This window comes from Mustelus asterias, chromosome 26 (assembly GCF_964213995.1).
Source record: "Mustelus asterias chromosome 26, sMusAst1.hap1.1, whole genome shotgun sequence".
NCBI classification, from domain to species: domain Eukaryota; kingdom Metazoa; phylum Chordata; class Chondrichthyes; order Carcharhiniformes; family Triakidae; genus Mustelus; species Mustelus asterias.
This window is the reverse complement of record NC_135826.1, coordinates 42,290,623-42,434,801: the sequence shown is the minus strand read 5'-3', so window position 1 is coordinate 42,434,801 and position 144,179 is coordinate 42,290,623. Positions and strand designations below refer to the sequence as shown.

The 144,179-nt window shown below is 46.2% G+C and overlaps 1 protein-coding gene across 1 annotated transcript; it reads left to right on the top strand.

Annotated features, from left to right (window-relative positions):
* The first annotated feature begins 66,500 nt into the window (after positions 1-66,500).
* yjefn3 (YjeF N-terminal domain containing 3) lies at positions 66,501-127,847 on the top strand. Its single transcript, XM_078198738.1, has 6 exons — positions 66,501-66,631; positions 73,403-73,511; positions 114,866-114,949; positions 123,101-123,214; positions 124,399-124,546; positions 127,648-127,847. Exons 1-6 carry the CDS (start codon positions 66,501-66,503, stop codon positions 127,845-127,847), a joined length of 786 nt encoding a protein of 261 aa, XP_078054864.1.
* The last annotated feature ends 16,332 nt before the right edge of the window (positions 127,848-144,179 follow it).

Here is a 144,179-nt window from a genome sequence, read left to right as displayed (position 1 = left end):
GCATGTGTGTGTGTGCATGTGTGTGCATGCGTGTGCATGTTCATGTGTGCATGTTCATGTGTGTGTGGTTGTGTGCGTGCATATGTGTGTGTGTGCATATGTGTGTGTGTGTGTGCGTGTGTATGCGCGTGTGTGTGCGCGTGTGTGTGTGTGCGTGTGTGTGTAAATGTGTGTGTGATACCCTCATAATCTAACTGTGAATTGACACTTGCTGAAAATGGAGACTTGGTGAAGAAGCAAAGATCTTGGAGCTGGATTATTGTCCGGTGTGAATCGGCTGAAGGGGAGAATGTTGAACTGAACGCAAGCAGTCAGGGGGAGGTTGGAGGGGTAATGCATGAAGCAAATCATGTGCTCAGGACGAATTGTCATAGCCAGTGGCTTCTTGCTGTCAAAATAATTGTGGGATCCACAGGAAGGAAGGTGAAAGGTCGACTGAGTTGAGTTGGGCACAGCCCTGGTGAGCTGATTCTCAGCTGATTACGGAGCAGAGCTGGAGGAATAGATTGTCCCCCAGTAAACACTGACAGTGAGGGCCAGCGATGTCAGCCTTCCAGGAGGAAGAAAACCAAACACAGGGAGGGATGCGCCTTTAAATCCAAGGTATTCCAGCACTTTAGAAACTGCTGCCATGACAACCACTGCTAAATATAGATGACTATCAGTGCTTCGGAGTAGCAAGTTATGTGAGAGGAAAAAATAATTAACCCCTGAGAGCGAGCTGCCCCCACTCTGTTTAACTCAATGTATTTATCGAGCTGCCTTCCTGGAGAAAAACTGCCCAAGACGCTTCACAAGGTGTGAGGGACGAAATGGGCCAGCGAGTGGGAGTGGGCTTGTCTCAGTGACGGGGGCCGGGGGGGGGGGGGGGGGAGGGGGGGTGTGGGGGGAGTGTGTCTCAGTGAGGAGGGGGAGTGAGTCTCAGTGAGGGGGGAGTGTGTCTCAGTGAGGGGGGGAGTGTGTCTCAGTGAGGGGGGAGTGTGTCTCAGTGAGGGGGGAGTGAGTCTCAGTGAGGGGGGGAGTGAGTCTCAGTGAGAGGGGGGAGTGAGTCTCAGTGAGGGGGGAGTGTGTCTCAGTGAGGGGGGAGTGTGTCTCAGTGAGGGGGGAGTGAGTCTCAGTGAGGGGGGAGTGTGTCTCAGTGAGGGGGGAGTGAGTCTCAGTGAGGGGGGAGTGAGTCTCAGTGAGGGGGGAGTGAGTCTCAGTGAGGGGGGAGTGTGTCTCAGTGAGGGGGGGAGTGTGTCTCAGTGAGAGGGGGAGTGAGTCTCAGTGAGAGGGGGGAGTGAGTCTCAGTGAGGGGGGAGTGTGTCTCAGTGAGGGGGGAGTGAGTCTCAGTGAGGGGGGGAGTGAGTCTCAGTGAGAGGGGGGAGTGAGTCTCAGTGAGGGGGGAGTGTGTCTCAGTGAGGGGGGAGTGTGTCTCAGTGAGGGGGGAGTGAGTCTCAGTGAGGGGGGAGTGTGTCTCAGTGAGGGGGGAGTGAGTCTCAGTGAGGGGGGAGTGAGTCTCAGTGAGGGGGGAGTGAGTCTCAGTGAGGGGGGAGTGTGTCTCAGTGAGGGGGGAGTGAGTCTCAGTGAGAGGGGGGAGGGAGTCTCAGTGAGGGGGGCAGTGAGTCTCAGTGAGGGGGGAGTGAGTCTCAGTGAGGGAGGGAGTGTGTCTCAGTGAGGGGGGAGTGTGTCTCAGTGAGGGGGGAGTGTGTCTCAGTGTGGGGGGGAGTGTGTCTCAGTGAGGGGGATGTGTGTCTGAGTGATGGGGAGTGAGTCTCTGTGAGGGGGGGAGTGTGTCTCAGTGAGGGGGGAGTGTGTCTCAGTGATGGGGGAGTGAGTCTCAGTGAGGGGGGGGAGTGTGTCTCAGTGAGGGGGGAGTGAGTCTCAGTGAGGGGGGGAGTGTGTCTCAGTGAGGGGGGAGTGTGTCTCAGTGAGGGGGGAGTGTGTCTCAGTGAGGGGGGGGGGTGTGTCTCAGTGAGGGGGGAGTGTGTCTGAGTGATGGGGGAGTGAGTCTCTGTGAGGGGGGGAGTGTGTCTCAGTGAGGGGGGAGTGAGTCTCAGTGAGGGGGGGGAGTGTGTCTCAGTGAGGGGGGAGTGAGTTTCAGTGAGGGGGGGAGTGTGTCTCAGTGAGGGGGGAGTGAGTCTCAGTGAGGGGGGAGTGTGTCTCAGTGAGGGGGGGGTGTGTCTCAGTGAGGGGGGAGTGTGTCTCAGTGAGGGGGGGAGTGAGTCTCAGTGAGGGGGGAGTGTGTCTCAGTGAGGGGGGGGGTGTGTCTCAGTAAGGGGGGAGTGTGTCTCAGTGAGGGGGGAGTGAGTCTCAGTGGGGGGGGGAGTGTGTCTCAGTGAGGGGGGAGTGAGTCTCAGTGGGGGGGGGAGTGTGTCTCAGTGAGGGGGGTGTGTCTCAGTGAGGGGGGAGTGTGTCTCAGTGAGGGGGGGAGTGAGTCTCAGTGAGAGGGGGTGTGTCTCAGTGAGGGGGGAGTGGGTCTCAGTGAGGGGGGGGTGTGTCTCAGTGAGGGGGGAGTGTGTCTCAGTGAGGGGGGGAGTGAGTCTCAGTGAGGGGGGAAGTGAGTCTCAGTGAGGGGGGGAGTGAGTCTCAGTGAGGGGGGAGTGGGTCTCAGTGAGGGGGGGGTGTGTCTCAGTGAGGGGGGAGTGTGTCTCAGTGAGGGGGGAGTGAGTCTCAGTGAGGGGGGAGTGAGTCTCAGTGAGGGGGGAGTGAGTCTCAGTAAGGGGGGAGTGTGTCTCAGTGAGGGGGGAGTGAGTCTCAGTGGGGGGGGGGAGTGTGTCTCAGTGAGGGGGGAGTGAGTCTCAGTGAGGGGGGAGTGTGTCTCAGTGGGGGGGGGAGTGTGTCTCAGTGAGGGGGGAGTGTGTCTCAGTGGGGGGGGGAGTGTGTCTCAGTGAGGGGGAGTGAGTCTCAGTAAGGGGGGAGTGTGTCTCAGTGAGAGGGGGCGTGTGTCTCAGTGAGGGGGGAGTGAGTCTCAGTGAGGGGGGAGTGTGTCTCAGTGAGGGGGGGAGTGAGTCTCAGTGAGGGGGGGGAGTGTGTCTCAGTGAGGGGGGGGTGTGTCTCAGTGAGGGGGGGGTGTGTCTCAGTGAGGGGGGGGAGTGTGTCTCAGTGAGGGGGGGGTGTGTCTCAGTGAGGGGGGGAGTGAGTCTCAGTGAGGGGGGGGAGTGTGTCTCAGTGAGGGGGGGGTGTGTCTCAGTGAGGGGGGGAGTGAGTCTCAGTGAGGGGGGGGAGTGTGTCTCAGTGAGGGGGGGAGTGAGTCTCAGTGAGGGGGGGGTGTGTCTCAGTGAGGGGGGGTGTGAGTCTCAGTGAGGGGGGGGAGTGTGTCTCAGTGAGGGGGGAGTGTGTCTCAGTGGGGGGGGGAGTGAGTCTCAGTGAGGGGGGGAGTGAGTCTCAGTGAGGGGGGGAGTGAGTCTCAGTGAGGGGGGGAGTGAGTCTCAGTGAGGGGGGGAGTGAGTCTCAGTGAGGGGGGAGTGTGTCTCAGTGAGGGGGGGGTGTGTCTCAGTGAGGGGGTGTGAGTTGGGATTCAGTCACGGGGGGGTTACTCTGAGTCGGACATGTGAGAGTTCCATTAAGTCTTACCCAGATCTGAGCCTGTCATCCAGGCCGGTACTCGCACTGGCGCCGCTGAGGGAGTGCGGCACTGTTGGCAGCACTGCCTTTCTGATGAGATATTAACCTGAGGATCTCCTGTCTGCCAGATCAGACATGTGTGAGAAGTAACTTCGTGCTATATTGATGATGGCAGGAGGAGTTCTCCCTGCTCCTCCAGCCAATATTTATTTATTCCCGCAGCCAACGTCACTTTTACAACCGGATTGGCTTGAGAGGCGAAATTTGCTGGGATCTTGCTGTGTGCAAATTGGCTCCCGTATTCCCACCGTGACTGGCTGTAAAATACTTTGGGACATTCCGAAGTCATGAAAAGCGCCATATAAATGCATCTTTCTTTTCCTTTCTTCATCGACTTTAGGCACATTGTACACACATGAGTTGCACCCACTGTGAAAAATCTACCACTTGCATCATTGGGTTTGTGGCCAAGTCAGGAGCTTGAGGAGCACTGGAAGAAGACAGTGGGGCAGCGGCTGGAATCGTGACTGAAAGATTGGGTTGGGAATACAGTGAGAGGGTGGGGGGAGGGTGGTGGGGGGCGGGGGAGTTAGAGAGGTGAAGTGGCTGCTTGGTGAATTAGTGACATTGGGGGATATGATGATGCAATGGCGGAATGTGTTGGTATCCAGCAGAATAAACCATTCCCTGACACTGAGACTCTTCCCAGGAGTTTCCTGTCTAGTATTCTTGTATAATGATGCCCGTTAGTTGAATGCTCTGATCCCCATTCTTAAGCAGCTGCCAACCTTCACAACAACATTGTACAAGAGGGAATCAAGATGCCTCCAGGGTCAAGGAGTCACTTTAATAACATCACCTGCTCACAGCATACAGATTAAATAATATAGACTGACTCCCCAAAGCCTGTCCACCATCTACAAGGCACAAGTCGGGAGTGCAGCTCCAACAACGCTCAAAAAGGTTTACACCTTCCAGGACTGGCACCCCATTCACCACCTTGAACCTTCACTCCCTCCAGCACCGATGCACAGCGGCATCAGTGTCTACCACCTACAAGGTACACTGCAGCAATTTACCAAGGCTCCTTCAAAAGCACCTTCCAAACTTGCAACTTCCCACATAGAAGGAGGACAAGCGCAGCAGATGCATGGGAACATCATCACCTGCATGTTCCCCTCCCAATCACACACTATCCTGGCTTAGAACTTTTTTCAACATTCCTTCACTGTTGCTCAGAATCCTGGAACTCCCTCCCTAACTGTAAGAGTACCACCAACAAATGGACTTCAACATTTCAAGATGGCAGCTCACCGCCACCTTCTCAAGAGCAATTAGGGAGAGGTGGGGATAAGGGAGATAATAAGAACAGACTGTTGGAATTCAGTGTGGATGTACAGTTGGGGGATAGGGTGGGATGAAGAGGGAGAGAGATGGGTTGAGACCATTTTTTGTTGCTCAGAATCTTGGTCAAGAATTTTCTTGATTGCCCAGCGTAACTTCAAGAGAAGATTGGCAGAAACTCTTATAAAAGGTAAACACATCCTACTCAATCCTAGCCAAACAATACGCTCCTAGACAACCCATTCCACTCTTTTAGCCCTACTGTTACTTGAAGTTAAAAGTGGAGTTATGACCACAATCAGATCAGCCATGATCTTATTGAATGATGGAACAAGGGGCCGAATGGCTAGTCTGCTCCTGTTTCTTTTGTTACTTCATCCAGTTCAGTTTATCAATAACAATTTGTTTTTATCTCGTATCACCAATGTAGTGAAATGACCAAAGGAGATTTGTAGGAATTTTATAAAACAAAATTTGACACATTAGGAAATATTGGGTCAAAACTTGGCCAAAGAGGTAGATTTTAAGGAGAAACTTAAAGGAGAAAAGAGAGATAGGGAGGTTTAGGGAGGGAATTCCAGAGCTTAGGGGTCAGGCCACCAATGGTGGATAGATTAAAATAAGGGATGCTTAAGAGGCCAGAATTTGAGGAGTGCAGAAATCCCAGAGGGTTGTGGAGCTGCAGGAAAATTCACTTCAACAAGTTGCCACCCAAGCAATCTCTTCTAATTTTTTATTCATTCGTGGGACATGGGCATCGCTGGCTGGCCAGCATTTATTGCCCATCCCGAGTTGCCCGAGGGCAGTTGAGGATCAACCACATTGCTGTGTCTCTGGAGCCACGTGTAGGCCAGACCAGGTAAGGACAGCAGATTTCCTTCCCTAAAGGACATTAATGAACCAGATGGGGTTTTCCAACAATTGACAATGGTTTCACGGTCATCAGTAGATTCTTAATTCCAGATATTTTTTATTGAATTCAAATTCCACCACCTGCCGTGGTAGGATTCGAACTCAGGTCCCCAGAACATGAGCTGAGTTTCTGGATTAATGGTCTAGCGATAATACGACTAGGCCATCACCTCCCCTTAATTGAATTATTTATTTTCGCAAATTTATTTTCCTGCTATTGTACTGTTTATTTGGTTATCTAAAAGCTCCTACAGGCAATTGCAACCATGTTACATCTACCTTCCTTGGACTTTTTACCACATAAAGGAAAGCAGGCATAGACTAGATGGGTTGGATAACCTCCTTCCGTGGAGCACTATTCTATGATATTAGCATGTTGCCCTGATACAATTGGCATTGGAATGGTTCCCTCAAAGACAACACTGCAAATTTCCATTTTCAGCAAGGAACCTTGAGTATTGATTGGGGATTATATTGACTTGCAGTCTGTTGTTTAGGATCTTTGAAAGAACTAGCTAATTAGTCCCACTTCTCTGCTCAATCTCCATAATTCTGCAGAATTTTCCCTTTCCCGTTATGTACCCAATTCCCTTTGGAAAGTTACGGTTGAATCTGCATCCACTGCCTTTTTAGATCATAACAACTTGATGCATGAAAAAATTCTCTTCATCTGCCCCTGGCTTTTCTACCAATGATCTTAAATTACTGTTCCCTTCTTACTGACTTACCAAAAGTGGAAACAGTTTCCCCCTATTTAGTCTTATCAAAATCTTCCGTGATTTTGAAAGCCTCAAATAAATCTCCTTCTCTGATCTAAGGAGAACAATCCCAGCTTCTCCAGTCTTTCTACACAACTGAATTCTCTCATCCCTGGCGCCGTCCTTCTCTGCACCCTCCTCGAGGTTTAGATGTCCTCCCTAAGCTGCAGAGCCCTGAATTGGACACAATTTTCTAGCTGAGGCCTCACAAAATATTTACCACCCCTTACCAAGTGATACCTTCAAAATAACACTTACTCTTTCTGAATCCTCAATCTATCAGCACATGCAGGCTCTGCTCTGTGCTAAGAGAGGTGGGGTGCAGGAACTGGGATGTGTTGGCTCCGTGCCCAGGCTTACTCAATGCGCCTCCTGTCAAAGTCATTCCCTGCTGCTGCACCCCTCCCCAACCCCCCAGCCCTGTGTTGCCTGCCCTGCTTCACACTGTCACCTGGTGAAAGCGTTGGAGGCACAATGAGATCAGCTGAACCGTAGCTATCGCAGCAAGTGGGTGGAAGTCTAGCAGGTGATGCTCAAGAAGTGCTGAATAATTGAATAGGGAATGAAGATCACGCAGGGGCCCGGGTTAGAGGCGCTGGCAAATTTCACAACTCACACAACCAAGAAAAATCAAAATGAGAAATTGGCTTTGTAATTGATAACATGGGCCTTAGACAGTGAGACTCACTAGAGATAAAGTTTATTTATTAGTCACAAGTAGGCTTACATTAACACAGCAATGAAGTTACTGTGAAAATCCCCTAGTTGTCACACTTTGGCACCTTTTCGGATACACTGAAGGAGAATTTAGCACGGACAATGCACCTAACCAGCACGTCTTTCAGATTGTGGGAGGAAACCAGAGAACCCGGAGGAAACCCACACAAACAAGCGGAGAATGTGCAGTCTCTGCACAGATAGTGACCTGGGAATTGAACCCAGATCCCTGGTGCTGTGAACATAAGAACATAAGAACATAAGAAATAGGAGCAGGAGTAGGCCATCTGGCCCTTCGAGCCTGCCCCGCCATTCAACAAGATCATGGCTGATCTGAAGCGAATCAGTTCCACTTACCCGCCTGCTCCCCATATCCCCTAATTCCCTTATCAATCAGAAAACTATCTACCCGTGATTTAAACATCAGAAAACTATCTACCCGTGATTTAAACATCAGAAAACTATCTACCCGTGAAGCAGCAGTGTTAACCACTGTGCCATTGTGCCGGCTGATTATGGAATCTTTGCATTGACCTGATGGGAGACTGGACTTGAAATTTTTCAAACACACTTTTTCTCAGATGAGACATTAAACTGAGATTCTCAGGGGGACGTAAAATATCCTAAGGCCAGTATTTTAAGAATAGCGGTGAGGTTCTCGCCACAGTCTTGTCCAATATTCACCCCCCAATCAACATTTCAAAACTGGTCATTATCTCATTGACACAACAGCAGCAGTAGCAAAAACAGAAAATGCTGGAAAATCTCAGCAGGTCTGACAGCATCTGTGGAGAGAGAATAGGGCCAACGTTTCAGGTCTGGATGACCCCTTCATCATTTTCTTGTTTCCCAACTCCCCAGTCTCATTCCCTATGGGACAAATCAGGTGGCCACAATAGACTAGAGTACACACCATGATAAAAACAGGAAATGCCGCACAATGCTCAGCAGGTCTGGCAGCACCTGCGGAGGGAGAAACAGAGTTAACAGGTCTGTGACCTCCCATCAGGCTCCATGGTGTCACTCTGAGCAGTTTTTAAAAAACTCTTATTCACACCGAGACTTGGGAGTTGCTATGAAGCCCCATCAGCTTTAAATCAATTTTTGCTGTAAAATGGAAAGCAGTCTCCAATTTGACAGGTAAAAGAGGAGGAACCGGAAATCATTGCTCCATCTCCGCAGCAGGGAGGGAAGGGCATCGAAACACTGACCATGTGAAAAGTAAGTGAAGTAAAGTTTATTTATTAGTCACAAATAGGCTTACATTAACACTGCAATGAAGTTACTGTGAAAATCCCCTCGTCGCCACACTCTGACACCTGTTCGGGTACACTGAGGGGCAATTGAGCACGGCCAATGCACCCTAACCAGCATGTCTTTGGACTGTGGGTGGAAACCGGAGCGCCCGGAGGAAACCCACACAGACACGGGGAGAATGTGCAGACTCCACACAGACAGTGACCCAAGCTGGGAATCAAACCCAGGTCCCTGGCACTATGAGGCAGCAGTGCTAACCACTGTGCCACCGTGCCACCCCTGTGAGGGAAAGGGTTTAGTTTTGATAGTATTCATCAATCCCACTGCTAGGAATCTGCATTACTGTGGATCAATATAACAGATCTATTTCATTACTACAATGGCACAATTTGACAGGGAAGGACTAATTAAGATTCATTTTTACTTTAAAAAAAATCCCAATTCTAAGTAATTGGATCCTATTCGCTTTTCATTAATATATCATTTCTGCACTAAAACCAGCCTCTGTTGCTCGGGACCTCTGTGAAATATTTTACACAACGTACGTCCCCATATTTCATAAAAGTCTGGACATAGGCAATAAATGCTGGCCTTACCACCAACACCCACGCTCCATGAATAAAAATACATCATCCTAAATTCTTAAGTTGTTTCCTCTGTCATCACTCTCTTTCTCTCTCTCTCTCTCAAGAAGGAGTGGACTTGTGGTGGAATATATTCCACTTGCCTGGATGAGTGCATTCAGGAAGTTCAACACCATCCAGAACAACTAACAGTCTACTTTCTCATCCACCCACCCACATTCACTTCCTCCAACACCGGCACACAGTGGCAGCAGTGTGTATCATATATATATATGATATATTGATATATATATATATCGGGTGGCAGAGTGGTTAGCACTGCTGCCTCACAGCACCAGGGGACCTGGGTTCAATTCCGGCCTCGGGTCACCGTCTGTGTGGAGTTTGCACGTTCTCCCCGTGTCTGCGTGGGTTTCCTCCGGGTGCTCCAGTTTCCTCGCACAGTCCGAAGATGTGTGGGTTAGGTTGATTGGCCATGCTAAATTTCCCCTTGGTGTCAGGGGGACTAGCTAGGGTAGATGCGTGGGGTTGTGGGGATGGGGCCTGGGTGGGATTGTGGTCAGTGCAAACTCGATGGGTCAAATGGCCTCCTTCTGCACTGTGGGATTCTAGGATTACTAGATGTAGGATGCACTATAGCAACTTGCCAGGATACCTTCCTCACTTACAATTTCTAAAGGACAAGGGCAGCAAACGCATGGGTACATCACCACCTGCTAGCAAAAATATAACAACAAAAGAAATAGGAGCAGGTGTAGGCCATGTGGCTCGGTGATCATGGCTGGTCTCTGGCTTCAACTCCACTTTCCAGCCTGGTACCCATGTCCCTTAATTCCCTGAGAGACCAAAAATCTGTTTATATCAGCCTTAAATATGTTCAGTGATGGAGCATCCACAACCCTCTGAGGTAGAGAATTCCAAAGATGGACAATTCTTTGATGAAGAATTTCTCCTCCTCTCAGTCCCCAGTAATCGCCCCTGTGGCGATTGTCCCCTTCAGGATCGATCTGCCGAGTAAGGGTCACGTGACCTGGGAAACCAATCGGGGTGCAGGGCGGAGGATCACCCTGGTAAGCAGGGGTTGCTGTTCCAGAACATTCTTGGGAGCGGGTTGCAGCCACAAGGCTGCAAGCCTCTGTGCAGTCTTTCCCTGCAAATAAACATGTTGTTGTTTATCCCATAACTGGTGAACAAGAATTATTACAGCCCCCAGTTAAGAAAGCCCCACCAACGCCTCTACTTTCTCAGAAGACTAAGGAAATTTGGCATGTCAGCTACGACTCTCACCAACTTTTACAGATGCAAAATAGAAAGCATTCTTTCTGGTTGTATCACAGCTTGGTTTGGCTCCTGCTCTGCCCAAGACCACAAGGAACTACAAAGGGTTGTGAATGAAGCCCAATCCATCACGCAAACCAGCCTCCCATCCATTGACTCTGTCTACACTTCCCGCTGCCTTGGCAAAGCAGACACGCACCCCAGACATTCTCTATTCCAGCTTCTTCCTTCGAGAAAAAGATACAAAAGTCTGAGGTCATGTACCAACCGACTCAAGAACAGCTTCTTCCCTGCTGCTGTCAGACTTTTGAATGGATTTACCTTGCATTAAGTTGATCTTTCTCTACATCCTAGCTATGACTGTAAGACTACATTCTGCACTCTCTCGTTTTCTTCTCTATGAACGGTATATTTTGTCTGTATAGCATGCAAGAAACAGTACTTTTCACTGTATGTTAATACATGTGACAATAAAAGATCAAATCAAATCAAAACCTTATCCTGAGATTATGCTCCCTTGTTCTAGATTCCCCAGCCGGGGAGGGGGAAAACCTCCCTGTCAAGCCCCTTCAGAATCTTGTAACATTCAATGAAATCACCTCTCATTCTTGTATATTCCAGTGACTACAGGCCCAATTTGCTCAGCCTATCTTGATATCCCCTTATCCTAGGAATCAATCTGGTGAACCTTGCTTCCAGTGCAAGTATACCCTTTCTTAAAATTGTCACACACTACACCAGATGTGGGGCGGGATTTTCCGGCCGCTCTCGCCCCGAAACCGGAAAATCCCACCTGAGGTCAACGGACCTTTCCACGGTCCGCCCCTCGCCCGCTCCGATTCCCATGGCAGGCGGAAAGGGAGAATTTGCTTCATGGTCTCAGCAAATCCCACGTAGCACAACTTCCTTATTCTTCTACTCCAATTCCCTTGCAATTTTGGCCAACATTCCACTCCCCCTCTTAATTGCTTGTTTCACCTGCATGCTAACTTTCTGTATTCCTTGTATGAGTACGCCCAACTCCCCCTGAATGCCAGATTCACAAGTTTCAGGCCATTTAAAAAATATTCTGCATTTCTAATCTTACGAAGTGATTAACCTCACAGCTCTTCACATTAAACTCCATCTGTCACCTTGTAGCCCACTCACTTAACCTGTCTCTCCCATCCTGATGTGGAAGGACTGTAGCTTTATTATTGCTGGGTCAGTATCCTGGAGCTCCCTTCCTCACAGCACTCTGTACATATTGTCATAGAATCCTACAGTGCAGAAGGAGGCCATTCAGCTCATCGAGTCTGCACCGACCTCAATCCCACCCAGGCCCTATCCCCATAACCACATGCAAATCCCCTAGTTAGTCCCCCTGACACTTAGGGGCAATTTACCATAGCCAATCCACCCAACCCGCACATCTTTGGACTGTGGGAGGAAACCGCAGCACCCGGAGGAAACCTACACAAACACAGGGAGAACGTGAAGACTCCACACAGAGACCCAAGCCGGGAATTGAACCCGAGTCCCTGTGCTGTGAGGCAGCAGTGCTAACCACTGTGCCACCGTGCCGCCCCAAATCATATTGACTGCAGCAGGTCAAGGCTACTCACCGCTACCTTCTCAAGGGAACTTAGGGATAGGCAACAAATGCTGGTCCATATACTGAGAATGGGTAAATTTTTGTTATAAAATGTGGTCTTTGTCAGTAATGTGCCATGGGCTAAATGTGCATTGGCTGTTTGCTTTACTCCTGGGCTCAATTTCCATCTGCATTGTCTGAAATTTGACAGAACACGCACACACACCTTATTTCACTCTTGGACATTCCCAAAAGAGATCATTCCCAACTCTATCTACTCTTTCTGAGGAGCAGTGATTCCTGCAGCCCGAGGAGTTGCAAAGTGCAATCTTCCTGTATCCATTTTGGGTGCAAATCTTTAACTGAAATTGTCTATTGCTTTCTCAATTTCCTGTCTAGCCAATAGAGCAATGGACAGAATCCTAGACAGATCCAGGATGATTAATACTTTTTCAAACTTGACTGAGGGTGCGAAGGACTACCACTGAGACAGACACAGAGAGAGACAGAGAGAGTGTGACAGAGAGAGTGTGAGAGAGAGAGAGAGACAGAGAGAGAGACACACATACAAAGAGAGAGACACAGAGAGAGTGTGAGACAGAGAGAGAGGGAGACAGGGAGAGAGAAAGAGACAGAGAGAGAAAGAGACTCATAGAGAGAGAGATAGAGAGAGAGAGAGAGACTCATAGAGAGAGAGAGAAGGAGACAGAGAAAGAGGGAGAGAGAGAGAAAAAGAGACAATCAAACGTGTGAGAAACAGTGCCTGGTGATGTCATCGTCAACCCACCATTGGTGGTTGTGGCTAAGCTCTGGAATTTCTATCCTCTGATTCTCCTCTTTGCTCCTCCTTTAAGACTGCCTTAAAACTTTCCTGTTTGACCAAGCTTTAGTCACCTTTAATGCTTCCTTCTTGGTCTATGGTCAAACATTGTCTGATTTTGCTCTGGTGAAGCATCATGGGACATTTTTTGTGGTCATAGGTGCTAAATAAATGCAACTTGTTGGCATCACATCAAATAAAAGCAGTTGATGTGGGATGTATAAGATGAGGAGAATGGTGTGTGTGCTCTGTCTGAAGGCTGGTCCTTGGCTCATTGTTGCTGATGCTTCATCCTGAGCTGGTCATATCACTGGGGGTTTATCATCACCTTCCTCTCTCAGGGGCAGGTCCCAAGTCTGCCTCAGCTGGAGTAGGAATTGAAGCTATGCAGTTGATGCCACTCTGAGCTACATGCTAGCTATCCAGACAACTGAGCTGTCCAGGCTTTTAACGCAAGGAGTAAACTGATTTAATTTGCCTTTGAGCCTTGAGTGACAGGGAAGAACATAGCAGACAATTCCCTCAGGAAATTAAGGGACCAATTGCATTGCCAGAGTACTTTTCTGTGACTTAGCGGCAAGAGGCAGCACACATCTCTCAATAGGTGTGAGACAATGCTCCGTATCATGTGTGAGACCTTGACTGACCTCATGTTGTGAACAGTTTCAACAAAAGTCTAAACATATCCATCAATCGTCGAACATGGAAATGAAGAGACAAACTGCAACTAGCATGTGTAAGAGCAGCACGGCATGTGTAAGGGCAGGTAACAGTGGTTAGCACTGCTGCCTCACAGCCCCAGGGACCCAGGTTCAATTCCCGGCTTGGGTCACTGTGTGCAGTGTTTGCACATCCTCCCCGTGCCTGTGTGGGTTTCCACCCACAGTCTGAAAGACGTGCTGGTTAGGTGTATTGGCCATGTTGAATTCTCCCTCAGTGCACCCAAACAGGTGCCAGAGTGTGGCAGCTAGGGGACTTTCACAGTAACTTCATTGCAGTGTTAATGTAAGCCTACTTGTGACAAATAAATAAACTTTAATTTTACTTGTTAGTGTGGATTAAGGAGGAAAATCCTTCAAATGAGAGGAAATTAAATATACATTTCAGGTGTCTCTTTTTGTTATTTTCTTTCCCATTCGTTGCAAGGAATGACTCTGGCTCTTGCAGAATTTACATGGGTACCAACGCAATCCAACACCTAAATCTGTACTTTACACATTGAAGTAAAGGTTGCTAACCCTCCGGGATTGCCCTGGAGTCTCCAAGAATTAAAATTTAACCTCAAGGACATTCCCTGCAAGCAAACCCAGGAGAACAATCATTGGGGCATTCATTATTAGTTGTAGAAATTTGGATAAAAGAGATGTTTGAATATCCTGGACAGGTGGAGGTAGGAGATCATTTGATAAAACTTCCAGGAATACATCCAATCAAAGTTGGCAACACCACTACACACGTCTAACAATGAGATGATGCTGGACTGGGAGTCAATGTGGGTCAGTGAACTCTTGTTCATTATCCAGTAAGCTACCTGCCCTTGTGCTTGATATCAGGATAGGGTGGCACAGTGGTTAGCACAGCTGCCTCACAGCGCCAGGGATGTGGGTTCTATTCCGGCCTTGGGTCACTGTCTGTGCGGAGTTTGCCCGTGTCTGCATGGGTTTCCTCCGGTTTCCTCCCACACTCCAAGGTTAGGTTGACTGGCCATGCTAAGTTGTCCCTTAGTGTGCAAGGATGTGTAGGATCAGACATGGTAAATGTGCAGGGTTACGGGATAGGGCGGAGGTTGAGCCTGGGTGAGATTTTCTTTTGGAGATTCGGTGCAGACTTGATGGGCTGAATGGCCTCCTTTTGCACTGTAGGGATTCTATGGATTGAGTTGTGATGCTCCCAGGGTTTTCAGATTCTTCCTCTTCCTATCTCTGGAGCACAGACCTAAACTTGCCTTATAGGCTGTCTGAGGATGTTCGAGGAAATTGAGGACAGATTCTTTCCAATGAGAAGAAAGAGACATGATGTCATTGAAAAGTATAAAATTCATAGAGGCTTTGACAGTAGAGATTGCCAACATTGAAAGGCTGGGGAATCTAGACTTGGGGTTCATAGAATCCCTACAGTGCAGAAGGAGGCCATTTGGCCCATTGAACCTGCACCAACAACAATCCTACCCAGGCCCTATCCCCATAACCCCATGCATTTACACTAGCTAGTACCCCTGACACTAAGGGGCAATTTAGTATGGCCTATCCACCTAACCTGCATATCTTTGGACTGTGGGAGGAAACCGGAGCACCTGGAGGAAACCCATGCAGACACGGGGAAAACGTGCAAACTCCACACACAGACAGTGACCCAAGCCGGGAATCGAACCCAGGTCCCTGGCGCTGTGAGGCAGCAGTGCTAACCACTGTGCCACTGTGCCGCCTCGGTTCATAGTCTTAGGAGAAAGGATCCGTCATTTAGGACGGAGATGAAGAGAAATTTCTTTACTCAGACGGTTCTGGTCTCGAGCATCCCTGATTTTATTTTCTCCATCATTGGTGGCCGTGCCTTCAGTTGCCGGGGCCCCAAACTCTGGAATTCCCTCCCCAAACCTTCTCACCTTCCGCTTTCCTCCTCTTAGACACTCCTTGGCTGTCTGACCAAGGCTTTGCTCAATTTCTGCTTATGTGACTCTGTGTGATATGTTCCTGTGAAGCACCTGGGGGCATTTCATTCAGTTAAAGTCACTATATAAATACAGGTTGTTGTTGTTGTTTGGAATTCTCTAACCCAGAGGGAGTTGTGAGTGCTCAGTCGCTGAGTATATTCAGGATCTAAGGGAAGGTCCCAGGGTGGGAGAATCACTTCATCCCTGAATGTTGTAAATAAGGTCACCAATTTTGTTTACACTTTTAGGCTGGGAACCCATTCAGAACTTGATTACGGTTGGCGAAATATTTACCACTGAGGCTGTTCCAAACTCAGCCATGCATGAGCTTTTGGACCTTGGGGGTTTTCACCCCATTGAACACAGGCGGATATAGAGCTGGTCTCTGAGGTAAGATTGACAATAACAAGATTTGAATTTTGTTAATGATTCAACACCTGTGACCAGGGGATTGAGACCCGTGTCACACTGAGGGAGATCAGCAAACATCTCCATACAACGTATGTGGTGCGTGCTGTTTGTTGTATTCCCCTCAAAAGCTTTGTGGAAATAAACCTCAGGAAAATGTAACTAACATTGCATGCCATTAAAATTGGTAACTGTCAAAAAAGGGGAACAACGCTGTAGAGTAGATGTCCTTAAATGTCAGGATGGTGAGCGATTGGCGCATGCCGTCCTGAGAGTTGGTGTGGGACACACCCCTGCAAACTCTGACAGGCTTGCTGCCATTTTACACTCAACTGAACATTGATTGGCAGCAGGTGGGACCTCCGTCCACCATTGGACATAAGTCTCACCATGAAGCGCTGTCAGCCAATCAGATCGGTTGACCAGAAGAGGCACTGCAGCGCCATGCTTGAGCCTAAATCCCAGGGCTGCACTTCAGGTAAGTACAGTAAGAAGTTTAACAACACCAGGTTAAAGTCCAACAGGTTTATTTGGTAGCAAAAGCCACATCCAACGCCGGCACCTCCACTTCAGGTAAGTACCAGGGGTCCAGGGGGTCCAGGGATCGAGGGGATGGGTGAGCAGGAGGTGCCCTGAGAGATGAGGGGTGGGGGGGTTGGGCGGTGGGGGGGGGGGGGGGGGGGGGGGGCGGTGATCTCAGTGTCGGGGATTAGCCAGTGAAGAGGGAGAGCTGGAACTCACAAACCCTGATGGGAGAGTGCTCCAAATCGGAATGGGCAACCCAAACCCTCCACCCCAACACACACACACACACGCACACACGCATGCGCACACGTACACACACATGTATACACACACTCGCACACACACGCACACGTACAGACGCACACACATACACACACACATGAATACACACACGCGCACACACACATATATGCACACCACGCACACACATGTACACATGCACACACACACACATGCACACGCATGTATGCACACACAAGCACACACGTGTATACACACACACATTCACACACACACACTGACACACACACTGACACACTCACACACACACTCTCACACACTGACACACACACACACTCTCACACACACACTCTCACACACACACACACTCTCACACACACACACACACTCACACACACCTCCCTCCTTTTCCAAGCGAAGCCTGCCATCATAGAAACTGAGGCTGGGCGAGAAAAACCCCTAAGTGGCCATTCAGAGGGCTTACTAGGAGCATTGGTGGGCTTCCTGTCCTAGACCTTGTCCAGTCTCGGCGGCCGGGATCCGGGAGGGAATCCCGTTCCTGCAATTTTAACCTACTCCCCACATCCCCCACCACCAGAACCGGGGCCCTCCCTTGCCTCAAAACCCGCCAGAAGAGGGAGTAAAATTCTGTTTTTGAATCAAGGGCAGCAGAGTGCACAGTGGTTAGCACTGCTGCCTCACAGCGCCAGGGACCCGGGTTCAATTCCGGCCACGGGTTACAGTCTGTGTGGAGTCTGCACATTCTCTCCGTGTCTGCGTGGGTTTCCTCCGGGTGCTCTGGTTTCCTCCAAGAGTCCAAAGATGTGCAGGTTTGGTGCATTGACGATGCTAAATTCTCCCTCCGTGTACCCGAAAGTGGGCCGGAGTGTGGCTTAAGGATGTTTCACTACTTAAGGTAGTGAAACATCCCAGGGCACCTTGCTGCTGCATTATCAAACACAGTCTGGCACCAAATCCCCGAAGGAGATTTAACAACAAGTGTTCACAGGTTCGATCAAAAAGGTCAGTGTCAAAAAGTGGAGAGATGGAGAGATTTAGGGAGGGGGTTCCAGAGCTTAGTGTCCAGGCAGCTGAAGGTATGGCTGCCGATGGTGGGACGATGGAAAGAGATGGCTAGATGCCAAAATAGGAAGGGATCCTGGAGGGTTGTACAGCTGGAGGAGATTTCAGAGATCGGAATTGAAAACAAGGATAATAATTTTAAAATCAAGCCGTTTCTTAACTGGCAACCAACACGGGTCAGCGAGCGTAAGAAGGGACTGAGACTTGTGGTGAGTTGGAATGAATTTTGGATGAGTTGTACAGAGGGAGGACACATGGCTTGAATAAAAAGGGACAAGCAGATTGGTGGATTGTAAACTCAGCCCTTGCACATTCACTCTCTTGCCTATTAATTGATGCCTTACTTAACCTTTGCTGCGGCAGCTACACGCCCAGCTATCTATCCAACGCTTGATAGTAAATGGGCACATGCCCCATGGGATTTGCTTTCAGTTTTGAGATACTTTGGGATTATTTTTGCTGTATGTTTTTTAAAAATAATTTTCTTCTCTCCTGTCCCTCACTATTATCAGATATCAGAGGGAGGTTTTTTTACACAGAGGGTGGTGGGGGCCTGGAATGCGCTGCCAAGTAGGGTGGTGGAGGCAGGCACGCTGACATCATTTAAGACTTACCTGGATAGTCACATGAGCAGCCTGGGAATGGAGGGATACAAACGATTGGTCTAGTTGGACCAAGGAGCGGCACAGGCTTGGAGGGCTGAAGGGCCTGTTTCCTGTGCTGTACTGTTCTTTGTTCTATTATACTGATTACACTGAACGTATGAATCACTGATCAGATCCCACAGTGTTGTTTCACTAAGGACAACAGCTTACAGAAAGGTGCCATAGTCTTGGAGATGCTACACAGTGGGTTCACCAATTAGTTCCAGTCACTCCAGCCTGTTCCCCATCCCCCAGCAGTTTATCCCGTTGAGATTTTTCTCCAGTTCTCTTTTGTAAGTTACTGTTGCACCTGCTTCTTCCAGCCCTGCATTCCAGATCACAACAACACACTGGGTAAAAATATCTTCTCCCCATCAGCCCCTCTGGTTCTTCTGTCAATTATTTTAAATCTGTGTCTCACCGACCAACAACAGTTTTTCCTCATTTAGATCATAGAATCATACAGTACAGAAGGAGGCCATTTGGCCCACCGCGTCTGCACTGACCACAATCCCACCCAGATCGTATCCCCATGTGTTTACCCTAACTAGTCCCCCTGACACTAAGGGGCAATTTAGCATGGCCAATTGGCCTAATCTGCACATCTTTGGACTGTGGGAGGAAACCAGAGCACCCGGGGGAAACCCATGCAGACACGGGGAGAACGTGCAAACTCCACACAGACAGTGACCCAAGCCGGGAATCGAACCCGGGTCCCTGGTGCTGTGAGGCAGCAGTGCTAACCACTGTGCCACCGTGTCGACCCATTTACTCCATCAAAACACTACCCTACTGGAATTTGGAACAACTCTATCAGATCTCCCCTTGACCTTCTCTTGTTTAAGAAGAACAAGCTCATCTTTTCCAATTTCTCCATGTAACTGATATTCCTCACCCCTGGAATATTTAACCTGCAGAATAACTGAGCAGCACGGTGGCACAGTGGTTAGCACTGCTGCCTCACAGTGCCAGGGAGTCGTGTTCAATTCTGGCCTCGAGTCACTGTCTGTGTGGAGTTTGCACTCTCTCCTTGTGTCTGAGTGGGTTTCCTTTGGTTGCTCCAGTTTCCTCCCACACTCCAAAGATGTGTGGGTTAGGTTGATTGGCCATGCTAAATTGACATTAGTGTCAGGGAGATTAGCAGGGTAAATGTGTGGGGTTACGGGAATAGGGCTGGGTGGGATTGTGGTTGGCACAGACTCGATGGGCCGAATGTACTGTAGGGATTCTAAAATTGTATAAATGGCCTGGATAGAGTAGATGTGGGGAAGATGTTTCCATTAGTCGGAGAGACTAGGATCGAGGGCACAGCCTCAGAGTAAAGGGACGACCCTTTAGAACTGAGATGAGGAGGAATTTCTTCAGCCAGAGGGTGGTGAATCTGTGGAATTCTTTGCCACAGAAGGCTGTGGAGGCCAGGTCATTGAGTGTCTTTAAGACAGAGATAAGTTGGTTCTTGATCAATAAGGGAATCAAGGGTTACGGGGAGATGGCAGGAGAATGGCGTCGAGAAACATACCAGCCATGATTAAATGGCAGAGCAGACTCAACGGGCCGAATGGCCTAATTCTGCTCCTGTATCTTATGGTCTTAATATTTCCCATGAATCTGCTCTGTGTTATCTCCAAGGTCTTGACATCTTTAGTCATGTGTGATGCTCAGAATTGGCCACAACCAGTGGTTTGATGTGACCGTACGCGGTAGCAATGGTTGTGTGGGTCTTATTCTCGAATCAGAAAGTTGTGGGATCAAGCAGTGCTCCAGAAGTACAAAAACCCAGGCTGACACTTCAGTTGCAGTACCGAGGGAAAGCTGCACTTCTGTGGAATTCACGGCTTCATCGTACAGTGGATGCTGGGACAGTGAGTAAATTTAAGGAGGAGGTAGACAGATTGGGTTGAAGGGTTATGGAGAATCGACAAGAAAGTGGAATTCAGGCCAAGATGAGGTCAGCCATGACCGTATTGAATGGCAGAGCAGGCTCGAGGGGCTGAATGGCCTACTCCTGCTCGCATTCTCATGTTCTTATGTTCCGGCTGAGATCTGCCGTCTCTGATAGGGATAAGAGATTCCGTTCAGAGAAGAGGAATTCTCCCCAGTGTCCTGCCCAATATTTATCCTTGAACCAGCATCACCATAACAGATTATCTAATCATGAACACATAGCTGTTTGCGAGAGCTTGCACGGCGTGTATTGGCTGGGATGTTTCCTACCTTACCACAGTTAAAACTCCAAAACATTAGTACCTAATTGGCTGTAAAGAATTTCGGAATGGATTGAGGTTGTGAAAGGTGCTACATAAATGCAAATCTTTCCAGTTGATTGGTAGCATAGAACTTGAGTATTGTTGAAAAAGACATTTTGCCGAAGTTTTTCATCTTGTACTCATCAGGCTAGTCACAAGAATAACAATGTCAGAAGAACAACAACGTTAGGAGAGAGTGCTGAGAAGAAAGCCTCTACCAATCAGAGTCCACTTGCTAACCAATCAGCACTCTCTTCTCATACAGTATAAAGTTATTCTCCCAACATTGTTATTCTTGTGATTGTGATTATTCTGATGAATGCAAGATGTAAACTTCTACAAAGTATCTTTTCTCAGCAATATGCAAATCTTTTTCTTTTCTTTAATTATAGTTGTCAGAAATATCCCACCTGTGAATTTATTTAAGTGGGAGATTAGGTAATGATGTGCAGAGTTACAGATCATGCTGCCTTCTCCCGCTGGTCCAACCTGGGACCTGGCATTTGTTTGAAAGCATCTCGGGATCAGACAAGCTACAGGGGACCACTGTGCAAACTGAAATAAGATCCAGCACGGAAAAATAACAAGGAGGAGCTGGGAGGATTCCAGCTGCTTTAGGCACTCAGCTGCCAGCTCCAGTTTACACAGCGGATGTGTTGATCCATCACCTGCTCTGGCATTTCCATAAACATCTCTTACTTCTGCTGCACTGACTGCACACCTCGTGGGTGCAAGTCCATGTTGCACAGGGACATGCTGCTTGGTGTTTTATCTGCTGTTTTCCCGCAAAGTTTAAAGCGAGTAGGCTGCAGTGCGTTACACACACAATAACATACTGGCTGAAATACATCACGCACAGAACGTGATCAAATATAAATATAAATGATTTGGAGGAAAATGTAAGTGGTTTGGTTAGTAAGTTTGCGGACGACACAAAGGTTGGTGGAATTGCGGATAGCGATGAGGACTGTCAGAGGATACAGCAGGATATGGATCGGTTGGAGACTTGGGTGGAGAGATGGCAGATGGAGTTTAATCCGGACAAATGTGAGGTAAAGCATTTTGGAAGGTCTAACACAGATAGGGAATATATAGTAAATGGCAGAACCCTTAAGAGCAGTGATAGGCAGAGGGATCTGGGTGTACAGGTACTCAGGGCACTGAAAGTGGCAACGCAGGTGGAGAAGGTGGTCAAGAAGGCATACGGCATGCTTGCCTTCATCGACCGGGGCATTGAGTTTAAAAATTGGCAAGTCACTGTGCAGCTTTATAGAACATTAATTAGGCCGCACTTGGAATATAATGTTCAATTCTGGTCACCACATTACCAGAAGGATGTGGAGGCTTTGGAGAGGGTACAGAAAAAAATTACCAGGATGTTGCCTGATATGGAGGGCATTAGCTTTGAGGAGAGGTTGGAGAAACTTGGTTTGTTCTCTCTAGAACGACGGAGGTAGTGGGGCGACCTGATAGAAGTTTACGAGATTATGAGGGACATGGACAGAGTGGACAGTCAGAAGTTTTTTCCCAGGGTGGAAGAGTCGATTACTAGGGGGGCACAGGTTTAAGATGCGAGGTTCAAGATTTAAAGGAGATGAAGGAGGCAAGTTTTTTAACACAGAGAGTGGTAGATGCCTGGAACTTGCTGCTGGGGGAAGTAGTGGAAGCAGATACGATAGTGGCTTTTAAGGGGCGTCTTGACAGATACAAGAATAGGATGGGAATAGACGGATATGGTCCCTGGAAGGGTAGGGGATTTTAGTTCAGTTGGGCAGCATGGTCAGTGCAGGCTGGGGGAGGGCCAAAGACCCTGTTCCTGTTCTGCAATTTTCTTTATTCTTTGTTCTTGTTCTAAATCAAACACTTCTTGTCTAACATCTCCCCTGCTTTAGGTCACTAGGTAGCACTCACGCCTTGAGGTCAGAGGTTTGGTGGTTCTTGTCTCCACTGCAGAGACTCAAGCTTCTGAAGTGTTCGGGGAATCTAGAACTAGGGGGTGCATTCAAAAATGAGGGTTCTCCTGTTTAAGACAGAGACGAGGAGGAATTTGTTCTGTCTTTGGTTCATTGGTCTTTGGAACTCACTCCCCGATAGAGCAGTGGAGCCGGGCCGTTGACTATATTTCAGGCAGAGTTGGATGGATTTTTGAGGGTTGCTGAGGGTTAGGCAGGAATCTTAGAATCTTAGAAACCCTACAGCACAGAAAGAGGCCATTCGGCCCATCGAGTCTGCACCGACCACAATCCCACCCAGGCCCTATCCCCATATTCCTACATATTTACCCACTAATCCCTCTAACCTACGCATCCCAGGACACTAAGGGCAATTTTAGCATGGCCAATCAACCTAACCCGCACATCTTTGGACTTTGGACTTTCATTAGCATCCTGGCTTCATGAACCCATGAATGCACTGCATGCTTAGTGTATGTGAAAATGATCATAGGTTGGAGGCCACAGCCAGGAAGCCACATGGTTGGTCTCTAGCAGACAGGTGGGTGGTAAGGTGCTTGGGATTGGGATGGGGGGGGGGGGGGGGGAGGTGGTGGGGCGGGGGGTCTGTCAAGGGGATAAAGGCAATCAGGGGAGCAGTGGGGAACATGGAATAAGGGAGGGTACCCAAGATGACTGTAGCGTTCAATTGGGGAGGTGATGGCCTAGTGGTATTATTGCTAGACTATTAATCCAGAAACTCAGTAAGGTTCTAGGGACCTGGGTTCAAATCCCACCACGGCAGATGGTGGAATTTGAATTCAATAAAAAACATCTGGAATTAGGAATCTACTGATGACCATGAAAGCATTGTCGATTGTCAAAAAAACCCATCTGGTTCACTAATGTCCCCATTTAGGGAAGGAAACCTGCCGTCCTAATCTGGTCTGCACCTACACGTGACTCCAGAGCCACAGCAATGTGGTTGACTCTCCACTACCCTTTGAACTGGCCTAGCGTGAGTTTCTCTGCAGGACGTTGCTAGCAAGCCCTGGAATATGTCGGTACCATGTTGTCTGTAGCTGGTGTCCTTTATTGCTGCTGAGGCAGTATAATTGACATCGTGTTTATTTTTAATCTGGACTAAAATCATCATCACACTCACAGTAATGGATAATAATCAAATCATCATCAAACCCACACTAATCAATAATAATCAAATCATCAAATCCACACTAATCAATAATAATCAAATTATTATTGATTAGTGTGGATGTGATGATGATTTGATTATTTGTGATGTGGGGTTAAAGCCACAATCAGATCAGCCATGGTCCTATTGCATGGGAGAGCAGGCTCAACAGGCTGAATGTCCTACTTTCTTATGATCTTATACTCATTTAAATCCATAACCCAGGCTTACACTCCTGGTGCTGTATTGTGGGAGTGCTGCACTGTTGGGAATGCCAGCTGTTTGGGGAGTTGTTAAACTGGGGTTCTATAAACTCTCTCAGGAAGTAAAAAAGATGCTGCAACCACAAATGGAAGATGAGTAGGGTGGTTTACCTCTTCTCTCCTGGAAAATGTTTATTTTTCAATCCTCTCTTGCTACGAGAGGACACAGGTTTAAGGTGCTGGGGGGTAGGTACAGAGGAGATGTCAGGGGTAAGTTTTTCACTCAGAGGGTGGTGGGTGAGTGGAATCGGCTGACGTCGGTGGTGGTGGAGGCAAACTCGTTGGGGTCTTTTAAGAGACTTCTGGATGAGTACATGGGATTTAATGGGATTGAGGGCTATAGATAGGCCTAGAGGTAGGGATATGATCAGCGCAACTTGTGGGCCGAAGGGCCTGTTTGTGCTGTGGCTTTCTATGTTCTATGTTCTAACATAATTGTAATGATTGTACCTTTAAGGGAAACACAGCTGATGAAGGGCCACCTGGCTTGGAGGGACCAATGAGCACTCAGAGTAGGGAATCACCCCAGGGTGTGAAGTCCTCTGAGGCAGGAGGCATCTGGGAGCTAAGCGCAGTCATGAGGCTGTTGTTCTCTTATTAATAAATCCTTTTTGTGTTCACAAATGAAGTTGGTGAAATTGCATCATTACAATAACTCTGTGTTGTACCTGTCCTGGGAGTGTTTGATGGGGACAGTGTAGGGGGAGCTTTACTCTGTATCTAACCCGTGCTGTAGCTGTCCTGGGAGTGTTTGATGGGGACAGTGTAGAGGGAGCTTTACTCTGTATCTAACCCCGTGCTGTACCTGTCCTGGAGTGATAGATGGGGACAGTGTGGAGGGAGCTTTACTCTGTACCTTTGCAGAATCTCACTGGCTGTCCTGTCTGGAGACAATACACATCTCTTTAACCTGTGCTTAATGCTCTCTCCACTCACATTGTTTGTACCTTTAAGACTTGATTATCTGTAAAGACTGCATTCCAATCATTATTCTGTAAATTGAGTTTGTGTCTCTGTATGCCCTGTTTGTGAGCATTGCTCCACTCCACCTGACGAAGGGGCAGCGCTCCGAAAGCTAGTGGTATTTGCTACCAAATAAACCTGTTGGACTTTAACCTGGTGTTGTTAAACTTCTTACTGTGTTTGATGGGGACAGTGCAGAGGGTGCTTTACTCTGTATCTAACCCCGTGGTGTACCTGTCCTGGGAGTGTTCAATGGAGACAGTGTAGAGGGAGCTTTGCTCTGTATCTAACCCTATGCTGTACCTGTCCTGGGAGTGTTTGATGGGGACAGTGTAGAGGGAGCTTTACTCTGTAACTAACCCCGTGCTGTAGCTGCCCTGGGAGTGTTTGATGGGGGAAGTGTAGAGGGAACTTTACTCTGTATCTAACTCCGTGCTGTGCCTTTCCTGGGAGTATTTGATGGGGACAGTGTAGAGGGAGCTTTACACTGTATCTAACCCCGTGCTGTATCTCTCCTGGGATTGTTTGATGGGGACAGTGTAGAGGAAGCTTTACTCTGTATCTAACCCCATGCTGTACCTGTCCTGGGAGTGTTTGATGGGGACAGTGTAGAGGGAGCTTTACTCTGTATCTAACCCCGTGCTGTAGCTGTTCTGGGACTGTTTGATGGAGACAGTGTAGAGGGAGCTTTACTCTGTATTGAATCCCGTGCTGTAGCTGTCCTGGGAGTGTTCGATGGGGACAGTGTAGAGGGAGCTTTACTCTGTATCTAGCCCCGTGCTGTAGCTCTCCTGGGAGTGTTTGATGGGGGACAGTGTAGAGGGAGCTTTACTCTGTATCTAACCCCGTGCTGTACCTGTCCTGGGAGTGTTTGATGCTGAGTGTTTGAAAGAGAAAAGTGCGGCAATTGCCAACACTAACATCATTTCTATTGATGAATAAAAATACATCAGAGAAAAATAACTTGGCATGTCTGACTCAACATGTTGAGTAAAAACACACTGCAGCTGTTATTGAGAATTGTTTTTGTGTTCTATTGTTGTGTTTGGTGTTTTGAAGGTTGTGTTTTTATTTAATAGATTTTGTTTTGAAATACGTTATGCCAGTAAAAAGCTCCTGTTATTCCAGCCTCTGCTTTGCACACTTGTTTCACAGCGCATCTGAAATAACCTCATTTTTATTTTCCCAAACAATATTTTCTCAATTCTAACGAGGAGTGACCGATGACTCGTGTTGCTTAGAGTGTGGAAGGTTAAGGGGAGGCTGAATAGAGGCATAAGGAGAATTGTTGGTCAGAGTGTAGATGACAAAATGATCTTGAATTGTGTTGGTGATATGGTAATTGTGGATCTCCTAATGAATAACAAAGGAAACTATCAGAACCCGATAGAGCAATTCGTAAAATGGTGTGTCAACAATTCTCTTAAACTGAATAAAAACAGGATGAAACATAAAACATAGAAGATAGGAGCAGGAGGAGGCCTTTTGGCCCTTCGAGCCTGCTCCGCCATTCATCACGAACATGGCTGATCGTCCAACTAAATAGCCCAATCCTGCTTTCTCCCCATAACCTTTGATCCCATTCGCTCCAAGTGCTATGTCCAGCCGCCTCTTGAATACATTCAATGTTTTAGCATCAACTACTTCCTGTGGTAATGAATTCCACAGGCTCACCACTCTTTGGATGAAAAAATGTCTCCTCATCTCCATCCCAAATGGTTTACCCCGAATCCTCAGACTGTGACCCCTGGTTCTGGACTCCCCCCACCATCGGGAACATCCTCCCTGCATCTACCCTGTCTAATTCTGTTAGAATTTTGTAAGTCTCTATGAAATCCCCCCTCATTCATCTGAACTCCAGCGAAAACAATCCTAACCTCGTCAATCTCTCCTCATACATCAGTCCCGCCATCCCCGGAATCAGCCTGGTAAACCTTTGCTGCGCTCCCTCGAGAGCAAGAACATCCTTCCTCAGAAAAGGAAAACTGCAACTACAGACTTTAGGGAAAAGCCAATTAATAATATTGGGCTGAATAATATTGGGGGTTGTGGGCAGAATGTCCACCCAGAAACAGCCACAAAGCACCACAGGGCGAATCAACAAGGGCCAGGTGGGATATCAGTCCTCCTCTCCATCAGGCCCGGCAGCACCAGGAGGATGTCAGTGGCTGCTGCTGGGACTGCAGGAGAAGACCAAAGCTCATGGGTCCACGGAGCAGGGAAGTCCAAGATCCTGGGCTGGGAAGGTTTGGGTAGGTTAAGGGAAGGGGCAGGCGGGGGGGGGGAGGGGGCAGGCGGGGGGGAGGGATGGGTGGAATAATTTCAAGGAGACAATGTGCAAGAAGGAAGAGGGTGTTCAACCTAAGGTAAGGGCAACCCCACAATCAACGAAGAGCAGGCACTGAAGAATAACTACATCCCCCTGCCCATCCTTCCCACCCTTTGAGCAAGTTAGTGGGAAAGGTCGAGCTTCTCACTCTGCCTCAAATGTTTTATGGCTTGGGCAGCGTATTTTCAGGGTCAATAGAATTGGTAATAAACCTCATTCACCCTTGATTATTCATTTAAATATGGCAGGAAGATTGCTGACACTGGCACCTATTCCCCCCCCCCCCCCCACTCCCCCCCCCCTCAACCTCAGCATTATGGAGGAGAGCTCAGGGTGGGCACAAAGCTGGTTGGTGAGCACCCACGCTCCGATATGTCTCCCCCATGGGACTCACACCCACTGGGGGCACACAAAATTCAAGCCATTGCTCCTGTGAAGATTCATGATGTGGATGTTGAAATAATCACGAAAAGTATCTTTAGGTATCACAACTGAAGACAAGTTGAATTGGAGGGAACAGTGTACAGATGTGGTGACCAAGGAACATACACTATTATGCTACCTCTTAATATTGAAATCATTTCAAATAGAATCCACAATCATCTAACTCTTCTAACCATCTGGAGGGAGAGTCATAGGGGAGAATTTTACCGTCTGACCCGCCACGGGAATTGGAGCGGGCAAGGAGCGGACCTTGGAAATGTCTGTTGACCTCGGGTGGGATTTTCTGGTTTTGGGGTGAGCGAGGCCTGAGATTCCCACCCATAGATTCAGAGAGATTTACAGCACAGAAACAGGCCCTTCAGCCCAACTTGTCCCTGCTGACCAGCTTTCCTGAACTGAACTAGTTCCATCTGCCTGCGTTTGGCCCATATCCCTCCAATACTTTCCCATCCGTATGCCCGTCATGAAGAGTGCTTTCCTATTGGGATGCCTCTGATATTTTGGGAAGCTTTTGGACCAGGCGGGAAGGGTATGTGATGATCAGATCTCTCTTGACAAAGTTTGCTCTCGAAGAATTCTGATGAAAATACAGTGTCACAAACAATGAGAATCACCCCTGTCTCCACACACACTGACTCTCACTGGGGTACGGGTCCCACACACACTGACTCTCACTGGGGTACGGGTTCCACACACACTGACTCTCACTGGGGTACAGGTCCCACACACACTGACTCTCACTGGGGTACGGGACTCACACACACTGACTCTCACTGGGGTACGGGTTCCACACACACTGACTCTCACTGGGGTACAGGTCCCACACACACTGACTCTCGCTGGGGTACGGGTCCCACACACACTGACTCTCACAGGGGTACGGGTCCCACACACACTGACTCTCACTGGGATATGGGTCCACACACACTGACTCTCACTGGCGTACGGGTTCCACACACACACTGACTCTCACTGGGATATGGGTCCCACACACACTGATTCTCACTGGGGTACGGGTCCCACACACACTGACTCTCACAGGGGTCAGGGTCCCACACACACTGACTCTCACTGGGGTACGGGTTCCACACACACACTGACTCTCACTGGGATACAGGTCCCACACACACTGACTCTCACTGGGGTACGGGACTCACACACACTGACTCTCACTGGGGTACGGGTTCCACACACACTGACTCTCACTGGGGTACAGGTCCCACACACACTGACTCTCACTGGGGTACGGGACTCACACACACTGACTCTCACTGGGGTACGGGTTCCACACACACTGACTCTCACTGGGGTACAGGTCCCACACACACTGACTCTCGCTGGGGTACGGGTCCCACACACACTGACTCTCACAGGGGTACGGGTCCCACACACACTGACTCTCACTGGGATATGCGTCCACACACACTGACTCTCACTGGCGTACGGGTTCCACACACACACTGACTCTCACTGGGATATGGGTCCCACACACACTGATTCTCACTGGGGTACGGGTCCCACACACACTGACTCTCACAGGGGTCAGGGTCCCACACACACTGACTCTCACTGGGGTACGGGTTCCACACACACACTGACTCTCACTGGGGTACAGGTCCCACACACACTGACTCTCACTGGGGTACGGGACTCACACACACTGACTCTCACTGGGGTACGGGTTCCACACACACTGACTCTCACTGGGGTACAGGTCCCACACACACTGACTCTCGCTGGGGTACGGGTCCCACACACACTGACTCTCACAGGGGTACGGGTCCCACACACACTGACTCTCACTGGGATATGGGTCCACACACACTGACTCTCACTGGCGTACGGGTTCCACACACACACTGACTCTCACTGGGATATGGGTCCCACACACACTGATTCTCACTGGGGTACGGGTCCCACACACACTGACTCTCACAGGGGTCAGGGTCCCACACACACTGACTCTCACTGGGGTACGGGTTCCACACACACACTGACTCTCACTGGGGTACGGGTTCCACACACACTGACTCTCACTGGGATATGGGTCCACACACACTGACTCTCACTGGGGTACGGGTTCCACACACACACTGACTCTCACTGGGGTACGGGTTCCACACACACTGACTCTCACTGGGATATGGGTCCACACACACTGACTCTCACTGGGGTACGGGTTCCACACACACTGACTCTTCCCCAGGACCTTGAAGAGCTCCAGCAGCCCTTTATGGGATGATGCTGTGCCGTTTAGCTGCCAAACGTCTCCCCATTGCAACACTTCAAAAAATACTACATTGATTGTAAAGTGCTTTGCGATGTCCTGAAAGGCATCACATAAATGGAAGTTCTCGCACCAGTTCCTGTTCTTAATGCATTTACTGGCCTGAGTTGATTGTTGATTTGTTTCTGGATCAGCTGGTGAGGGCGAAATCGATGGAACAGATTCCCCAGTGTGGTGGCAGCAGCAGCGAGTGTTTTCTTTATAATTCATGCTTGGGATATGACATTGATTGGCCATCCTTGGATGCTCGATGAAGGAAACTGAGTGGTTTTCTCGGCCACTTACAGGCTGTTAAGAATTGACCAAATTGATGTTAGTCCAGAGTCACATTTACACCACAGCAGGGAAGTATGAGAGGTTTATTTCTCTGAGAGACATTAGCAACCAGTTGGATTTTTATGACAATCAACAGCTTCAGGGTCATTTTACTGATACCGATTTTTAAAAACTGAAATTGATTTCTCAATCTACCCTGTTGGGATTTAAATCAGCATTTAATTTTTATTGGACCAGACCTCTGGAACATTAGTGACATAACTTCAATATTGCCGTACCTTATCATTCACATCAGATTGCTTCATAGGTAGCATTTTGGGATTTGATCTGTGTGTAATTTGAGAGACGATGTCTGGCGAGAATACGGGGATTAGATGACATTGGACCCATGGTTCCCAAAACTCACCCCCTGGGGGTTTTCCTCACCTCATGTTTGGGTCCGTTGTTGACTCATTGATAGAGATTTGTTGCTGTGATTGGTCAACAGCTCTGTTATTGTTGTATGTGAGAATGGTAGAAGGTGGACAAGATGGACTCTGGTATTTAATTATCCGGCAATTCCTCATTTCCTGTGGGTCAGAGATTATGTGAATTCAGTGGTGTGTGACTGACATTCCCAGTGCAGTATTGAGGGAGGGCTGGTGGGAATGTACTATAGATGAGTCATTAAAGGAACGTGAATACCAAACATTGCGTGGCAGGCCAACAAAGTGCAGAGATCCTAGTTTTTAGAATTTTCAAAGGAATTTAGAAGGGTTTAAAGAAAAACTGCTCCCAGTCACTGCAAAGTCAATAACTAAAGAGCACAGATTGAAGAACATAGGAATTAGGTGTAGAAGTAGACCATTCAGCCCTTCGAGCCTGCTCCGCCATTCAATCAGATCATGGCTGATCTCTCCCTGGTCTCAAATCCACCTCCCCACCTGTTAATCATATCTCTCTAACCCATTTTATTTTATCAGAAATATATCTATCTCCTTCTTGAAACCATTCAATGATTCAGACTCCACCGCGCTATGGGGCAGCGAGTTCCACAGATTCACCACCCTCTGTGAGAAGTAGTTCCTCCTCATCTCAGTGTTAAATCTACCGCATCTCAGCCTATACCTGTGACCTCTTGTTCTACATTGTCCGACAAGAGGAAACATTTAGTCCACGTTGACTTTATCAATCCCTTTTAGTATTTTATATACCTCGATCAGATCCCCTCTCATCCTTCTAAACTCCAGTGAGTATAAACACAAACTGTTTAATCTCTCCTCATATGTCAACCCTTTAATCCCCGGAGACTACATGAGAAAACTTCCATTTTGCAACAAGTGGTTAGGATTTCAAGATACTCCCTGATTGGGTGATGGGAACAGATTCAATGCTAGTCTTCAAAAGAGAAGGGGGCGATTCTCCCATCCCACTGTGCTGCTCTATTAGCGCAGTGGACCGAGAGATTCTAGAGGCGGCCGATTCATGTGATTTGCGCTGTGATTTGCATTCACAGAGCAGCCCTGTGTTCACGGACCTACACGGACTCTCGGTCAAGCAAAGGCTTGATTTTAAAATCCTCATTCTTGTTTTCAGGTCCCTTTGTGACCTCGGCCCCTTCCCTATCTCTGTAATCTCCTCCAGCCCCACAACCCTCTGAAATATCAGCACTCTGGGATTCTTGTGCGTTCCTGATTTCTATCGCTCTATTATTGGCAGCTTTACTTTCAGCTGCCTGGGACTTAAGCTCTGGAATTTCCTCCCCAAACCTCCACACCTCACTTCCCTTCTTTAAGAAGTTCTTTAAAGTCCACCTCTTTGACCAAGCCTTTGGCCTTCTATCTTAATACCTCTAATGTGGCTTGGAGTCAAATGTTGCCTCACTATACTTCTGTGAAACACCTTGGCATACTTTATGTTGAAGGCATTATATATAAAATGCATTGTTGTTGGAATTGGATAAATGAAGGAGAAGATAATTGGAGAGATACGAGGAAAGCGTGGGGGCAGTGAGACTGACTGGATTACTCTTCCTGAGTGTGAATCAGATGACCACATTTCTGTGCTGCACTATTCCATCATTCTAAGAATTGGTAAGGTGGATGAGAGAAACCCCTTCTGATGCTGTGAGTGGCTAAGACATGATCTTAAAATCAGAGCCAAGCCTTAGAAAATAATGGCAAAATTGGGCAGAGTCAACTTGGTTTTAGAAAAGGGAAATTATGTTTGACAAACTTGTTGGAGTTTTTTTTGAGGCCTTACTTTGTGGCATTTGTAAAGGAGAACCAGTGGATGTGATGTATTTAGATTTTCAGAAGGCTTTTGATAAGGTCCCACACAGGAGGCCAATAAACAAAATCAGAGCTCATAGGATGGGGGAAAATATACTAGCATGGATTGAGAATTGATTAACAGACAGAAAACAGAGAGTAGGAATAAAGACAGGTGGTTACAGGTAGGGTACTGCAAGGATCAGTGCTAGGTCCACAGCTGTTCAAAATCTATACCAGTAATTTGGACGCGGGACCAATTGTAATGTTTCCAAATTTGCTGATGACACAAACCTCGGAGGGAATGTAAGTTGTGAGAAAGATGCAAGGTGGCTTCAAGTGGACTTGGACAGATTAAATGAATGGGCAATCACATGGAAATTGGAATATAATGTGAACAAGTGTGAAGTTATCCATTTTGGTAGAAAAAACAGTCACTAAAAACTAACAATCAGGTGCAGCAAGCAATGAATAAGGCAAATGGTACATGTCGGCCTTCTTCGCAAGGGGATTTGAGAATAGGAGTAAAGATGTCTTGCTGCAATTGTTTAGAGTCTTTGTGAGATTTCGCCTGGAGAGTGTTGCACAGTTTTGGTCTCCTTATCTAAGGAAGGATGTGCCACAGAGGGAGTGCAACAGGGGTTCACCAGACTAATCCCTGGGATGCTGGAATTGTCTTAGGAGGAGAGTTTTTTTTTATTCATTCGTGGGACATGGGTGTCACTAACTGGCTGGCCAGCATTTGTTGCCCATCCCTAGTTGTCCTTGTTGAGAGGGCAGTTGAGAGTCAACCACATTGCTGTGGCTCAGGAGTCACATGTAGGCCAGACCGGGTAAGGACGGCAGATTTCCTTCCCTAAAGGATGTCAGTGAACCAGATGGGTTTTTCCGACACTCAACAATGGTTTCATGGTCATCAGTAGATTTTTAATTCCAGATTATTTTTATGGAATTCAAATTCCACCATCTGCCGTGGTGGGATTTGAACCCGGGTCCCCAGACCATTAGCTGAGTTTCTGGATTAATAGTCTAGCGATTATACCACAAGGCCATCGATTGAGGAAACTGGGTCTGTGTTCCCTCGAGTTTTGAAGAATGAGAGATGATTGCACTGAAACTTATAGAAGTCTTACAGGGCATAACACGGTGGGTGTGGATAGGATGCTTCCCCTGGCTGGTGAGTCTAGAACCGGGGACACGGTCTCAAGATCAAGAGTAGGCTGTCTAAGATTGAGATAAGGAGGAATTTCTTCACTCACAGGGTGGTGAATCTTTGGAATTCTCTATCCCAGAAGACTGTGGTAGTGGAAGCTGGGGACATCAGGGATATGGGGATAGTTTGGGGAAGTGATGTTGAGGTAGACAATCAGCCATGAGCAAATTGAATGGTGGAGCAGGATTAATGGGCTGAATGGCCTACTCCTGTTCCTAGGTTCCCACGAAAGAGTTAGTTACACAAAGGATAGGAGGAAGGTGGAATTCTCTCCCCCAAAAAAACAAAGGCACTAGTTCAATTAATCATTTAAAATCTGAGATTATTGTGAGACAGGTGTATTAAAGTGCAAGTTGGGTGGGCGGAGTTAAGGTACAAATACATGATCTCATTGGATAACAGGATAGGCACAAAGGCTGAAAGGTCTGCTGCTGTTCCATTATTTTGATGCACGTGATACAGACTGGATGGACCAGAGGGTGGTTTTCATGTCTATATTATCCAGTATGTTCGTAAGTGACCTTGTCCGTGCCAACTCACACCACGACCTCCTCTCCCTCACGTCCCTCCCCTCCCTCAAACAGGTGGAATGCAAGAGATCGCCAGGTTGATGCAATCTGCTTGCAATTGAGACAAAGTGTTACCACAATGACGCCATTCCATCACACCCCCCCCCCAACATCCATTTCTCTCTCTATCTCCCCAGTCGCCTCTCAGTAAATGTTTCTCAGGAACAGAGTGGGTGTAATATTCTAATTACCATTCGACACTGAGAAGGGATCTAGTGGGAAATGTGGTGAGTCATAAAAGGGCTGTTTTATTGTGCAGTCCCAATTTTCAATTGGAGGTACCATTCGGAATTGTTTGAATTGGTTAGGAGTGTTGAACTTGCAGGGGCCCTGGCAGACATATTTAAAATGTCAGTATTCACGGGGGAGGTGCCGGATGATTGGAGGGTGGCTCATGTTGTTCCGTTGTTTAAAAAAGGTTCCAAAAGAAATCCGGGAAATTATCGGCCAGTAAGTTTGACGTCGGTGGTGGGCAAGTTGTTGGAAGGTGTGATACGGGATAGGATCTACAAATATTTGGATAGACAGGGACTTATTAGGGAGAGTCAACATGGCTTTGTGCGTGGTAGGTCATGTTTGACCAATCTATTAGAGTTTTTCGAGGAGGTTACCAGGAAAGTGGATGAAGGGAAGGCGGTGGACGTTGTCTACCTGGATTTCAGCAAGGCCTTTGACAAGGTCCCTCATGGGAGGTTAGTTAGGAAGGTTCAGTCGCTAGGTATACATGGGGAGGTAGTAAATTGGATAAGACACTGGCTCAATGGAAGAAGCCAGAGAGTGGTTGTGGAGGATTGCTTCTCTGAGTGGAGGCCTGTGACTAGTGGTGTGGCGCAGGGATCAGTGTTGGGTCCATTGTTGTTTGTCATCTATATCAATGATCTGGATGATAATGTGGTCAATTGGATCAGCAGGTTTGCTGATGATACAAAGATTGGAGGTGTAGTGGACAGTGAGGAAGGTTTTCAAAGCTTGCAGAGGGATTTGGACCAACTAGAAAAATGGGCTGAAAAATGGCAAATGGAATTTAATGCAGACAAGTGTGAGATATTGCACTTTGGAAGGACAAATCAAAGAAGAACGTACAGGGTAAATGGTAGGACTGTGAAGAGTGCAGTTGAACAGAGGGATCTGGGAATACAGGTACAGAATTCCCTAAAAGTGACGTCACAGGTGGATAGGGTCGTAAAGAGTGCCTTTGGTACATTGGCCTTTATAAATCGGAGTATCGAGTATAAAAGTTGGAGTGTTATGGTAAGGTTATATAAGGCATTGGTGAGGCCGAATTTGGAGTATTGTGTACAGTTTTGGTCACCTAATTACAGGAAGGATGTAAATAAGATTGAAAGAGTGCAGAGAAGGTTCACAAGGATGTTGCCGGGACTTGAGAAGCTGAGTTACAGAGAGAGATTGAATAGGTTGGGTCTTTATTCCCTGGAGCGTAGAAGATTGAAGGGAGATTTGATAGAGGTGTATAAGATTTTGATGGGTATAGATAGAGTGAATGCAAGCAGGCTTTTTCCGCTGAGGCTAGGGGAGAAAAAAACCAGAGGGCATGGGTTAAGGGTGAAAGGAGAAAAGTTTAAAGGGAATATTAGGGGGGGCTTCTTCACGCAGAGAGTGGTGGGAGTGTGGAATGAGCTGCCGGATAAAGTGGTAAATGCGGGGTCACTTTTAACATTTAAGAAAAACTTGGACGGGTTCATGGATGAGAGGGGTGTGGAGGGATATGGTCCAAGTGCAGGTCAGTGGGACTAGGCATAAAATGGTTCGGCACAGACAAGAAGGGCCAAAAGGCCTGTTTCTGAGCTGTAATTTTTTATGGTTCTATGGTTGTTGGGCTGGTGTTGGACCTCCTGCTCTTGAGCTGTGAGAAACTGTCTATTCTCCTGCAGACAGTTCCCAAGTCACTGTCAACTTTGCCTGGGGCTTTGTGTGATTCCAACACGTATCCTCCCACCCCCCCCACTCCGCACCCCTCCCAACCCACCTCCCCCACTTCCCCCACTCCACCAGGCTGCCTGGTAATTTTGCTAATGTCATCCTGGGTGAAGCTTGATTGCACTTTTGGGTAGCAGACATTGTGGAAATTCGCAGCTGGGATTCTCCGGAGGTGCTGGAAGTCAAAGGAGTTTTGGCTGGAATGTCAAATTCTCTGTTCTCACTTGCAGCGGGACGGACACGGGCAAAATTGGAGAATCCCACCCCATCCTCACAAAGCAATCAATAATACCAATGGGATTGTGAGATTTATGAATAGGAACATTTAGTACAAAAGCTAGGAAGTTGTTTGAAACAAATATAAAAGTTCAGTCTCAGCTGTAATATTACCCAAAACAGGACCCATTGTACTTCTTATAGAATCCTCACTGTGCAGAAGGAGGCCATTCGGTCCATCAAGTCTGCACCGACCACAATCCCACCCAGGCCCTATTCCCATAACTCCATATATTTACCCTACTAGTCCCCTGACACTAGGGTCAATTTAGCATGGCCAATCAACCTAACCCGCACATCTTTGGACCGTGAGAGGAAACTGGAGCACCCGGAGGAAACCCACGCAGACACAGGGAGAACGTGCAGACTCCGCACAAACAGTGACCCGAGGCTGGAATTGAACCTGGATCCCTGGCGCTGTGAGGCAGCAGTGCTAACCCACTGTGCCACCACGCTGCCCCTGCTCTAGGAAGAATATAAACCAGAAGAATACACAGGGTACAGAAGTGATTTATTAAAATGATAGATCAGGGGATGAGAGACTTCGATGATTTTGATAGAGTGGAGAAATTGGGATTGTTCTTCTTAAAGCAGAGAAGGCAAAGAGTAGATTTGACAGAGCTGTTCAAAGCATTGAGATAAGAGTAAATATATTTCATTTCCTCGAACATTGGACATAACTCCCTGTGGTGATGACTAACATTTCCGCTGATGAATTTGAAACCACTTTATTTCGGACCAGTTAGTGCTAATTATCTTGTGGACGTTCACTGCAGTGTTCCAATGTTTCGGTGAGTTAGATCCCTTCAACAGGTAAATCCCAGGTCTTCACTTCCCCGGAAAATGTGCCTCGCTTTGTCAACTCAGCAGGTTTAAAACTGAAGAAACGATATTTGAGTGAGTGAATAGTCAGCCAAATCTCTCAGGAGATAGTGGTAACAGTCAGTATCGACCAATTCAAATACAAGCTAGATAAAATTTATTTTGGACAGAAACACTAAGCAATCTTGTATCTGAGTAATTTGAAACGAGGTGTAGTGAGTGAAACATGTTCAGACATTACGTAATGACCACTTAATGACTTAGCACCTATGTTTCTTAAAGCTCTCCAACAACTGTGGGGCGGGAGGGTTCATTTTCTCATCTCTGGATGAGTTGCAGACCTTTTTAAAGTTCATTCTCATGATGAATGTCACTGGTAAAGCTGATAGTTATTGCCATCCTTCGTTGCCAGCCTGAGAAGCCATCCAGACCAGTGACCGCGACCATCTCAATCCAGAAAGTCAAGGGCAGCAGATACCTGGGAGCACACCACCTGGGGAGGCGATGGCCTAGTGGTAGTCAATGAGAAGAAGAGACTGACTATTAATCCAGAAACTCAGCTAATGTTCTGGAGACCCAGGTTCAAATCCCGCCATGTCAAATGGTGGAATTTGAATTCAATAATAAAAAATATCTGGAATTAAGAATCCACTGATGACCATTGTCGATTGTTGGAAAAACCCATCTGGTTCACTAATGTCCTTTAGGGAAGGGAATCTACCATCCTTACCCGGTCTGGCCTACATGTGACTCCAGAGCCACAGCAATGTGGTTGACTCTCAACTGCCCTTGGACAACTGGGGATGGACATTAAAAAAAATGTTGGCCAGCCAGTGATGCCCATGTCCCACAAATGAAGGAATGGCAATATATTTCCCACAAATTAATTTTAAAAACTTGGAGGTTCCCCTCCAAGCCATTCGCCATCCCGACTTGGAAATATATTGACATTCCTTTAGTGTTGCTGGGTCAAAATCCTGGAATTATCTCTCTAACAGCACTATGGGTGTAGCTACACCACATGGACTGCAGCGGTTCAAGCAGTAAGCTCATCACCAACTTCTCAAGAACAATTAGGGATGGGCAATAAATACTGGCCTAGCCAGTGACACCCACATCTATTAATGAATAAGAATAAAGTTGATGGTGGGCCTTCACCCGGAACTGCTGCTCCAGCGTGGTGTACGCGTTCCCACATTGCTATTGTGGAAAGAGTTCCAGGATCTTGACAATTTATTTCCGAGATGGGATGGCACAGAGTGATGTGGATGTGATGGTATGATGCTGTCAGAGTCCATTTTTAAAATTCATTCACATGATGTAGGCATTGCTGGTTGGGCCAACATCTATTGCCCATCTCTAATTGCCCTTGGGAAGTCAGTGGTGAGCTGCCTTCTTGAAATCGCTGCAGTCCACATGGTCTGGGCACATTTATTACCCATCCCTAACTGCCCTCCATTTCAGAGGCCATTTGAGAGTTACCACATTGCTGTAGTTCTGGAGTCACATGTAGCCCTGTGGAACTCTTTGCCACAGAGGGCTGTGAAGGCCAGGTCATTGAGTATCTTCAAGACAGAGATAGATAGATCAATAAGGGGATCAAGGGTTACGGAGAGAAAGCAGGAGAATGGGGATGAGAATCATATCAGCCATGATTGAATGGCGGTGCAGACTCAATGGGCCGAATGGCCTAATTCTGCTCCTATATCTTATGGTCTAAACCAACTAAGGACAGCAGATTTCCTTCCCTAAAGGACATTCGTGAACCAGATGGGTTTTTACGACAATCGACAATGGTTTCATGGTCAATCAGTAGACTTTTAATTCCAGATTTTTATTGAATTCAAATTTTACCACCTGCTGTGGTGGGATTTGAACCCCGATCCTCTGGATTACTAGTCCAGTGACAATACCACTACTCCACTGCCTCCCCACATATAGCCAGGTGCTGTGTACTGATTGATTGAATCTATCTGACCCACAATGACGTGATAGGAGAGAAGACTAGTGTTGCGGAGGATGTGTGAGGGGTACAGGACATTCATTAGGCTGGCGTATTTCATTGCAAAAAGCCTGCGGGTTTAATAAAAGTTGCAATCAAAATGCTTAGCAGACTATTCCTCTACAAAAAAAACAAATAAAAATGATGTGCGGATGGAAGGCTAAGAGTTGTACAGCTCCTGTGGGAGAAGGATGAGAGCAGATGCTGATACTGTGATTAATATCACTGCAGCCTCCAATTCAAGCAACCTCATTTACAGCTAATTACATTTCTTGCAATAATTTTGCTTCTGGAATATGATATTTCTTTGGAATTCACAGAGAGCCCCTGTTGACTGCAGCAGCTGCTACAGATGGTGCTCACTGCAGCTAACGGGCTTTGTGTCAGTCCATCGGCTCAATAGTGTCAATTTTCAACATACTGTTTACTGACGGGCAGTTGGGGGAGAGGGTCTGAATGGGAGGAGGAACTTTGCAAGACACCACGAGACCATGGGGAGGTGATGGCCTAGTGGCATTATCACTAGACTATTAATCCAGAACATAAAAGCAAATTACTGCGGATGCTGGTATCTGAATCCAGCTTTGACAAAGGGTCATCCAGACTCGAAACGTCAGCTTTTTTCTCCCCTGACAGATGCTGCCAGACCTTCCTGAGATTTTTGCAGCATTTTCGCTTTTGGTATTAATCCAGAAACTCAGCTAATGTTCTGGGGACCCGGGTTCGAACCCAGCCATGGCAGATGGTGGAATTTGAATTCAATAAAAAAAATCTGGAATTAAGAATCTACTGGTGACCGTGAACCCGTTGTCAATTGTCGGAAAAACCCATCTGGTTCACTAATATCCTTAGGGGAAAAAAATCTGCCATCCTTTCCTGGTCTGGCCTACATGTGACTCCAGAGCTACAGCAATGTGGTTGACTCTCAACTGCCCTCGGGCAACTAGGGATGGACAATGAATGCTGGCCAGCCAGTGACACCCATGTTCCATGAATGAATAACAAGATGAATACACAGTAGCACAGTGGTTAGCACTGCTGCTTCACAGCTCCAGAGACCTGGGTTCGATTCCCGGCTTGGGTCACTGTCTGTGTGGAGTTTGCACATTCTCCTCGTGTCTGCGTGGGTTTCCTCCGGGTGCTCCAGGTTCCTCCCACAGTCCAAAGATGTGCGGGTTAGGTTGATTGGCCATGCTAAAATTGCCCGTTGGTGTCCTGAGATGCATAGGTTAGAGGGATTAGTGGGTAAAATATGTAGGGATATGGGGGTAGGGCCTGGGTGGGATTGTGGTCGGTGCAGACTCGATGGGCCGAATGGCCTCTTTCTGTACTGTAGGGTTTCTATGATTTCAATGGGTGGGATTCCCAATCCCCCCCTCCCCACCCCTCCGCCCCCCCACCTCCCCCATGGCATGTTTTCCAGCAGTGAAACTGGCTCGCGATTGGTTGCTGGCGTGACTTTTCAGTCGCACCGGCGTCTATGGCATTTTTGTGTGGCACATCCATCCCATGACTGGGGGTTTTCTTCGATGGAACTGGAAGGTTCTGCCTTGTACAGTCTAGTAAAATTTCTGTAATATATTTTACAAGCCTAGATGATGTTGCTGTTGGACAAGTCAGATCCCAGAGTGAAACCTGGTTTTTAGACCTTAACTTTGTTTTCTTTTGGGAACTGTGGAAGAAAGTTACTGAACAGATTCACAGGAGTCTGCCCAGGAACATTTAACACAATGAATGGAATAGTTATTAAACAAGAAAAAAAAGAACTATATTACACCGGACAAAAAGGTTAGAAAGATCTCAAACCAAACTCAAGAAAATGATTCAAGCTCACACTATTCCTTTTACCCCAGCAATATCTTTACAGACATACAAATTCAGACAGATAAATTATTTACAATCACTATCATATATTCTAACATTCAGGGTATGAGGTACATGTGAAATAACAGACAAACTGTGATCAGACATACCACACTACAATTGTGACCAAAGCAGATTCCGTGGATTTCTCAATAACAAATTCAGATATTTGTCATATTCTGTGCCAACCAGTATCATGGAAATTTTGTCTTTTCATATCAGTTTCCAATCTCCACATTTGAATAACTTACCTTGGAATTCTCTCCAAAATGGCTCCCACTTGGATGGCTTCAACAAGGATCCACCTCCAGGGTTTCAATCTCACCTTATCAGATTCCTTCCCCTAGTTCTCTGAGTACACTCAAGCTTCACCTGGCAAGCATCATTTCAGATCTTCAGCCCACTACTCTAAAAGACCTTCAGTGAGGATTCACCAACCTTCAGCTGCCTCCTCAGATCTTTTGATCCCACTTTGCTTCAGGTCTGCTCACTGCAGCTCTGTTTTTCATTCAGAGACTATTTCTCTGCTCATCTCCTTCAACTTTATTTACGTGGATCTATTTCTAATCCTGGTCTTCATCCCTGCCTGGAACTTTCTTCTGGGACCTCTTCCTATCCCGCACCCCCCCTCCCCCCCCGTGTCCTGCTCCCTGGGACATGTCCTCTCGAAGGACACTCCAGTTCAGGACACCTGACCTGCAGTTTGACTTCTTGTCTTCAGTGCAGGTTGACCTGAAGAAGGTAAAATGAATAAACTGTGCATTCATTTGCAACCATTCCCCAGCCGGCACTTGCACAGGATGGTCAAGGCCCACTGGGAACTTGAGTTCCTGATCTACAACTGTAAATCAAGGTAAGTATTGCATTTCATAACAAACTACAGTCTTGCATGATGTTAGATATAAGGTGATTAAGGTCGCGGGGGGGGGGGGGGGTGGTTAGGGGAGCTGTCACACTGGAAATCAGCTCATATGTTAGGCTCAATTCACTGAGTTCCTCTGAGTGAGAGCTGGACCTATTCCTGGCAGTGCCTGAGATTAAGGGCAGGAGTTTGAGAATACCTGTACACGAGCTAAGTGTGCAGGTAGGTCGGCCAATGTGATTGATCAGCTGGACTAGGTAGGAGGATGGAGAGGAATGTTCTCCAGCTGGATTCTCGTCTCTTCCAGGACATCCCATAAAAGTCCGTGGTTGGGAGCATGTGTATCGCAATAGGCAAGTGTGGAGATAGGCTGGGGGATGCAACAGAGGGTGTTTTTCAACCTGCCTTTATTTGTATATTTGACATTCTTGTTAACACCATCTTCTAGGACCCCCGTCCCTCCACTTCCCCCTCAGTCTCTCAGACAGGAACTAAGTATCATATTGCCATCAAAACGGCCCCAGAAGGGCCGCAGAAGGTGCAAAAAAGATTTGCAGTGCAGATATCAGAAATATGGGGGTAAATCAATCTGGAAAAGATTGACAGGCTGGTCTCCTCTCTTGTTCACCTCAGACCAATATTCATTCCGCAGCGAACGTTACACAGTAGGAAATGTTGATCAGTTCGTTAAATGAGAACTAACTGTCTGCAGATTTGCCACATTACAACATTGACGACACTTCAGAAAAGGTTGTCTGTTTCAGGGCATTCAAAGGTGAAGAAAGGTTCTGCAACATCTTTCTTTTGTTCTTAAAACAAGAAGAAAAATCCATTTTTTCAAAGGCAGTCTCCAGCTGCAGTGCCAGGTTTTGTCCAAAGCCCCGGTTTTGCTCGCTCGCTGTTTCGTTCTGATGTTGTTACAAGGTCACAAAAGCCATCAAGGATGTCCAATTAAGACCTGAGCAGCATGTTAGACATTTGCTGTGATTTGCAAGGACCTTCTGCTGAGCAGAGGCTGAATTAATCACTGTCAGATCACAGAACATCTGATATCTGTAAATCAAAAAGAATGAATATTGTCAAAGATTGCGCTGATATCAGCGTGATTATTACAAATATCAGACGTTCCATACTGCTCTGCCATGCAATTTATAAGAAAGACCTCGGATTTATACCTCGCCTGTGGTGACCACATTACAGCAAATTTGTCGTTTTAATTTTGCAGTGTGGTTCAGTTGTAACAGAGGGTGAAGCAGCGACAGGACGAGATCCCAAAAACTGCAATGAGTTAACCATCATTGGGCTGTTGTTTTTAGTGATGTCAGCTGATGTTTAAATATTGGCCCAGGACCCTGGGGAAAACTCCCCAGCTCTTCCTCATAGCAGCATGCGGTCTTGAATGTTCCCCTGGGAGAGCAGGTGGTACCTTCAACAGTGCAGTACTCTCCCAGCACTGGGTATCATCTTGGATTCGGTGTTCAAGCCTTTGGAGTGAGTATTGAAACTAGAACCTTCATAATCAGAGGCAAGAGAGCCACCCCCAGAACCCTGTGTGACCCAAATGAAACCGATCTAATAATTATTGTTCTATTGCTGCTGCTTCATGGAGGTACAACACTTATTAGCCACCTTCCTGTGTCCTTGTCAGGTATCTGGTCCTCGTGGCTGGGTCGAGCTATTCAACCATGGGTTGTGTACATGGGTTAGCCCCAGTGTGTAAACAGCACACATGTATTTCTGCCGAGGTTAGTGATTGCGAGAGGAAATCCTGGCTGATTTTTCTCTGCTCCCCTGCTCCTAGTTTGGGGGTCGACTGTCCAATGCTGAGGGTGCAGCTTCGTGTGATCAGTGCGTTTGCCAACTGCTGAAATCACCCTTGCCACCATTAATAGGTCAAAAGGTTGAGGGGCAAGTTTTCTCTTTGTAAAATGATACATTACAGAAGGAAGCCATTCAGCCCATCAAGCCTTTGCTAACTCTTTGAAGTGGAGTTGCCAGCATTGGACTGGGGTAGGCACAGTAAAGTAGTCTCACAATACCAGGTTAAAGTCCAACAGGTTTATTTGGTAGCACGAGACTTTGGAGCGCTGCTCCTTCATCAGGTGAGGCACTCACCTGATGAAGGGGCAGCGCTCCAAAAGCTCGTGCTACTAAATAAACCTGTTGGACTTTAACCTGGTGTTGTGAGACTACTTACTGTAACTCTTTGAAAACAGGGTTTGAAAGGTTAGACCCTATCCCTTGCTCTTTCCTCATAACCGTGCAGTTTTTCCCTTTTCAATTACCTTGGCAATTCCCTTCAAAAGTTATTACTGAATCGGTTTCAGATCGTGAGTTCCAAGCCACAACTTGCCGTGTAAAAACAATTCTCATCATCCCCCTCCCCAGTTCTTTTCCCAATTATCTTAAATCTGCGTCCGCTCGTTCCTGACCCTGCTGCCACTGGGAACAATTTCCCCCTCTCTACTTTTATCAAAGTTTCTCATAATTTTGCACACTCCATTAAACCTTCTCTCAATCTTCTCTACTTAGACGAGAAGAATCCCATATCTTCAATTTCGTTATGTAACTGATGTCCCTCAGCCCTGGCTGCACTCTGTTGGGTTGTCTCTGCACATTCTTCAAGGCCTTGTTGTCCTTCCTAAATCATGGTGCCAGAACTGAACACACGACTCCAGCTGGACGTACAGAGATTTACAAAAGTTTAGCTGAACCCCCCCTAACTTATTTGTGTTCCATGTAACTTTCCTGAGTAAATAAGCAATTATTTCCCCACTGTGGGCAGCAAGACAATACCGAAGGCATTGCAAGGCTTAATCCTTTTGCCTCAGTGACCGAAAATTGCTAACTACAGGGTTCAGCAACAGTTCACGAAAACACTGCTGTACAAATATCAGGTTTAATTGATGAACCGTGCTTTAAAGGTCATAGGTTTCTTCATATTTTGCCTCTAATTGGAGCTGTGATCAGCACGACCTGTCACCGTGTGTCTCACACGTACCTGACAAAGAATCCGCAAGCAAGCTGGCGGCAAACTGCATGTCCGACAGGAAGGTTGCATGGCAACGAGATGGATTTCTCTTGGGCCGGGATCCTGGATTCAGGATTCAATCCTGGACCGGGGAGCGGCGCGGGCTTGGAGGGCCGAAGGGCCTGTTCCTGTGCTGTATTGTTCTTTGTTCTTTGTTCTTCCTGATGAGGTAGAAGACTGGGTAGAAAATTGACAGGTGCTGGGAGTGAGAAGTGACTCGAGTCATAAGTCTTGTTTTGATATGGCACAGATTAGATACAGAATATATCTCCCTCTACACTGTCCCCATCAAATACTCCCAGGACAGGTACAGCACGGGGTTAGACACAGAGTAAAGATCCCTCTACACTGTCCCCCATCAAACACTCCCAGGATAGGTACAGCATGGGGTTAGATGCAGAATAAAGCTCCCCCTACACTGTCCCCATCAAACACTTCCAGGACAGGTACAGCATGGGGTTAGATGCAGAGTAAAGCTCCCTCTACGCTGTCTCCATCAAACACTTCCAGGACACATACAGCATGGGATTAGATGCAGAGTAAAGCTCCCTCTACACTGTCCCCATCAAACACTCCCAGGACAGGTACAGCACAGGGTTAGATACAGAGTAAAGCTCCCTCTACACTGTCCCCATCAAACACTCCCAGGACAGGTACAGCACAGGGTTAGACACAGAGTAAAGCTCCCTCTACACTGTCCCCATCAAACACTCTCAGGACAGGTACGGCACAGAGATAGATACAGGGTAAAGCTCCCTCTACACTTTGCTCCCTCTGCACTTGTAATATGACAAAGGAATATTTAATGAATGGCAGGACACTAAGAAGCTCAGTGGAACAGATGGATCTTGGGGTGCTTATTCACAGATCCCTGAAGGCAGCAGACCAGGTGAATAGGATAGTTAAGAAGGCATATTGGACAAATGTTTTTATCAGTGATGGCATTGAGTATAAGAACAAGAAGGTAATGTTGGAGGTGTACAGAATGTTGGTTAGGCCACAGCTGGAGTACTGTGTGCAGTTCTGGTCACCTCACTATAGGAATGATGTGATAGCACTAGAGGGGGTGCAGAGGAGATTCACCAGGATGTTGGCTGGGATGAAGCATTTGCTCTGTTAAAAGAGACTGAACAGGCTTGGATTGTTTTCTCTAGAGCAGAGAAGGCTGAGGGAGGACATGATTGAGTGTATAAGATTATGAGGGGTATGGACAGGGTGGATAGGAAGTTGTTGTTCCCCTTGGTTGCGATGTCAATCACAGGGATCATAGATTTAGGATTAGAGGTGGGAGATTCAGAGGGGATTTGAGAAAAAAAACTCACCGAGGGTGGTGGGAATCTGGAATGCGCTGCCCAGGAAGGTAGTGAGGCTAGAAACCTTACAACCTCTAAAACGTATTTGGATGAGCACTTGAAACATGATAACATTCAAGGATACGGGGCAATGGAAAATGGAATTTGTGCAACTTTAGTGACAGTCCTGTCGATGCAGACCCAATGGGTCGAAAAGTATTTTCTGCACTGTATGGCTCTATGACTCGACACTGTAGTTTAGCCTCTGTGTAAGAATGATGCATTGCTCTTAATCACAGGCCCAAAGTCCCTACCACCCAGATTTTGCTTTTGACTCAGACTAATAATGAAGCACTAACTATGAACAATTTGGAGGTGTCGGTTTTCACTGGGAACTAGGTTAAGGTCACCCAGACCTGTTTAAAATTATAGCTCTTACATCCAAGGAGTACAGTTTTTTTGTGTTCAAGTCTAAGAGAACAGCTGTTATCATAGAATCCCTACGGTGCAGAAAGAGACCATTTGACCCATCGAGTCTGCACGGACCACAATCCCACCCAGCCCTACCCACCCGCTAATCTACACATCTCAGGACACAAAGGGGCAATTTTAGCATGGCCAATCAACCTAACTCACACACCTTTGGACTGTGGGAGGAAACCGGAGCACCTGGAGGAAACCCACGCAGACACAGGTAGAATGTGCAAACTCCACACAGACAGTAACCCAAGCCGGGAATCGAACCCAGGTCCCTGGAGCTGTGAAGCAGCAGTGCTAACCACTGTGCTACCGTGCCACCCGTTAATCCAGTGTCCACAATCCTCCGAGACATAGATTGAAACAGAGACCTGTCTTCCTGCTTCTCAGTTTAATTTTCAGATTCAATAACTGTGATGCTAAAATAAACACGAACATTACAGGAAGAGATTACAAACACTCACATTCCCACAATAAATAGCCAAGACTGGTGTTACAATTACAAATCACAGACGCTAACAATTGTTGTAATAAATCCACATTAATTGACCACAAATAATAAGATTACAATAATAAATCAGAAACTCCAATATCCGGTGTTAATTCACGCACACTAGCATGATGGTGATAAATCTTAAACTCTGAGACTGCAGTACTAAATTATAAACACTAAAATTACATGATTATATCAGAAACACTGACACTATCATAATATATAGCATTACAGTCTGAAATGGTGTGATTGCAGTAATCACAAACATATTACAGTAAGAATTAAACTTAATAAGTGGCAAAAATACAAACAATAAGAAAAATGTATATTTTAACCTGTCTTTAATGTGAATTTCATATCAATTGTGTTTAATTATATGCAGGTAGAGGATATTAATTGGGATTTTACTTGAGTACATATAAAGAGATACATTGTAAAACTGCAGGGTAGGTTGAATTATGAGGTATATGTTTGCAAAGCTTAACGCCGCAAATAAATATGAGGTTGAGTACAGATTGGTTCAAGTGGCACCTTCACTCACTGGCTTTCTGGACTATAGCACGCTGACATTTGCCCATGACTTTGTTTAGTGTTAATTTCAGAGTCTTGGGGAAGAATGGGGACCTGATTTTCTATTAGTGCATGGAGAGCCGGGCACTGATCTGGGAGATGACAACATGCACAAGGACTTTGGAGAATCATTGACACGGGGAGAGCCATTAAATTCTTCCAGTGTGAGCTTTATTGCAAAATCAGCCCAATCTCAGTGAGAGTGATTGAGAGTTAACAAATGCTGATTTCATATATTGAACAGGTGGCTAAACATGAACCTTGCAACTACTTGGACTGATTGAATTCTGGAGAGATTGAGGGTTGGATCAAAGGAAAACAATCACCAATCACTATGAACAGTCACGTTGGTTTATAACATTAATAAATTGGGATGCTTGATAGGTACAAAAACGGCTTTTACAGTTCATGCTCATTACCTTCTGACTGGGCTGGAGAATGGAAGAGTTATCATCTGAATGAACACTGACCTGAGGTCAGAAACTGGGATTGTTCATGTGTCTGCATTCAGAACGCTGTTTTCACTGCTCTTCTCCAAAGGCAATGATTTAAACTTGTTTTGAAAGGACCTCCATGCCTCTCTAACTCTGTAAACTCCTCCAATCCTACAACTTTCTGAGATCTCTGTGTTCCTCCAATCCCGCATCCCCAAGTTTAATCGCTCCACCATTGATGGATGTGCCTTGGTCCCTGAGCTCTGGAGTTCCCTTCCTAAACTCTACCCCCTTCTCTTCCTTTAAGATGCACCTTAAAGCCTACTCATTGACAAGCTTTTGATCACCTGTCATTAATATGTCCTTATAAGGCTTTATGACAAATTTTACCTGATCATGTTCCTTTCATGGCGATGTTTTACTATACTAAAGGTGCTACATAAATGCAGGTTATTGTTGTTGGCACTGCTCAAATTGATGCCCCTTGTCCAAGTGCTCTGGATCTTATGCAGAAATGGGGGCCCTGCCCACCAATCAGGGATGACTCCTCTTCCATTGGCCCAGAAAGCCATGATGCCATTTAATGGATGCCAGGCTGTTAAATCGCTGAGGTCATGGCTTCCACCGCCTGTGAGTTGGATGCTTCCACCTTCAAGAGCTGCTGGCCATGGCTGTGTTTACAGTCAGTATGGGGGGGGGGGGGGGTGATGGCCTAGTGGTATTATCACTAGACTATTAATCCAGAAACTCAGCTAATGTTCTGGGGACCCGGGTTCGAATCCCGCCACGAATTCAGTAAAAGCTATCTGGAATTAAGAATCTACTGATGACCATGAAACCATTGTCAATTTTCGTAAAAACTCATCTGGTTCACTAATGTCCTTTAGGGAAGGAAATCTGCCATCCTTACCTGGTCTGGCCTACATGTGACTCCAGAGCCACAGCAATGTGGTTGACTCTCACCTGCCCTCAGGCAACTAGGGATGGGCAATAAATGCTGGCCCAGCCAGCGACAATCATGTCCCACGCATGAATAAATAAACAAAAAAGTCTCGATGAGGAGCCCTGGGGAAGGCTGGACTGGAAGGTAAGTGGGGCAATCTCACCGGGACGTGCCCCATAAGTGCTGGCGAGTGGGAGGAGGCTGCGATTGGGTTGAGGCAAAGGGGTTTTCAAGCAGGGCTGGCCCTTGCTCTGGGGATCTTGGGAAGAAGTTGCCTAAACAGGATGACCATCCCCTCACCCCACCTCACCTCACTGACCCTGGAGCCGGGCAATAAGAATTTACCAGTGGCAGTGGAGGAGACCGTTAAATGGCAATTAATTGGTTCAAGGGCAGGCGACACACGTGACATCTCACTGCTGCTGCTAAAACTGTAGTGGAGGCGGGCAGGTGATGGGCACCCCCCTCCTGAGGATGATCAGTGAGTGTGGGTGGGCAGAATAATTAACATTAGTTCTCTCCTCTCCTGATAGCTCCACGCTAGCAGTTGCCAGGGGAAGCACTGATTAAATAATTAGGTGTTTGATGCCTGGCTGATTTTCCTCCCCTGTAACCTTGGATGCTAATTGTCACACTCGTACAGTCAGCAATTACAGGACCAAGTAAAAAGAAAGACAGAACTTGAATTTATCTAATACTTTCCCATTCCTTCAGTATCTCTCACTCCATCTTCATCCCTCCAGTGGCTTCAGCCCTTTAGTGTGTCCAGCTATTCATTTACTGGGTGCAATTTAATACCCTCCTCATGGTGGGTTTGGTAGCATTTAATCGGGTGAGAAGGTGGCAGGTGAGAACACAGCTGCCTTCCCATCTCTGCCCGGATTAAGACTAAACTGGGAAGGCTCAGAGATGCCTTTCCTTCCCGCCGTCAGTTGAGGTCCTGAAGTGGGAAACTGATGCCCATTTGAGGCCTGCTTTTGTCACTGCAGGTATTCACCCGGTGGTGGGCAGTGGTCTGCCATGTGGGAAGCACATTGCAGGGCTTCCAGGTTGGGGTGAAGGGGGGGGGGGGGGGAGGGAGGGAAGTGGGTGCGTCCGTGTTCAAAAGCACCCAGTGCCTGACCAAGAGGACTGGCATCAGTCGGGGGCGGCGGGGCATTGAGAGTTCCTCTCGCTGCCAATCCACACAATCCCACTATCACTCACCTGTGGCCCAGGTCCCTCGTCCTCTCCTTTAAATGCTGCCCAAACCTCCAGTTTGTCTACCTCTCCATCTCTAACCTCACTATGATGTTACATTTGGTAAGTCGGATGTGGCCCACAACGAGTGTTAGTTTAACAGATTGCACTGAGCTGTGTACCTCTCCCCATGCACCATTAAACTGGATGTGATTCGGAGAGTAACAGCCGATATGTCTGAACATGGAACAGTCATTCAACCAGAGCCTGACACATTCATTTCCAGATAAGTGGCAACAGAATTAAACCTTCACTCAGGAAGATGATGGATAATTCGCCACAGAGCGAAGCAATTGTCATTTTTTGCTCATGCCTAAGACTATTATTTTCCAGATATTTTTCTCTTCTCTAATCTGATGTGAAATCGTTCAGATCCTTGCTGAGCTGGAAACTCGGTCCGTTTGCTTTGACAACGTCATTAACTCTCTACTTCTGAAAGTAGAAAATTCTTTCAAGGCCAGAGTACAGATGACGTGAAAGAATTCATCTCTCTGCTATTTTAAAGCAAAGTTAATACCCTTATTGAAGCAATAGATAAGGGAATACATTAAGCATCTGTCCACCATTTTTATTGTCATTCCCAAGTGGAAGTTTAATTGTCTTCCATTACCTAGAATTTGCAGCACAGTAACAGACTATTTGGCCATCCTGGTCCATCATGGTGTCCATGCTCCGAACATGCCTCCTCCCACCCTACTTCTTCTGATTCTTATCAGAATATCCTTCTGTTCTTTTCTCCAACTTGTGTTTATCCAGCTCCCTCTTGAATGCATTTACACAATTCACCTCAACCACTCCCTGTGATAAGGGGCATCTATAACGCAGTCAACAGCTTGAGTATCAACCTGCAGAATTGTTCCAACATGGCTGTCAGTAAGGGCGGGAGAGGCACCAGGTCAATCATGCTTGATGCGGAGTGGCGTTCCTCCAGCTATAAGCTCCTGCTGTCAGACTAGTGACTTGCTCCAGGAAAAACCTGACCAAGGGAACAGATGGAAGTCTGTCCTTGTGCATCATGAGGTGTGGGAAGGGAAACAACAACAACTCCCTATGGTCGTGAGTTCCACATTCTCACTACTGTCTGGGTAAAAAAGTTTCTGCTGAATGTCCTACCAAAGTAAAGTTTATTTATTAGTCACAAGTAAGGCTGACCTTAACACTGCAATGAAGTTACTGTGAAATCCCCCCTAGTCGCCACATTCCAGCGCCTGTTCGGGTCAATGCACCTAACCAGCACATCTTCCAGAATGTGGGAGGAAACCGGAGCACCCGGAGGAAACCCTGCAGACACGGGAAGAATGTACAAACTCCACACAAACAGTGACCCAAGTCGGGAAGCGAACCTGGGTCCTTGGCGCTGTAAAGTAGCAGTACTAACCATTGTGCTACCGTGGCATCCCAGATTTACTAGTGTCTATTTTATCTTTATGGCCCCTGGTTTAGGTCTCACCTAAAAGGTGGAATCCTCTCCATGACTTAACGTCTTCTTGTGAAAAGAGCCTCTGGCCTGAGACATCAGGTGCAGGTTTACCCTTTATTCTTTCATGGGACGCGCATTTGTTGCGCATTCCTAATTGACCTTGAAGTGAGCACTCGGTAATTTCTGAGGGGCAGTTAAGAGACAACCACATTGCTGTGGATCTGGAGTCACATGTAGGCCAGACCAGGTAAGGATGGCAGATTTCCTTCCCTAAAGGACGTTAGTGAACCAGATGGGTTTTAACGTCAATCAATGGTAGTTTCATGGTCACCATTACTGAGACTAGCTTTCAATTCCAGAATTGAATTTGACCAGCTGCTGTGGTGGGATTAAAGTCATGCCCCCCTCCCCCCCCCCCCCCCTCCTGAGCACTAGCCCAGATCCCTGGATTACTAGTCCAGTGACATGAGCACAATGCCACTGAATCCCCCAGTGTGGCTTGGGGGGGGATTCCCTTCCTTTGGATTGCTGGATTTGTTCTCAGGATGTAGGCATTAATGAGCAGGCAACTGTGGCAGATGGATTTCAATGTAGACAGGTGAGAGATCATCTACTTTGGACCTATACATATAGATCAGATTGCTTTCTAGATGGAATAGAGTTGGGATCATGGATTGTTTAACAGTCATGAACAGAAAGTAGTCAAAAAGGTGAATGGAAATCAGATCTTAGAGTCCCAGCATCGTAGCTTCAGATATACAAAACCCTGGTTAGACCACACCCAAAGTATTGAACGCAATTCTGGAAACCACCTTAGGAAGGATATATTGACCTTGGTGGGGGTGCAGTGTAGATTTACTGTGGACAAGCAAGGAAAGCTTCACTGGCCTGGGCATGTGTGCAAGGTGCAAGATGGTTACATCCCCAAGGATGACTCATACTGGGAGGCAGCCCATTGCCAAGAGACTCGCAGGGCACCCAAAGCTCAGATTCAAGGATGCTGTCAAAAGAGACATGAAAGCCCTCAGTATAAATCAGGACAAGTGGGAAACTCTCGGTGACAAATGATGATAGCAGCTGTTGGCAGGAGTCCAGCACCATGATGACAGGTGGTTTCCGAAGCTCCAAAGCACACAAGAAGCCAGCATAGATCATCCTGCATCATCGGCAAGGGACAACCTCATGTGTGGCACTGTGCAGCAAGCGGACTTCGCCTCTTCAGAATCAGCTTAATCAGCCATCATAATGAATGCAGCTGATGATCTAATGGAACCTCAGCAAGTTCTGAGGCTACATTCCCATCAACTCGCACAGGCGGAAGGCTGTCAATCAAAACTGGACTCCGGAATTTTACTGCCTCACCCGCCCGAGGCTCGTTAGACCCCACCCGAGGCTTGCGGAGAATGCCACTCTGCGAGCCTCACCTGCCCCGATTCCGGGGCGGACGTGCCGATAAAATTCCGGCACAAGTGTTAATTAACCAGGATTGTATGGAAGTTAGAAAGTTAAGGAGTGATCGGTAAAATCTTTAAGGGAATGAGTACAGTGGACAGAGGGAAGCAATTTCTGCTAATTGAGCACAGTTAGGCGGCACGGTAGCACAGTGGTTAGCACTGCTGCTTCACAGCTCTAGGGACCTGGGTTCGATTCCCGGCTTGGGTCACTGTCTGTGTGGAGTTTGCACATTCTCCTCGTGTCTGCGTGGGTTTCCTCCGGGTGCTCCGGTTTCCTCCCACAGACGAAAGATGTGCGGGTTAGGTTGATTGGCCATGCTAAAATTGCCCTTAGTGTCCTGAGATGCGTAGGTTAGAGGGATTAGTGGGTTAATGTGTAGGGATATGGGGGTAGGGCCTGGGTGGGATTGTGATCGGTGCAGACTTGATGGGCTGAATGGCCTCTTTCTGTACTGTAGGGTTGCTATGGTTCACAGTCTAACAATTAAAACCAGATCTTTCAGGATAAAACGAGGAGATAATTTTCACACACAGAAGTCTGGGACCCTCTTCTGAAAAAGATAGCTGTTTCTGGGTGAATTGTTAATTTTCAATCTGAGGTGGATAAGATTTTTGTTCACTAAAGGTATTAAGGGATTAAAGTGGGAATATGGAGTTAGCCATGATCATGATGAAATAGAAGAACAGGATCTAAATGGACGCCTCCTGAGTCTATATTCCATTAAGAGTGGGGCTTACAGGAGGATTTAACTCATGTTTAGTCCAGTGATCCAGCTGGGATTTTAACTGCAACAGTAAGAAGAGCATTTGGGACCATAGAGTCTTGTGAGCGAGTATCGCGCTGGATAGCATATCCACCCACTCAACTCTCAGGTGACCTGTAAAGTTGAACCCACCCAAAACTCTGATACCTGTAACCTAAGTTGCGCCAAGCCGTGTTTCCTTGTTTCCCCTTTCGCTTGCTGACTTAAATTGACTCCTGGTCTGGCAACAAGTCGATTTGAAGATTCTTGTTCCCATGTTCAAATCCCCCCATGGTGCTACACTTCTTATCACTGTAATCTCCTCCAACACCACTCCCCCCCCGCACCGAACCCTCCAAGATCTCCTCGGTCATCCTCCTTTTGCCCATTCCTTTGTCCATCCATTGGCGGCCGTGCCTTCAGCTTCCTGGGCCCTAAGCTCTGGAATTCCTTTCCTAAACCTCTCTGCCTCTCCCTTTCTTTAAGATGCTCCTTAAAAATGATCGCTTTGTCAAAGCTTTTGGACATCAGTCCTAGTCTCTGTATGCGGCTTGGTGCCGTACTGTTTTATAATGCTCCTGTGATGTACGTGAGGATATTTAACTTTGTTAAAGGCATTATGGAAATGTTGTTGTCTCTGTTGAGTTTGATTCTCAAACAGATCATGCCATTAACTTGCAGCAGTCGTGAGCTCAGGGCCGACTGTGTGAGTGTTGTTTAACTGCATGTGACAAATGACAAATACAGATGCTTCAGTCAGAGCTAGCAGTGGCACAGAGGGTTACCAGATTCTCAAAATAACAAATAATTGAACAAGATAACAAGGGGATTAATTGGCTCTTGAACCAATCCATTCGTTGTAACTCTCGGAGTTGTCAGAAAACCTCATTAACTTTTCAAAGTCACATCTTCGTTCATTTGGGACTGGCAGCCCGAGCGTTTTATTCCAGCCAACTGAAATTGCTGTCTTTCATAAAGGAAATCTTTTCATGATGTGTTCCTTTCTGTTTGGAAATAGGCAAGGCTTTGAAGGAAATTGACAGTTTTTATCCTTTGACTCTTTGTAAAGGCTGGAGACAGTCAGGAACTGATTCTGACCCAGTGCATTAGTTTAAGTGACCACTTGTGACGTCGATAGACAGCGAAGTCTCAAAAAATTACCAGAGTGTCTTTTTTTGTGGATTTGGAATTTCATAAGAATTTGCAGCAGAGTAAAGGCCGCTCAGCCCAACTGATCCATGCTGGTCGTTATACTTGAATGAGCATCCTCCTAACCCTCTCCACGTCTCCCTTATCACGGTGGCACGGTGGTTAGCACTGCTGCCTCACAGCGGCAGGGTCCTGGGTTCAATTCCGGCCTTGGCTCATTGTAAACGTGTGGAGTCTGCACATTCTCCCCGTGTCTGCGTGGGTTTCCTCCGGGTGCTCCGGTTTCCTCCCACAGTCCAAAGATGTGCAGGTTAGATTGGCCATGCTAAATTGACCCTAGTGCCAGGGGGATTAGCAGGGTAAATGCTTGGGATTGCGGGAATAGGTGGGATTGTGGTCAGTACAGACTCAATGGGCCAAATGGCCTCCTTCTGTATGGTAGGGATTCTATAATTCAATTCTAATAACCTTCCATTCGTTTCTTCTTCATGTGTTTATCCAGCTCCCTCTTAAATACGTTCACATTATTCAACTCAATCATTCCCTGTGGTAACGATTCCCACATTCTCATCACTTTCAGAGTAAAGATGTTTCTCCTGAATTCCCAATTGAATGTATTAGTGACTATCTTATATTCATTACCCCTAGTTCTGGACCCCTGTATGTGGAAGTATCTTTTCTTAATACAGTATCAAACCCCAACCTAATCTTAAAGATGTTTATCAGGTCATCCCTCAGCCTTTTCTGGAGAAAAGAGTCCCATCATGGGGAGACGATGGCCTCGTGGTATTATCGCTAGACTATTAACCCAAAAGCTCAGCTAATGTTCTGGGGACCCGGGTTCGAATCCCGCCACAGCAGATGACGGAATTTGAATTCAATAAAAAATATCTGGAATTAAGAATCTACTGATGACCATGAAACCATTGTCAGAAAAACCCATCTGGTTCACTAACGTCCTTCAGGGAAGGAAATCTGCTGTCCTTACCTGGTCTGGCCTACACGTGACTCCAGACTCACAGCAATGCGGTTGACTCTCAACTGCCCTTCAAAGGCAACATGGACAATAAATGTTGGCCAGCCATGTCCCACAAATGAATTTTTAAAAAGTCTTTCATGATAGATACCCTTCCAGTTTTGGTATCATCTGTATGAACCTTTTTAGCACGTTCTCCTGGCACTGTGAAGTGAGTGTGAGAGGCTGACGACCACTTCCCTCTCCCCACCCACAACTCCCGAGCATGCCTGTGAGTCTGGATGCGAGGTGACGCTGGTACAGAGAGACTAGCACCTGAAACTAGCACCTGGGACTGATGGCAGCCGAATGTTGCTCATCTTAGGACACTAAAGAATTTAAGGGCCATTTAGATCAATGTACAGCTGCAGACCTGGGGGAGAATAGCTGAGTCAACACAAGCCAAGACTCAAACCAAACTCCTTCCTAGACTGCATATTGGGTCAGTTGTAGGAACAGGAAGAGGTCATTATGCCTCAAGAGTCTGTTCTGCCTTTCAATGAGATCATGACTGATTTTCTACTTGAATTCCATTCTCCTGCCCTGTCCCCATATCCCTCGATTTCCTTAGTAACCTTCGATCTCAGCTATGAATAGACTCAATGTCTGACCGCCCTCAACCTCCGGGGTGAAGAATTCCAAAGATTCACAATCTGAGTGAAGAAATTTCTCCTCATCTCAGTCCAAAATGATCGAATCCTTTATTCTGAGATTGTTTTTTTTATTTGTTTATGGGATGTGGATGTCAGTGGCTGGGCCAGCATTTATTGCCCATCCCTAATTGCCCCTGAACTGGGTGACTATTTCAGAAGGCATTTAAGAGTCAACCACATTGCTGTGGCTCTGGAGTCACATGTAGGCCAGATCAGGTAAGGACAGCAGATTTCCTTCCTGAAGGACATTAGTGAATCAGATGGGGTTTTTATGACAATTGGCAATGGTTTCATGGTCATCTTTAGACTTTTAATTCCAGATTTTTAAAAAATTGAATTCAAATTCCATTACCTGCCTTGGTAGGATTCGAACCCGCATCCCCAGTGCATAACCCTGGGTCTCTGGATTAATGGTCCAGCGGCAATATCACTGCACCATTGCCTTCCCCCTTGTGACCCCATGTTCTAGATTCCCCAGCCTGGGGGAGCATTCATCATTGTCAAGATCTTTAAAAGTTTTACATGTTTTAATGAGATCACCTCCCATTCTTCCAAACTCCTACGAATGCTGGCCCATTTTGCTCATTCTCGCCTCGAAGTATAACTTCCCCATCTGAGGAATCCCAAGAATCAGTCAAGTACAAATGCTGTATTTTCCTTTATAGAATATTAATTGAAAGTGAACAGGAGCCTTGACACAAAGTTAGGCTGGAACTTCTGATCACCAGTTGTCAAAACTCTTTGTTTCAGATGAGCTGAAGCCAAACAAATCCCCCACAAAATCCTCTTTGTCTACCTCTGTAATTGTAGTAATTTATCACGGAATCTCTTCTGAGCAAGCAGTAACTCATCTGGAATCGCCCTTATTAAGTCCTCCTCACGCGGTGACAGCGATCACCACAGGAAGATGCAGGGGGTTGAGGGAGAGGAGGTGTGGGGGGGGGGCGGTGAGTGTCATGGAGTTAGACACGGAGACAAAGCGAAGAAGCAGAAATAAACAGGGAGGAACAAAAGGAAACTGCATGGAAGAAAGAGGGAGGGAGCGACAGAGAGAGAGGCAGAGAAGGGTGAAGGAAACAGGCAGCAATGGAGAAAGAGAAGCAGAGAGGAACAATGACTGGATACTAATGAGCAGCGGATGCCCAGGTGCATGTGTGGAGTAACAAGTGTTCATAGGATCCAATGCTACAATGAAGGAGATCAGCTCCCAGCTTTGCTTTATTTTTACTACAGTCCCATGTGTGATTTGCCCTCACATTTATTTCCAATATTTGATCAACTTGCTGCAAAACATTTCCCTATAAACAGCTGCTCCCTTTACCTTCTGATATCTTCATGCGCTTCCTCCGTTAAGGTCCTGCTGCAACCTCATTATGACGTGCCCCACCCTCTTCCCATAAGACATAGGAACAGAATTAGGCCATTCGGCTCATCGAGTCTGCTCCGCCATTCAATCATGGCTGAAATATTTCTCATCCCCGTTCTCCTGCCTTTTCCCCATAACCCCTGATCCCCTTATTAATCAAGAACCTATCTATCTCTGTCTTAAAGACACTCAATGACCTGGCCTCCACATCCTTCTGCGGCAAAGAGTTCCACAGATTCACCATTCTCTGACTGAAGAAATTCCTCCTCATCTCTGTTTTAAAGGATCGTCCCTTTAGCCTGAGGTTGTGCCCTCTGGTTCTAGTTTTTCTTACTCGTGGAAACATCCTCTCCACGTCCACTCTATCCAGGCCTCGCAGTATCCTGTAAGTTTCCCAATCAGTTAGGGCTGCCTATACAGATGTCATTGGTTCTGGCAGCCCATCCATTTGATGCTAATGTGACCCAGTCACCATTGCTTAGACCATCTCATCATCTCCCTCAGACAGGGCTAGGTGGATGACACAAGATGCCCATTGAAAAATTGGCTCCACTCATCCTCCTCCTCACTGTGTTGAAATCACCTAATCTCCTCTCCCACTCCAACTCATACTTCCTCCACACCTCGAAACTGCGAGGCTCCTCCGCTCCCTCCATCATTTGCAGTACTGAGGGAGTGCTGCGCTATCTGAGGTGCCGTTTTTCAGATGTAACATTAAACCATCTGCCCTCTCAGATGGATGGTAAAGATTCCCGGGCCACCATTTTGAGAAAGAGCACGGGAGCTCTCTCCAGTGTTCTGGGCCAATAGTTATCCCTTAACCAGCATTACCAAAAGAGACAAAAACAGAAAATGCTGGGAAAACTCAGCAGGTCTGGCAGCATCCGAGGAGCGGGAAGCAGAGCTAGCCTTTTGAGTTAATGATGCACATTGCTGCCTCTCTTTAACTCTAAAGCAAAGTCAAACATTGACTCTGTTTCTCTCTTCTGCTGCCAGACCTGCTGACGTTTTCCAGCATCTTCTGTTTTTATTTCAGATTTCCAGCATCCGCAGTATTTTGCTATTATATTCAAAGAGATCATCTGGTCATTATTCCAATGCTATTCTTGGGAGCTTGCTGTGTACAAATTGGCTGCTGTAATTCCTACGTTACAACGGTGACTACATAGAAACATAGAAAATAGGTGCAGGAGGAGGCCATTCAGCCCTTCGAGCCTGCACCACCATTCAATGTGATCATGGCTGATCATGCTCTCTCAGTAACCCACTCCCGCTTTCTCTCCGTACCCCTTGATCCCTTTAGCCACAAGGGACAAGCCCAGCTCCCTCTTGAATCTATATTATGAGCTGGCCCCAACAGCTTTCTGTGGTAGAGAATTCCACAGGTTCACAACTCTCTGAGTGAAGAAGTTCTTCCACATCTCAGTCCTGAATGTCTTACCCCTTATTTTAGACTTTGACCCCTAGTTCTGGACTTCCCCAACATTGGGAACATTCTCCCCGCATCTAGCCTGTCCAGTCCCATCAGGATTTTATATGTTTTTATGAGGTCCCCTCTCATTCTTTTAAATTCCAGAGAGTACAAGCCCAGTCAATCCAGTCTCTCTTCATATGTCAGTCCTGCCATTCCAGGAATCAGTCTGGTGAACCTTCGCTGGACTCCCTCGATAACAAGAATGTCCTTCCTCAGACTAGGAGGCCAAAACTGCACACAATACTCAAGGTGTGGCCTCACCAAGGCCCTGTATAACTGCAGCAAGACATCTTTACTCCTGTACTCAAATCCTCTTGCTATGAAGGCCAGCATGCCATTAGCTTTCCTCACTGCCTGCTGTACCTGCATGCCAACCTTCAGCGACTGTTCCACCATGACACCCAGGTCACGTTGCATTTCTCCTTTTCCGGAACTGCCACCATTCAGATAATAATCTTCCTTCCTGTTTTTGCCACCAAAGTAGATAACCTCACATTTATCTACATTATATTACATTTGCCAAGTATTTGCCCACTCAGACAGCTTGTCCAAGTCACCTTGCAGCCTCTGAGCATCCTCCTCACAGCACACACTGCCACCCAGCTTAGTGTCGTCTGCAAATTTGGAGATATTGCATTCAATTCCTTCGTCCAAATCATTAATGTACATTGTGAATAGCTGGGGTCCCAGCACTGAACCCTGCGGTACCCCACTAGTCACTGCCTGCCACTCGGAAAAATACCCATTTATTCCCACACTCTGCTTCCTGTCTGCCAACCAGTTCTCTATCCACGTCAATATAATACACCCAATTCTATGAGGCTTTAATTTTGCTCACTAATCTATGTGGGACCTTGTCAAAAGCCTTTTGAAAGTCCAGATACACAACATCCACTGGTTCACCCTTGTCCACTCTACTGGTCACAGCCTCAAAAAATTCCAGAAGATTTGTCAAGCATGATTTCCCTTTAGTGAATCCATGCTGACTTAAACCAATCCTGTCACTGCTTTCCAAATGCTCAGTTATTTCATCCTTAATAATTGACTCCAGCATTTTCCCACCACCAATGTCAGGCTAACTGGTCTACAATTCCCCATTTTCTCTCCCTCCTTTTTAAAAAAATGGGGTTACGTTAGCTACTCTCCAATCCATAGGAATTCTTCCAGAGTCTGTAGAATGCTGGAAAATGATCACCAATGCGGCCACTATTTCTAGGGCCACTTGCTTGAGTACTCTGGGATGCAGAGCATCAGGTGCTGGGGACTTAGAATCCTTACAGTGCAGAAGGAGGCCATTCGGCCCATTGAGTCTGCACCAACCACAATCCCACAGGTAGCCCCACGTATTTACCCTGCTAGCCCCCCCTGACACTAAGTGGCAATTTAGCTTGGTCGATCCACTTAATGCGCACATCTTTGGACTGTGGGTGGAAACCGGAGCACCTGGAGGAAACCCATGCAGCCATGGGGAGAACATGCAAACTCCACACAGACCCAAGCCGGAATTGAACCCGGGTCCCTGGTGCTGTGAGGCGGCAGTGCTAACCACTGTGCCACCGTGCCGTAACTTATCGGGGCTACACTGTGTAATTGGCTGTGAAATACTTTGGGACATCCAGAGATTGTGAAAGATGCGAAACAAAAGCAAGTTTCAAGCTCTTAAAAGAAATTCGACTTGCAGAGGGAGACCTAGCCAGTGTTCACCAATTCACCTCATCTTCCTTTGTGAGTTGCTCCCTTTTACACCCTATCCCTCGATACCATCACCTCCCAGTAATCGATTCAAAGCTCCACCTGTCCCCCAGCATCCACAGAGTTTGGGGAGAGAATTCTGGGTTTCAACTACTCTTGGTGTGAAGAAGTGCTTCTTGACATCACTCCTGAGTGGACCACATCTAATCTTATGATTATGTCCCCTCCTTCTTACCAGTTCTGCTCTACCAAATCCCATTATCATTTTAAACAGATCACCCTTCAATCTTCCATCCTTGAAGGTACAAAAGTCAAATTTATGCAACCAATCATTGCTGAGCCTTCTGAAATATGGATATTATTCTGACTATTATAGAAATGAAATTATTAAACTTGAAAGAGAATTCTTTCTTGAAACTTTCTTGGAACTTGAAAGAAAATTATTAAACAGAAAAGATTTACTAGGATGCTACCAGGACTTGATGTTTTGAGTTATAAGTAGAGGCTGGATAGACTGGGACTTTTTTCCCTGGAGCGTAGGAGGCTGAGGGGTGATCTTATAGAGGTCTATAAAATAATGAGGGGCATAGATCAGCTAGATAGTTAATATCTTTTCCCAAAGGTAGGGGAATCTAAAACGTAGAGGGCATAGGTTTAAGGTGAGAGGGGAGAGATACAGAAGTGTCCAGAGGGGCAATTGTTTCACACAGAGGGTGGTGAGTGTCTGGAACAAGCTGCCAAAGGCAGTAGTAGAGGTGGGTACAATTTTGTCTTTTAAAAAGCATTTAGACAGTTACATGGGTAAGATGGGTATAGAGGGATATGGGCCAAACAGCGGCAATTGGGACTAGCTTAGTGGTTACAAAAAAGGGCAGCATGGACAAGTTGGGCCGAAGGGTCTATTTCCATGCTGTAAACTCTATGACTCTATGACTCAATGATTGTTTACAAACGCTCGGGAACATTTCCATGGATGTTCAGCCAATGATGAAGGTAAAAAGCAATCCTGGGAATCAAGTGTGAAAAAAAGTCTTTTGCTGGAATATTCCGTGACACTGTATTCATGTTCAACATATGAGGTAACTGCGTGTTCACATTCCCATTCACTGCAAAGTAGACTGGAGTCAAAGGAGCTTTCTTCCTTCACAGGGAAGATAAGATCATCTGTCTAGACATCAGATCTCAATGTAAATCTCAGCCAAAGTTATCACCAGCTCAGAGTTGTTAAAAACTTTCCATATGCTGCATTGTGCTGCATTTAACTGTTAGCTTTCATGCAGCACTTAACTTTTCCACGAACTTTCTTAAACTGAAATCTGCATCAGTTACTGAACACTTTCTAATCCTTATTGTGATAGGGTGAGAAAAATTGCATGTTCCTGGAATCTCTACAGTGCAGGAGGAGGCCTTTTGGCCCATCGAGTCTGCACCGACCACAATCCCACACAGGCCCTATTCCCATAACCCCTCTTATTTTCCCTGCTAATCCCCTGACACTAGGGTCAATTTAGCATGGCCAATCAACCTAACTTGCACATCTTTGGTCTGTGGGAGGAAACCAGAGCACCCGGAGGAAACCCACACAGAGAATGTGCAGACAGTGACCCAAGGCTGGAATTGAACCCAGGTCCCTGACGCTGTGAGGCAGCAGTGTTAACCACTGTGCCATCGTACCGCCCCGGAGTACATTGTACTTTGGAGTGATCTCATTGGTGAACAATTTGCTGCCAGTATAAATTGGTCCAACTTGAAGTTTAGTGGCACAAAATGCTCAATTTAAATCGAATATTCAGCATGGAAATAAAGCCTGACTGGTTCATGTGTTTATGCTCCATATGAACCTCCTCTCACCTTACTTCATCTTACCTTATCGACACACCCTTCTGTTTCTCCCAGATGAGTTTATCTAATTTCCCCTTAAATATATCTACACTGGTTCAGCTCAAACAGTCCTGACGCTAGAAGTAGGAGTTTGATGGGGTTGATGCTGAAAAGATGCTAAGTCTGGCTGGGCAATTTAGAACTAAGGGGTCAGAAGCTTAGAATAAGGGATCAGCCATTTAGGACGGAGATGGGGAGAAATTCCTTCCCCCAGAGGGTTGTGAATCTTTGGAATTCTCTACCCCAAAGAGCTGTGGATGCTCCATTGTGGAATATTTTCAAGACCGAGACTGATAGGCTTTTGGAATTAAAGGAACAAAAAGGATGTGATTGCACTGGAGGGAGTGCAGAGGAGATTCACCAGGATGCTGCCTGGGGTGGAGCATTGAAGTTATGAAGTGAGGTTGGATAGGCTTGGGTTGTTTTCGTTGGAGCAGAGAAGACTGAGGGGCGACCTGATTGAGGTATACAAGATTATGAGGGGCATGGACAGGGTGGATAGGGAGCAGCTGTTCCCCTTATTTGAAGGGTCAGTCACGAGGGGACAGAGGTTCAAGGTGAGGGGCAGGAGGTTTAGGGGGATGTGAGGAAAAGCTTTTTTACCCAAAAGGTGGTGACGGTCTGGAATGCGCTGCCTGGGAGGGTGGTGGAGGCGGGTTGCCTCGCATCCTTTAAAAATTACCTGGATGAGCACTAGGCACGTCATAACATTCAGGGCTATGGCTGAAGTGCTGGTAGATAGGATCAGCTGTGTATTCAGATGTTTCTCCTGTGTTGGTGCAGACTTGATGGGCCGAAGGACCTCTTCTGCACTGTATGATTCTACGATTCTATGAATTATGGGATGGGGACCATGCAGGAAGGAGGAGCTGACCTTGTGGGTCGGTGAAACAGACTCAAAAGGTTTCTCCAGCTAGAAATTTCTTAATATAAAATAGAGGCAAAATACTCTGGATGCTGGAAATCTGAAACAAAAACAGAAAATGCTGGAAAATCTCAGCAGGTCTGGCGTCCTCTGCGGAGAGAGAACAGGGCCAACGTTTCGAGTCAGGATGTCATCTCGACTCATATCGTTGGCTCTATTCTCTCCCGATGTGGAGATGCCGGCGTTGGACTGGGGTAAACACAGTAAGAAGTTTAACAACACCAGGTTAAAGTCCAACAGGTTTATTTGGTAGCAAAAGCCACACAAGCTTTCGAAGCTCTAAGCCCCTTCTTCAGGTGAGTGGGAATTCTGTTCACAAACAGAGTTTATAAAGACACAGACTCAATTTACATGTTTCGATCTTGGTTTCCAGGCTGCGGCGTTTACTCTATTCTCTCCCCACAGATGCTGTCAGACCTGCTGAGATTTTCAAACATTTCTTAAGTTCTTTTGTAGATCCCTTTTCAAAGTTACTGTTGAATCTGCTTCCGACACCCTTTCAGCCAGTGTGTTCCAGGTCATAGCAACTCACAGCGTTAAAAACCCCCCCTGCTTCTTCAGCCAATTTCTCAACTTGACCAAAAGTGCAAAACAGACCTAAACAAATTGAGGTCAGTGAAATTAAAAAGATATTCAGAGTTTTAAAACAGGCTGCCAATTTCATTCCATTATCATTTCCTACATTACAGGAGGGACCCACTTCAAAAGTATTTAATTGTTGTAAGGCTCTCTGGGCTGTTCTGTGATCCTAAAAGACACTGAGTTGAAACAGCCTGAATGTAAACTTTCCTGCTGTAATTACAGCTCCCGACAGTGGTGGCACTATCGAGTCTCGGCCTGAATTGTATATTGACACCACTTTGTCAGTGAGTTGGAGGTGAGGGTGGGACTTGATGGCAGGACTCAGTGGAGTCTAGTTAAACAGAAGGTTGCAGCAAAAAGTCAATCTGAAAAGAGTCTCAGTGAAAAGCGGCAAACAGAACTCATGACCGAAACTGCAGCCACTTCTCCCACAATTCAGGGGAGAAGTGACGCAAATTATTTCGGTAAATTCAACCCCAGTCGTTTATAGTGGTAAGGTCTACACATTTGATTGACAGGGGAATTATCCAATCATTCCCACTCCAATCATGAAGACTATCACTTGGAAACATTCCCATCCTCCAATCAGATCTATTTCCCAGTTATCCAAATTTCTGCCACCTAACCAGCAATGATATGAAATTAGGAGGAGGTGATGGCCGAGTGGTATTATCGCTAGACTCCCAATCCAGAAACTCAGCTCGTGTTCTGGGAATCCGGGTTCAAATCCCACCACGGCAGATGGTGGAATTTGAATCCAATAAAAAAAATTCAATTAAAAAAATCTGGAATTAAGAATCTACTGATAACCGTGAAACTATTGTCGGAAAAACCCATCTGGTTCACTAATGTCCTTTGGAGAAGGAAATCTGCCGTCCTTACCCGGTCTGGCTGACATGTGACTCCAGAGCCAAAGCAATGGGATTGACTCTCAACTGCCCTCGGGCAACTAAGGATGGGCAGTAAATGCTGGTTAGCCATGTCTCACAAATGAATTTTAAAAAGTTGAGAGTCAACCTCTGTTGTGGCTCTGGAGTCACATGTAGGCCGGACTGGGTAAGGATGGCAGATTTCCTTCCCAAAAGAATATTAGTGAACCTGATGGGTTTTACCGACAATCGATTCATGGTCATCAGTAGATTCTTCATTCCACCGCCCTTTTTTTTTTTCACTGAGTTCAAATTCTACCGCCTGCCGTGGCGGGATTCGAACCCAGGTCCCCAGAACATTAGCTGAGTTTCTAGATTAATGGTCTAGTGATAATGCCACTAGGCCATCGCCTCCCCAACTGCCTCTTCAAGGGCAACTAGGGGGATGGGCAATAAATGCTGGCCAGCCTGCAATGCCCATGTCCCACGAATGAATTTTAAAAAGGATTACATTGTGACATTAAATTGAAAATTGACTTGTATCTGTGTGTCTGGATCCAATTATTTCCTAAATCTCTAACCCCATCTTTCCCAAAAAATATACTAAGGGTGGGAGTTTCCTGCCCTTCCTGCCAGCAGGATCTTCCAGTCCCGCTGGAAGCCATCCCCCCCCTCCCCCCGGCCCCCCTCCCCTGGAGTGGGTTCCCTGATAGCAGGATGGGCAAGCCATAAAGATGCCTTTGGTCGCAACGGGACCAGAAGATCTTGCTGATGGCCAATGGCAAGCCCCATTCGCCACCGGAAAACACGCCGCAGGGGGCCGGAAAATCCCGGCTCAAGTCTTCACGGTGTTAACCATGTTTCAGTGGGTGGCACTCTCACCTCAATGAGAAGTCACCTCAACCGACTCAAGAACAGCTTCTTCCCAGCTGCCATCAGACTTTCGAATGGACCTACCTCGCATTAAGTTGATCTTTCTCTACACCCTAGCTATGGCTGTAACACTACATTCTGCACCCTCTCCTTTTCTTCTCTATGAACGGTATGGTTTGTCTGTATAGCGCGCAAGAAACAATACTTCTCACTGGATACTAATACATGTGACAATAATAAATCAAATCAAAAAAGTTAATTGGTTCAGAGATTTGAACACAAACTGTAGTCTAATACCCCCAGTGCCGCACAGAGGGGATGCTACACTGGCAGAGCTGCCGTCTTTCAGACGAGACCTCAACCTGAGGCCCTCTTTGCCCTCTCAGGTGAACATAACAGATCTCATGGCAGTATTTTTAAGAAGAGCAGGAATGTTCTCCCGCGTGTCCTGGACAATATTTATCCCTTAACCGACAACCACAAAAATAGATGATGCAGTCATTAATTACCAGTTGTGTGCAAATTGGCAGCTGCGTTTCCTACACTTCAAAAAGTACTTCATTGGCTGTAAAACCCTCCGGGACGTCCTGGGATTGTGAAAGACGGTATCGAAATGTAAGTCCTTTCCTTCACTCCTCATGTGCTGCGCTGCGGGAGATTGAGTTAATCAAATAAAAAGGAAGAAAATTGGCTTGGCAATGGGTGGCAGAAGGTGATAAAAGGCGAGGACTCTTGCTGAGGTGGAGACGGGGGCGGTAACTAACAGATCTTCACAGCAATCTATTCCTGGTGCTTAAAGAATTCATAAAACTCGCACTCACAAGATGCAAAGAAAAATCAGCTCACTCCACTGAAAACTTGGCGTGGTAACAATACTGGGGCTGGAGCCTGTCACAAAAGGCAATAAACACTGGTTATTAAAAACTGGAATATGCCAGTCTATGATTTTCCGCTGCATTACGATTCACGTGCTTTGTGACTTGTTGTTGAAGTAAACTTATACAGTGTAGGGTGCTTAGGGATGAACTGGTCGTTCCTAATTTTGTTCCTCCCCACCCCCCCTAGGGGCTTCCCTAACCTCATGTCTCTGTTGCAAGTTCAGCAATAGCGATTGAGCACTGTGCTTAGTCAATAGCTCCACTATTCATAGAATCATAGAAACCCTACAGGGCAGAAAGAGGCCATCTGGCCCATCGAGTCTGCACCAACCACAATCCCACCCAGGCCCTACCCCCATATCCCTACACATTTACCCGCTAATCCCTCTAACCTATGCATCTCAGGACAATAAGGGGCAATTTTAGCATGGCCAATCAACCTAACCCGTACATCTTTAGACTGTGGGAGGAAACCGGAGCACCCGGAGGAAACCCACGCAGACACAAGGAGAATGTGCAAACTCCACACAGACAGTGACCCAAGCCGGGAATGGAACCCAGGCCCCTGGAGTTGTGAAGCAGCAGTGCTAACCACTGTGCTACAACTATTGTTGTATCTACCAGGGTGTTAACCTGGTGTTGTGAGACTTCTTACTGTGCCCACTAGGGTGGTTAAAGGTGAACCACATTTCTCCTCATCTCAGTCCTATATCCTCAGACTGTGATCCCTAGCTCTGGACACCCCGCCATTGGGAACATCCTTCCTGCATCTACCCTGTCTAGCCCTGTTAGAATTTCATAGGTGTCTATGAGATTCCCCGTCGTTCTTCTGAACTCCAGCGAATATAATCCTAACTGACTCAACCTCTCCTCATATGTCAGTCTTGCCATCCCAGGAATCAGTCTAGTAAACCTTCCCTGCGCTCCCACTATAGCAAAAAAATCCTTCCTCAGATAAGGAAACCAAAACTGCACACAGTATTCCAGGTGTGGTCTCACCATGGCCCTGTATAATTGCAGCAAGACATCCCTGCTCCTGTACTCAAATCTTCTCGCTTTGAAGGACAACATACCATTTATCTTCTTCACTGCAACTGGTGTACAAGGACACCCAGGTCTCATTGCACATTCCCCTCTTTCAATCTATAACCACTCAGATAATAATTTGTCTTCCTGTTTTTGCTACCAAAGTGGATAACGTCACATTCACCCACATTATCTGCCATGCATTTGCCACTCACTCAACTTGTCCAAATCATACTGAAGTATCTCTGCATCCTCCTCACAGTCCATCCTCCCACCCAGTTGTATGTCGTCTGGAAATATTACATTTAGTTCCCTGAACTAAATCATTTTATATTGTGAATAGCTGGGGTCCTAGCACCAGTCCATGCGGTACTCCCACTAGTCACTGCCTGCCATTCAGAAAAAGACCAGTTTATTCCTACTCTTTGTTTCCTGTCTGCCAACCAGTTTTCTATCCACCTCAATACACTACCCCCAATCCCATGCACTTTAATTTTACACACTAATCTCTTATGTGGGACTTTGTCGAAAGCCTTCTCAAAGTCAAAATAAACCACATCCACTGGCTCCCCCTCATCAACTCTACAAGTTACAATCTCGAAGAATTCCAGTAGATTTGTCAAGCATGATTTCCCTTTGGTAAATCCATATTGATTCTGTCTGATCCTGCCACTGTTTATCAAGTGCTGTGCTATAAAATCTTTGATAATAGATTCTAGTATTTTCCCCACCACTGACATCAGGCTGACTGGTCTAAACTCTCTACTTCCCTTTTTAAATAGCTATAATAATGTACGATAGTTGCATTAGCTACTCTCCAAACTGTTGGAGCTGTTCCAGAGTCTATAGAATCTTGGAAGATGTCCACCAATGCATCCATTATTTCTATGGTCGCTTCCATAAATGTTCTAGAATGTAGATTATCTGGCCCTGGGTATTAATCGGCCTTCAATCCCATCAATTTCCCCAGCACCATTTCTCTACTAATACTGATCTCCTTCAGTCTCTCCCTCTCACTAAACCCTGTGTTCTCCAACATTTCTGTCACATTATTTATGTCCTTCTTTGTAAAGACAGAATCAAAGTATGTACTTAGTTGGTCAGCCATTTTTTTGTTCCACATTACAAATTTCCCTGTTTCTGTCTGTAAGGGACCTACATTTGTCTTCATATTTCCTCTTCACATACCTATAGAAACATTTACAGTCAGTTTTTATGTTCCCCACAAGCTTACTCTCTACTTTCCTCTTGTTAACCAATCCTTTTGTCCTCCTTTGCTTCCCACATAGAGCAGGAGGAGCACACTATGACTTTGAGCTCTCCTTCCAAGACTTACTCTTTTAAATTGAATCTTTTGGAAGATACCTAAAATCAAATGATAGCATTTACTCTAGGGTCCTTCTTCCCCGGTCCTCATTAACTTTAGAATATAACCCTTACAAACTATAAGCTATAAAAGTAGTAACTACTTACCCGACCATATTCGCCCAATCAGCTGCTTCCACTTGTCCCGTGTCACTTTTCAATCCTGAATTTACCTCAGGAGCTCCGAACTCCAGGCTCGCACTCCATTCTCAGTCTGCTCTCTCTCGCGCTCTCTATCCTCCTGTCTCCGTTCTCAATCTGCTCTCTCTCACTCTCTTTATCCTCCCGCTCCATTCTCAGTCTGCTCTCTCTCGCTCTCTCTATCCTCCCAGTTCTGTTCTCAGTCTGCTCTCTCTCACTCTCTCTATCCTCCTGATTCTGTTCTCTGTCTGCTCTCTCTCGCTCTCTCTATCCTCCCGATTCTGTTCTCTGTCTGCTCTCTCTCGCTCTCTCTATCCTCCTGTCTCCGTTCTCAGTCTGCTCTCTCTCGCTCTCTCTATCCTCCCGATTCCGTTCTCTGTCTGCTCTCTCTCGCTCTCTTTATCCTCCCATGCCTGTAATTGTTAATCATCCTCGCTGGAACATACCTCTGTCTTGTTAGTTTTATCCTTAGTTTTGATCACAAAATCAATTCTAATTGAACACAGATTAATTAAATCTTCCCTCTGCAACCTGTAATCACTTAAAAACCAAGATAAACTCAGGTCTTCTTTCCTATTCTTTTCAACTTGTTGATGAACTACTGTGTGGATCTTGGCCCTTCACTGGAGTTTCTCAGTTTCATAGAATCATAGAATCCCTACAGTGCTGAAGGTGGCCATTTGGTCCATCGAGTCTGCAGCGACCACAATACCACCCATGACCTATTCCTATAACCCCACATATTTATCCTGCTAATCCCCCCTGACACTAGAGTCAATGTAAGATGCCAATGCACCTAACCCGCACAATTTTGGACAGTGGGAGGAAACCAGAGCACCCGGAGGAAACCCACGCAGACATGGGGAGAATGTGCAAACTCCACACAGACAGTGACCCGAGGCCAGAGTTGAACCCAGGTCCCTGGCGTTGTGAGGCAGCAGTGCTAACCACTGTGCCACCCCACCATGCATTCCTATTTCCGCAAGTCTACATTATAGATAATCAATTCTATGACTTCCTCAACATCATTTCCCAAATCTGTGATCTGTACTGTCCAGAAGGACAAGGGCAGCAGGCACAAGGGAACCCCACCACCGCCAATCCCCTCAAAGGCCAGAATTCTGCAGCGGGTTCCTCGCTCCCGACTCTCCAAAGAATGTCCGACATCTACAAGGCACAAGCCAGGAGTGTGATGGATAAATGCAGCTCCAATAACACTCGAGAAGCTCAACACCATTCAGGGCAACACAGCCTGCTTGATTGGCACCCCCATCCATCACCTTCAAAAGCCTCCCCCACCATCGATGCACAGTGGCAGCAGTGTGAACCATCTACAAGATGCACTTTAGCAACTCACTAATACTCCTTCGACAAAATTTCCAAACATAGAAACATAAAAGATAGGAGCAGGAGGAGGCCATTCGGCCCTTCAAGCCTGCTCCGCCATTCATCACAATCGTGGCTGATCGTCCAATTCAATAGCCTAATCCTGCTTTCTCCCCATAACCTTTGATCCCATTCGCCCCAAGTGCTATATCCAGCCACCTCTTGAATACATTCAATGTTTTGGCATCAACTACTTCCTGTGGTAATGAATTCCACAGGCTCACCACTCTTTGGGTGAAGAAATGTCTCCTCACCTCCGTCCCAAATGGTCTACTCTACAATTGAAAAGCAAAGAGTAGTTCCCACTCCCCATCTCCCCTCCCCGACTCAACAACCTCCCATCCCCAAATTCAAGGTTCTTGGGCTGGATTTTCGGGGAGTCAGGTTGACTCTGGAGGCTTTTAAAAATGGCAGGCAGAACCCAAATCCAGGACTCTCACTCTCATTCCCAGTGCTGCCGATTCCTGTTGGTGTGGGACAAGGCCACAAGCCCACAAACGGCTCTCCAAGACTGTCTGGTCCCATTGTGGGGGTGGACATCTCACACCCCCTGGCAATTTCCGTAGAGTCGGGGCAGGTGGTTCATGTCCCCTCAGAGGAGTGCTGAAGCATATTGTGAATTTTGAAAGGTGTGTTTAAAAGGTGTCCAGATGCCTTCTCCATGTCCCTTCGTGACCTCCCAAACCCACCCACCCTCTCCCTATGGCCCTGGCTCCCTCCCACTGCACTATCACAACACCCATTCAAACATCTCCTCGATATAGCTGCTGCTCTCTGAGGCAGACTCACAGCTACAATCTCACATTCCAGCATTGAGTCAAATGATTGGTGCATCACAATGTTTTACTGACCAACCAACCCTGTTGCTGGGAAAGAAACACTTGCATTTATATAGCGTCTCTGACATCCCAAAGGAATTTACAGCCAATGAAACATCTTCGAAATGTAATCACCGTGGGTATGTAAAGTATCATAACCAAATCTTTTTTATTATGTGATATCATGTACCCAAAATGCCAGGGAGAACACCTCAACTGAAAGGCAGCCCGTCCAACAGTGCAGCACTCCCTCAGTACTGACCCTCTGACAGTGCGGCACTCCCTCAGCTCTGACCCTCTGACAGTGCGGCAGTCCCTCAGCACTGACCCTCTGACAGTGCGGCACTCCCTCAGTACTGACCCTCTGACAGTGCGGCACTCCCTCAGCACTGACCATCTGACAGTGCGGCACTCCCTCAGCACTGACCCTCTGACAGTGCGGCACTCCCTCAGCACTGACCCTCTGACAGTGCGGCACTCCCTCAGCACTGACCCTCTGACAGTGCGGCACTCCCTCAGCACTGACCCTCTGACAGTGCGGCACTCCCTCAGCACTGACCCTCTGACAGTGCGGCGCTCCCTCAGTACCGACCCTCTGACAGTGTGGCACTCCCTCAGTACTGACCATCTGACAGTGTGGCACTCCCTCAGTACTGACCCTCTGACAGTGCGGCACTCCCTCAGCACTGACCCTCTGACAGTGCAGCACTCCCTCAGTACTGACCCTCTGACAGTGCGGCACTCCCTCAGTACTGACCCTCTGACAGTGCGGCACTCCCTCAGCACTGACCCTCTGACAGTGCGGCACTCCCTCAGCACTGACCCTCTGACAGTGCGGCACTCCCTCAATACTGACCCTCTGACAGTGCGGCACTCCCTCAGCACTGATCCTCTGACAGTGCGGCACTCCCTCAGTACTGACCCTCTGACAGTGCGGCACTCCCTCAGCACTGACCCTCTGACAGTGCGGCACTCCCTCAGTATTGCACTGGACTGTCAAGCTGGATTATGAGTTCATGGTTTTGGAATGGGACTTAAATCCTGACCTTCTGAGTCAGAGCTGAATGTTCTCCGATTGCTGTTGTAAGAAGTTCAGAGACCAGGAGATGATTCGCTTCTCACTGTCCCATTCTCTTGTATATTCTGCAGTAAAGAAGAGGCAAAGGAGCTGGAGGAGGAACTCTATGAAGAATACAGATTTGGGCAGCAGCAGTTAATAGAGATGTCTGGCCACAGCTGCGCCATGGCGATCGCTAAGGTGGGTAACTCGCAAACACCCTCTCTCAGAGCCTCCTAGCTCCCTCGCATGTCGCTGAGACTGGTCCAAACCAATAACACATGACAGGTGTCCAAAGGACATTCAGCATCATTGCACAGCCTTTAATCTCACTGCTCCTCCCTCTGCCCCTCAAAGACTAACACTGCAGATAGGGACAGGGTTACAGGTCAACCTGACAGCAGCCTCAGCGACCCCAGCCCCTCCCCCCCACCCGGTGTGAAAGGTCACAGCAGCTAACCACAAGCGATTCCACGTTTATGCTGAACTTTTAAGGAAATGTGGCGAGTGGTTTTTGATATCATATTTCAAAGAACCAAACATTACGAACGGTTTGCAAGTTGCAGAGGTTAGAGCTTGCTGTCAACAATTAACAGTAGACACAATATTGGGTGGGATTTTCCAGCCGCCCTCACCCTGAAACTGGGAAATCCCGCCCAAGGTTCATAAATTCATAAGATATCGGAGCAGAATTAGGCCATTCGGCCCATTGAGTCCGCTCCGCCATTCGATCATGGCTGATATGCTCCTCATCCCCATTTTCCTGCCTTCTCCCCATAACCCTTCAACCCATTACCAATTAAAAATCTGTCTAACTCCTCGTTAAATTTACTCACCGTCCCAGCATCCACCGCACTTTGGGGGAGCGAATTCCACAGATTCACAACCCTTTGGGAGAAGTAGTTTCTCCTCAACTCTGTTTTAAATTTGCTGCCCCTTATCCTAAAAATGTGACCTCTCGTCCTAGAATGCCCCACAAGAGGAAGCATCCGCTCCATGTCTACTTTATCCATACCTTTTATCATCCTGTATACCTCAATTTGATCTCCCCTCATTCTTCCAAATTCCAGAGAGTATCGGCCTAAACTGTTCAATCTCTCTTCATACGACAAACCCCTCATCTCTGGAATCAATCTGGTGAACCTCCTCTGAACTGCCTCCAATACCACTACAACTTTCCTCAAATAAGTCAATGGAACTTTCCATGGTCTGCCCCTCGCCTGCTCCGATTCCCATAGCAGGCGGGACAGGAAAATTCACCCCAACATTTGCAATGCAATTTCTTTTGCTAAAATAGAATCTGCTCAGAGAATGACAAATAGACAATGAATTTTCACTTTGATTCAACACTGGTGGATATTAATTTCAATACAATATTGATTTGTTTGCTCACACATTCTGTGTACAGTAAGAAGTCTCACAACACCAGGTTAAAGTCCAACAGGTTTACTTGGAATCACAAGTTTTCGGAGCTTCATCACTCACCTGATGAAGGAGCAGCGCTCCGAAAGCTCGTGATTCCAAATGAACCTGTTGGACTTTAACCTGGTGTTGTGAGACTTCTTACTGTGCCCACCCCAGTCCAACGCCGGCATCTCCACATCACATTCTGTGTGCATTGAAACACTGATTCACTGCTGAAATGTATATTAATTTGGGATTAATTAGCTAATAATGGCTACTGGCTTGGAGAGATTGTCAATTGGCCCATTCTTTGAAATGAATGCCTCCGGAGAAGGATAATCCAGCATCAAATGCAATGCTTGAAATCAACTGGACAGATAAAGGGAATAAATAATATTGATATAATTGGTGCAGAAATAGGAATCACTAAACAAAGAGATGCAGGTTGACAAGATTGTAAAAAAGCAGAAGGCTCGGTGCTCCCTTTCTTGAGTTTGCACATTCTCCCCATGTCTGCGTGGGTTTCCATTGGGTGCTCTGGTTTCCTCCCACAGTCCAAATATGTGTGGGTTAGGTGGATTGGCCATGGTAAATGCACTCGGTTACGGGGATGGGGCGGAGGGGAGGGCCTGGGTGGGATGTTCTTTCCGACAGTCTCGATGGGCCGAATGGTCTCTTCCTGCACAGTCGGGATTCTATGGTTCTACTCTGTGCTTCAATGGACATGGCTGAAAAGCAGCAGAATGTCTACTTATCTTGAATCTTCATTAAATCATATTGAAATACTATATTATGAAAAGGATTCGGAGGCAGGGCAGTGGGGCGGCACGGTGGTACAGTGGTTAGCACTGCTGCCTCATAGTGCCAGGGACCCAGGTTCAATTCCCAGCTTGGGTCACTGTCTGTGTGGAGTTTGCACATTCTCCCCGTGTCTGCGTGGGTTTCCTCCGGGTGCTCCAGTTTTCTCCCACAGTCTGAAAGATGTGCTGGTTAGATGCATTGTCCATGATAAAGTCTCCCTCAGTGTACCCGAACAGGCGCCGGAGTGTGACAACAAGGGGATTTTCACAGTAACTTCATTGTAGTGTTAATGTAAGCCTACTTGTGACTAATAAATAAATCTTAAAATCCCTCAATGACAGGTGAGGGAATTTTAGTTCAACTCATAATAAAACAGTGCAGAAAGAGGCCATTCAGCCCATCGAAGCTGCACCACCACAATCCCACCCAGGCCCTATCTCGTAACCCCACACATTTACCCTGCTACCCCCCTGACACTAAGGGGCAATTTAGCATGGCCAATCAATCTAACCCGCACATCTTTGGAGTGTGGGAGAAAACCGGAGCACCCGGAGGAAACTCACGCAGACATGGGGAGAATGTGCAAACTCCACACAGATGGTGATCCAAGACAGAAATCGAACCCAGGTCCCTGGCGCTGTGAGGCAGCAGTGCTAACCACTGTGCCACCATCTGAACTAATGTCGCATTAGTCTGTGCCTCTGGATTACTGGGCCAATAATGTTCTTTTCTACATCCCCTTAACTGGATCACAGCCTGTGCAATATAGGAACAGATGGAGGCCATTCAAGATTCGATTTCTGGCTTGGGTCACTGTCTGTGTGGAGTTTGCACATTCTCCCCGTGTCTGCATGGGTTTCCTCCGGGTGCTCCAGTTTCCTCCCACATTCTGAAAGACGTGCTGGTTAGATGCATTGGTCATGCTAAATTCTCCCTCAGTGTACCCGAACAGGTGCCGGAGTGTGGCGACTAGGGGATTTTCACAGTAACTTCATTGCAGTGTTAATGTAAGTCTTACTTGTGATTAATAAATAAACTTTACTTTCGAGAATTCAAGAGAAACTCTTCACTCATTGAGTGGTGAGAATGTGGAACTCATCACCTCAGGGTGTATTTGAACTGAATAATATCAATTCATTTAAGGGGAAACGAGATAAAGAGATGAGGGAGAAATGAATGTAAAGATGTAGGAAGTCTCCGGCCTCCCACTCCCGTGTTTCCCCATGGCGGGAGGTGGTGTTCCGTTCACTCGTGGTGGGATTCTCTGGTCCTGTCGCTGCCAATGGGAATTCCCATTGATGTCACCCCACGCCAGCGGAAAACCCGCGGGAGAGGGTGCACTGGGAGGGGACCGGAGAATCCCGCCGGCATGAGCGGCCAGAGAATTCCCCCCATAGTGTAATGTCACAGGATATCTGCTAGGAGGTTACATGGCAGAGATCTCAGGCCAACATTTGCAGATATAGAAACATGAGAAGTAAGAGCAGGACATGCAACTCTTCAAGCCTGCTCTGCTATTCAGGAGTTTGATGGAATACTTCTCACTTGCCTGGATGGGTGCAGCTCCAACAACACTCAAGAAGCTCGACACCATCCAGGACAAAGCAGCCCCGCTTGATTGGCACCACATCCACAAACATCCACTCCCTCCACCACCGACGCTCAGTCGCAGCAGAGTGTACTATCTACAAGATGCACTGCGGCAATTCACCAAAGATCCTTAGACAGCACCTTCCAAACCCACAACCACTTCCATCTAGAAAGACAAGGGCAGCAGATACATGGGAACACCACCACCTTTAAATTCCCCTCCATCCTGACTTGGAAATATATCGTCATTCCTTAGTAGTTTATGAGTCAAAATCCTGGAATTCACTCCCTAACGGCATTGTGGGTCAACCCACAGCACATGGACTGCAGCGATTCAAGAAGGCAGCTCAACACCACCTTAGAAGACAGAGGGTGGTAGTGGAAGGGTCTTTTTCCGGCTGGAGGCCTGTGACTAGTGGTGTACCGCAGGGCTCTGTATTGGGACCTCTGCTGTTTGTGATTTATATAAAGGATCTGGAAGAAGGAGTAACTGGGGTGATCAGTAAGTTTGCGGACGACACAAAACTGGCAGGACTTGCAGATAGGGAGGAACATTGTCAGAGGCTACAGAAAGATATAGATAGGCTGGAAATTTGGGCAAGGAAATGGCAGATGGAGTTCAATCCTGATAAATGCGAAGTGATGCATTTTGGTGGGAATAATGTAGGGAGGAGCTACACGATAAATGGAAGAACCATAAAGGGTGTAGAGACGCAGAGGGACCTGGGTGTGCAAGTCCACAGATCTTTGAAGGTGACGTCACAGGTGGAGAAGGTGGTGAAGAAGGCATATGGCATGCTTGCCTTTATAGGACGGGGCATAGAGTATAAAAGTTGGGGTCTGATGTTGCAGATGTATAGAACGTTGGTTCGGCCGCATTTGGAATACTGCGTCCAGTTCTGGTCGCCACACTACCAGAAGGACGTGGAGGCTTTGGAGAGAGTACAGAGGAGGTTTACCAGGATGTTGCCTGGTATGGAGGGGCTTGGTTATGAGGAGAGATTGGGGAAACTGGGGTTGTTCTCCTTGGAAAGACGGAGGATGAGGGGAGACTTAATAGAGGTGTATAAAATTATGAAAGGCATAGATAGGGTGAACGGTGGGAAGCTTTTCCCCGGGTCGGTGGTGACGTTCACGAGGGGTCATAGGTTCAAGGTGAAGGGGGGGAGGTTTAACACAGATATCAGAAGGACATATTTCACACAGAGGGTCGTGGTGGCCTGGAATGTGTTGCCGGGCAAGGTGGTGGAGGCGGACACACTGGGAACGTTTAAGACTTATCTAGACAGCTATATGAACGGAGTGGGAATGGAGGGATACAAAAGAGTGATCTAGTTTGGACCAGGGAGCGGCGCGGGCTAATTGTTCCTGGTTTCTCGTTTCAAGGCTTCATTCTACGATCATCTTGCTGGTGCCAGTACAGAGTGAGACTGCGGATAGTTGGGAACCTGTCTCGGGGGCAGGGGATTCATATGGTGTTCGTGGAAGTGGAAATGACTAGGGTTGGGAAGCATTTTCCGATCGGGGCCATTGTGATCTCCTGGACTCGTTTCGATCGCCTCAGGGGGTCGGAGAGGAATTTCCCAGATTTTTTTTCCCCATATTGGCCCTGGGGTTTTTCACTCTGGGTTTTCGCCTCTCCCTGGAGATCACATGGTCTGGAATGGGGGGGTGGGGGTAAGTTAATAGGTTGTAATGAACAAAGCATCGTAGCTGTGAGGGACAGCTCGGTGGATAGGATATTGGTATGTAGATAGGCTGGAAAATTGGGTGGGGATCCTGGATTCAGGATTCAATCCTGGACCGGGGAGCGGCGCGGGCTTGGAGGGCCGAAGGGCCTGTTCCTGTGCTGTATTGTTCTTTGTTCTTTGTTTGTTCTCAAGGGCAACTAGGGATGGGCAATAAATGCTGATCAGCCAGCGACGCCCATGTCCCACGAAGAAATTTTTTAAAATACAACCATGACTGATCTTCTGCTTCAAGTCTACTATCCCACACTCTCTCTTAAGTCCCTTAATTTTTGTACCCCAAAATCTAAGAATCTCTCTCTTGAATAGACTCAGTAACTGATAATCCACAGCTCTTTGTGGTAGAGAATGCAAAAGATTCAAAACCCTCTGAGTGAAGAAACTTCTCCCCATCCCAGTCCTGACTGGCTGACCTCTAACTCTGAGGCTATGGCCCCAGTTCTCGACTCTTCAGCCAGGGGAAGCAGCCTCTGTGTCTTCTTTATTCAGAGCTGATAGTTACTGATTCTTACTCCCTAATTTCAAAGTATTAGAAACCAATTAATTATCCAATCCCAGCAACTCCCAGTTCCATACATGGAGGCTATTCAGCGCACTGTGGGGTAGAATTGTCCAATTAACCCCAGGTTTATTGTCCTGCAGCTTAGCAACTGTTAATGAAAGCCAACGCGCATTACGGCTGCTGGGAGTTGGGGTATGAGGCTTTTTCTTGGCTTGGCCTATGTTCCTGAACCCATCTTGGCAATGCAAACATCACCTTTGCTCCTGTTAGCTGGAGCTATTTCCTTCCATACTTTTTCCATTATTCCCAGTTAAGACAACAGGTTGCCTGACGTTTAATAAAAATGTAAACCCTAGCGGTTTTCCAATCCTCTGCTCCTTGTCTCATGTTTAATGAGCTGCAAAATATTTCAGCCATGGCTCCCAATACTCCTACCTTTCTTTCTTTGATTATTATTGGATGCATTCCATCTGAATATTCCAATTATTACACTGACCATTTTATGATTTTCTTGCCTCATTTTGCTCATGTCCCCTCCGATGGAGCCAAGTCTTGCTGCGACCATTACCTCACCCTCCTGGCAATTCTCCTGAGCTGGTGAGTGCCAGCGGCTACTGGGCTTTGCGGATCTCACTGTCGAACTTGACCCTTTCCTGACCCACTATCTCACCCCGCCCCCGATTATCCCTCCAACCAACTTCCACTGGGACTGTTTGATGTGCAATCAGAAAGAAAGAACTTGCATTGTTATAGCGCCTTTGATGACCACAGGATGCCCCAAAGCTCTTTACAACAGCAAATTATATTTATTTAGCCTTTTTAATGTAATGAAGGTGTTTCACATGGATCTTATGAAACAAATATGAAACAGAGCCACTATAGGAGACAAGTCAGATGACCAAAAGTTTGGTCAAAGAGGTAGAATCATCGAATCCCGACAGTGCAGAAGGAGGCCACTCGGCCCATCGAGTCAGCACCGAATACAATCCCTCCCAGGCCCTATCCCATAACCCCATGCATTTACCCTAGCTAGTCCCCCTGATACTAAGGGGCAATTTTAGCATGGCCAATCCACCCAACCCACACATCTTTGGTGTGTGGGAGGAAACCGGAGCATCCAGAGGAAACCCACGCAGACACAGAGAGAATATGAAAACTCCACACAGATAGTGTCCCAAGGCTGGAATTGAACCTGGGTCCCTGATGCTGTGAGACAGCAGTGCTAACCACTATGCCATCCATCAATTTGAAGGAGTGTCTAAAAGGAATCTCACAACACCAGGTTAAGGTCCAACAGGTTTATTTGTTATCACAAGCTTTTGGTGCGCTGCTCCTTCATCAGGTGAGTGCCTGGTGAAGGAGCAGCGCTCCGAAAGCTTGTGATACCAAATAAACCTGTTGGACTTTAACCTGGTGTTGTGAGGCTTCTTACGGTGCCCACCCCAGTCCAACGCCGGCATCTCCACATCATGTCTAAAAGGAGGCAGAGAAATGGAGATCTGTAGGATGGGTCTTCCAGAGCTTGGGATCCAGGCAACTGAAAGCATTAAAGGTGGAGCAACTAAAATTGGGGAGGTTAAAGAGGCCAAAGTTCAAAGAGCGCAACAATCTCAGAGATTGTGGAGCTGGACGGGATGGCAGAGATAGGGAGGGGGCGAGATCATAGAAATATTACAGCAAATAAAATGTTTGTAAAGTGTAGCCACTTTTGTAATATCAGAATCATGGAGGCCAATTCTCACACAGCAAGATTCCAAAAACAGCAATGAGATTAAGAATAAATCTTCTGCTTCATCTTAAGTTGGTGGAGGGATCTTCTACTAGGGAAAGCAGCTGTGTCGAAGAGCACCAGAGGATCATTTACCTCCAATGGAAAAGGGCCGTTAGTTCACATCCGAGAGACAGCGGCTCCAACACTCGTATTGTACAGTAGATCTCTTGAGCGAGGTCTGAACCCACGCCCTCCTGACTCAGGGCTGAGGGTGCTACCTACTGATCATGGCTGACTGAATTCAGGAACACAAACCCTCATTAATTTGCTTTGGGAGATTGAGGTCTTGTGTAGCATTGCCCCCTTGCCGCACTGATTGATAGCCACACATAAACCTCTACGACTCTATGACTCTAAGGTGAAGGAATGTAAAATCGCTGTCTCCAATGCACCCCTCCCTGATCAGCTCAATGCATTCTCTGCCCATTTTGAGCAAGAGGTCAGTGAGAGCACACCCTCCACCATGGAAGCTTCGGATGAACCTATAGCTGAGGTCACCATTGCAGCCTTCTCAAAGGTCAACCCACGGAAAACGACTGGCCCAGATGGAAAGGGTGCAGAGGAGATTTACCAGGATGTTGCCTGGTATGGTGGGAAGGTCTTATGAGGAAAGGTTGAGGGACTTGAGGCTGTTTTCATTAGAGAGAAGAAGGTTAAGAGGTGACTTAATAGAGGCATACAAGATGATCAGAGGATTAGATAGGGTGGATAGTGAGAACCTTTTTCCTCGGATGGTGATAGCTAACACGAGAGGACATAGCTTTAAATTGAGGGGTGATAGATATAGGACAGATGTCAGAGGTAGGTTCTTCACTCAGAGAGTAGTAAGGGCATGGAATGCTCAGCCTGCAGCAGTAGTGGACTCGCCAACATTAAGGGCATTTAAATGGTCATTGGATAAACATATGGATGATATTGGAATAGTGTAGGTTAGATGGGCTTTAGATTGGTTTCACAGGTCGGCGCAACATCGAGGGCCGAAGGGCCTGTACTGCGCTGTAATGTTCTATCTTCTATAAGATTCAACCTGCTGATTTGATGAGGTGCAATTAGCACACAGGCCACTGGAGGGAGCAGTCTATCAGTACCTATCTGCTCCTTAACCTGGGATATAGCTCATCCACTCAGGCCACCTCCACATGAGAGCAATTTATTGGATTATATAAGACGCACAGCACACAAACAGGCCATTCAGTCCAAATAGTCCATGCAGGTGTTTATGCTCCACTCGAATCCCCTATCTTTTTCCATCTAAATCTCCCAGTGTGTAACCCCCTCCCTCCTACACCTACCTCACATGCTTGTCGAGTTTCCTCTTAAATGCTATACCATTCAGTCAAACTTTTGCGGCGACTCCTATATTCTCACCACTCTTTTGATAAAGAATTTCCTTCTGAATTCTTGATGGATTTCTTGGTGTCTTCAGCACGGTGGCTCAGCGGTTAGCACTGCTGCCTCACAGCGCCAGGGACCTGGGTTTGATTCCTGGTCTTGGGTCACTGTCAGTGCGGACTCCGCACGTTCTCCCCGCGTCTGCGTGGGTTTCCTCCAGTTTCCGAAAGACGTGCTGGTTAGGTGTATTGGCCGTGCTAAATTCTCCCTCAGTGTACCCGAACAGGCGCCAGAGTGTGGCGACTGGAGGATTTTCAAAGTAACTGCATTGCAGTGTTAATGTAAGCCTACTTGTGACACTAATAAATAAACTTAAAACTTAAACTTATTGACGGCCTCCAGTTCTGCTTTTTCCCACAAAGGGAAACATTTCTTTGTGTCCAATCTGCCAGAACCTTTCAGAATTTTCAAGACCTCTCTTAGGACACTCTTCTTTTCAAAAGCGAGACTTTCCTGCAGTGTAAACACATATATTGCTGACATCAAGCTGGCAAATCTTCTCTGCACCCTCTCCAGTGCCTCTATATCCTTTTCATAACATGACGACCAGAACTGCACACAGTACTCAGAGTGGTCTAACCAAGGTTCAATACAGGCTTAAGGTTCCGCCCTTCAGAAGACTGATGGAATTGGATCCTGATTTGGGAATGTATCACCGTTCCTTCACTGTCGCTGGGTCAAAATCCTGGAACTCACTCCCTAATAGCACTGTGGGTGTACCTACACCACACAGCCTGCAGCGGTTCAAGAAGGCAGCTCACCACCACCTTCCCAAGGGGCAACTAGGGATGGGCAATAAATGCTGGCCTAGCCAGCGATGCCCATGGCCCATGAAGGAGCAAAACAGAAATGTGGAGAATAAATAAACTTGTTGGGCTGAATGTCTTATTTCTGCCTTGTGTATTCTGCATTGTTTGATTTGATTTATTATTGTCACATGCATTGGTGTACAGTGAAAAGAATTGTTTCTTGCGTGCTATACAGACAAAGCATACTGTTCATAGAGCACATGGGGAGAAGGAAAGGAGAGGGCTCAGGCTGTAGTGTTACAGTCATAGCTGGGGTGTAGGGAAATATCAGCTTAATATAAGGTAGATCTATTCAAAAGTCTGATGGCAGCAGGGAAGAAGTTATTCTTGAGTCGGTTGGTATGTGATCTCAGACTTTTGTACCTTTTTCCCGATGGAAGAAGGTGGAAGAGAGAATGTCCGGGATGCGTGAGGTCCTTGATTATGCTGGCTGCTTTTCCGAGGCAGCGGGAAGTGTAGACAGAGTCAATGGATGGGAGACTGGTTTGTGTGATGGACTGGGCTATGCTCACGACCCTTTGTAGTTTCTTGTATTCCGTATTGTGTATTCTGCATTGTTTTTCTGCGTTGGATATTCTGAGTTCTGTATTCTGCATTGGATAGTCTGAGTTGTGTATTCCATGTTGAGTATTCTGCATTGGATATTCTGTGTTGTGTATTCTGTGTTGGATATTCTCAGTTGTGTATTCTGCATTGTGTATTCTGTGTTGGATATTCTGCATTGTGTATTCTGCGTTGGATATCCTGCATTGTGTATTCTGTGTTGGATATTCTGCATTGTGTATTCTGCGTTGGATATCCTGCATTGTGTATTCTGCGTTGGATATCCTGCATTGTGTATTCCGCATTGGATATTCTACATTGTGTATTCTGCGTTGGATATTCTACATTGTGTATTCTGCGTGGTGTATTCTGTGTAGCTTATTGTCCATGTATCCTTCTGAAGATCTCTGGAATGCTCTTCAGTTTGGTTGCCTGCTGGTTCTGCGTGAGAATTAAAAAGAATTCATTTGAAGTTGTGCTCAATGCAACCATAACAAAGTGACTAGTCATTCATCGAGGAACAAGAGGAGGCCATTCAGCCACTCAAGCCTGTCCTGTCATTCAATGAGATCATGGCTGATCTATGACCTATGATCTAATTCCATCTTCTCAACTTTGTCCCGTTTCCCTTGATACATTTGGTTAACAAATCTTAACAATCTCAGATTTAAAATTAACAATTGGCTGAAGATTAACAAAACTTTTCACCGTACACTGATACCTGTGACAATAATAAATCAAATCAAATCAAGTCAAACATCAACTGTAGTTTACAGAAAAAGAGTCCCAAATTTTTACCATTGCCTCTGTGTTGAAGTGTTTCCCAATTACACTCCTGGGAGATCTGGATCTAGTTTTTTCAATTATACCCCTTAAGTCCTCGACTCTCCAGCAGTGAAAACACTTTCTCTCTATCTACCCTGCCTGTTCCCTTTAATACCCCGATCAAATCACCACTTAATCGCAGAACACAACCCTAGTTTGTGTCATTTCTCTTTGTAATTTAAACCTCGCATGTCGAGATAACATTCTGGTAAATGTCATCCCTCAAACACTCCCTCAAAGGCAGCCTATCTTTCCTAGTTAAGGTGCCCAGGGCTTCTCAGATTATTCCAGGGCTGGTCTCACCAGGGCTTTGTGTAGCTAAAGCAAGACTTCCCCCCTAGTCCTCTAGATAGAAAGACTGGAATTCTATTAACCGTGTTGATTATTTTCTGTTTGTTCATGATATCTCAACAGTTTATGTGCATCAATCTCCAAGTCTCTTTGGACCTCCACTGTTTCTAGATTTTCACCACTTAGAACGTACCCTAATTCTATCCGCCGAAGGTCCAAAGTGGATGATCTCACATCTCATAGAGGTCATAGAGTCATAGAGATTTACAACATGGAAATAGGCCCTTCGGCCCTTTTTTTAATCCCCTAAACTAATCCCAATTTCCCGCGTTTGACCCATATCCCCCTATACCCATCGTACCCATGTAACTATCTAAAAGCTTTTTAAAAGACAAAATTGTACCCGCCTCTACTACTGCCTCTGGCAGCTTGTTCCAGACACTCACCACCCTCTGTGTGAAACAATTGCCCTTCTGGACCCTTTTGTATCTCTCCCTTCTCACCTTTAACCTATGCCCTCTAGTTTTAGACTCCCCTACATTTGGGAAAAGATATTGACTATCTAGCTGATCTGTGCCCCTCATTATTTTATAGACCTCTATAAGATCACCCCTCAGCCTCCTACGCTCCAGAGAAAAAAGTCCTTGTTTATCCAGCCTCTCCTTATAACTCAAACCATCAAGTCCTGGTAGCATCCTAGTAAATCTTTTCTGCACTCTTTCTAATTTAACAATATCCTTTCTATAATAGGGTGACCAGAACTGTACACAGTATTCCAAGTGTGGCCTGACTAATGTCTTGTACAACTTCAACAAGACGTCCCAACTCCTGTATTCAATGTTCTGACCAATGAAACGAAGCATGCTGAAAGCCTTCTTGACCACTCTGTCCACCTGTGACTCCACTTTCAAGGAGCTATGAACCTGTACCCCTCGATCTCTTTCAATGAAGACACCTGTCTACATTGAACTCAATCGCACAGCCAGAACCCAACTGAGAATTGTTGAGGCCCCTGCTTCCCTCTGGTGCTATGATTGGACTGTTGACAAGGTGCCATCATGTCCTCCTGTTTGATTGGGCTATGGGTCTTGTGCCATAATGCCACCCCTGTTTGCTGCTGTTTGTGGGGTCTTAATGGCCTCATTAAGCTAGGGCTTTTATCTCACTTACCTTGGAAAGGCAGCTGGAGCTGCTATGATTGTTACCATGTCTTATCCTGATCTCTCAGGCACATATCCCAAAGGGATTCAAGAACAAAGAATTCCTTACAACTGTGGTCACTGTTGTTTTACGGGCAATTGTGAAGCCCTTTAGGCTCAAACAGTAAATTAGACCCAATAAGTGGTTAAAGTAGGATCAAAGAGTTAATTAGGCCCAAACCATTAAATTACGACCAACAGTTAGTTATAGGCCGCAATGGTTAATTAGGCCCAAAACAGGAAAGTAGGCCCAAGTGGTTAAATTAGGACCAAACTGTTAATTTGTCTGTAACAGTTAATTAGGCCCAAATAATTAGTTAGACCCAAATGGTTAAATTAGGACCAGTTACAGTTAATTAAGCCCAAATGATTAAAGTTTATTCGAGCCTGTCTGACCTACCTTCTCAGCAGAAGGATAATTGTTGGGCTGAGCAGCTGGTTCTCCGAGAACACGGCAGAGACAGAGACACATTGCTAACTCTTCAGCTGCACTTTCTCAGTGGCTCTCACCAATCACTGCTCAAATTGTTCAATCTCTCCTTAAATTTCCTTTTGACCCCATTTATACTGACAATTTCTGCCCTTCCTTGGTGACTTTTCCTGTTGTTACCAAACCATTGAAAAGTCCCTGTTTTTTATAGAATTTTACAGTTTAGAAACTGGGCCCCTTCCCCCAGTCTATTTACACTTCACATTAACCCCTTCTTTTTTATTCATTCAAGGGGTGTGGGCATCACTGGCTAGGTCAGCATGCAATGCCCATGCCTAATTGCCCTTGTGAAGAACAAAAGCTCTCCAAGCCTGTGCCGATCATGATGCCCTAATTAAACTAAAGATAAAACCTTCTGCCCTTACTTGGTCCGTATACCTTTATTTTCTCCCTATTCATGAACGCATCCAGATGCCTCTTAAATGTTGCTAATGTGCCTGCTTCCACCCCCTCCTCTGGCAGCGCGTTCCAGGCACCCACCACTCTCTGTGTGAAAAACTTCCCACACATCTCCATTAAACTTTCCCCCTCTCACCTTAAACCTCTGCCCCCTTGTGATTGACACTTCCACCCAGGGAAACAGCCTCTGACTATCCACCCTGTCTGTGCCTCTCATAATTTTGTAAACCTCTATCAGTCTCCCCTCAGCCTCCGTCTTTCCAGTGAAAACAATCCAAATTTATTCAACCTCTCCTCAGAGCCAACACCCTCAAGACCAGGCAACATCCTGGTGAACCTTCTTTGCAGTCTCTCCAAAGCTTCCACATCCTTCTGATAGTGCGGTGACCAGAACTGCACGCAATACTCCAAATGCGGCTTAACCGAGGTTTTATAAAGCTGCAACATGATTTCCCAACTCTTGTACTCAATGCCCTAGTTGATGAAGACACGCATCTCATATGTCTTCTTAATCACCTTGGCCAGCTGTGTTGCCACTGTTAGATACTGTGGACCTGCACGCCCAGATCCCTCTGTATGTTAATGTAATGAAGTAGTGGTGAGCTTCCATCTTTATCTTTACCATAATCTTCTGTTCCTTGCTCCTTTCTGTATTCATCTACCTTCCCCTTAAATGCATCTATGTCACCTCAACAACAACATGCGATAGAGAGCTCCACAGTAAATAGATTTCTCCTGAATTTTCTATTGAATTTACCTAATATATATACTCCTTTGTTCTGGTCTCTTTCACTCTCCCCCAAGTTCCGCGCCCCCCCCCCCCCGACCATCCCAAGCCCCTGTCACCCCCTCTCACCCCCTTCTACCCCTCATCTTGAACCTGGCATGTTCCTTATTTGTCTTGATCAATTTCCTTGTGAATTCAATGCGATTACCTCACAGTAATAATCCATTCATCCCAAAATCCTTCAGAAGGCGAGAGTGAGTCACCTTCTTGAACCGCTGCAGTCCCTGTGCTGTCGGTACACCCACTGCACTGTTAGGGAGGGAGTGCCAGGATTTTGACCCAGCGATAGTGAAGGAACGCCGGTACATTTCCAAGTCAGGATGTTGGCGTGGTTTGGAAGGGAAGCTGCAGTGGGTGGTGTTCCCATGCGTCTGCTTCCCTTGTCCTAAAATTCTTGGAGATCTTGGAATATTCTTGGAGGTTTTATCACATGATCTTTTACCTCGAATTGTCCCAACTAAGCACGCAATTATTTGCCCCATCTCCAACATTCCTACGTCACACAATTATTTGCCCCATCTCCAACATTCCTACGTCACACAATTATTTGCCCCATCTCCAACATTCCTACGTCACATAAATGAAATAATTTTTCAAATATGAAAAATCTCACTCTTTTAATATCCTTAGGATTTTCCTCTCTGGGATTTGCTCCCAGCACCAGGAAACTAATCTTCAATTTCTGGAGACTCCATGTCAATCCCAAGAGTTGTCAACTGCTAATACTGACTCACCCAAATCCCTGCTGTGTGGGAACCTGTTTAATTTACTGTCTGGCCACTGATTTCACTGGCAGGGGGGCCCGTAGCCAGAGGATACAGATTTAAGATAATTGGTGAAAGAACCAAGGATGAAAAAGGGAGGCACGGTGGCACAGTGGTTAGCACTGCTGCCTCACAGCACCAGGGACCCAGGTTCGATTCCCAGTTCGGGTCACTGTTTGTGTGGAATTTGCACATTCTCCCTGTGTCTGCGTGTGTTTCCTCCGGGTGCTCCGGTTTCCTCTCATGGTCCAAAGGTGTGCAGGTTTGGTGGATTGGCCATGCTAAATTGCCCCTTAGTGTCCAAAGATGTGAAGGTTAGGGGGATTAGACATGGTAAAGGCACTGGGATAGGGTGGGGTACGGGCCCGGATGAGATGTGCTTCCGGAGGGTTGGTGCAGACTTGATGAGTCGAATGGCCTCCTTCTGCACTGTAAGGATTCTATGAAATATGGAGATTTTTTTAATGCAGGTTGTTATGATCTGGAACGCACTGTCTGGAAGGGCAGGAAAAGAGATTCAACAGCAACTTTCAGAGATGGAGGCTGGAATTTTCCAGCCCTTCGTGCCAGGCAAGATTTTCCGGTCCCACTACCATGAACGGGGATTTCCTGTGGGGACCGTGACAGGGTCGGCGAGCCATGGGAATCTCCATGTACATCAGCGGGACTGGAAGATGCCACTGGTGTGAAGGGCTGGAAAATTCCAGCCGGAGCTTCAAAGAGTAAAAATGAGCAGGATTCTGGGAAATGAGCAGGAAGAATGGGACGAGATTGGAAAGCTCTTTTCCAAGAACTGGCGCAGGTATGATGGGCTGAATAGCCTCCTGCGCTGTATGATTCTCTGAAACCCTCTGTATTATCAGTATCATGATCAGTAAGACGGCCAAACATGTCCCATTCTGATGGTGCCAGAGGACTGGAGAGTGGCGAATGTTGTTCCTCTGTTTAAGAAAGGGAATAGAAATGACCCTGGTAATTATAGACCGGTTAGTCTCACTTCGGTGGTTGGTAAATTGATGGAAAAGGTCCTTAGGGATGGAATTTACGACCATTTAGAAAGATGCGGATTAATCCGGGATAGTCAGCACGGATTCGTGAAGGGTAAGTCGTGCCTCACAAATTTGATTGAATTTTTTGAGGAGGTAACTAAGTGTGTTGATGAAGGTAGGGCAGTTGATGTCATATACATGGATTTTAGTAAGGCATTTGATAAGGTCCCCCATGGTCGGCTTATGATGAAAGTAAGGAGGTGTGGAATAGAGGGAAAGTTGGCCGATTGGATAGGTAACTGGCTATCTGATCTGACTTCCACAAACCCCAAGAGGCCAACAACAAACACAATGAGACAGCCAATGAACCGGAACAGCCGACAGAGAGATCCGCAGTGCATCCGAAGAGGAAAGAGTCGAATTGGACTCCTCCGGAAGGCCGCTGCCCTCGACTTGACATGTATGCCCAAGCCGTCAGGAGGTGCGTCAACACCAAATTCATCAGCCGCACTCACAAGACAGCCCCGAACATCACCCAAGCACAACGTAACGCCATCCACGCTCTCAAGACCAACCGCAACATTGTCATCAAACCAGCAGACAAAGGAGGGGCCATCGTCATACTGAACAGAACGGATTACTGCAAAGAAGTGTACCGACAACTCAACAACGAGGAACACTACAGACAGTTACCTGCAGATCCGACCAAAGAACACACCCGTCAACTCAACACTCTGATCAAGACCTTTGATCCGGACCTTCAGAACACCCTCCGTGCTCTCATCCCACGTACTCCCCGCGTTGGAGATCTCTACTGCCTCCCGAAGATACACAAGGCAAACACACCCGGCCGTCCCATCGTATCGGGCAATGGGACCCTGTGCGAGAACCTCTCCGGCTATGTCGAGGGCATCCTGAAACCCATTGTACAAAGAACCCCCAGCTTCTGTCGCGACACGACGGACTTCCTACAGAAACTCGGCACACATGGAGCAGTTGAACCAGGAGCGCTCCTCGTCACAATGGATGTCTCGGCACTCTACACCAGCATCCCCCATGACGATGGCATTGCTGCAACGGCCTCAGTGCTCAGCGCCAACAACTGCCAGTTTCCAGATGCAATTTTACATCTCATCCGCTTCATCCTGGACCACAATATCTTCACCTTCAACAACCAGTTCTTCATCCAGACACACGGAACAGCCATGGGGACCAAATTTGCACCTCAATATGCCAACATCTTCATGCACAGGTTCGAACAAGACTTCTTCACCACACGGGATCTTCAACCGATGCTATACACTAGATACATCAATGACATTTTCTTCCTTTGGACTCATGGTGAACAATCACTGAAACAACTCTATGATGACATCAACAAGTTCCATCCCACCATCAGGCTCACCATAGACTACTCTCCGGAATCGGTTGCATTCTTGGACACGCGCATCTCCATTAAGGACGGTCACCTCAGCACCTCACTGTACCGCAAGCCCACGGATAACCTCACGATGCTCCACTTCTCCAGTTTCCACCCTAAACACATTAAAGAAGCCATCCCCTACGGACAAACCCTCCGTATACACAGGATCTGCTCGGATGAGGAGGATCGCAACAGACACCTCCAGACGCTGAAAGATGCCCTCATAAGAACAGGATATGGCGCTAGACTCATTGATCAACAGTTCCAACGCGCCACAGCGAAAAACCGCACCGACCTCCTCAGAAGACAAACACGGGACACAGTGGACAGAGTACCCTTCGTTGTCCAGTACTTCCCCGGAGCGGAGAAGCTACGGCATCTCCTCCGGAGCCTTCAACATGTCATTGATGAAGACGAACATCTCGCCAAGGCCATCCCCACACCCCCACTTCTTGCCTTCAAACAACCGCACAACCTCAAACAGACCATTGTCCGCAGCAAACTACCCAGCCTTCAGGAGAACTGTGACCATGACACCACACAACCCTGCCACAGCAACCTCTGCAAGACGTGCCGGATCATCGACACAGATGCCATCATCTCACGTGAGAACACCATCCACCAGGTACACGGTACATACTCTTGCAACTCGGCCAACGTTGTCTACCTGATACGCTGCAAGAAAGGATGTCCCGAGGCATGGTACATTGGGGAAACTATGCAGACGCTGCGACAACGGATGAATGAACACCGCTCGACAATCACCAGGCAAGACTGTTCTCTTCCTGTTGGGGAGCACTTCAGCGGTCACGGGCATTCGGCCTCTGATATTCGGGTAAGCGTTCTCCAAGGCGGCCTTCGCGACACACGACAGCGCAGAGTCACTGAGCAGAAACTGATAGCCAAGTTCCGCACACACAAGGACGGCCTCAACCGGGATATTGGGTCCATGTCACACTATTTGTAACTCCCACAGTTGCGTGGACCTGCAGAGTTTCACTGGCTGTCTTGTCTGGAGACAATACACATCTTTTTAGCCTGTCTTGATGCTCTCTCCACTCCCATTGTTTTGTTTCTTAAAGACTGGATTAGTTGTAAGTATTCGCATTCCAACCATTATTCATGTAAATTGAGTCTGTGTCTTTATAAGCTCTGTTTGTGAACAGAATTCCCACTCACCTGAAGAAGGGGCTTAGAGCTTCGAAAGCTTGTGTGGCTTTTGCTACCAAATAAACCTGTTGGACTTTAACCTGGTGTTGTTAAACTTCTTACTATCTGATCGAAGACAGAGGGTGGTGGTGGATGGAAATTTTTTGGACTGGAGGCAGGTTGCTAGCGGAGTGCCACAGGGATCAGTGCTTGGTCCTCTGCTCTTTGTGATTTTTATTAATGACTTAGAGGAGGGGGCTGAAGGGTGGATCAGTAAATTTGCTGATGACACCAAGATTGGTGGAGTAGTGGATGAGGTGGAGGGCTGTTGTAGGCTGCAAAAAGACATAGATAGGATGCAAAGCTGGGCTGAAAAATGGCAAATGGAGTTTAACCCTGATAAATGTGAGGTGATTCATTTTGGTAGGACTAATTTAAATGTGGATTACAGGGTCAAAGGTAGGGTTCTGAAGACTGTGGAGGAACAGAGAGATCTTGGGGTCCATATCCACAGATCTCTAAAAGTTGCCACTCAAGTGGATAGAGCTGTGAAGAAGGCCTATAGTTTGTTAGCTTTTATTAACAGGGGGTTGGAGTTTAAGAGCCATGGGGTTATGCTGCAACTGTACAGGACCTTGGTGAGACCACATTTGGAATATTGTGTGCAGTTCTGGTCACCTCACTATAAGAAGGATGTGGAAGCGCTGGAAAGAGTGCAGAGGAGATTTAACAGGATGCTGCCTGGTTTGGAGGGTAGGTCTTATGAGGAAAGGTAGAGGGAGCTGGGGCTCTTCTCTCTGGAGCCGAGGAGGCTGAGGGGAGACTTAATAGAGGTGTATAAAATGATGAAGGGGATAGATAGAGTGAACGTTCAAAGACTATTTCCTCGGGTGGATGGAGCTATTACAAGGGGGCATAACTATAGGGTTCATGGTGGGAGATATAGGAAGGATATCAGAGGTAGGTTCTTTACGCAGAGAGTGGTTGGGGTGTGGAATGGACTGCCTGCAGTGATAGTGGAGTCAGACACTTTAGGAACATTTAAGCGGTTATTGGATAGGCACATGGAGCACACCAGGATGATAGGGAGTGGGATAGCTTGATCTTGGTTTCAGATAAAGCTCGGCACAACATCGTGGGCCGAAGGGCCTGTTCTGTGCTGTACTGTTCTATGTTCTATTCTCAAAGAGGCTGCAGAATAAAAGTATTGGGCGGGATTTTACGGCCTTGATCGGGTGAGACCGGAAATTTCTGCCAGAGGTCAATGGAGATTCCTGTTGTCGGACCCTCCACTCGCACCAATTCTGTGGCAGGAGAGGTGGTAGATTTCTGGCCATGGGCGGCATGGTGTCACAGTGGTTAGCGCTGCTGCCTCACAGCTCCAAGGACCTGGGTTTGATTCCCGGCTTGGGTCACTGTCTGTGTGGAGTCTGCACCTTCTCCCCGTGTCTGCGTGGGTTTCCTCCGGGTGCTCCAGTTTCCTCCCACAGTCCAAAGACGTGCTGGCCAGGTGCACTGACCATGTTAAATTCTCCCTCGGTGTACCCGAACAGGCGCTGGAGTGTGGATTCTAGGGGATTTTCACAGTAACTTCATTGCAGTGTTAACGTAAGCTTACGTGTGACACTAATAATAAAACAAAACTGAGTTAATGTGGAAAAACAAAACTAATTTAAGAGCAAGTGACGCATATTTTAAACTGCTTCTGTGATAGTCAGAGTTATTATTGTTATCGCTATTCTAAGATGCTCTCTGTCTGTTGATCAATGTCAGCCATTTATTCGTTGCAGTCAGTAGAACTTAATATAACTTAATATCTGACAGGTGTATTGGATTTCGCACTGAGAATGTTCAGTATCTAGAACAAAGCAGGGCAAGAGGTCAGTAAATGGCACAGCGGTTAACAATGCAGCCTCACGGCGCCAGGGACTCGGACGATCTGTGCGGAGTCTGCACGTTCTCCCCGTGTCTGCGTGGGTTTCCTCCGGGTGCTCCGGTTTCCTCACACAGTTCGAAAGACGTGCTGGTTAGGGTGCATTGACCCATGCTAAATTCTCCCTCAGTGTACCCGAACAGAGTGTGGCGACTGGGGGATTTTCATAGTAACTTCATTGCAGTGTTAATGTCAGCCTACTTGTGACACTAATAAATAAACTTTAAATTGATATGATGCAGTGAGAGACATCAGTTAGATTCAGACACATTGAAAGCATTCATTTAGTCCATTGTGTATGCCAATTCTTTAATGGAGCTTCTCAGTGGGTCGCACTGCCTCTTGTTCTGTCCCCATGCCCCTCAAATTAATCCTTTTCAAGTGTTTAACCAATTCCCTTTTGAAAGTTCTCATTGAATCTGCTTCCACCGCCCTTTCAGGCAGCGCCTTCCAGATCACAGCTCGCTGCAAAAAAATTATTCTCCCCATCTCCCTCCCAACTCTTTTGGTAATGACCTTAAATCTGTTACTGACCCTCCTACAAATAGACACTGTTTCTCCATATTTACTCCATCAAAACACCTCATGACTTTAAATCTCAACTCTATTCTAAGGAGGACAATGCCAGATCTCAATATAAAACTGAAGTCCCTCAGGCCCGATCCTTCCAAAAGTGCGGTGCCCAGAATTGGACTCAACATTCCAGCTGAGACCTTACCAATGTTTTCTAAAGGTTTAGCACAATTTCCTTACTTTTGTAATGATAACTCTGCTCTGAAGAGCCATCTGCTATTAGAACTCTTCTTAAATTACCTCAATATGCTGTCCATTGAATTGGAAAACAGTTCCAGGAACACTTACTAAACTTCCATAGCACATCAAAGTGGCTGTTTTTTTAATCTATTGAACTAGGAATATTCTATCTGGCTCCTGACATGCACATAGTCCAGAATAACCCCTCTTCTGGAAATCACTGACTGGCAATTTCATTCACAAACGTCACATGGACAGATTAGATCAGAACTTGGAAATTTCACATGGGTGCAATAGAGGATCTTCTTCTGAGATTGAAACTGAGGTGCATTGTTACACAGAGTAGAGGGAGCTTTACGATGTGTCTAACTCCATGCTGTACCTGGCCTGGGGGTATTTGATGGGGACAATGTAGAGGGAGCTTTGCTCTGTACCTAACCCCGTGCTGTACCTGTCCTGGGAGTGTTTGATGGGGACAGTGTAGAGAGAGCTTTACTCTGTATCTAACCCCATGCTGTACCTGTTCCTGGGAGTGTTTGATGGGAACAGTGTAGAGGGAGCTTTACTCTGTATCTAACCCCGTGCTGTACCTGCCCTGGGATTGTTTGATGGGGACAGTGTAGAGAGAGCTTTACTCTGTATCTAACCCCATGCTGTACCTGTTCCTGGGAGTGTTTGATGGGAACAGTGTAGAGGGAGCTTTACCCTGTATCTGACCCCGTGCTGTACCTGTCCTGGGAGTATTTGATGGGGACAGTGTAGAGGGAGCTTTACTCGGTATCTAACCCCACGCTGTAACCGTCCTGGGAGTGTTTGATGGGGAGAGTGTAGAGGGAGCTTTACTCTGTATCTAACCCTGTGCTATACCTGTGCTGGGAATGTTTGATGTGGACAGCGTAGAGGGAGCTTTACTCTGTATCTAAACTGTGCTGTACCTGCCCTGGGAGAGTTTGATGGAGACAGTGTAGAGGGAGCTTTACTCTGTATCTAACCCCTCGCTGTTCCTGTCCTGGGAATATTTGATGGGGACAGTGTAGAGGGAGCTTGACTCTGTGTATCTCACCCCATGCTGTACCTGTTCCTGGGAGTGTTTGATGGGGACAGTGTAGACTGAACTTTTCTTTGTATCTAACCCCGTGCTGTACCTGTTCCTGGGAGTGTTTGATGGGGACAGTGTAGACTGAACTTTACTCTGTATCTAACCCCATGCTGTACCTGTTCCTGGAAGTGTTTTATGGGGACAGTGTAGAGGGAGCTTTACTCTGTATCTAACCCCATGCTGTACCTGTTCCTGGGAGTGTTTGATGGGGACAGTGTAGAGGGAGCTTTACTCTGTATCTAACCCCATGCTGTACCTGTTCCTGGGAGTGTTTGATGGGGACAGTGTAGAGGGAGCTTTACTCTGTATCTAACCCCATGCTGTACCTGCTCCTGGGAGTGTTTGATGGGGACAGTGTAGAGGGAGCTTTACCCTGTATCTAACCCCATGCTGTACCTGTTCCTGGGAGTGTTTGATGGGGACAGTGTAGAGGGAACTTTACTCTGTATCTAACCCCATGCTGTACCTGTTCCTGGGAGTGTTTGATGGGGACAGTGTAGAGGGAACTTTACTCTGTATCTAACCCCATGCTGTACCTGTTCCTGGGAGTGTTTGATGGGGACAGTGTAGAGGGAGCTTTACCCTGTATCTAACCCCGTGCTGTACCTGTTCCTGGGAGTGTTTGATGGGGACAGTGTCGAGGGAGCGTAACTCTGTATCTAACCCCGTGCTGTACCTGTCCTGTAAGTGTTTGATGGGGATAGTGTAGAGGGAGCTTTACTCTGTATCTAACCCCATGCTGTACCTGTTCCTGGGAGTGTTTGATGGGGACAATGTAGAGGGAGCTTTACTCTGTATCTAACCTCGTGCTGTACCTGTCCTGGGAGTGTTTGATGGGGACAGTTTAGAGGGAGCTTCACTCTGTCAGAGGTAATAGTGGATGCGTTAGTGATTATTTATCAAAACTCGTTGCATTCTGGGGTAGTGCCGGTTGATTGGAAAACGGCTAATGTTACGCCGCTGTTTAAAAAAGGAAGGAGACAAAAGGCGGGTAACTATAGGCCGGTCAGCTTAACGTCTGTAGTAGGGAAAATGCTGGAATCCATTATTAAAGAGGAGATAGCAGGGCATCTGGATAGAAATGGTTCGATCAATCAGATGCAGCATGGATTCATGAGGGGAAAGTCGTGCTTGACGAACATTTTGGATTTTTATGAAGATGTGTCTAGGACGGTTGATGGAGGAGAACCGGTGGATGCGGTGTTTTTGGATTTCCAAAAGGCGTTTGATAAGGTGCCCCATAAAAGGCTGCTGAAGAAGATTAGGGCACACGGAGTTGGGGGTAGTGTGTTAAAGTGGATTGGGGATTGGCTATCTGACAGGAAGCAAAGAGTCGGAATAAATGGGTGTTTTCCCGGTTGGAGGAAGGTAACTAGTGGCGTGCCGCAGGGATCGGTACTCGGGCCGCAACTATTTACCATTTATATAGATGATCTGGAGGAGGGGACGGAGTGTAGGGTAACGAAGTTTGCAGACGACACAAAGATAAGTGGAAAAGTGAATCGTGTGGAGGCCGGAGAAGATCTGCAGAGAGATTTGGACAGGCTGAATGAGTGGGCGAGGATATGGCAAATGGAGTATAACGTTGATAAATGCGAGGTTATACACTTTGGAGGAAATAATAACAAATGGGATTACTAAGTCAATGGAAACAAATTAAAACATGCTACCGTGCAAAGGGACCTGGGGGTCCTTGTGCATGAGACGCAAAAGCCCAGTCTGCAGGTACAACAGGTGATCAAGAAGGCAAATGGGATGTTGGCCTATATCGCGAGGGGGATAGAATATAAAAGCAGGGATGTCTTGATGCACCTGTACAGGGCATTGGTGAGGCCGCAGCTGGAATACTGTGTGCAGTATTGGTCCCCTTATATGAGGAAGGATATATTGGCATTGGAGGGAGTGCAGAGAAGGTTCACCAGGTTGATACCGGAGATGAGGGGTTTGGATTATGAGGAGAGGCTGAGGAGATTGGCTTTGTATTCGTTGGAGTTTAGAAGGATGAGGGGGGATCTTATGGAGACTTATAAGATAATGCGGGGGCTGGATAGGGTGGAGGCGGAGAGATTCTTTCCACTTAGTAAGGAAGTTAAAACTAGAGGACACAGCCTCAAAATAAAGGGGGGTCGGTTTAAGACAGAGTTGAGGAGGAACTTCTTCTCCCAGAGGGTGGTGAATCTCTGGAATTCTCTGCCCACTGAGGTGGTGGAGGCTACCTCGCTGAATATGTTTAAAGCGCAGATGGATGGATTCCTGATCGGTAAGGGAATTAAGGGTTATGGGGATCAGGCAGGTAAGTGGTACTGATCCACGTCAGATCAGCCATGATCTTATTAAATGGCGGGGTAGGCTCGAGGGGCTAGATGGCCTACTCCTGCTCCTATTTCTTATGTTCTTATGTTCTTATGTTCTCTGTATCTAACCCCGTGCTGTACCTGTTCCTGGGAGTGTTTGATGGGGACAGTGTAGAGGGAGCTATACCCTGTATCTAACCCCGTGCTGTACCTGTCCTGGTAGTGTTTGATGGGGACAGTGTAGACTGAACCTTACTCTGTATCTAACCCCGTGCTGTACCTGTTCCTGGGAGTGTTTGATGGGGGACAGTGCAGAGGGAGCTTTACTCTGTATCTAACCCCGTGCTGTACCTGTCCTGGGAGTGTTTGATGGGGACAGTGTAGAGGGAGCTTTACTCTGTTTCTAACCCCGTGCTGTACCTGTTCCTGGGAGTGTTTGATGGGGACAGTGTAGACTGAACCTTACTCTGTATCTAACCCTCGCTGTACCTGTTCCTGGGAGTGTTTGATGGGGGACAGTGTAGACTGAACCTTACTCTGTATCTAACCCCGTGCTGTACCTGTTCCTGGGAGTGTTTGATGGGGGACAGTGCAGAGGGAGCTTTACTCTGTATCTAACCCCGTGCTGTACCTGTCCTGGGAGTGTTTGATGGGGACAGTGTAGTGAGAGCTTTACTCTGTATCAAACCCCGTGCTGTACCTGTCCTGGGAGTGTTTGATGGGGACAGTGTAGAGGGAGCTTTACTCTGTATCTAACCCCGTGCTGTACCTGTCCTGGGAGTGTTTGATGGGGACAGTGAAGTGAGAGCTTTACTCTGTATCTAACCCCGTGCTGTACCTGTCCTGGGAGTGTTTGATGGGGACAGCGTAGAGGGAGCTTTACTCTGTATCTAACCCCGTGCTGTACCTATCCTGGGAGTGTTTGATGGGGACAGTGTAGAGGGAGCTTTACCCTGTATCTAACCCCGTGCTGTACCTATCCTGGGAGTGTTTGATGGGGACAGTGTAGAGGGAGCTTTACTCTGTATCTAACCCCATGCTGTACCTGTCCAGGGAGTGTTTGATGGGGACAGTGTAGAGGGAGCTTTACTCTGTATCTAACCCTGTGCTGTACCTGTCCTGGGAGTGTTTGATGGGGACAGTGTAGAGGGAGCTTTACTCTGTATCTAACCCTGTGCTGTACCTGTCCTGGGAGTGTTTGATGGGGACAGTATAGACAACTTTACTCTGTATGCAGTGGGTTAAATTTGCGTTATGCCGTACCTATAAAGGATTCATTTTTGACATTTTTGACGGAGGAAGATCCCACCTTCTGGGTGCCAGGCAGACTGATCGGAGTCCTTAACTGTGGGATACTGGGGAGTGATTGGTCCTGACCCTGGGCCCCAGTCTTAAATTCCTCACCAAAAATCTCGCCCACCTCCAGAGGCTGAAATAATGACAGCCCAGCCACTAAACAGTAAAATAAAACAAAGCATTGGAACAGTAGGAGGTCTGAGTTTAATGTGTGTAAAATCTGGTGAATGAATTCCGAGGGCAAACTTCAGAGAACTAAAGCCTCATTATTGGATCGCCAGGCTTTTTAAATTGATAGACTGGAGGTCAGAGTGAAGCCAGGGTAAAACAATTCAGAAGAAAAGCCCATCAGTTTGCAGCAACATTTGTTAAATGTATTACCGGACCTGTAATAACCCGTGGAATTTGGGAAAAGTTGCAGTTTCATGTGGAAAAGTCATTAGGTCAGGCTGGTCCCGTCTAAAGATCCTTCCTCATGTTCAACCGACGAATCTGAGCTTTATTAAAACCGACTTTTGTGAAAACCTTGGGTCAGATTTGTTGCTAATTGGCCATTCTAATGTGCCAATACAGTGGGCAGACACTGGCACAGGTCTCCGGTTGGTTAGCGCTGCAGGGTCGGGGCTATTTAAAAGGGCGACATGAATGTTTTATCTGAAGGACCCCTGCACCATGTTCTGCGAAGTCTGCCCTCAGAATTCATTCACCAGATTTTACACACATTAAACTCAGACCTCCTACCGTTCCAACGCTTTGTTTTATTTTACAGTTTTGTGGTTGGGTTGTCATTAGCCAAGCCTCCGGAGTGGGGGGGGGGCGAGATTTTTGGTGAGGAATTTATGAGTGTGGTCAGGATCAGTCATTCCTCAGCATCGCACGGTTATGGGTTCAGATCAGTCTGCCTGGTGCCCGGGAGATGGGAGCTTCCTCTGTTAACAGACCCACTGCACGTCCTGTTTTCGATGGTGATTTTCGTGCTGTGAAAGCTCTTCATAAAAACATAGAAACCCTACAGTGCAGAAGGAGGCCATTCGGCCCATCGAGTCTGCACCGACCACAATCCCACCCAGGCCCTACCCCCACATATTTACCCGCTAATCCCTCCAACCTACGCATCTCAGAATTCTAAGGGGCAATTTTTAACCTGGCCAATCAACCTAACCCGCACATCTTTGGACTGTGGGAGGAAACCGGAGCACCCGGAGGAAACCCACGCAGACACGAGGAGAATGTGCAAACTCCACACAGACAGTGACCCGAGCCGGGAATCGAACCTGGGACCCTGGAGCTGTGAAGCAGCAGTGCTAACCACTGTGCTACCGTGCCGCCCTTAATGTAGGGAGAGGGTGGATGGTTTCAGAATTGAAATCTTGAAGGAGTGCAATCTCTTCTTCAAATGATAAAGTAAGAAGTCTCACAACACCGGGTTGAAGTCCAACAGGTTTATTTGGAATCATGAGCTTTCAGAGCGCTGCTCCTTCATCCACTCACCTGATGAAAGAGCAGCGCTCCGAACGCTCATGATTCCAAATAAACCTGTTGGACTTTAACCTGGTGTTGTGTGACTTCTCACTGTGCCCACCCCAGTCCAATGCCGGCATCTCCACATCAAATAATAAAGGTGCCTGGCCAAGTGTACAGAGAATGGATGTACATTTTGTGGCACTTTGGGAAAGCTGCGTGCTGGCGAAGGCTGGTCTTATCTCATCCCATTTCTTACTGTACACTGACATGGAGACTAAGCTGCAGTTTGAGAACATAATCCAGGCTGACACTCGCGGTGCAGTACTGAGGGGGGTTCTGTACTGTCAGAGCTGCTGTCCCTTGTTGCGTTATTAAACTGAAGCCCTGTCTGTTCTCTCAAGTGGGCATAAGCAGTCCTGTGGGCACGGATTGAAGAAGAGCACAGAGTTCTTTCCAGTGACCTGTTCAATATTTATCCCTCACCCAACATCACAAAAACAGATTCGCTGAACACTATCTCATTGCTATTTCTGTGCAATGTGATTGGCTGCAGCATTGCCTGCATCACAATGTGACCATGTTTCATTGGGTATAAAACACTTTGGGACTGAGGTCATGAAAGGTGCCAGTGAAATGCACATCTATTTTTTTCTCTGCTTCACTCCTGGCGTGGTGAGTCTGGCTAATGTCCTGGAAGCAGCAGTGTGCTGTGAGCTGGGAGCTGTTGCTAATGTCTCCTGTCGTAGCCCGAGAGAAACTTGATTCACTCTGCAGCAATCCACATTTGCAACATCTCGCTGGGTCTGAAGCAGCCAGAGGCTCCTCTCCAACCTCGATGTCATTTACTAAAAGGCAAATGGATAAAACTTGCAGCTGATTTAAGAGCCTAGAATTTTACAGCACAGAAAGAGGCCCTTCGGCCCATCATGCCTGTGCTGGCCATCAAGCACCTGTCTATTCTAATCCCATTTTCCAGCACCTGGCCTGTAGCGATCGTACCATTTCCCCTTCCCCAGCACAATAGACCCCACTGACCTGAGCCCTTCACACACCACCAGCCACTAGAGAATGCATCAGAGAAACATTGGTACAGGAGGCAGCCATCATTTCCATTGTGGTCGTCGCTTTCTATCCCATCCCCTGCTCCATCCTTGTATCCTTCAGTACTTTTCCTAAGTCACTCTCTGTCTTCAGTCACTTGTGGTAAACCATTCCATTTCTGTGAAAAGGAAACTCTTGTTACTGATGAGCAAAAATAATTTTCAATTTGCCCTCCCCAAACGCTGCATTCCTCTAGTAGATCATACACTCTGTAACCTTTTACACGCCAATGAATGTGATCCTAATATTTCATCATAATCATATTCTCCCTCCCCTCCCCCCATCCCAATCTTTTCCATTACTCCAATATTCTTTCCAATTGGCTTCTCAAAACATCTTCAAAGTTAATTGTTGTGGATATGAACTTTACTGTAAGGGTGGCACTTATTGCCCGCTTCCTAGTGTGCCTTTGAGAAGGTGATGGAGGACTTTATGTAGGAACCACTGCAGTCTGTACAGTGAAGGTGCTTCCACCGAGTTTTGGCAGGGCGGGGATGGTTTCAGGATGTTGGCCCAGCGATGATAAGCAAACATGTTGGATACGTCCAAGTCAGGATGGTGAGCCACTTGGAGGGGAATTTGTAGGTGGTGATGGTCCCATTGTGGCTGATGCTCTCGCCCTTCTGGGTGAGTGTGCTCCCAGATTTTGTAGTGACCCTCAAGTCCCTCAATCTCATCTTTTAACTTCACCTATTGATCACACGGAATTAATTGTTAAATATTGTTTATTCTGCTCAATCCCCTCCCCTATTCTATGGAAGAAAACATCTCCTTGAGTAACAAGTCTGGAGGGAAGTCTTGAAAGCTACAATCTTGTTATCGAAGATAAAAACAGTTCCCACACTTGCAAATTAGCTGGAGATTCCTGGAGGAATTGTGTGAAAAACAAGCAAATTACCCTGTTGGATATTTTGAGCAAGGAATTTATTCTTAACAGCTCTTATGTATCCAGCTGATAGTTGAACACACTCTGATACCGCCAAACCTTCTCCTGAGAGTGCAGTGGGATAGGAGTGGGAAATGGAACAAGACACTGACATACTGGGGGTATTCGGGAAAGACAAGATCAGATGGGGTGAAGGGCCTTTTTCATTTCCATCAATAATTTGGCTGTATGAGGAATGTAACAGGGGACATCACCTCTTCGAGGGGTTCCTTCAGGTTCTTCCCTTCAATGCTCAAAAAGACGCAGTTTTTTAGGGTCTTGCTGCTACAATTGATCAGAAACTAACCTTGAATCATGAAGAAATAACGTGTTTGGACAAACCTTAAACCAGCCCCTCTTCCTTCAGGGACCGTGTCTTAGGACTGCATTGGTGACCATAAACCTCCATTGCATTGGTCCATGATTATGCCTGGCAAAGTACTGCATGATGTGGAGATGCCGGCGTTGGACTGGGGTAAACACAGTAAGAAGTTTAACAACACCAGGTTAAAGTCCAACAGGTTTATTTGGTAGCAAAAGCCACTAGCTTTCGGGACAGGCTGTCCCTTCGTCAGGTGGGTGGGAGTTCTGATTACCAAGGGGGGGGAAATCACACACGCACAGTTTATCATCAATGGGGGGAATAGCACAGACCCAGCTCATCACCAATGGGGGTATTACACAGACCCAGCTCATCGCCAATGGGGGGAATCACACAGACCCAGCTCATCACCTTGTACAATCCCTTGGTACAAGTGATCTTGTTTGTAATCAGAACTCCCACCCACCTGACGAAGGGACAGCCTGTTCCGAAAGCTAGTGGCTTTTGCTACTAAATAAACCTGTTGGACTTTAACCTGGTGTTGTTAAACTTCTTAAAGTACTGCAGCCATTGCCTTCTGCAGTGTGACTGACCAGGAAACTCTCCCGCTCTTACTTTCTGCCATTAATAAGTCTCACAACCCCAGATTAAAGTCCAATAGGTTTATTTGGTATCACGAGCTTTCGGAGCGCTGCTCTTTCATCAGGTGAGTGGAGAGATGGGTTCACAAACACGGCATATATAGACAGAGACACAGTTGCAACCATTCTCTTGCATTTGTGTCTCTGTCTAAAATGCTGTGTTTGTGAACGCATCTCTTCACTCACCTGATGAAGCAGCAGCGCTCCAAAAGCTCGTGACACCAAATAAACCTGTTGGACTTTAACCTGGTGTTGTGAGACTTCTTACTGTGCCCACCCCAGTCCAACGCCGGCATCTCCATATCATTTCTGACATTAGGCATATTAGAAGGATTTGCAGACTGATAATAAACCTGTTTGGCCACATTATGAATGCACCTTCTGTGGCCATCAAGACTTGAAGTGGGACTTGAACGCAGAGCTTCTGGCCCAGATATAGGGACGCTACCACTCTGCACAAGATCCTGGTCTTAAACCAGCTACATATTCAATTTTAAAGGGGCATTTCACTTCTACAAACAAAGCAGAATTCAAACCTCACCTTTATCTATGAGTAATAATTTGCATTGTCCCCATTAAACACTCCCAGGACAGTTACAGCACAGGGTTAGATACAGAGTAAAGCTCCCTCTACACTGTCTCCCATCAAACACTCCCAGGACAGTTTCAGCATGGGGTTAGATACAGAGTAAAGCTCCCTCTACACTGTCCCCATCAAACACTCCCAGGACAGGTACGGCCTGGGGTTAGATACAGAGTAAAGCTCCCTCTACACTGTCCCCCATCAAACACTCCCAGGACAAGTACAGCACGGGGTTAGATACAGAGTAAAGCTCCCTCTACACTGTCCCCCATCAAACACTCCCAAGACAGGTACAGCACAGGGTTAGATACAGAGTAAAGTTCCCTCCACGCTGTCCCCATCAAACACTCCCAGGACAGGTACAGCACGGGGTTAGATACAGAGTAAAGCTCCCTCTACACTGTCCCCCATCAAACACTCCCAGGACAGGTACAGCACGGGGTTAGATACAGAGTAAAGCTCCCTCTACACTGTCCCCATATTTCCATTGTTGGACCCTCGCTCGCTCCAATTCTGTGGCGTGCGAAGTGATAGAGTTTCGGCCAATGGGGTTTTTGTGGGAACAGAGTAAATATCTGTTAAATCTTTCCATTATTTCATTCTGCTTGGCAATGGGATCCGGGTGTGGTCACTTGGATTTCTATAAATTGTGACACGGGATGTGTAATATTTTTCCAGCCTGTCCACACAAACACTCAAATGTACAACGACAGACCCTGTTGCTCCAAACACAAGTTATGTCAGAAGAAAGTATCTTGAGCGGCGTGATTCAAGGGTGTACAGGCCTGTCACTGATGTAAGATGAATGATGGGTCATGAGTAGCACACATTAAGTGGTGTAAATGTGAATGACGCACAAAGTAATTTCAGTGACTGCAGTGGAACGTTGGACCTTAGCTGCAAACATCTCTTACAACCCACGGTTAGTTAGGGCTGGCAAACACACTCTACCCGTGATCTTTGTACAAAAGCAGACTAATTAGCTCTGTTAAATCTTTCCATGATTTCATTCTGCTTAGCGAGTGGGATCCAGGTGTTGTCACTTTGATCTCTGTGAAATGTGACACTGTGGGTGGAATTTTCCATTCTGGGGACTAGGTCCGGTGGTGAGTGGGAAATGCGGCGTGATTCCCGCTGGGCAGTGTGGTGAATTGTCCGATCTCTGTTTCAGCTCATTAATTATGCACCTGAAAGGAACTCGGTTCATTTCGTAATGGGAGGAATTTACCCCCCTGTGGTTACACCATGGGGTCCATGGTCCTGGCACCATGTTTAAATGGCACCCGGGCAGATATTCACTCATTGTGAGCCAGGAACTCTGCATTCGTCCTCCAGAGTCCTCGTGGCCACAGCTCGTACTGGCGAAGCTGGTAGATGTGCCCACAGTCCAAAGATGTGCTGGTTAGGTGGATTGGCCATGCTAGATTGCCCCTTAGTGCCAGAGGAACTAACTAGGGTAAATGTATGGGGATAGGGCCTGGATAGGATTGTGGTCGGTGGAGACTCGATGGGCCGAATAGCCTCTTTCTGCACTGTAGGGATTCTATGATTCTGTGAACAACCACAACCTGGGACATACATAGGATAAGGGGCAGCAAATTTAAAACAGAGTTGAGGAGAAACTTCTCCCAAAGGGTTGTGAATCTGTGGCATTCGCTACCCCAAAGTGCGGTGGATGCTGGGACAGTGAGTAAATTTAAGGAGGAGTTAGACAGATTTTTAATTGGTAATGGGTTGAAGGGTAATGGGGAGAAGGCAGGAAAATGGGGATGAGGAGCATATCAGCCATGATCGAATGGCGGAGCAGAATCGATGGGACGAATGGCCTAATTTTGCTCCTTCATCTTATGAACTAATGAGCACGCAGGAGATGCTGATGAATGCAAATGGGATTCCCTGCACCGTACGTTGGGAAGCTTGACCTGCCTTTAACCCACCTTGAAAGTTGGAAGAACAAAATTCCCACCAAACGACCCCTGCCTGCCACAAATCCCAATGCTGCTGGGAATGGGAAATTCCACCTGCCACAAATCCCACTGCTGATGGGAATGGGAAATTCCACCCAGCGTGTCATTTCACTGTCAGAGATCCTTTAGTTTAGATCGTGTAAACAAACAATACATATACCTTTACATTAGAATCTGTATTATATATCTGTTTATAATATATTATGATGTAGAGATGCCGGCGTTGGACTGGGGTGGGCACAGTAAGAAGTCTCACAACACCAGCTTAAAGTCCAAAAGGTTTATTTGTTATCACGAGCTTTCGGAGCGCTGCTCCTTCATCAGGGGCAGCACGGTGGCACAGTGGTTAGCACTGCTGCCTCACAGCCCCAGGGACCCAGGTTCAATTCCCAGCTTGGGTCACTGTCTATGTGGAGTTTGCACATTCTCCCCCTGTCTGCCTGGGTTTCCTTTGGGTGATCTGGTTTCCTCCCACAGTCCAAAGATGTGCATGTTAGGTGGATTGGCCATGCTAAATTCTCCCTCAGTGTACCCGAACAGGCGCTGGAGTTTGGCGACTAGGAGATTTTCACAGTAACTTCATTGCAATGTGAATGTAAGCCTACTTGTGACTAATAAATAAACTTTCGATGAGTGGAGTCAGTCACCTGATGAAGGAGCGGCGCTCCGAAAGCTCGTGATAACAAATAAACCTGTTGGACTTTAACCTGGTGTTGTGAGACTTCTTACTGTAATATATTAAATCTTATGTCAACATACTTTCAGCTTATCTCCCCATTATAGAGTCAGTGTCCATAATTATGATGGGGAATTCCTATGTAAACGTGTCACACGCTGCGATCACAGTGCCACCACAGGCAGAAGGCTGAATTACAGTATGATTCATTTAATATTTCTCTATAAATATCTGTAATATATTAAAAGCCCCAATATTTTCCTCATAACTATGGTTCCCTTCCTTGGCATCATCCTGTTTGCTCTCCAACCTCTGTGACTTTAATATTGCTTCTATAATGGGATATCTAAATCTGTACACTGTGCGCTAACTGTGGACTAACAACTGTTTTCTACAAATACAGTATCGCCTCTTTGCTCATGTACTCTATAACCCATTCAAATAGTGTTTTATCTATCTGCCCTCCAGGCTTGTCCTGGAATCTCCAGGAATTAAAGATTAATCCTCCAGATACCCAGTGGTTGACAGAATTCACAGCCATGTTAAAAAAAATACATTTTTAATTTCATATTTGTCGATTATCTGCAAAAATTTGATTGGATTTGATTTGATTTATTATTGTCATGTGTATTAGCATTCAGAGAAAAGAATTGTTTGTTGCGCACTATACAAACAAAGCATACCATTCATAGAGAAGAAAAGGAGAAGGTGCAGAATGTAGTGTTACAGTCATAGCTAGGGTGTAGAGAAAGAGCAACTTAATGCAAGGTAGGTCCATTCAAAAGTCTGACAGCAGCAGGGAAGAAGCTGTTCTTGAGTCGGTTGGTACGTGACCTCAGACTTTTGTATCTTTTTCCTGAAGGAAGAAGATGGAAGAGAGAATGTCCGTGGTGCGTGGGGTCCTTAATTATGCTGGCTGCTTTGCCGAGACAGCGGAAAGTGTAGACAGAGTCAATGGATGGGAGGCTGCTTTGTGTGGTGGATTGGACTACATTCACAACCTTTTGTAAACCTTGTGTTCTTGGGCAGAGCAGGAGCCATACCAAGCTGTGATACAACCAGAAAGAATGCTTTCTATGGTGCATCTGTAAAAGTTGGTGAGAGTCATAGCTGACCTGCCAAATTTCCTTAGTCTTCTGAGAAAGTAGAGGCGTTGGTGGGCTTTCTTAACTATAGTGTCGGCATGGGGGGACCAGGACAGGTTGTTGGTGATCTGGATACCTAAAAACTTGAAGCTCTCGACCCTTTCTACTTCATCCCCGTTGATGTAGACAGGGGCATGTTCTCCTCTATGCTTCCTGAAGTTGATGACAATCTCCGTTTTGTTGACATTGAGGGAGAGATTATTATTATAGGGGGGAATAGCTATTTAACTGGGTGGGGCAGTTGAAGTGGGCAGGCGTGCATGCAATTATACTGAAAGGAATATGCCAAACCAGGATGGGCAACCTTAACTCTTGTACTTTGAGGAAAATGTCATTACCCGAGGAGGCATGTAGTTTCCTTTGAGATGATGCAACAGAGGTTCACTCGCTTGATTTCTAAAGTTATGAAGGATTGTCCTATTAAGAGAGATTGAGGAGAATGACCATATATTGTCTGGATTTTAAAAGAATGATTGGTTTTGCATTTAATAATCTAAGTGTGCTTGATGGGATAGATGTTAGACCCCAGAGAGGGTCTAGAAATAGGAGTCATAAGGAAAGAAAGAAGAAAAGAATTACATTTATATTGTGCCTTTCATGACCTGAGGATGCCTGAAGACACTTTACTGTCAGTGAAGTACTTTTGAAGTGTAGTCATTGTTGTAATGTAGGAAAAGCAGATGGGAAAGAGCACTTGACCAATTGGACTAAAATGGGGAGATGTGAATTTTTGGAATTCTCTGTCCCAAAATATGTGCATGTTCAGTTCAATATATTCAAGACTGGGATTGATCTATTTTTGGACATTGGGAGAATTGAGGGCGATCTGGGTGGGGTAGAAAGTGGAGTTGAGCTAAAATATCCACCATGATTGTATTGAATCTAGAACCAGCGAGAAGGGTCAAGTGACTTACCCCAGCGCGCAGTTCTTAGTTATGTCATCAATAGGTGATCCTTTTCTCATGTTCACCCTTCAGACCCTCCCTCGTCACAGTCTGTCTCGCTATTTGATCAGTGCTCTTGTTGCCATTGCTAAACTTTCCTTTCATGTTCCTTCTAGAATTAACATAGGAACTAGAAGCAGGAGGAGGCCATTCGGCCCTTCCAGCCTGCTCCACCATTCATTTTGATCATGGCTGATCATCAAATTCAATATCCTGATCCCCCCTTTCTCCTATATCCCTTTAGCCCCAAGAGTGATATCTAATTTCTTCTTGGAATCAGACAATGTTTTGGCCTCAACTACATTCTGTGGTACTTAATTCCACACATTCACCACACTCTGGGTGAAGAAATTTCTCTTCACCTTGGATCCAAAAGGTTTTCCCCCTATCCTCAAACTATAACCCCTAGTTCTGGACTCCCCCACCATTGGGAACATTCTTTCTGAATCTACCCTGTCTAATTCTGTTAGAATTTTATAAGTTTCTATGAGATTCCCTCTCAATCTTCTAAACTCCATTGAATATAATCCTAACCAATTTAGTCTCTCTTCATGTGACAGAACTGCTATCCCAGGAATCAGCCTGGTAAACCTTCGCTGTACTCCCTCTATAGCAAGGACATCCTTCCTCAGATAAGGACACCAAAACTGCATACAATACTCCAGGTGTGGCCACACCAACGCCCTATACAATTGCAACAAAACATCCCTATCCCTATATTCAAATTCTTTCGCTATCCAGGCCAACATACCATTTGCCTTCTTTACTGCCTGCTGTACCTTTGTGTTTGCTTTCAGTGACTGATGCACGAGGACACCAAGGTCTCGCAGAATATGCACCTCTCTCAATTTACACCCATTCAAGTAATAATCTGTCTTCCTATTATTGCGACCAAAGTGGATAACCTCACATTTATCCACATTATACTGCATCTGCCATGCAGATACCCACACACTCAGCCTGTCCAAATCACACTGAAGCATCTCTGCATCCTCCTCATAGCTCACTCTCCCACCCAACTTTGTATCATCTGCAAATTTGGAGATAATACATTCAGTTCCAAATCATTAATATATAATGTGAACAGTTGGGGTCCAAGCACAGATCCCTGTGGAATCCCACCAGTCAATGACTGCCAATTAGAAAAGGACCCATTATGCCAACTTTTTGCTTCCTATCTGCTAACCAGCTTTCTATCCATCTCAAGACATTACTTGCAATCCCATGTACTTTAACTTTACATAGCAGTCTGTTATGTGAGACCTTGTCGAAAGCCTTCTGAAAGTCTAAATAAACCACATCCACTGGTTCTCCTCGGTCAACTCTACTAGTTACATCCTCAAAGAACTCCAATAGATTTGTCAAGCATGATTTCCCTTTTGTAAATCCATGCTGACTTTGTCTGATTATACCACTGCCTTCCAAATGCCGGGTTATGAAATCCTTGATAATGGACTCTGGCAACTCCCCAGTACTGATGTTAGGCTCACTGGTCTATAGTTCCCTGTTTTCTCCCTATCTCCCTCTTGAATAGTGGACTTTTATTAGCTACCCTCCAATCTGTAGGAACCAGTCCAGAGTCCAAAGAATTTTGGAAATTAACCAGCAATGGATCTACTATTTCTAGGACTTCCTTAAGATTATCAGGAACGGGAGATTTATCCACCTTCAATCTCATCAATTTCCCCAAAACCATTTCTCTACTAATGCTGATTTCCTTCAGTTCCTCACTAAAACTTGTCTCTCTCAGAACTTCTGGTACGTTATTCATGTCTTCCTTTGTGAAAACTGAAACATAAGTACAAATTTAATTCCTGGGCCATTTCTTTATTCCCTCCTTTATTCTGACTGTGAAGGGCCTACATTCCCTCCTGAAACACTCTCCTCCATACATCCTCACTCTGTTGGAATCAGGCCTCCCCTCAATTTGCTCTCATTCTCTCCTCGGGCCTCAAACACTGTGATGTTTTCATCCCCTTCAATCTTCCCTTTGTTCCTCCAATCTGCAGCTTCAGCAAACTCATTGAAGACAAAGCAAGCTTCATCCTTAGAACATCCAATGGGAGATCTTCCAGAGTCCTAAGGGGTTGTTCACTATTGCTTATTGCCAGCGTGGTTTTAGTGACTCAAGACTTTCAGTCAAAGATCCAATGATGAATCTAGAATCATAGAATCCCCACAGTGCAGAAGGAGGTCATTCGGCCCATCGAGTCTGCACCGACCACAATCCCACCCAAGTCCTATTCCCATAACCCCACATATTTACCCTGCTAATCCCCCTGACACTGGGGTTAATTTAACATGGCCAATCAACCTAACCCGCACAGCTTTGGACTGTGGTAGGAAACCGGAGCACCCGGAGGAAACCCACACAGACATGGGGAGAATGTGCAAACTTCACCCAAGGCCAGAATTGAACCCGGATCCCTGACGCTGTGAGGCAGCAACGCTAACCACTGTGCAACCGTGCCGCCCAATCTAGTTTTGATCTTTTATTTTGTCAGTGGAAATGTGATGGTCTGGAGATTTTAAACATTCATGCACTACAACTCCAGCTTGGTGCTGACATCGGAAATGGAGGGCGGGTGATCAGCTACTTGGTGGGAAGGGCAGGAGCTGCTAACCTTTCCCTGACAGATACCCAGCAAACGGGCCTCATTAATCACCTGGTCTCGATTTTCCTTCTGTCTGGCCATTGTAAACGATATCATTCTTCATAAATTGACTTTGAAGTTTCATTTTTGCTCTGGAAAAGGAGAATCAGAAATTAACCTTTTAGTTGCCAAATCCCTTTGCAAGATTTCCAGAGACACAGGTGAGAAGGAATTGCAATGCAGGGAAACGCAGGAGCCAATTAGCTTATAGCTAACTCCTCCAGATAACAATGCAGTGTGACAAAATAACTGTGTACATGATGTTGATGAGAACTAAATATTGGCCGGGATACCAGAGTAACTCTGCTACTTGTCTTTGAAATAAGTTTTTTATTCCTTCACAAGGTGTGGGCATCGCTGGCGAGATCCACATCCTGTGAATCACAGAATCACAGAATGTTACAGTGCAGAAGAGGCCCTTCAGCCCATCGCGTCTGCACCAACGCATGAAAGGCCCTGACCTGTCCATCTAACCACACTTGCCAGCTCTTGGTCCATAGCCTTGAATGTTATGGCGTGCCAAGTACTCATCCAGGTACTTTATATTAATCATTAATCACATTTAATTAATGATAAATATAAAAACAATTCAGAGACAAACAGCAGAGTTTTCCCTGGTGCCCTGGCCAATATTTAATGATCTCATGAGATCATTTGTACCCACCTGAGAGGGCTGGTTCTATCTTAAAGATGGTAGCTCTGACAGTGCAGAACTCCCTCAATACTGCACTGGGAGAGACAGGCTGGATGAAGTCTCCAAACCAACAGTTTTTTGAGTCAGACACAGGGGTGGTGCACACTGAACCACAGCTGACACCTACTGGAATGGGTCGTCAATAATTACACCTGGGATTCAGGTAACAACTTACCTTGATGTGCAGTAGGTCCAGATGGATGTGCGTCCAGATGGATGTGCATCCGTGTGTGTGTCTCACTCTCCTCCTCTCTCTCTTTCTCATTCACTGGCTCTTTGGTGACAGTTCCTGATTGGAACGCTCCAGGAATTAATGATTAATTTCCATGACGTTGCAGCGAGCATGACCTAGGAGAACGATCCTATTTTTAAAATTCTTTCATGGGATGTAGGGTGTGGCAATCGCTGGCAAAACCAACATTTGTTGCCCATTCCTTAATTGCCCAGAACGGAACAATTCAGAGGGCAGTTAAGGATCAGCCATGGCCAGAATTCTCCCATTCCCCCTGCTAAGGGAATTGTAACGGGCGGGAGGCGGAGCATGCAAAGATCCATTGCCCTCAGGTGGGATTCTCCGGTTTTGAGGTGAGCGTGGCTGGAGAATCCTGTGCCTGGTTACTGTGGGTCTGGAGTCACATGTAGACCAGACTATAGAAACATAGAAAATAGAAGCAGTTGTAGGCCATGCGGCCCTTCAAGCCTGCTCCACCATTCATAATGATCATGATGGATTATCCAACTCAATAGCCTGATCTTGCCTTTCCCCCATATCCTTTGATCCCCCTTCACCCCAAGAGCTATAACTAACTGCTTCGTGAAAAGATATGACGTTTTGGCCTCAGCTGCTTTCTGTGGTAGTGAATTCCACACGCTTGCCACTCTCTGGGTGAAGAAATTTCTCCTCATCTCAATCCTAAAAGGTTAACTCTGTATCCTTAGACTGTGACCCCTGGTTCTGGACACCCCCACTATCAGGAACATCCTTCCTGCAATTACCGTGTCCAGTCCTGTTCGAATTTTATAGGTAAGGAGGGCAAAATTCCTTTGCTGAAGAGACATTAGTGAATTAGATGGGTCTTTAGAAGAATTGATGATTGTTATTGAGATTAACTTTCAATCCCAAATTTATGAATTGAATTCAAAATTCAATACACTACAAACAGTACTTTGTTAGCTGGAAAGCGCTTTCGAGCATCCTGAGCTCAATGGGGCGATGGAAATATGTAAATCTTTCTATTTCTTTGAGCAAGGAACAGAAAAGGAGATTCCCCAGACTAATTCCTAGGGTGAGAGGGTTGTCCTATCAAGAGAGACCAAATAGTCCAGGTCTGTATTCATTGGAGTTTAGAAGAATGAGGGGCGACCTTATTCAAACATTTCAGATCCTCAGGGGCCTTTACAGGGTAGATGGTGAGATGGTTTCACTGGTGGGAGAGTCTTGAACAAGGGGACACAGCTACAAGATAAAGGGCCAGTCATTTAAAACTGAGGTGTGTAGAAATGTCTTCTCGGAGAGGGTGGGTTTTTAAAATTCATTTGTGGGACATGGGCATTGCTGGCATTGCCCTTCCCTAATTGCCCGAGGGCAGTTGAGTGTCAACCACATTGCTGTGGCTCTGGAGTCACATGTAGGCCAGACTGGGTAAGGATGGCAGATTTCCTTCTCTAAAGGACATTAGTGAACCAGATGGGGTTTTCCAACAATCGAAAATGGTTTCACGGTCATCAGTAGATTCTTAACTCCAGATATTTTTTATTGAATTCAAATACCACCAACTACTGTGGTGGGATTCGAACCCGGATCCCCAGAGCATGAGCTGAGTTTCTGGCTTAATAGTCTAGCGATAATGGGCCACTCGGCCATCGCCAAGTGAATCTCTTGAATTCTCTGCCCCAAAGGGTGGTGGAGGCTGGATCATTAGAAGTATTTAAAGTGGAGGTGGATAAATATTTGATAGATCGAGGAATAGAGGGTTATAGGGAAATGGCCCAGAAAAGGAGCTGAGGCCGGCATAGATCAGCCATGATGGTATTGAATGGTGGGGCAGGCTGGAAGGGCCCGGTGGCCACTCCAGCTCCTATATTTTATGTTCTTGTTTTTGTGTGAGAAGAGAGTCAGCAACCCTAGCCCTGAGGTTAAGGTTCAGGGTTGGTAAAGGCACTCATAACCTTTCTCTTTCCTCCTCAGGCTTTTCCGCGGAACTCACTGTCAAAGAAACAGCCAACAATATTGGTGATCTGCGGCCAGGAGCAAAATGGAGCCATCGGCCTTGTGTGTGCGAGACACCTTCGTATGTTTGTAGGTATCTGGGATGGTGGGGAGTCTACACCCTTTGACATTGAGTTTCCTGAGCAGGTTTCAGTGTTTGAGGAGGATGCTGACATTGTTTTGAAAGGACAAGTCTGCAAACAAAAATACATTTCCTTTAAAATCATTTGTAACTTACCATTGTAATCGCTAATATAGAATCAGAAACGAAAAGGCTTGCATTTCTATAGCACCTGTCACATCCTCAGAATATCCTAAGGTGCTTTACAGCCAATGAAATAATTTGAAGTGATTGGGAGGCTGGCAGTGCGCTGACAGATCGGTGCATGCCCAGTGGCCTGCTCAGCGCTGTCTGTCTCTCCAGCGGGAATAGGTCCCGCCCCCTGAATCACGCTACTGCACTCTGTGATGCACAGAGGGTGGGAGACCCATTTTGAAAATCCTGCTGAAAAAAACCAACAGGATTAACTCCAGCTTTTACGCGAATTCGGCACTTAGAATTCTTTTGGGAGCATTCCACCAATAGCTCTTGGGGCTGAAGGGATCAAGGGATTTTGGAAGGAAAGGGGGATCAGGATATTGAATTTGATGTTCAGCCATGATCATAATCAATGGTGGAGCAGGTTCGAAGGGCCAAATGGTCTCCTCCTGCTTCTAGTACTTATGTTTCCATATTGCTGAAACCACCAGAGGTTTTTGCTCAGGGTGCTGTTGCCCTTGGTAACATCTGTAATATCCATCATTATGTCCCAACACAAGGTGAGCAAACATCGCATCAACAACCATGCCTTGTGTCTATCACATTGGTCATCTCCAATTTACACTGTACACTGATTTGGGAAAATTTGTACGATAAAAAGGAAGGTTTTCCATTTATATGGCACCTTTCGCCATCTTAGGATGTGCCAAAGAACTTCAGAGTGAATAAAGTGCCTTTGTACCAGCCTCATGGTATTGCTCCACACTGCGCACATTGACCCTGGTATCAATCCCCACCAGGGAGAGTAGGGGTCCGCTTGGGAAATCCATTGATAAGCTGGTGTCTCTGAAAGCCCCGCAGGAAAGTGAATCCCATGAATACTCGTGGCCAAGATAAGTCCTGACGGTTCATATTTCAGACAACGTCGGAGCCATCTTGTCACATCAACAATAAAGGCTGAAGCTTGTTTGTGTCAAGGTCCACTCATCAGCATGGAGGACTTCAAGCCGTTACTCAGAATGGCGCCCAAGGTCGTGTTCTGAGGTGATCCAAATACGCTTGGAACTACTTTTAACGTGTCAAACTGTCTCTTTAAATGACGTTATTTGGTATGAGTGCCGCAGTGGAAGTTTCACTCGGATACTTCTGTAGCATTTTAAATAATTCATTGCCGAGCCTGTCAGGTTCACAGCGAGAAAAGATTCCGAGACACCAGTCTGTCAGTGCCTTCTGCCGAACAGCAGATGTTGACCCCCGGTAGAGTGAGGATTCTACATTCCACCTGAGACTATTTTGTGCCCCTCATGAAGAAGTTCAACCAACAAGCTGGATAATTCTACCTGCAGCTTAACTCTGAAAATAGGCCGCGATCTTGCCGTCACTGATTTATAACAGCAGGATGGAATCAATCTCCCAGTGGTTGTCACAGACACAAATCTTGTTTTAATTTCTTCTCAGGATGTGGCTAACGCTGACAATGTTGAATCTGTGGCCTCATTCCCCATTCCTAGTTTCCTCTCGAGGAGCTGGGAGGTTGGTCATTGTCCATCCAACTGCAGTCTGGGTAATCATGGTGCTCCTACAATGCTAAACAAACTCAGACCTGGTTAGTACTTGGATGGGAGACCGCCTGGGAATACCAGATGCAGTAGACTTTTTATTTTTGGGGCGGCACAGTGGTTAGCACTGCTGCCTCACTGCAGCAGGGACCCGGGTTCAATTCCGGCCTCGGGTCACTGTCTGCATGGAGTTTGCACTTTCTCCCCATCTCTGCCTGGGTTTCCTATGGATGCTCCGGTTTCCTTCCACACTCCAAAGAAGTGCAGGTTAGGTTGATTGGCCATGCTAAATTGACCCTAGTGTTAGGGGATTGGCAAGGTAAATATGTGGGGTTATGGGGATTGGGCCTGGGTGGGATTGTGGTCGGTGCAGATTCAATGGGCTGAATGGCCTCCTTCTGCACTGTGGGGATTCTAATGGTGGAAAGCAAAGGCTCGAAAGGAAATATTTACAGGTGTTTGGAAGAACCGCAGCGTATGTTTTCAAGAAGCAGTTAGATATAGAACTTGAGGTGAACAGTATCAACAGCAGTGGAGTGGAATAATTGCAGAGCTCTTTCAAAGGGTCAGAAAGGCATGAGAGTGGTCACCCAGAGGTCAGCCTCTGGAATTTACTACCACAGAAAGTAGTTGAGGCCAAATCATTGTGGCCGGAATTTTAACGTCCCGCCCGCTACGGGAATCGGAGCGGACAAGGGGCGGACCATGGAAAGGCCTGCTGACCTCCAATGGGATTTTACAGTTTCGGGATGAGCGAGGCTATAAAATCCCGCTCTGTATAGATATAGCACTTGAGGTGAAGGGGATCAAAGGGTTGGAGGGAAGGTGGGATCAGGCTATTGAGTTGGATGATCAGCCATGATCATAATGAATGGCGGAGCAGGCGCGAATGGCCGACTCTTGCTCTTATTTTCTATGTTTCTATGATGGGCCGAATGGTCTCCTTCTCTGCGCTATAGAAATTCAAATCCTCGGGTTGATCCCCTGTGAAATGCATCACTCAGTGACAAATACCTTCTCTCTGCTGCTGGAGATGACACCTGTTCATTTACTAGAACAGATCCAAAATCTGAGCTTTTACTGAATGAATTACTGAATGGATTGACAGCACGCACTGTGGGTCTCATCTGGAACTGGCAAACACTCTGACTGACCTGTTTAATTAAATGTAATTAAATGTGAATTATTCTGCAATAGTTCCTTGAATGCACCAGTTGTCCTGTGGCCTGATGCCCACAGCTTGGTTGTATTGTATCCACTCATTAAAAAGCACAAAGGCCGAACATTATGTCCTCAGGGATTCATTCCTTCATCCACCAAGTAAAATGTTAAAGTCCAGATAAAACACAATCCCACGCTAATTTAATGTGAATTGTTTCTTGCTGCTGAATAATATTCAACTAATAGCACCTTATAATAACTGACATTTTTAATAACCATCATCTCTTAATAATGGGTGGCACGGTGGCATAGTGGCCTGTGTGAGGCACTGCTGCTTCACAGCTCCAGGGACCCGGGTTCGATTCCGGCCTTGGGTCACTGTCTGTGTGGAGTTTGCACATTCTCCCTGTGTCTGCGTGGGTTTCCTCCGGGTGCTCCAGTTTCCTCCCACAGTCCGAAAGATGTGCGGGTTGGGTTGATTGGCCATGCTAAATTGACCCTAGCGTCAGAGGGATTAGCAGGTTACGGGAATAGGGCCTGGGTGGGATTATGGTTGGTACAGACTTGATGGGCCGAATGGCCTCCTTCTGTACTGTAGGGATTCTATGAATCGATGAATAACCAGTGTCTCACCAGCTTCTTCCCTGCTGCCTTCAGACTTTTGAATGGACCTACTTTGCATTAAGTTGGTCTTTTCCTACACCTTAGTTATGATGTAACACTACATTCTGCATTCTCTCCTTTCCTTCTCTATGAACGTGAGTCACTCACCTGATGAAGGAGCAGCGCTCCGAAAGCTCGTGATTCCAAATAAACCTGTTGGACTTTAACCTGGTGCTGTATAACAATGGCCACTATTTATTCAAAGTAACTCCCTTTGTGAAGTTCCTCGAAATATTTCTGGGGGTGGGGAAGGGGGAGGTATAAAAATTTTAGACTTACACTTATATAGCATCTTTCCCAAAGTGCTTTACAACGAATGCAGTACATTTGAAGTGTAGTCAGTGTTATAATGTAGGAAACACAACAGCCAATTTGTGCACAGCAAGCTCCCACACACAGAAACATGACAATGACCAGATCATCAGTGTTTGGAATATTGATTGAGTGATACATATTGGCCCAGGACACCAGGCCCTTCCTTCAATAGTGGCCGTGAGATATTTTACGGGAGGCGATGGCCTACTGGTATTATCGCTAAACTATTAATCCAGAAACTCAGCTAATGTTCTGGGGACCCGGGTTCGAATCCCACCACGGCAATTGGTGGAATTTGAATTCAATCAGAAATATGTGGAATTAAGAATCTACTGATGACCATGAAACCATTGTAGATTGTCGGAGAAACCCATCTGGTTCACGAATGTCCTTTAGGGAAGGAAATCTGCCATCCTTACCTGGTCTGGCCTACATATCACTCCAGAGCCACAGCAATGTGGTTGACTCTGAACTGCCCTTGGGCAACTAGGAATGGGCAATAAATGCTGGCCAGCCAGTGATACCCATGTCCCACGAATGAATAAGGAAAAACGTCCTCCTGACAGGGCAGCTGAGCCCTTGGTTTAACATCACATCAAAAAAGACAGCAGCTCCAACAGTGCAGCACTCCCTCAGCACTGCTCTGGGAGCGTCAGCCTGGATTATGTGCTCAATGAGAATTGTGCTTTGCATTATTCTTTCAAAGGATGCGAGCATTGCTGACAAGGCCAGCAATTGGCACCCTTCCCTAATTGCCCTTGAACTGAGTGGTTTGCTCAGAGGGGCAGTTAAGAGGCAACCACATTGCTGTGGGTCTGGAATCACTGGGGCGGCACGGTGACACAGTGGTTAGCACTGCTTCTCACAGCGTCGGGGACCCGGGTTTGATTCCTGGCTTGGGTCACTTGTGTGGAGTTTGCACATTCTCCCTGTGTCTGCGTGGGTTTCAGACATGTGCCAGTTAGGTGGATTGGCCATGCCAAATTGTCCCTCAGTGTACCCAAACAGGCGCCGGAGTGTGAGTAGGAACTTCATTGCGGTGTTAATGTAAGCCTACTTGTGACTGATAAATAAACTTACTTACTTGTAGGCCAGACCAGGTAGGGACAGCAAGTTTTCTTCCCTAATGGACATTCGGAACCAGAAAGGTTTTTACAAAGATCAATGATAGTTTCACAGTCACCGTTTGTGAGTTTAGCTTTACAATTCCAGATTTATTAACTGAACTCATTCCACCAGCTGTTGTGGTGGGAATAGATGAGCTGGGAGTCTCTGGGTGTCCAGCGACATTACCATCACACCACTCACCCTCAACCTTTTGCCTCAGAGTTCTACCAAATGAGCAGCAGCTGAATCTGCAAAGCTGCTTTCTTTTAAATATAAATCTTCCTACAATGGATTTATTCTCCACATAGTGGCTTCGTTATACAGATAGGACCCCAGCTCACCACGAGGGCCCATCCTGACCTCCATTCGTTTGGAACCTGGATGCTGAATCCAGGCATTATGTATTCTGTGCTTGATCCAGATTCAGTCTCCGATGAATAACGGGAGTAATTCTTGTTGAACCCTCACTGTAACAGGTGAACGGAGGTGGGGGAAGGGGACGAGGCTGCTTTGGCAGGGTTAGATATGAAATTGAAAACTGCTGCCGGGCCATGTTTTAATAATGCGCACATACTTCCTAGGAAATTATGTCTGCACTCTTTCCTGAGGTGAAATATAGATCTGTCAACCCATCATAAAAAGAATATACCTCGCTCAAACTCGCAAGGTAGATACAGGAGAAATGTTATTAAGAAGGATTCATTCATTTTCTAATGGAATGAACCCGACTCACCCACCTACCTCTGCATCTCGAAGTCTCTTTAAACCTCGTTCATCACTGACAGATCAGATACTCCCACCCAGCTCCAGATGTCTCTTGACCCATTTACATTGTCCTTTGCAGGTAATTTATTCCGCAATTTAAGTGTTTTTTTGTATTTTCATGGTTTTCCGTCAGAGAGTGAAGAGCAAAGATGTGGAACAGGAGAAGGCCATTCAGCCCTTCGAACCTGTCCTATTTTTCATTGATTGATCTGTGATCTAACTGCATAAACCCGTCTTTTCCGCATATCCTTTAATACTAGGTTACAAAAAAAATCTATCAATCTCAGCATTAAAATTTATAATTGGCCAATACAAATCTATTTTATCTTTATTTGTTCATGGGATGTGGGTGTCACTGGCTGGGTCAGCACTTACTGCCCATCCCTGAGCACAGGTAAGAGTCAATCACATTAGTGAACCCAGATGGGTTTTTATGACGATTGTTAATGGTTTCATAGTTAATATTAGACTTTTAATTCCATGTGTTTATTGAATTCAAATTTCACCGTTTGCCGTGGTGGGATTTGAACCCTGATCCCCAGGGTATTAGCGTGAATCTCTGGATTACTAGTCCAGCGACAATATCACCATGCCACTGTGGAAGAGAGTTCCAAACTTCAACCACCCTTTGTGTGAAGAAGTATTTCCTAATTCCACTCCTGATAGGTCTGGCCCTAATTTTTAGACTGTCCCCCCAACAATCCCAGCCCCCCATCCGCCCCAATTCCCCAACCAGCAGAAATAGTTTCTCCCATCCTACTCTATCTGCTCCTCATAGCATCTTGAAAACTTTAATTAGCTTGGGTGGCACAGTGGCACTTTATCTGTTCCTCATAACATCTTGAAAACTTTAATTAGTTGGATGGCAAGGTGGCACTGCTGCCTCCCAGCATCAGGGACCTGGGTTCGATTCCTGGCTTGGGTCACAGTCTTTGTGGAGTCTGCACGTTCTCCCCGTGTCTGCATGGGTTTCCTCCACGTGCTTTTTTTCCTCCCACAGTCCAAAAGACGTGCTGGTTAGGGTGCATTGGCCGTGCTAAATTCTCCCTCAGTGTACCCGAACAGGCGCCGGAGTGTGGCGACTAGAGGGATTTTCACAGTAACTTCATTATTACTTGTGACTAATAAATTAACTTTAACTTTACTTTTAGATTGTCTATTAACCAGCTAAAATCTAAGGAATACAATTGTAGTTTGTGTGTTCGCTCCTCGTACATTAACCCTTGGTGTCCAGGTATCAATCTGGTAAATTCACAGTGCGCTCCTGCAAATTTGCAAAACTGATTAACGGTCTGATGAAAACATTTCTGCCTTAACCCTCACCATTTTTATACCAGATAGCGGTGATTCACGCTGTATAGCAGGAGGATTCTGAACTGGAGGAAAAAAGGGAAGCTTTGAAGAATATTTTTCATACAGAGGGTTGTTAAAACTGGAATGCACGAGGGATTAAAGAGGCAGATGTTTAAAAGAGAATTGGATAAGTATTTAGACATAGAACAGTACAGCACAGAACAGGCCCTTCGGCCCACGATGTTGTGCCGAGCTTTATCTGAAACCAAGATCAAGCTATCCCACTCCCTATCATCCTGGTGTGCTCCATGTGCCTATCCAATAACCGCTTAAATGTTCCTAAAGTGTCTGACTCAAAAAGGAAAAGTATTGATAGGTACAGAAAAAAACAGGGAGATGGGATCAGAGTAGCTGGTTCCAGGTGAAGAACTGATAAAGACAATGGTGGGATGCTGGCCTGCAACTATGCTGGTGGTTCTATGATACAACAGCATTGGCATTTATGCAGTGAATTTGATTCACAAAATATCCCAAGGTGCATTACGAACAGCATAATCAGACAAAAATTTGACACAGAGCCACACAGGAGATAGCTGGGGCAAGTGATCAAGCGTTTGGGTCAGTGAGGTAGGTTTTAAAGTTAAAAGTTAAAGTTTATTTATAAGTCACAAGTAAGGATTACATTAACACTGCAATGAAGTTACTGTGAAATTCCCCCAGTTGCCACACCCTGGTGCCTGTTCGGGTCAACGCACCTAAACCAGCACGTCTTTCAGAATGTGGGAGCAAACCGGAGGAGAGAGTTGTAGAGCAGCGAAGGGAGGGATTTCTACAGCTTAGGGACTAGTCAACTGAAGGCATGACCTCTCCAGTAGTGGAGTGATTAAAATCAGAGGCCAGAATTGGAGGAGTGCAGGTATCTCAGAGGCTTATAGGACTGGAGGATGTTGTGGAGATAGGGAGAGATGAGACTATGGAGGAATTTGCAAATGTCAATGAAAATCATAAAACAAAGGCGCTGTTCTACTTTTCACTGTAAAGGCAGGCCTGGAAAAGAACATGTTGATAAACTCTGCTTTGGTTTTCTGACAGAACTACGAACCAACTATCTATTACCCAAAGCGTTCCTGCAAACCCACCTTCCTGGACTTTACAGTTCAATGTGAGAAAATGGATATTCCATTCCTGTCCTACCTTCCAGCTGAGGTAATCAAGATTGTCGACTTCTATAACCTGGTGGGAGTGTTACAAACAAATCATTTATAAATTATTTTGAGTGCAAAGAACCAGGAATGTTCATATCAATGATGATTCTTTTAACATACTGGTAATAATTGTAATGTCTATTTTACACACATAACATGGGTACAATGTGGGACCATTCCTGCACTAATAAGGTTCAGGGCTGTATGAAATGGAAGTAATAAGGCCCAATGTCAGGAGCTAATGTCAGGAGCCCAAAGGATGTCTGAGAAACACTTGACCTGAAATTGTGACAAATTGGACCAAAATGAGACACTTTGCGGGCATTAGGCCTCACTGGCTATGTAACGAAAGGGTCAGATTCCTGATATGGAACCCCTCACAGAAACTGGGCCGTGAAGAATGGGGTAGGCATTGATTTTCCAACTAAAAATAAGGGTGTACCTCCCAGTCACTGACTCCAAGATAATTGCCATCAGGCAATTATGCTGATTTCCTTGTTTTATGCTGCAATCACCACCAGTCCCCCCCACCCCTTTCCCATGAATTAACATCCAGCTACTGCCAATGGGGACAGAGACCCAATATTAGTCACATTCACAATGGATGAACTTCCTGCAGGGAAGTGAAAGACTTGTTCATTGTTCATGAGGCCCGAGGCCCAATTTTAGGCTGTCCTCAGGTCTTCTCCTTCGGTAGAAGCTACCTCCAATCTGGGCAGCCAGAACATCATCAAACTCTCCCAAGACAGGTACTGCATTGGGTTGGATGCAGAGTAAAGCTTCCTCTACACTGTCCCCATCAAACACTCCCAGGACAGGAACAGCACGGGGTTAGATACAGAGTAAAGCTCCCTCTACACTGTCCCCATCAAACACTCCCAGGACAGGTACAGCATGGGGTTGGATACAGAGTAAAGCTCCCTCTACACTGTCCCCATCAAACACTCCCGGGACAGGTACAGCACGGGGTTGGATACAGAGTAAAGCTCCCTCTACACTGTCCCCATCAAACACTCCCAGGACAGGTACAGCATGGGGTTGGATACAGAGTAAAGCTCCCTTTACACCAAAAACATTAAGATACTGAGCAGCAGAAATTTTGACAAATTTGTTAATCTGATTTGCTTAAGCTTTGCCAGTATTTAAACGTTGCCTGCCATTAATGCTACCTTCTTTCCCCTGTAGGTACAGCTGATAAATGATGCCTATAACCTGATAATTGATGCTGTCCTGGGACTATCAGATGAGGCGGGGCTGAAGGAACTCTACACCAACATTCTGGCAACAATGAAACATGTGAAAATTCCCATAATCAGCATTGATGTCCCATCAGGTGAAAACAGATCATTTGTTCTATTGTAGTCCTGGCATTTTGGTAGAATAATCAATTTAATCCCACTCTTTCCCTATTGTCCCCCAATCATTTCCCTCTTTGAGTATTTATCCAGTTTCCTTTCTGTGTCTTTCTTTCTGTGTCTATCGCTGACATTATTATGTTTGGTGACGCACTGCTTTGGCCTCTCAATCTACATCCCCAGTCTGTTGAAATGATCAGGATAAATTCAGTGATTGTGGCTGTTTGAGAAGATAGAGTAAAAAAAATGACACACCTTTATATAAATTAACAGTAGTTATTTCAGAAAATTTGTGGGTACAGAATCAAAATGGACTATACCCCCAGAAACCTGCCTCATTCACAAAGATGACCCTCTGTTCAGGCAGAATGTACAACCAGAATCATAGAATCTCTACAGTACAGAAGGAGGCCATTTGGCCCATCGAGTCTGTACCGAACAGAATCCCACCCAGGCCTTGTTCCCGTAATTCTCATTTACCTTGCTAACCCCCCTGACATTAGGGTCAATTTAGTATGGCCAATCAACCTAACCCGCACATATTTGGAGTGTGGGAGGAAACCGGAGCACCCGGAAGAAACCCACGCAGACATGGGGAAGAACGTGCAAACTCCATGCAGACAGTCACCTGGGGCTGGAATTGAGCCCGGGTCCCTGGCGCTGTGAGGCAGCAGTGCTAACCACTGTGCCATCGTGCAGCCCAAACTAATAATAGGTAGGGAATTTTTCTAAACAATATTTTTGTAGAGTATTATCAGATGCAGTTTTTGTAAAGAGCTATGATTTGTTAAAGATTGAAAAAGCCACGAATAAGATGCAAAAATTGCAACTCATGATATTTATGCCCAATCGTTCGGTTTTTAAAATTTCTCTCTTGATTTATGAGGCGATGGAGTTGGCATGTTTTAACATCTTTTCCAACACATGGTGCTCACAGTTGAACGCAGCAATCCAGGTCACTGGACTGGCCAATAATACAGTGGGAGGCGGGGGTTGGTAAAACCTAATCACCTCCTTCAAATTCCACCCACACTCACACCGCTTCCCTGAACCTTTCCTGATTATCCTTTTTATAATTCATTCAATAGGCCAGTATATATTACCCATCCCTAATTGCCCTTCAACTGAGGCCATTCCAGAGGGCATTTAACCACATTGCTGTGTGTCTGGAGTCACATGTAGGCCAGGCCAGGTAGGGACGGCAGATTTCCTTCCCTAAAAGACATTAATGAACCAGATGGGTCATTTGACAATGGTTTCATGGTTATCATTAGATTTTGAATTCCAGATATTTATTGAATTCAAATTTCAACATCTCTATTGGTGGGATTTGAACCTGGGTCCCCAGAGTGTTACCCTGGCTCTCTGGATTACTAGTCCAATACCATGCCATCACCTTCCCCCATAGCCCCTGGGCTACCCTAAGCCAATGAAACCAGTCCCAACTCCTGCCTCAGCTTCTTTGCTTTTCAAGGCTGTTCACCATCACACCCTGCCTGAATGGATATGATTGGATAACCATCCTGTCAGTCACACCTGGAGAGAACCCTGTTGTAAGTGGCTGAGAATGATTTAATGGACTTACTTGGTGTTCTGTAACTATCCTCTACTCACTGCCTTCTCTGGAGAAGTAATCCTGTCCTTATTGGATTGGCTTTGCTGCAATTTTTGTATGAGTTCCATTCGCTATTGTTCAGATAGACACTTAAAGTGGACTCTGCTGCAATTTGCTGTCGCAAATTCTGCCACATTTCAACTCATTGGCTGGCATTGAGGTATCATTAGAACACAATAGGATCAGGAGTTGGCCATACAGTGAGCCTGCTGCACCGTTCAATTTTATTAAGTTTATTTATTAATGTCACAAGTAAGCTTACATTGACACTGCAATGAAGTTACTGTGAAACTCCCCTTGTCGCCACACTCCGGCGCCTGTTCGGGTACACTGAGGGGGAATTTAGCATGGCCAACGCACCTAACCAGCATGTCTTTCGGACTGTGGGAGGCACCCAGAGGAAACCCACGCAGACACGGGGAGAACGTGCAAACTCCGCACAGTGACCCAAGCCCGGAATCGAATCCAGGCCCTGGCGCTGTGAGGCAGCAATGCTAACCCACTGTGCCACTGTGTCACCCACTTGATCTTGGCTGAACTGATCTTGTCCTCAATTCCACTCTCCTGCCTGTTCCCCACAACCCTTGACCCACTTATCGTTCAAGAATCTGTCGATGTCAGGCTTGAGCAGAAACATCTTCACAGCATCCACCCTGTCAAGTCCCCTCAGAATCTTTTATTATCAATATGATCACCTCTCATTCTTCAAACTCCAATGAATAACGGCCCAACCTGCTTGATCTTTCCTCATAAGCCAACCCCGTCATCCCAGAATCAATCTGAAGTGTATCCACTGCAAGTATGTACCCCTTCATAAATAAGGAGACCAAAACTGTACATAGTATTCCAGGTGGGTTTTTTTTATTCATTCATGGGACACGGGCGTCGCTGGCTGGCCAGCATTTATTGCCCATCCCTAGTTGCCCTTGGAGGGCAGTTGAGCAGTTGAGCGTCAACCACATTGCTGTGGCTCTGAAGTCACATGTAGGCCAGACCGGGTAAGGACAGCAGATTTCCTTCCCTAAAGGAAGTGAACCAGATGGGTTTTTCCGACAATCGACAATGGTTTCATGGTCATTAGTAGATTCTTAATTCCAGATATTTTTTATCGAATTCAAATTTCACCATCTGCCGTGGCGGGATTCGAACCCGGGTCTCCAGAGCTTTAGCTGAGTTTCTGGATTGATAGTCTAGCAAGAATACCACTAGGCCATCGCCTATGGATATGGTCAACGCTGGGAGGCAGATATTTATTGCGTTTGTGTGGTGAAGGTTCTCCAATGGCGCCATCAGACTTGGAGTTGTAGAATTTTGATCTGGTGACCATGACGATAACGCTGAGATGGGCAAAGCACAGGGTCTAACTTTCCAACTCTTTATATCTGAATCTGTACCATGGGGACCGTGGTTATTAACCACAGCTGGCCTGACTTTAACAGTAAATTACCTTTTTTTTAAAAACAGGCTGGGATGTAGAGAAGGGGAACAATGATGGCATAAATCCAGAGGTCCTTGTTTCCCTGGCAGCGCCAAAGAAATGCGCCACGCAATTCTCCGGAAAGTTCCATTTTCTAGCTGGCCGCTACTTGCCCGATGACCTGCAGAAGAAGTACGAGCTTAATCCCCCAGACTACCCGGGAACTGACAGCATTGTGCAACTTTAAGATGAAATGGTTTTACGATGATGGATTCGAACAAGGCAAAAACTGACCCGAACTGGAAGCAAATGGGTGTAGAATGTGGCATTGGCTCCTAACACAGGAGCTGCATTCTCCAAAATTCCTGGAACCAGCACAAGTTCCTTAGAAAAAAACCTGGAAAATGCATCTCCTCACAAATGGATTCGAGCTGTGTTCCGCATCAGCACAAATTCGTTTTGTTTCATTTAAACTGGTCCAGGTTGTGTCTGTGTGTGTGTGTCTTTTTTGAGAAATGTGACATATCTTTCTTCTTTTAAACTTTATCAAAGCTCCTTTGCTGTAGAGAATGATCTTTATGCAGTTTCCGGATCGGGCAATTGTATGATGACCAGGCCCAACTTAGACTTACTTTTTTGTGAACTTTTAAAATCACAGTTACTAGTGCTTATTTCATGTGAGGACAGGGGCATTTTGCCCTTTCAATAATCTGGGGAAATTCCCTGTGGATTTATTCAGGAGAGGTTGGTGTGTACGCTCAGTTTTGAAGGTGGAGGTGGGAGGGATACTTCAGCTGATTATGGAGCTCCCTACTTTGATCTGAGTCTGTGCAGGGGTAACTGATCTCGCCAGGGGGTAACGCTGGGGAGAGTCACATTTGGCTTCCGGAGATCTTATCAAGCGGTGGAGTTTATGGAGGGAGGGAAGAATGTCTGAGATTGAGATTGCATATAGAAGGTGTGTCTTGGTTAGGTTGAATAACCTTTGTTTAGTTCAAGCTTCCTTGTGAGAGGTACAACAGGTCTGTCAGCATCTGAACAGAAACAGGGTGGGACATTAATTCAGATGGGTTCAGAAGTCAGAAATATTAGCCCCCCCAAATTTCCTTCTGATGCTGTTTGACCTGCCAATATTCCTATCTGGGAACCCTATTCTTGAGTCCAAACCAGTACTGTATTCCAACCATTCCTCCCTCTCGCTCCACAACCCTTACCACCTCCTCCCACCCACCTGGAAGTATACATCTGGAAGGAACTTGGGTGAGGATATGATTCGAATAAACAATGGTGTATCACCTGGTCATGATGTGGAGATGCCGGCGTTGGACTGGGGTGGGCACATTAAGAAGTCTCACAACACCAGGTTAAAGTCCAACAGGTTTATTTGGAATCACGAGCTTTCGGAGCGCTGCTCCTTCATCAGGTGAGTCTCAGGGGACTCACTTGATGAAGGGGGCAACGCTCCAAAAGCTCATGATTCGAAATAAACCTGTTGGACTTTAACCTGGTGTTATGAGGCATCCCATGGTCGATCAACATGCCAACCCTCCCAGTTTATGCTTGCACACAAACAACAGCTAATTTGAGCAAGGCACTAGCTTCTGCAACTCTCTGCAGAAGCACGATTGTGCGGAGGATGGGAAGGAGAAAGAGGATGTAGGGGGGATGAGGAAATTAATGTTTATCTCAGGCCTGTTGCTATCTCCCCACATTCTCTTTGCGTTAAAGTGACTCACTGTAATGGCAATGTTTGAACTGTGTTGTACATCACTCTTGGTGAATGGTTGATCAGTCTGATTGTGAAGGGCCAAATGGTAGATAAACTACTGATCTCTGCCACCTCCCATGGGGAGGGGAACAGGAGGGAGGTGAAACTGCAGTTGGCATCATTGTTCCCACGATAAATTCTGCAACGTAATCCACGCATGGCATGAAAAGAAGTAACATTGTAAAAATAGAGGCCATCGTGCTCTTGGTATGATGAGTTTAAGATGTAGTTAAAAACTATACACACGTTGGACAAGATTGAGATTTGCAGTTAAATTTGGAATACAGTACGCAGCTTAGACCACCTTACCTCATAGAGACGGTGTAGATGGATTAGAAAGGGTTGAAGGAAGAGTTACCTGGGTGCTTTCCGGCCTCAAGGGACTACAGTCAAGAGGAGAGGTCAAGGGCGACTGGCTTATAGAATAGAATCATATACAGTGCTGGAGGAAACCATACAGCCCATTGGGCCTGCACTGATAACAATCCCACCCAGGCCCTATCCCCATAACCCCATGTACTGACCTCTTAAAATCACCCTGACACTGAAGGGCAATTGAACATGGCTAATCCACCGGTCCTGCACATCTTTTGACAGCGCAAGGAAACCGGAGTACCTGGAAGAAACCCATGAAAACACGGGGAGAACATTCAAACTGCACAGTCACCCGAGGCCGGAATTGAATCCAGGTTCCTGGCGCTGTGAGGCAGCAGTGCTAACCACTCTGCCACAATGCTGCCCGAACAACTTCTTCATACAAAACCCCAAAAAAACTTTAAAAATTGGGAACAGTAGTGAAAGGTGCCGATGACATGGGAGGTTGTTAGATTGTTTAGCTTGTAGAGCGAGCTTAGAACATGAGTGTTGTAAAACGAACACATCTTGAGTATACTCAGCAATTCAAATGTCAGCTTATACTATCTGCTCACAGCATAGAATAAGCTACCAGAAAAACTTACCATTCCTGGGCCAATTGTTCAAATGGAACTGGATCAATGCCTGTTAGAAGAAAGGGGAAAGGAGGTTAGAGAGAGATTTATTTGATCCAGGTTGTGATTATGAAGGGAGTGTGGTGATCTTGGGTGGAGGTTCTGGGGAACAGAAGGATGTCCGTGAATGAAGGAGTGAATTGGATAGGCTGAAAGCTTAGTTCAAACTTCCTTGTGAGAGGCGTAACAAGCCCATTAGCACCTGGAAAACAAAAGCTGATGGGACATGAATTCAGAGGGGAGGGGGTGGTGGGGGATGGTAGGGGGGGGGAGCTGGTAGTTAGAAATTAGGAATATTAACTCCTCATTTCTGCTTCTGATGCATTGACCTGCCTATATTCTCAGCGCTTCCGGTTCCCATTTCACACCTCCATGTTTCTTTCTATTTTGTGTTTGTGAAAATTCAAATATCTCCCTGCTTGTTGTACAGATTCAATATATCACTAATAGATAGTGCCATGGTGCTGCTTATGAAACGTTACGACCAAGTATAGTCTTTGGGTGAAATGGATTTAGAGGGAGAGTGTGTGGTGGAGTTGTGGGGGGGGGAGGTGGTGTGGTGGGGGGGGGTGGGTGTGGGGGGGGGGGGGGGGGGTGGGAAGCAGGGTGTTGTCAGTTAGACCAAGGAAGTGCAGGTGTTGTTTTGTACCCCCTATTTAAAGTCATATGTTAAGATATTATTTATAGATATTCCATTCCGAAGTCATAGGCGTTTTCCAATATAATTGTAAAGCCTATGTAAACATGTCACGCTGTGATTATGACCCATGCGTCAGTAGTGGCACTACAGTGCTCCTACTCAGCGAGATGGCGTGGATTACAGCTTGACAAGTTTACAGATGAATTCCCTATTCTAATTGTTGACGTAGGACATTATAATGAGGAAAAGTGTCAATAGTGTGCTGATATAAGATTTAATATATTATAGATATATATATATATATAAATATAGATAGATTCCAATATATATATGGGTATTTGTACTGTTTGTTTGCACTATTTATGCTGCATTTTTGATTACTGGGTAGAGTGTGCCAGTCCTAATTATGGGTTGTAAGAGATGTTTGCAGCCAATGTCAAACATTCCACTGCTGGCACTGAAATTACTTAGTGTGTCATTCACATTCACACCACTTATTACACTTAACTTGTGCTATTCATGACCCATTCATTCACCTTGCATCAATCATTGAGTGGTGACAGACACATTGGCCGAACATCAAACTCATGCTTATTACATCTTCCCACTGTTATTATCAGTGGTAATTCCAGTACACTTTGGTTCATAAGTGCTGTGATATTCTGTTAGCCCCAGATGCTAATTATTGCTGTAAACTCTACCCAGTTCTGAGAGGAGCACACTACTGAGTTAAAAATCAAATGGATTTTAATGTTGTTCTTTCTACCTTCTAGCTCTTGAAGTGTTGCTGAATCAATTTGATACCTGTAATAAATAGAAGTTATGTCCATGACGTTTGATGTGTTTTTGTTGCCTTTAGACTTGAGTATTCCAACACTGCCCCGGCAGGTCTCCCATCTTCCAACTTCCAGAGAGTTCAGTTCATCCAAAACTCTGCTGTCCCAAATCCTAACTCACACCAAGTCCCACTCACCAAAGGTTCAAACCAGTCCCCCAAGAGACAAAGGCCAATGAGATTCCAGAAAGACTTTGTCATAGAATCACACAGCCCAGAGGGAGACAATTTGGTCCATTGTGTGTCCACTGACTCTTTCAAAGAGCAATTCAGTTAGTCTTACTCCCTCGCTCACTCCTCATAACTCCACAATTTCTTACCTTTGAGTATTTAACCACTCCCCATTCGAAGGCTATTCCTGAATCTCAAGGCTAATGGGCAATATATGTTATACTTTCCAATGATATACACATTCCATAAACATATTAGAAAGTCTGTACCCACCACCTTATAAGGCAGTGCTTTCCAAATCCTAACCACTCGCTCTGCAAACAATGTTTCCAGCTTTTGTCATCTCTGAAAGCTAAGCTGCTCAAGAGGGAGATAGTTATATCATTTCCTTACAATGACTACCATTCTAAAGCATCTCATTGGCTTTAAAGTAGTTTGGCGCACCCTGAGATGGTGAAAGGTGCTACATAAATGCAAGTTCTTTCATTTTTACTCCAGTTGTCGATTGATGCCAAGGGTCCATGTTTAGATCATCAATAGCTTGAGAAACCTGAGATCAACTTACCCAATCCTGGGCTTGTCCTCTCTACCTTAAGCCTGTCATGGGCTGGACAGGAACATGCAGGAATATAGGAATAGGCGAAGGCCATTCAGCCCTTGAGCCTGTTCCAAAATTCAGTCAAGTCGTGCTGACTTGCATCTCGACTTTACTTGTCACATTTCCCACATCCCATCCCTTCCCCCGCCCCCCCATCCCTGGCCCTCTGCCCTTCTTCCCAGACAAAGAAATTTTGCATCCAATTGCAATGTCCAATGAGATGGAGGAGGGGGATGTTTCCCTTTTCCCTGGGAGCATTTCCGCACTCCCTCCAGAAATCCTCTAAGGACCTCACCAAAAGAGAGTGAGTGCTGTGTTTTTTTAATACTTTTCCAATTCAATCAAATCAAGTCCAATTCAGAGTCTCAACAAGTTGAAACATTTCCGATCCAAGCTGACAAGACAGGGTCTGCAACTCCTACCTTGTCTTGGGCCTGATCTACATGAGCCAAGCTGATTGGAGTAGGCAGACGTCTCTGCGTCCAAGGCTTGATCTCATTTGCACCTTAGCTAAAAGGCCGAGATGCCGCTTTTAAAAATTGCTTCATATGAAAATGAAGCTTAAATGCAACCCAATGGCCACGACCAAGTGCAGCATCACCAGACCACACTTGATCTTAGCCAAAAGGCCAAGAACCAAAAGAGAGTGAGTGCTGTGTTACTCCACCTACTGGCCACCTTATAGGAGTCACCAGGAGAAAGGGAGTGCTTGTTCATGGGCATTTTGCGAGGACGACCCCCTTTGGTTTGCAGGGGGGGACATGAAGTCAGGAAAGGTAGCAGAGCGAGAGGGGGAGATTTCTTCCCCTCTGTGGGTACAGAATATCCCCCCTCCGCTTAGATCTCCTCCATTTGTGCTGCAATTAGGGCCAAAACTGAATCCAATTTGACTTACAGACAGGTGTGTCTTAGTGCAACAGCATTTGTTTAACACTTGTTTTCATCCTGTCATCAGAAATAACCCCGTAAATCTGAAATTTTACTAAGTAATCTTTAGCCTCACACTAAACAGGGCATTTAGCAGCTGAGCCCTGACTGGGATTTTGTTTTAGAATGCTGCCCATCCGATGAAGATGTATTTTTTGATTCCCATGGACAGCAGCTTCCTGCACTTTGATGCAAACCCCTCAAATCTGCCGCACTCCACACAAGCGGCCTGTTTGAAAAATGGAGAAACACTTTTATTTCAAATAAAGGTTAATGTGAGGGGGTGATGGAGAGGTAGCACGACATACCAAGTCTTTCCCATTTGGTTCTACTTCTTGTATCTCCTGGGATTGTCAGAAGCACCTCAGAGAATTAATCAAACAGCCAAAGGAAATTTTCCAAAAGCTTTGATGTTGCTACTTCACATCAGCTTCAGAAAGAACTGTGCTGACGGTGTTCTGTCTGAATGATTCATTCCCCCACTTAGCGTCCTCCACTCAGCCCCATTTAGTAACATAAGAACATGAGGTGGCCATTCAGTCTCTCAAGCCTGTTCCATTGTACAATCAGATGTCTATCTCAACCTCATTTGCCCTCCTTTTCTCCATAATCCCTGTATCTTTATCTAACAAAAATCTATTAACGGAAGCAACTTGTATATATATAGATCCTACTATATATATATATATATATATATAGAGTCTTTGGCCATATCATATATATAGAACCTATAACATATATGCAACCTATAGCAGTAACACATAGATATAGCACATAACATTTGTAGATCCTATTATATATATATATAGCCTATAACATACGTATATCATAGAATCCCTACAGTGCCATTCAGAATCCCTACAGAGGCCATTCAGCCCATCGAGTCTGCATCGACTCTCTGAGAGAATATCTTACCCAGGTCCTCGTTCCTGCCCTATCCCCATAACCACACACATTTACCATGGCTAATCCTCCTAACCCATACATCTTTGGACATTAAGGGGCAATTTAGCATGGCCAATCCACCTAACCTGCTCATCTTTGGCATGTGGGAGGAAACTGGAGCACCCCAAGGAAACCCAAGCAGGCACGGGGAGAATGTGCAAACTCCACACAGACAGTGACCCGAGGCTGGAATTGAACCTGGGTCCCTGGCACTGTGAGGCAGCAGTGCTAACCACTGTGCCACCCACTGCCACTGTGCTGCCCACATATAGTAACGCATCCCGAGGCAGTTCATGGGAACATACTCGGCCAAAATTTGACACCAAATCACAGAAGGCGACATTAGAATTTTAGAATGGTTACTACACAGTATGAGGCCATTCAGCCCATTGTGCCTGTGCTGGAAGAACAACTCATTCAGTACCATCTCACATTCCTGTGACGATTCTCAGGAATATTGGTGATCCTTGCTCAAGGAGGTAGTTTAAGCAGCGTATTAAATTAGGAAACAGAGATGTAGAGAAATGGTAAAGTTTAGGGAGAGAATTCCAAAGTTTGGAGCCCAGGCCTCTGAACACAAGTCTGTCAGCGTTGAACAAAGGGAGTGGATGGTGTTCAAAAGGCTAGAGTTGGAGGAGCACCAAGACCTCAGAAGATTGTGGGGCTGCAGATGATTACAGTGACACCACCTTCCCAGGACAACTAGAGATGGACAATAGATAAAGTGTATCTGCACTGGCCACATCTTCAGAATAAATCATTTAAAAAAAATTTCCATCGGCTCTGAAAGATTTTCTGACATTTTCAGGACATGAATGGTCAGATATAAACGGACATTCTTTCTTTTGTGCATGATAAATGCTCACAGAATAAAACTATTGTGTTTTCCTGATGGTTGAATTTCTCCAGCCGTTCTCCATCATCTTCCACAGCTCAGAGAGGGGAAGATATGCAGAAATTCAAGGGAGAATTCAATCCCTACGTTTCTACAACGTGACATAAACCTGTTAAGACCATGGTTGTCTCATCACAGCTCCTCCGCAATGTGATATTGCTAATTCCCATGTCACAAGGTCGCAAACAGATATGATGAGCAAAGGCCCTGTCGCTCACATATAGACATGCCCTATAGCTCTCACCTTACCCCCGACAATAACTTTATCCAACGTTTTCCTGATTCATGAACATCTGTAACAACATCTGAGATGCCTCTGGTACGTTTGGTATCTTAACTCTTTCACCAAAGCCCATTTCTCTACTGTCTACAATCAAAGGTCATTTCTCCAGTATCTCAGCTATCTATGGAAGTCCATCCTCCAATAACTTTAAAATGCTGCTGGCCATATCGCAGGAACATTAGTCAAATAAAAAAGATGCCAAGAATGGAAGATCATCGAACAGATGAGGTAAATTAAGAGGCAGTGGTTGACTTACGCCCCAAACTTTGCTTTTGAAAGAATGAGGAAGGGAAGGCTGAGTGAGGTGAGGATTTCCATATTTCTGAGGCTCTGGGAAGGAGATACTTAAAGTAAGAGATGGTGCCAAGATTTCAGCACTGAAGTTTATTTTTATTAGTGCCTTTTGTTACATTAGCACTGCAATGAAGTTACTGTAAAAATCCCCTAGTCACCACACTCCAGTGCCTGTTCAGGTACACTGAGGGAGAATTTAGCATGGCCAATGCACCTAACCAGCACGTCTTTCAGACTGTGGGAGGAAACTGGAGCACCTGGAGGAAACAACATGCAAACACCGCATAGACAGTGAGCCAAGCTGGGAATTGAAGCCAGGTTCCTGGTGCTGTGAGGCAGCAGTGCTAACCACTGTGCCACCATGCCACCCCAAAGCTGAGGGCTAAAGCATTTAACACTCAGGAGAGAAAAATTTGGAGTTGTATAGACCACAATTTTATCTCTAAATAGAGATTGGAAGCTTGTAATGGAGGCAAGATGTTAAACGGCGGAGGTGGGAGATGGAGTAAACACTACAACTGACTCTTGTTTAAGCCTCTCCTCCTCCCTCCCAAGTTTCCCTTCATCTTGCTTTGTGCAAATCCCAAAGTTTGCACATTCTTAAGTCTGGGCTGCCCTTTTAAATATTCTAATCAACCATGGCCCATCTTCAAAGGAAACCATCATAATACATCTCATCCACACTGTGACTATCTGCATCTCAGAGCTCTTTTGCGCAAATTATCAGATCTTCATGGTATTTAAATTGGGAAAACACGGAATGCTTTAAAGATGAAATTCCCACACATTCTTTAATTATGTACGGGTTTAAAATCTCAGTTTCATCTTCATGCAAGTGACTGATTTATTAAACAATCCCTGGAAGCAAAATGTTCTATTGAAATGAAAAGAAATAATCCTTTCTGAGACTTAATAGTTCTCTCGATGGAAGATCTTGCACCAGAATTCACACAAATTAATTTCCCTACTGTGTGTGACCTACATATCAAAGTCATTATTTCTGTTTTCTGCCACTGGATTTCAACATGTAATGTTCCAGAATTGTTGAACAGATTGAACATAAGAACTAGGAGCAAGAATAGACCATTCAGCCCTCAAACCTACTCCACCTTTCAATAATCCCAGGGAGAGGCCTAGTGGCATTATTGCTAGATTATTAATCCAGAAACTCAGCAAATATTCTGGGTCAAAAATGAAAAATGATGGAAACTCTCAGCAGGTCTGACAGCATCTGTGTGGAGAGAATCGAGCCAACGTTTCGAGTCTGGATGACCCTTTGTCTGAACCGCGAGCAAAGAGAATCAGCAGAGATTTATACTATGAGGGTAAATTGGGGGGGGGGGATGGAATCGGACGAAGGAATGTAAATGAGGATACAAAAGGCTGAAAAGGTGCTAAAAGTGTCCATTAAGTGATCAGGATGCGTAAATGGCAGAACAGAGGTACAGATTGTTAAGAGACTGTCTGGGGGATTATGGCAGTAGCCCTGAAAGGGAGGTGGGGAGGGTGGGAAGTGGGGGGTGGGGATGATGAGACGGGGCAAGAAGGAGAGTTGGAATGGAGAAGTGGAAAAATGGAGGTGAGAAAGAAGGATGATAAAACGGATGAGTGAGGTGAAACAAGATGAAATAAAATAAATGGAAATTAGGTGAAGGTGGAGGAGAGAGTTCGTGCTCTGAAGTTGGTGAACTCAAGGTTCAGTCCGGAAAGCTGTAAAGTGCCCAATCGGAAGATGAGGTGCTGTCCCTCCAGTTTGCGCTGGGGTTCACTAGAACATTGCCAAAGACCAAGGATGGACATGTGGACAGAAGAGTAGGGTGGTGTGTTGAAGTGGCAAGCGACAAGAAGGTCTGGCTCCTGCTTGCGAACCCGGGGACTCGGGTTCGAATCCTGCCACAGCAGATATCCGCCGCATCACAGTGAATATCATACTGGAATAGGAAAATATTACAAGGGCTGTGATGAAAGAGCAGGGTAATGGGACTATTGAATCGTTCCATCAATGAGCTGGCACAGGCACGATGGGCTGAATGGCCTCGACCTGTCTTGTACTTTACTTTACTTTGAACAGGACAATATACACTGAAGGTTTACAAATCAGGCAATGGAAACCTTCCAGCACAACACACATAAACCAGTGAAGAATTCCAAACAGCCCAATCACTTCCCATTCTCTCACATTATATAGAAACACTCATGAATTGAGCATTAAAATTCCAAACTCCTAAATCACTTCCCATTGCACAGAAGTTTGAAACCAGACAGAACGTGTAAACTTTGTCCAAGAAATAAAAACCTCTGGGTGCATTGGGAATGAGGTTACTGGAGTCCGTCTGCACTTGTAATCATCCTTAACTCTTTCACCCTAAGAGTCATTCTTAATAAAGTTCTCTTTGCTTTCATTCATACACAAGCTGTGTAAACCATCAACCTCAGCTATTTTTAAAAAATGTATTCTTGTTTAAGAATGCAAAGGTTTTGCCCCTCTTGCTCCAACTGTCGGTCTCAAAACCTTCAGGTTTGCCATTGCACAATAAAATGTGGAGTAAGGTTTCCTCTGGTTTGCCCCCGTGAGGTCCATTGGCAACGATTCACCCATGGCTCAGTGGATGGCACAGTTGCCTCTGAGTCAGGTGGTTATAGGATCAAGTCCAATGACCCTTCTAACACTTTTCTGTTGTAGGCACTGTGTACAATTCAATATGTGGTGCTTTGCCTGGCCGGCCACGCACAATATCTTTAAAAGGGTCATTTGTGAGGAGCCCGCAAGCTTCCTTCCGAGTTGCTGTGTTCCCCCCCCCATCACTAGTCAAATTAAAGATTGGAACTCAGAAAAATCTAGGCTGGCACTCCCTGTGCAAAACTGAGGGAATGCCACACTGTTGCAGGTGCCATTTTTCAGATGGGACGTGAGGCTCTGCCTGTCTCCTTTGTTGGATGTTAAAGGTCCCACACTATTCAAAAAAGAGCAGTAGAGTTCTCGCGCGTTGTCTTGGTCCAATATTTATCCCCCAAACAACATCATGAATGTGTTTAAGCTGGTTATTATCACATTGCTGCTTGTAGGATCTTGGTCTATACAGATTGGCTGTCACCTTTCCTACAACAATGACTACACTTTGCAAAGTACTATATATAGTGGTCTTTCTTTCCGTTCCCTTATTGTAGCTTGTGGTTCCCTCAGCCATCATCTTGGCACCTTTCTGAGAAGAAGAGAGATGAATTTGGGTGGCACGGTGACACAGTGGTTAGCACTGCTGCCTCACAGCGCCAGGGATCCAGGCTCAATGCTGTCTTCAGGCGACTGTGTGGAGTTTGCACATTCTCCCCGTGTCTGCGTGGGTTTCCTCCGGGTGCTCCGATTTCCTCCCACAGTCCAAAGATATGTAGGTTAGGTGGATTAGCCATGGCAAATGCCATGGGGAGTTATAGGGGATAGGGCAGAGGGGAGGGCCTGGCTGGGTGCTCCTTCAGAGAGTTGGTGCAGACTCAATGGGCCAAATGGCCTCCTTCTGCACTGTAAGGATTCCATGATTCTGTGATTCGAAGATTACTCTCTTCTAAACTCCAATGGGTATTGGCCCAACCTGTTCAACCTTTCTTCTTAAGATAAGCTTTTCATCTTCAGAATCAGTTATGCGAGTTTTCTCTGAACTGCTCCTAATGCAATTATATGCTTTTTCAAATAAAGAGACCAAAACTGTACAGAATACTCCAGACGCGTTCTCAGAAAAACCCCAGTCTGCCTCCAGTAAATCCTCTTTACATTTATATTTGATTCGCCTTACAATCAAGGACAACATTTAATTTGTCATCTTAATGACTCACTTTACTTGCATAAGAACATTTTGTGGTTAATGTACCAGGACACCCAGATCCCTCTGTACCACTGAGTTTTGCGATCCCTCTCCATTTAAACAGTATATTGTTTTTTCCATTTTTTTTCTGCCAAAGTGCACAAGCTCACCTTTTCCCACATTAAACTGAATCTGCAAATCTTTTGCCCACTCGCTTTACCTTTCGTGATCCCTTTGAGAAATCTTATCCTTCTCTTTGACAACTTACTCGCTTACCTATCTTGGTGTTGTCAGCAAAGTTAGCTGCCATACATTTGGTCCCTTCATCCAAGTCATTAGATTGTAAATAGTTGAAGCCCCAATACTGATCCTCGTGCACTCACTGGTTACAGTTTGCCAACCCAAGAAAGGGTCATTTATCCCTCCTTTCTAGTTCCGGTTAGCTAATCAATCCTCTATCCGTGCTAACATGTTGCCACCTACACCATGTGTTCTTATCTTGTGAAGTAACATTGAATGTGGCACCTTCTTAAGTGCATTTTGGAAATTGAAGTACGTCACATCTACAGGTTCCCCTTTATCCATCTTGCTTGTTATTTCCTCAAATAGCTCGAACAAATTTCATGAACATGATTTCCCTTTCACAAAATCATGTTGACCCTGCCTGATCACATTATGATTTTCTAGGTATCCTGTTATAACTTCCTTAATAATGGATTCCAGCACTTTTCCCTGTGACACTAGTTCGGTTAACTGATCCAAAGTTTCCTGCTTTCAATCTCCCTCCTTTCTTCAATAAAGGTGTTACGTTCGCTATCTTCCAATCCAGAATATAGGAAATTTTGGAAGAATATATCCAAATACCTCTAGTATCTCTTCAGCCATTTCTTTTAAGACCTTAGGATGTCAGGCTGGGATTTGCCTACCTTTAGGTCTAAAATTTTCCAGCACCTTTTCCCTGGTGAAGCTGATTATTTTATATTCTCCCTTCCTTTCATCTCTTGATTTTCAAATACCTTTGGGAAGTTTTCAAAGTCCTTTACAGTGAAGATACAAGATACCTGTTCCCATCCTCTGCTAATTCCTTGTTTTCCATTATTAGTTCTTCAGACTCACTCTCCAGAAGACCAAGCTTTAGTTTCTCTTTTCATATCTCATAGAACCAAACAGTGTGGAAGACATCGAGTCTGCATCGACACGCAAGATACACCTGACCTCCCACCTAATCCCACTTACCAGCATTTGGCCCATAGCCTTGAATGTTATGACATGACAAGTGTTTACCCAGGTACTTTTTAAAGGATGTGAGGCATCCCACCTCCACCACCCTCCCAGGCAGCGCATTCCAGACCATCACCACCCTCTGGGTAAAAAAGTGTTTCCTCACATCCCCCCTAAATCTCCTTCCCCTCACCTTGAACCTATGTCCCCTCGAGACTGACCCTTGTAGAAATGTTTTGTATCTGTTTTTAATGCTACTAGCTATCTGTCTCTCATACTTTCTCCCTTTTTAAATTCTTTGCCGGTTCTGCTCAATTTTCTGATGCACCACTAATCTTTGCAACAAAAACAGAAAATGCTGGAAAATCTCAGCAAGTCTGACGGCATCTGTGGGGGGAGAATAGAGCCAAGGTTTTGGGTCTAGATGCCCCTTTTGTCAGACCTGCTGAGATTTTCCAGTATTTTCTATTTTTGTTTCAGATCCCAGCATCCTTATTTAACCCACAAATGATGCATCCTTCTCTAAGAGTCAGGCCGGAATGTTAACACCATTCAGGTCAGCAGGATTTTCCCATCCTGCTTTAGTGAGTGAAGATTTGGCACCAAATTCTCTGACCTTGTTGCAGCAGGAGCGTGGCGTGAATGGCCGGCAAGATCTTGCCCTCCGTTTCCCACTGGGCTAACTTTTTACTGAGCGCTATTAAATATCTCCTTAAAAGTCTGCCATGACATCCTGACTGTTTTACCTTTAAACCTAGTTTCACAGTTCACTTTAGCTAGTCCTGCCTTCATACCCTTATTTAGGTTTAATACACTTGTCTTAGACTCACAGTTCTCCCCTTCAAACTGAACATGAAATTTAACCATGTTAAGATCGCTGTCACCTAAACACTCCTTTACCGCTATGAAGTTATTAATTAGTCCTGGGCAGATAAAATCTGTGGGTTTCCTACTGGGAGCCGACCACGCAGGATTTTCATGGCAGGATTTTCATGGCAGGATTTTCATGGCAGCACACCTGCCCCAAAGCCAGTGGGCCCAACTGCAATTCTTGCTGGTAAGTTTCACGAGAAGGAGCAGGATGCTTCCTGCCTAGCACAACCCAATCTGGACCCTGGAGAGGATAGACTGCTCCTCCAGACACCCACACAGGTGTGGGTAGGGTGGCACAGTGGTTAGCACTGCTGTCTCACAGTACCAGGGACCCACGTTTGATTCCCGGCTTGGGTCACTGCCTGTGTGGAGTCTGCACATTCTGCCCGTGACTGCGTGGGTTTCCTCTGGGTGGTCCAATTTTCTCCCACAATCCGAAAGACGAGCTGGTTAGGTGCATTGGCCATGCTAAAAATTGTCCCCCAGTGTACCCGAACAGGCGGCGAAGTGTGGCGACTAGGGGATTTTCACAGTAATTTCATTGCAATGTTGATGTAAGCCTACTTGTGACACTAATAAGTAAACTTTAAATGCAAATCTTAGGCTCATTCTTCCCCAATCACACTGCCTGTCACCATGTCCAACTCTCAGATTCATAAGGAGGGGTCGGTTTGTGAGTGGGGGGCGAGGAGGAGGGGGAGGGGGGGGGAGCGGGGGGGGCTCCCATTCAGACAGACCCTGCTAAACCTCCATGGGAACAGCCACAGATTTTAAGCCTGAAAAGTGTTCAAAATTGAAAATATTCTTAAGTAAAGATTGGAATCCGGTTGTATTTTTAACTTCAGCATTGAACGAAAAACTCAAAACATCAAATACAAATTGACTGGGCTTTAGGAGATTGTATTTATACTGTACTTTATAGGTTTTCAGTACGCTAGCAGAGTTAATACTGAGTTCTTCATAATTACAGTTTGAATGGTTTTATAACAATACATCAACTGAAAACTGAGGAGAAAGTAAAACTGAGGGGGCTTGATACATATTTGAGATCTGCAGCCAATTAAGTATTTTTTTGAAGTGTAGCCATTGTTTTGTTTAGGAAATGTGGCAGCCAATTTGTGCACAGCAAGCTCCCACAAACAACAACGCGGTCAATTACCAGATCATCTGTTTTTAGTTTAGTGGCTGGCACGGTGGCACAGTGGTTAGCATTGCTGCCTCACAGTGCCAGGGACCTGGGTTCGATTCCCGGCTTGGGTCACTGTCTGTGTGGAGTCTGCACATTCTCCCCGTGTCTGCGTGGGTTTCCTCCAGGTGCTCCGGTTTCCTCCCACAGTCTGAAAGACGTGCTGGTTAGGGTGCATTGACCCGAACAGGTGCCGGAATGTGGCGACTAGAGGAATTTCACAGTAACTTCATTGCAGTGTTAATGTAAACCTTACTTGCGACTAATAAATAAACTTTAACTTTAACTTTGTTGGTTAAGGAACAAACAGCACACTGGAGAGAAAACCGCCCTGCTCTCCTTCAGGTTAATGCTGTGGGATCTTTCCCATCCACCTGAGAGGGCAAATGATGCCTTGGTTTAATGCTGCATCCTCAAGATGGCACCTCTGACAGGGCAGCACCCCCTCAGTACTGTATCGAGAGTGTTCGCCTGCATTGTGTGCCATGGAGCAGGGTTTGAACCTAGGAGACACATCTCGGGGGTTACCGACTGCGCTAAGGCTTCCACCTTCATGTTCGGATAGTATGCCAACAGTTAGTGTCCAGGGAATGAGTTTGTGCATAGGGTTCACATCTAGTTCACCTGGCAGCCTTTGAAGGAGAAGTGAGGGGGTGGAGGGGGGGGGGGGGATCCCAAGACTCGGAAGCCCTTTGGAATGTTGTCTAGATTCCAATCAAATCATTCGAGTCATTAGTAGACACACGTTACCTTTCTGGGTAAAGTCTCACAACACCAGGTTAAAGTCCAACAGGTTTATTCGGTATTACGAGCTTTCGGAGCGCTCCCCTCACCTGATGAAGGAGCAGCGCTCCGAAAGCTCGCGATTCCAAATAAACCTGCTGGACCCGGTGTTGTGAGACTTCTTACTGTGCCCACCCCAGTCCAACGCCGGCACCTCCACATCATTCCTGGGCAAAGTTGGAGTTAAGCCAACTTGCAACAAGCTTGTCCAACTCTGAGAATTGTTTTGGCAAAAACAGTTTACTCACATAAAAAGAAAGTGAGGAACTTTTAAAAATTGTTATCGAAAAAGAGGGATTTTTTAAAATTTCCAGTCTCCTGTTTTCCTCATCATATTGGAAGCAAGAACCGAATCGGCTTCTCCCCTCCTGACA

Excerpts from the sequence above, each read along its gene's own strand:
- yjefn3 (XM_078198738.1), top strand. The coding sequence starts at position 66,501 with ATGCCTTTGGTCGCAACGGGACCAGAAGATCTTGCTGATGGCCAATGG. Across the intron at positions 73,512-114,865 it reads GCGCCATGGCGATCGCTAAG|GCTTTTCCGCGGAACTCACT; the intron begins GTGGGTAACTCG and ends TTTCCTCCTCAG. Across the intron at positions 124,547-127,647 it reads CAGCATTGATGTCCCATCAG|GCTGGGATGTAGAGAAGGGG; the intron begins GTGAAAACAGAT and ends TTTTAAAAACAG.